Here is a 116,149-nt window from a genome sequence, read left to right on the forward strand (position 1 = left end):
GTTAATTTTAATCAATTTAATTCTGTTCTTTTTAAATGAATCAATTTTTCTTCTATAGAAACCAAATTTAATTTTTATATGAATATTATATTGATATTTTTATTAAAACTCATATTTTATTAAATATTTCTAACTTAGGTTTAGAGTTAATTTAAAATTAAAATGAAAATTTTAAAAAATATTAACACTATTAATTTAAAATTTTAAGAGGTTAAATATCACATCAACTATTAAACAAAAATGTCATACAACATTATATTAATGGATTATAAAATAAAATTGCCAAATTTAAATTACTTTATTTATTTTTGTAAAAATAACTTTTTTATCACAATAATAATTACAATAATTTCTTTTAACATTGTAAGATATATTAATTTTAATTTTAATTTTTCTTTTATTTAATATTTTATGTGAATTTTAAGCTCTTAAAGTTTTAAACCAACTAATCTTTTCCTTAAAAATTTTGTTCTAATTTTATACCAATTATAACCCTAAATAAAAAATATTTAACAAAAATATGAATTTTATTAAATATAATATTTGTATAAAAAACAAATTTGGTTTCAATTTAGGTAGAAATAAATTAATCTATTTTAAAAATAAATTAGAACTAAATAAACAAAATTAACAAATATAAAACTTAATTCGAATACAAATATTGACATGTGACACTCCTACTATCACATGCATCCTATAAATAAGGTGTTTAAGGTGCATCACATGCCATCCCAATTATATAAGGTGCATTCCATGTCATGTTGTTCCAATTATATATTTCACTGTTCTCCTAAACACTTTCTAAAAATCAAACTAGTACACCATTTTCAAATTCTTAATTGCACAAAAGTATATATATTATTCCAATAAAAGTATATTGAGGTAACATTTTTAGATTCATTTATAGCATTTGGGAGGTAACATTTTTAGATTCATTTATAGCATTTGAAATATTATTTGTTTTAAAATTGATTATTTTTATCACGATTTTATTTTTAAAAAGATACCTCAAAATATTAAAGGAATAATTAATTTTTAAATCGTAATCATTTTATTGAAGTCAGAATATTTAAATTTTTTAGCCTTCCACTATGTATTTGTTCTAATATTAGCAGTTTCACATCATTCGGGAATTTGAGATCAAATAATTTAAATATAAAACAATAAATAAAATTTTAATGAAAAGGTGGGGTTTTATGCAAAATTTTATAAATGTACATTAAATTATTCATAAATGTAGTGAAAGGGGTGAGTATGATTGTGTTTATAATTTAATCTCAACTGCATATTTAATTTAATGCTTATGACTCCAAATGGGAGACTCTTCAATTAATTTGAATGGGACTAGGTGAAAATCTATTTATATAATTTCTTTTTCTGATAACATTTTGATACAATAAATAAGAAAAAAAATTATAAATTAAAATTAGTATATAAATATCAATTAATTAATATAATTACTTTATATAATTTATCTAAAATATTTTAATTTTATTTACTTGAAATAAACTAATTTTAATTTCAAAGAGGTACTTTCTTTTATTCTGAAAACCAATTATCAAAATAATCAAATTACAAAAAAAAAAATAAGAAACTCAGTAAGTCATACTTAAGAAACATAACTTTCTTTTGAAGAAATCATATTTCACAAACACAATTTCAACTTTTTATTTATTTTTCTGCTAAAATCAGACTTAGTAAACACGATTTTAATAAGAAAAAACAAAGAAAGGTTGGGTTTAATAATCACATCTTCATTAAATTGGAATGAAAATTATATTTATCAAACACGATTTGATGTCAACAAATATATGAAAGAAAATATGTATGTGGAACACTACTTTTGTATTGTTTAAATATAAGGTTGAAGTTATGTTTCTGAAGTACAACTTGTTTAAGATGAAATTATGTTTCCTAAATACAATTTAAAAAATCTTATAACTTCTCTATAACTTTCATTGTGATCATTTTTTCAATAGGAAATATGCAACATGAAAATGAATAATGAAGTACATATATCAATCTAGATCTTATCTATTTATAACTAATTCTCAGTTGTTAATACTGTGTTTGGTTTTAACAAATAAACAGAAGAAATGAAAAAAAAAAAAACTAAATATTGATCAAAGTTGAAATAAATGATAAATGTAGAACGCATATTTTAAAAATTAATTAATGTGATTAACTTTATAAAAAAATTAAAAAATATACGAGAAATAATATACTAAAATTCACATATTATCCTTTTTTTTTTCTTCCTCTACCAAACCCATATAATACATGTAGCCAAATTGATGCTTGTCTCGAATAATATGTTAAAGTAATAGTAAATTAATTTGATGCAATGTAGCCTATAAAAGCTTGGTTCGATGCTTTACTTAATGTTATTAGATACCTTCTATATGTTAATCTAATCATAACAAACATATGTTTATATACTAAGTGATATGATAATTGGAGAGAGAAGCATAAAACTTATTCGCGTGTTTAGATTAGGCTACGATTGTTAAAAACAAAGGTTAAAAACTGGATTATTTTAAAAGATTTAATCAAAAATGAATTTTACTTATGAATAAAATATCTACGCTCAATTTAACAATAATTTATAACATCAGAATATATGCTTTAAATTAAAATATTAGTAGCAGTACTATGAACTATTTAAATACTTTAAATACCTAAAAAATAATCAAAAGTTAAGCTAACATTAACAACTTTCATTGTACAAATAAACGGTTATTTTATCATAATTTAAAGTTGTAAGCCTTATAAAAAATTGTGCTTCATAAGAACGTTTCTCCTTTTCTTTCAAGCATTCTCTCTTTTCTTCCTTGTCTTGCCACTCTCTCTATTCCAACTCCAAAATCTAACTGTTTGTTTCCCAAATTGAAGCTACTTAGACCTTCAGGACTCCAAGAGCTACGTTTCTACCGATTGATTTTCCGTTTTCTCCAACCAGTAAGAAAACCCCCTTTTCTCATATGCCCTAGGGTTGTAAGCATGCGATTGAACTGTTGCATGCAACCCATTTCGTTTTATTCCATAATCTAGCTTCTATTTGGTTCTAAGATTCGTTTTCCATCATCAATTGATGATTTATAGGTGATTATAACATTTTGGGAGTGCAAGCAAGTGGTCTAAGGTTCCTACTTGAGCTTGGTTGTCTACACTAGAGGTAAGGGAAGCTAGTTCTATTCTTGATTTTACTGTGTGGAGTGAATGCATGATAAAATTTGTAGTGGTATGTTGTGGAAGCATGAACTTGGTTCTAGTTAAACTTGAAATGCATGTATGGAAGTGTGTGTTATGTGAATTTGGTGATTGATGGCTATAAACTGTTTGGAATGACTTAGAATGATGGAATTGTATATGTTGGAACTGTTTTGGCATGAGAATTTTGTGGTAGTGCTGTTAGAAAGGAAATCAAGTGTCTTTAGGGTCAATTTTAGGCCATTTTAGAGGAAGTGAGGTAGTGATTTTGAGCAAATGAGGTCTGCAGCGTTATTGGACTGTTGGGACAGTTTTGTCCACTGTATTGTGACTTGTTTGAGTCACTAAATTGGTCAAAATTAGTGAAAAGAGGTAAGATCGGGTTTTGGGTCTCTAAGTTGGAAAAAATTGGTGTTTTAGAGTTAGAAAGGAAGTGTGGTGGTCAAATTTAGAGTTAGGCATTCTTGGTGATCCTAGTCAGTTTAGGTAACTTAGGTAGGTCATGTGTGACTTAGTAGGCATGTTTAAATGGTTAAAAACCAACTCCAAGTTGTAGAATTGAATTTAGATCTCTAGGTTGATAAAATTGAAGTTGTAGAACCTAAATCAATGCATAAACACTTTATAATAATGTTAGAAAGGATTATAATTGGTAAAAGGGAGTTAGAGTTGCTCAATTATGCAGAAAAATTTGCAGAATTTAGCTTCCTCTGCAGACAAAATTCGCATAGCGCACAGGGGGTGCGCTAAGCGAATTATGTGTGGCAGATTGAGTGTTTTTAGTGTTTTTGATGTTTGTGGGGTTCCGGATGTCCGTTTTGGACGTTCTTTAGGTCGTTCTGGGGGGTTTTAACCCTTCCGGAGCCATTGGTGATGGTCTCCAAGCTGTTTGAATTACTTAAGTATTGATAATTAAAAGTCCTAAAGAAATTTGTGTTAATAAGTGATGGTTTTGTGAAAGTATGTAATGTATGAGTTGTTTTTATGACATGGTTGATGTTGTATGATGGTGTATGGGTTTGGTATGATGGTGTTTGGTATTGATAATTAAAAGTCCTAAAGAAATTTGTGTTAATAAGTGATGGTTTTGTGAAAGTATGTAATGTATGAGTTGTTTTTATGACATGGTTGATGTTGTATGATGATGTATGGGTTTGGTATGAGACAATATAGTAAGAATGCACTTGAATGACTATGAAATTTTATGTTTGATGAATCAAAGTGGTTTGTGAGGTACATTATTGATCCAAGAGGAATATCATGTGATTTAAAGTGGTTGGATTGAATATGAAATTAAGATCTCTCGGTGGGATCAGTTAGTGTATTGAATGAATGTGAGAGGCTTTCATATGGGGGGTTATCCCTAACACTCCAACGGTCTTTCATTCTCACTTAGAGAGGATTGACGCGTGTGGTGGGAGTAGTGCGAGGTCCTAGGGTAGGCGCTATCACTGAAGGTCTATTATGCAGTAACGGACTAGCCTTGTGTATGGTTGGGTGGAACCCCTCGGCAATGGCTTTGCAAAGCAGTAGGGGCCATCACAAGTGCACAACCCGCCCCAACTCTACATACATTCTATGTTCGAACGTGTCTAGGAGTCTTAACATGATAGGATGCTTGCTTTAATGAGTTTTGTGAAATAAATATTTATGTTTATGATGACTTACATGTTTATGTGTGTATGGACATTCTTGGAAATGCTAGATTGAGTTGAAATTATCTGTATGTTTGTTTGAGACCTAGCTCACCCTTGCATTGTATGTGTTTGTCTTCTCCCTTGCGATGATCATTCAATCCTTTGGATGTGAGCAGTAGGTGATGATGTACCATTGGAGCAAGCTTTGGAGGTTGAAGAAAACCCAGTCCCTAGTACTTAGGCCTTCTACTAGCTCTTAGTTGATTAGCTTGTTATTTTGAAAAACTCCTAGCTTTTATTTTATATAGTTCGACACTTTTGGAAAACTTTTTAAGTCTCTTTAAAATTTCAATAGGCTTGTATTTTGAAGAACTTTGGAAACTTGTACTCAAGTTTGATTTCGTTTTAATTCCCTCTATCTTTTCGATGACTGTATACATATTTAAATACTATTATCTCTATCTCTCAACTGCTTTTACATATTATAATAGCTGAATCTTATTATATTATATGTGTATATGATATTTTGGGATGTCAAGGTACTAACTTAAAAGTTGTTTCATGGTTGTAGAATTTTATATTTTTTCTTAAATGGTAAATAACTTACTATTGTCTTGTGATTTTAGGTGATACAAAAGAATATTACGTATAAATTCAAAAGATAAGTTACAAAAAATTAAAATTAAGCATTGTAGTTATTAGTAAATAAGTTTTTTTATTATATCTTTTATACTGCTATAAAATTATTGATAGTGTTTAATAAATAGTGTTTTTTAAAAAAATACTATCTATTGATATACAGAACAATAGATAACGCTTATTTAAATAAAAAGATAACACTTATTTAAATAAATATGGTATTGTCATAAGAATAGATATTACTTTTATAAATAAATGTTATTTATTGTATTAAAATAGACAGCACTTTTTATCTACTGGATGTTTAAAAAAAATTAAAAAGAATTTGAGTTTGAGTACTTTTTTTCCCTTGAGCCCTTCTTGCGTTTTCGTAGAGTTTCTTTTCACTCTTTGTGGAGTTTCTTTTCACTCTGAAACAAATTTTCCCCCTCACCCTAAAGTTTAAATTTTCGCCACTTCGGTTTTCCGCCCCAGTTTCAGTTCCGAATTTTCGCCCAAGTTTCACTTCCGATTTTTGTTTTATTTTGTTGGGTTTAGCTTTTCTGCGTTTTGGAATAAAACGAGATTGGCCAGAAATCCTTTATCTGTTATTTCTTTTCAAATTCGCGAATACCATCTCTTACTCTCTTCTTTTTTCTTGCTATTCTTTCCTTTCATTCAAGAAAACCGCAAACCCTAAATCAAGGAAAAGGGAATTTTTGGGTGCGGCGAGGTAGAGAGTGAAATTAATGCTAGAAGGAAAAACGAAAAAGCGATTGAAATTAAAGGAGGATTCTAGGGTTCGAGAATTCCTATTTGGGGAGTGAGGAGTGGCTGGCGATAATAGGGAGGAGAGTTTCGGTTTTAAAAGTGGTGGCACGAGGTTAGGGAGAGGGAACCAGTGAGTATCGTGAGGTCAACCATTAGGGTTCTATTTGAGGTTCAGAAGGGGTTTTATTTAAGGACGGTGAGGAGTGAGTTGTGAGCACAGAAAGAGATTGCTTTAAGAAGTCAGAGGGAGAACTAGGTAGTGGAGAACGAGGAGTGCACAGTGACCTGAGAGTTAACGATGAAGAGAAATTAACCAGGTATGGAGAGCTAATTCCGTTATTTTTAAATTATTGTGGTCTGAATGTATGAGTTTAATGTGTTCCTGTTATGTAGTTTATGTGTTAATTGAGTTTCATTGCTTGAACAATTGGAAGTTAATAATACTTTGTAATTATGTTTTGTGGAATTACAACGTAAGAATGTGGTTGTTATTCTAGTTTATATATGACCATGCAATGTTTGAGTTTTATGAATTATGAGTTGGTATGTGGTATTGGATTTGAACTGTGAGTGCAGGGAGAGGATAGCCAGGTTATTAGTTATTCTGTTAAACTCCAGCGGGTTCTTTGATGCAGGGGAAATGTGTCTTCTTTGTGTTTGTGAGGGAGTGTGCTGGTTGTGGTGTGATTTGGTCCAATTTTCTGCATTTTTTGAAACTAGTATCTAAATTATATTTCAGAAAGTTATATATTGTTGATGCACGGCCAAGAAAAAATGCATTGGCTAATGGAGCCATGGGAGGTGGTTCAAAAATCATCATCAAACTATTTTCAATCCGAGGTTGTGATAGGCTTGAACTGACTAGTTGTGATTTCTTGTTTTATCCAGTTATAATTATAAATTTGACTTTACTTCCGAAGTACCTGAATTCTTATTTTGTATGACCACGTAGTCTTGTTGGGGATAGACAACATCCATGCGATGAGAGACAGATTTGTTCGGCTTCGAGAATACATGGACACTTATTTCAAAGCGTCATCAGATGGAATTTCCTCTTTCTTGGTTAGTCTGTGAATGTTTGAACATTTTATCTGTTGCAGCATTAGATGAATTGATTGGGCTATTAGAAAATAACCCGCTTTGGAGCTATTAGAATAAACTGTTTTTAAAATTTTTGCATTGATGAAAAGTTTAGATGTGAATCATGGTGCATGCACAAAAGTATTTTTATTATACCTCTACAAATCATCCAGTATGGTTAAACAATTTAAGAATTCATACTGATGGCATTTCTCATACCTTTCTACTGAACTGTTTTATGCATGGTTATTCATAAAAACAAGTGCGAAAAACTGAAAAAAGAAAAAAGAACTATTTTTTGTATTGGAGTTTGGATTTGATTTCAAAAATCAATCTAATCCAAAACAAACTTATAAATATGCTGATATTTATATTTATAAATTTATGAGATCACTTATATTTACATTTATTTTATAAAAGTATATAAACGTAATTATCATTTTTCGAGTTGTGAATTTAATAGTATAGATTTTAAAAGTTATACAACTATTAGCTTTATAATGACTTGCAGATTAGATACTTCTTGCTTTTAATTTTTTTATATTAATTGCATATCTTAGTAATTTTTTGAATATATACTTCAAAGAAAAATTAAAGTAAGGCTGAAATTTAAAAAGGATCCATTGCCAAATGCTTTTAATTCGAGTCCATTGAATGAGATTTAAATTTTAAACCAAACTATTTTCATGGTGAATTAATGATTATTAGGTCTAATGAATTTTCTTTTCCAAACTGATTTAATCTAATATTAAATATCCTCAGTTTATGATTGGCTAGGTTAATTTTGCTAAAAGTCAATTAACATAGTCTGTTTTTGATTAGTAGTGTTTGGTAAATTTTTTACTAAAGTAATTGATGAATTTTATTTGCAAACCAGCTCTTATTGATTAAAATTTTAGTAGTTTGTAATTTTTTATTTGCATAATTAAATATATTTTTTCTATCCTAAAATGATTGCAATTTTAGCTCTTAAAAGAATTTCAAATGCATTACGGTTTCTTGACATTAGCTCACGATTTCTTTGTTGTTATGGTATTGGTTAGTTAAATAACTTGTATTATTGTGAAACTGGTTGGAAGAGTATTTGTAATGAAAGCATGACTTACTATTAAGAGTTTAAATTTGTATATGGTATAGTTATTTGTTATCATCTACTGACTCTGTTTGTAATATACTAGAGTTTTGGTTCTTTTTTATGTTTAAATTATAAAGATGTTTTTTAATTTTGGTTTTCTAGTGTCCAAGACAACCCAACGACAATGATTGTGGGTATTACGTGTGTTAATATATGAAGGAAATTATCACATAATGTGAAAGAGGAACAATTCTACCTGATGTAAGTTATCTTTATTGTTATAATTAATTTGTAGTAAAATTTAATTAACTAATTTTATAATATTTTTCTTTTTTACAGTATTTTTCTAGTTACAAATGTCAATAATAGTGTGAAAGTCAAATCATTGAAATTAGGAAAAATTAGTGTTTACATGTGACTACTACATGCTTATTGATTATGTTATGGTGATGTACATGCTTATAAGTACTATAGAATATATATGTTATAGTTGTATATATTATCTTATAAAGCAATGTCTTGTTATGACACTTATTAGATAACTTAACAATATTAATGAACATTCTTTTTGAGACATTTGTAATATTTTTCTGAATATTTTATATTTTTCTCACTAATAGATAGTGTGGGTTTGTACATAATATAACAAATATTTTATTTTAAAATTATTTTTTTTTAAAAAAAAATTTAGACCAATAGATAGCGCTTATTTAAAAAAGCTTATCTATTAGTGGTTGACAATAGATAGTATGCATAAATAGTGTTTAAAAAACGTTATTTATATGATAAAAAAAACGTTATCTATGCAATTTTTTATAGCAGTGTTAGGATTAAATATATTTTTTATTCTTTAACTTTAAATGAAATTTAAAACTAATATCTCTTTCAAATTTTGACTTAATTTAGTTATTTAATTTTAGAAATTTTAATTTTAGAAATGTATCAATTTAATTTTTTAATCAAATTTTGTTAAATTATTTCATATTCCTAACATATTTCATAATATCATTTAAATATTTTATATTGTTTGATATACTTTTTTATTCAATATTAATTGAGAAATGTGTTTAAAATTTTAAATAAATTTAATAAATTTAATAAAAAATAAATAAATTTACACCATTTTAAAAAGAATAAACTAATAGTTCATTTTGAAAAAAATATTAATTTTAATATAAAAAAAAATTAAGTAAAAAACATATTTAATTCTTTATATATAATATTAAGCAGTTCAAACTTAACCTCCAATCATGTTACTAAAAACTATAAATAAACATGAACAATTGTGAATAAGATCAGGTTATTAGAAAATCATGTATTAAAATAAAAGTAATCAGGTTATTAGAAAATCATGTATTAAAATAAAAGTAATGTCAGAAAGCATGGTACAATATCTACATTTTCAAGATGTCTGTCTGTCTCTTAATTTTCATGATCTTTTAAATTCTTTCTGAGACGATTTCCTATCATTGTTTTATATATTATGGTAATCAATAAATTATACGATGATGCTAATCCATTTACATTTTTTAAAATTTCATGATTTAATTTAACCATCAAAGTAAATGACTCGTAAATTGAGAATTTTCAAGGATCAAATGGTAAGTAATGGTGTTTCACCGTCTGGTCCCACAACATTGCCAGATGTGAGTTTTGCTTTATTTGTATTATTACTCTATAATGGGCTTTTCAGTGGTGGGCCTAATATGGGTTCATATTGTTATTGGTCCAGTTCTTAAGTAATTTTGTTAGTGTCATAATTTTAATTAACAAAATGATTTTGCATAATTAGATGTTTGTTAGTTGTTTTAATCGGGTACGTTATTTTTAACAATAAATCAAGACGTGTGATAGAGATAATGTTGATTAAATAGGAACAGGTACGACGATATTATCTACTTCTACCATACAATAACATTTTTTATTCTTTTGAATCCTTTATACTTTTATTTTTCTTAACTAATATTTTAGTTTCTACTATCTACAATAAACTAAAGATATAAACTGTTGTAATGAAAAAATTACTTTTTGTTTTTGTTGAATAATTGTGACAATTAATAAATATTAAAATATTTTTATAATATTATTTGAAAAAAGATTACAATTTTTTTATTACAATATTTAATAATGATTCATATTTTTTATTTAATTTACAAAAATACAACACGCATAACGACAATAGATTTCCTGTATTTAAGAATAATGGTATATTTGCTGTGGGGCTATGGATGTGAACTTTAAGATTTTAAAATATGTTACGATTTTTTTTTTCTGCTCTCCTTCATCATCTTCTGTCTTTTTCTTTATTTTTCCTGTATATATATTCTCTTTATCAATATATACTTTTTATGAATTGTAAATATATATAAGGACTGACTAGTACTTTTTTAAGTTTGATGTCAAAATTTTAAATTTTAAAAAAATTTGTGTACATAGTTACAATTAATTTGTATAATTTCGAATTAAAAAATTAAAATCTATTTTAAAAAAAGTCATTTCAAACTTAAATGTTCCAATCTTAATAAATTTCACATTATAGCTTAAATGCGAGAAATATATGTTGAGATTTTATGTGTATTTATATAAGACTTTTGTGAATGTATGTGGTTTTTATTTTATAAAAGTTAATAAGAATTAAAGCTTTAATTCAGTAGTTTTATGGTTAAATGGGCCATGAATGAAGTTGTAAGTGAGGTCCATGAATGGGGCATGCATAAAAGAAGAAAATGTTGTATACCCTACAAGAGGGCCAACAAATAATTTAACATTAAAGGAAATTTAATATGAGTAGTATATAGTCTACAAATGGTCAACATTCATAATTTCAGAGGTCTTTGTCTCTTTGAAGTGGGGTATGCCATTGTTTCCATTATTGGCCCAAATAGAAAGCCCTAGAACAACATTTCCCTCAATTCAAAAGTTTAAGTGAGTTCAATTTTGAATTTTGAAACTTCAAAGGACACTTCACTGATATAAATGTATTATTTTTATATTTTAAATTAAATTTTAGGCATATATGTTATTTTTTATATAAATTTTATTAAATTATGAAACTGTTTTAATTATTTAAAATTGACAAATATTGTGTATAGGTTTGATAGATACGGGGATGTGTGTGGACTTGTGTAAATTTAAAAAGAATGTGTATAACACTTTGAATAAGTAATTCAAGTAGACTTATATGATTCTTGCAAAATAAGAAAGACAATTACGTATTTAAGTTTGCATTCACATAAATTTGAATCATAAAAATGTGTCGGTAACGTTTGTATAAAAAATAAAACTTTAAATTAAATTAAACTTAGTGAGTAATTTATAAAATCCGTGGCATAATTAAAGCCTTCACTAGAAATGCTCAAAATTAACAATTTAATTTTTCATTCACTACTTGAAATGTATTTCAAATTGATTATCTTATGCTTCACTTTCTGAATTTAAGAACGTGAACACATGATAAATCAAAACTAAGCTTAAATTTAGTAAGATAATAAAATGTTTATGCCAAATAAATTAAACTATTTTCAAATAATGTCAAATCTCAATTAATTGGATTGGGACGTAAACTCGTTGAATTCAGTTATGAATGGACCGTGGTGAGGAGGCACGAAATCAACAATTATTAGAACGCATTAAAGCGACTATTATCTAAAAAAGAAATCCTAAAACACAAATAATTAATACATTATTGAACTAAATTTGTTTCAATACATTTTTTTTCCTTTTACTTCAAACAAACCAAGTTATGAAAAAGAAAGAAAAAAAAAAGGGAAACCTAAACGAGCATTTTGTATATGCAAGATAGATAGATACATACACAATAATAAAAAGTAAAGTATGCATGAAGAAACACGAAAGATAAGAAACCCCACAAGGCTTTGATATGATGAAAGGAAAACAAAGCACACCACAATCATCTCCAACAAACCCAACAACAAAGAAGCCTTTGTCTCAATCTCAGTGACCACCACTCTCCTTTTCTTTCTCCTCCTCTGTCTTCGAGTGGTAACCAGGAAGCTTCTCCTTTATCTTCTCCAATATACCTTTCTTCTCCTTTCCTTCTCCTTCATGATGACCACCCTCACCGTGTTCCGATGAGGTCGCCGCAGGTGGTGGTGGTGGTGGAGGAGAAGCAACCTCCTCGGTCTTCTTGTGCCCTGGTAGCTTCTCCTTAATCTTGTCCAGGAATCCCTTCTTTTCCTCAGTTTCAACAACCTCGACTTTCTCAACTGGAACACTTGTGTCCTCCTCGATTTTCTTCTTTTCCTTCTTCTTCTTCTTCTTTTTCTCTCCATCTTCTCCTTCCTCCTCACTTGACTGCACACACATTAATTAATAGTTTAATAAAACGCATATTCATCAGTATTTTTTAATTCATTAACATAAATTTTCATATAAAAAAAAAAAACATTTCAACACTGATTAAAGGATATGATATGATCAATAACTACTGCATGAAAAGGTTGACAAACTTATACACACAAATTAATATATAGATATTTGCATGGAAATGAAAAGAAAGACTTACAGAGCTGGAGCTGCTGTCAGATCGGTGAAGCTTTTCTAAGAGGCTGTGCTTCTTCTCTCCTTCTTCTTCTTCCTTCTTCTCCTCTGACACTGTGACCTTTTCAAACTCGGTGACGATCACCTCTTCCTGATGCTTCTCTTCTTCCTTTTTCTTACCGAGAAAGTCAAAAACTCCACGATCCTGGACCTCCACCTCACTGCTCTGAGGGGACTCGTACTTGTTCTGGCTTTCGTCTGCCATGATCGGATCGGTAACTGATTTTACAACAATAACAAACTCAACAAAAGAGACTTAGCTGGCACTGCAAAAGCAAAGTGATGAGTTTCTGAGAAGAGAAATGAATTGAGTTGGATGATTTTAAGCTGCAAGAGTGGGACACCATTTATACTTGCCATCACGCGCACTATCCGCGATTAAGAAAATCAAAAGGTGCTAACCGACGTGTGGATTAAGTTAAGAGATCCATTCACGCGCCTTTATTTGCATCTCTCTATATTCACGCCTATGAATTTGGCTCCAAACCCAACCTCCTGCATCTGTAATAAACAAACTCTTCTTAATTAATTTATATGAAATTACAAAGGGTGACTGAATTGATTAATGATATTAAATTTATTCATCGTGCACGTTATATTTCTGTTTTACAGTAATGCATGTTTTTACTTTTATTATAGATAGAGAATACAGATATGACATCTATTATTGTTTGTTTTTTAAAATGTTTATATAGAAACAATTAATCCGGACCAAAATTAAATAACAAATGACTATTATTTATAATTTTATTAATTGATTTGATAATTTTTTTCAATCTTTACTAAAGAAATAATTGAATAAATGAGTTTGTTAACTTTTATTCATGATTTGAATAATAGAGCGAGTGAAGATGGTGTGAGGGTGTGCGAGGGTGGGAGGAAAAAGAGAGAGAGTGATCTGTGATATGACGAATGGAGGAGAGACACGTGGCGAAAGAACGTGGGGAGGCGTTCCATTGACAGAAAATGCCGACCTCGATGGATAAATGTGTATAAGTCGGTGCGTTTGCGTGGGAATCATAATTCTGTACGACACTAGCTAGACGCTTGACGGCGACGTCGTTTTAATCCTATATCTCAGTTTTACTCTTACTATAATAAATACAACTAGAAAGTACGTGAGGTGTGTTCTAGCTGCACGATCTTTCTTAATTCTATAATTCGAATTTTAAAAGGAATATAATTCATGTTTTAGAAGAAATTTTAAAAAATATAATTTAAGATAAACTATAATATTAATGTATTTAAATTTGGGTTTATTATTATTGTGAGAGTTACACTGTTAAAAGTGAGAAAGTGGACCTGAATACAGGAAACATTACTTCAACTATCATTGAATATAGAAAAAAATATATAAATATAGTATCAAAACTAATTACTTTTTTATTTATGTTTTAGATATAATTTGTGAAAAAAATTTAATTGAAATAAATTAGAAAAATATTTTTATTACTATCAATTACAATTATTTAAACTTATATTAATTAAAATTATTTTTTTAACATACACATTACGTCGTTAATATGTCATCGTATTGAAATCAACAAGTGTTGCATGTTTTCTCAGTAATATTAAAGGCTTATTCATCTAAGATTTTTGAACTAAGATCTTACAATAAGCTTTGAAATGCATCATGTGAACAAATAAGTTAATGTTTGCTGTTAATGACAAGATGATACATAACCAATTAACTAAAATTGATTAACTTTTAGAAAGTGAAAGATTAAATATGTAATTAAAATTATATAAGAATCAGAATTACACAATCACGGCATAAAAATTTATTTGAAATTTAACAATATTAAGAATATTATCAATTTTTTTTTGTTGGTTTCTTGTTCCTCACTTTTGAAAATAGGGCATGACATTCTTGGATTCTTTGTAACTAGAGTTTTCACGGGTTGTTTTTGTGTGTAGAATTTGGATAAACTTATCAATTAGATCTTAATTTTGAAAAAAAAAAACTTTTATTAATTATAATTAACTTAAACTAATTAAAACATAACACAATCTTTATAAGCCAATTTCTTGTTTTAGAATTCATCATCGTTTTTTTTTTCATACCTTTTAAATTTACAATTTATAACTCTTCCCCGCAATTATGATCCTTATGAAGATCAAAAAGATTAGGTGAAATTAATGGTGAAGAATGGTGTTTGTTAGTTGTTTTAATGGGATACGTTATGATTAACAAGGTATGAAGATACATTGTCATGTGATCGAGATAATGTTGATTAAATAGGAATGGATATGAGGATGATATCTTCTTTGAATTGAGTAATCCAGATATTTACTTCTATCGTGCAATAACATTTTTTTTTCTTTTGAATCTTTTATACTTTTATTTTTTTTAACTATTTTTTGAGTTGCTACTATCTACAAGAAACTAAAGATATAAATGGTTGTAATGAATTTTTTTGTTGTTGTTGCTGTATAATTATGGTAGTTAATAAAAATTAAAATATTTTTATAATGTTTCTTAAAAAATATTTTAAAAATTTTCCATTGCAATATTTAACAGTGATTCATATTTCTATTTAAAATGTAAAAAAAATACAAACAAAAAGTGACAATGGTTTTCCTGTATTTAAGAATAAATGGTATAATTGCGGTGGGGTTATGGATGTGAATTTTAAGATTTTAAAATATGTTAAACTCTTCATCATCCTTCTGTCTTTTTCTTTATCTTGCCTATGTCTTTCTTCTCTTTATCAATATACTTATTTCTAAATTGTAGATATATCTAAGGATTGACTAGTACTATTTTAATTTTAATGTCAACATTTTAAATTTGAAAAAGAAAATGTGCACATAGTTACAATTAAATTGTCCCGTTAATTAAATTTAACTATCCCATCGATTAAAAAGAAATCAATTCAAACTTAAACGTTTGAATTTTAAAATGCAACAAATATATGTTGAGTTTTGTTGTGTATGTATGTATTTTTTTTTAAAGTTAATTACAATTAATGCTTTAATTTAGAGTGTAAAGGTTGAGCTTCAGTAGTTTTATGTTTAAATGGGCCATGATTGAAGTTGTAACATAAGTTCATGCTTGAAAAGGTTTCGTGTTTAAAGAAGAAAATTGGGGTTTTCTTCCTAAATTCCCATATGTTTAAAAATTCTAATTATTCTCCAACTGAAATTGATAGAAAAGAATAATGTAAATTTTTGTTGTTGTTTTAGGTTGTGTAATACGTAGATACTTTTTATTACATGATCTAAAATTTAAAAAATTATTTTTACATGATATAGATTATAAAATTCATGATATAAATTTGTGTTTTGAATTGTAGGAAATATAATTTTGCATTCTAGATTATACAATTTATAATACAAATTTATATTTTAGATTGTATAATTTATAAAACAAATTTAAATATTAAAGAATCCTAACGGAAAATTTAATAAATACTGTGTAGCCTACTGGCAACAACAAATGGTCAAGATTCATTCATAATTTCAGAGGTCTTTGTCTCTTTGAAGTGGGGTATGCCACTGCTTATATTATTGCCCCAAATAGAATGTCCTAGAACGGAGACAAAGAATCCGTAAATTGTTCGAAGATGTTGGAATAAACTTTTGCAGGAGTAATTTTAAAAAAGAAAAATCAGAAATAAGTAAATAAAATTTTAAGTAATCGACAGATTAAAAATGAAAAAATAACATGTTACCTTGTTGACAGGAAAGTTAGATAACATGTATTTATAAAATAAAAAATTATTTTAAGTATTTAATAAAATTTTAATTAAAATATCCATAGATTAAAACTAATTGACATAAAATTATAAAACAAAATTAAGCAACTACGATTAAACAAATTTTACATACATCAACTAATTTTAACTTTTAAATTATTCTGAATCCTTTTGATGAAAAAAAAAGAAAAGTATTTTCCAATTTCGCAGGACACTACGTAGAAAAATGATACGAGACACTATTGACATGCAATTCAGCGGTGTATTGAAAATCTAGATCTCTGCCTATGTTTATGAGTACAAAGAAAGAATTGAGTGTCTACTGCTCTCATAAATAAGTAAAATACTTTACAAAAGTTCATCCGACTCAGAACAAGGACCAGAAAGAAGAGACAGAATCTACACTATATAATTACATAAACACGTCCTCCACTTCAAAGGAAACTGCATTTGTCCTCCAACCAAATACACATGACAAGTTTCCAAACTAGTCTCTTTCCATGCGAAAGTGAACGACTACAACATAGAACAACATAACTTTGTCTCCGTCTTTGTCCGGCCCCTACCCAGGATTAGGAATCCAAGTTCTCCAGTACATTCATTACATATCTAACTCATTTTATCATGCTTTATATACTATCACACTATTGCCTACGACGGCGTTTAGTGTCCACCTGCACAATACCAAGCAACACACACATATTAATACATCAATCCTTCCTTTTTTCAGACCAATACCATTCAACTTCAACAATAACAGATTAATGTTATTCCATGGCAGTGCCTAAGAAGAAGAATCCAGATATCTACACTATTTGGGTGGTCAAAACTGATAATTTTTATGTGAAATATCATGGCAGGTATAAATGTTTAGCACAAATAAAATGGTGGCACTGTCCTTAGGCATTAAAGCCATACTAAAGGAAGTCCTAAAAATCACATTAACCAGAAAGAAACGTTAATTTAAGCAAAAAAGGATTGGAAAAAGATACGAAATACCGAATGCATGTCAGTCACAAAAACTTTTTGTTATTTAACAAAAGAAATATTAATTTGCAATGGCACTCATTCTCTTACTCAATTGGTGACTTCCTACATACAAATGAACCAACTGATGCGCATGTGACCATGAATCACAGGATATTGAGGATATAATCATTTGACAATAGAATAGAATTTAGCAAACCAATAGATGATAGATGAAGTATAAACCTCTCCAAAGCCTCGGTGAGTCGATTCAATGGTATAAAGTTATGAAAAGTGAAAACAACTCACGTTATCAAATAACAATTATTTGAAATACCTTTGTATCCGAGAGTCTAGAAGCGGAATGAGAGTTCTGCAACTTTTTTTGACCTTCGGCAGAGCAGCTTTCACAAAAGAAGTGGTCAAGTCTTTTGGCTTCTTCAACAGTCATGTCTATGCAAGCAGGATGGAACCTGAAAAATAAATTATCCTGCTGAAGACTATATTCACGCAGCCCGATATCCACAAAATAATGGCACGTGTTGCAAAACAAGTTATTTTCAATGCACAAATATGTTAATTTTAGAGGTATCGAAGTCAAAAATCTTCTATTCATCATGGTTTATAAAACAAACTAAATGGCCCTAGATCTCAAAAGCCCATTCTTAAAAATGGCTTACTAGTAAACCTTACATATTTATTGTGCCTCCAATAACAATATGGAAAACATCTCAACATTCAAAGCAGCTCTTTAGTTAGTTCCATAGTAAGACTGACGAGGATAACAAATTTGCTATGAATAAAAGTTATGTTCTCTTCCTTTAAGACTAAGGTTTCAGGAATTTAATTCAGTCGTTGCATGAACTAATTAGTTGATCATCACGTCCAATCTAAAGGCTATTGCTTAGCTAGTTTGTGGACGTGCTACTGTTTGAATTGCCAGTGGAATAATTATGCACATGGATTTTATCGTACATTCACTATCCGTATAAAAAGAACATAACATATTAGATTAAAATTAGCAGAATGAAGCTTAAAGCAAAAACATGAAAGAAACACTGGGAAAAAAAGTCTTATAAAATATGAAGGAAAAAATGTCAATACAAAGGTAACTTTCTTATGCAATGCAGCAATGGGCAAGGAAGAAGAGTTCAAATCCTACTTTTTAAAAGCAAAAGACACATTAGAAAATGGGGGAGAAATTGCAATTTTACACTTAAAAAACCTGAACAGTGTTGCTTCCCATGAACAAGGTTATCAAACTCTTGAGTGTACGATCCTAAATAGAAAAAAATTAAGTTAACTCGCTATTGAACTCTTTTCTGATTAACCTCGGTAAATTCTTAAAACTGGTGCAAACTCACATAAATCTCCAATCAAGAAATGAGGAACGAGTGTGGTACTAAATGTAGGTTTTGAATGAATCATTACACCCACAACTTATGTTTTTATGAGTTTTGGTTTAGTCATCAAGTTTATTGGGTACTAATGAATGTACTATATATCATACTTTACTGTTGTGATTTGCTACCTTTCTTGTGAAGTTGAAAAGTTACATTATTGTTGTATTAAGAGTATTCTTTTATGCATATATGTCATTAACAGATTTATTTTAGGTAAATTCTTATGAGTTTATAAGTTGAATCGAAGAGTAAGTATATGAAAGTCCCACGAGTTTGAAAATCTTGGTCATCAATAGCCACAGGTTTTGCGTCTATTTGAATCCCATTAGGGCCGCTCCCCCACTGTGCTATAGTATGCTATTGACTACAATGGTTTAACCATGTTTTATCAACTCAGACAAATATTTATAGGGAACATCAGATTTATGCTATGAATTTGGCACGTTAACTTGAGTGTCACTGCATGCATACATGAAGAGTGGAAGCACTAAAGTACAATAATGAATTCAAGTGCATGATCTTTTTTGATGAATTTGTTACCATATTTTAGACAAGATATGAAATTCCTGAAACAAGGTAGCTTTGATAATTGTCTATACTATAGTAGATAACCACAATAAGGAAAGAAATAAGAAATTAATGAAACACCTTATCAGTGGCTGATGACATGGTTTGCCAAATTAAGAAAGACGAATAACATGGCCAACTAAAGTATTGTTTGCTTTAGGTTCCATCTCGATCTTACTTATATGGCCAAGAACAAGTACAAATAGTTATAATTAAAAGAAACTTAGTTCTCTTAAGCTACGACCCAGATGTCAATAACCAACACAAAAACGGTTGCATAACACTTAAATGCATGCAACAATCCATGAATATACGCAATGTGTGGGCAGCTCCATAAATTCCATAAGAATTTACTTCATATATGTCTATAAATAACGTAATAATTGGATGTTTTGAATCCGGCAACGAAGTAGCTAAATCTAGTATTGCATTACTGGTAAGCAAGTTTAATCAATACCAACTAAAAAATGTGGCATAAGTGCATACAACATTATGCTTTAAATATTTGTTCATACTTTGCAATAATATCATATTTTTTATTATATTCTATACTTTTATTATATTACTATATATTTATTACACTTTATTTTGGAATTATTAGTATTATTTAGTTTATTATATTTTGTTACGTTTTCATAAAAACAAAAGAAAAAGTTGTTGGATTCAAACTAAAACATTGAAACCCTAAGTATGACCTGGCTCATCAGCTGCCCATTAACTAGAGCCGCCCCAAACATTCAAGAGAATGCAGAGGAGTGTGAGGTCACGGTGGCAGTCGGTGATAGTGATAGTGAACATGCAATGCCATGCTCTGCAATGGCAAAGGTCGCAGAGCCTTGTCTGTTAAAAGCACATACAGAAGCCTGCAAATCATGGAAATGACACCTTTACATCCATGTGCTCGGTCACTGGTGCCTTACCAGCGCCAAAGGACCACTCTGTTTCACCAACTTACAATTGAATACTGGTGATTCATTTAATATTTAAGCTCACATGATTTCACCCAACTTGGGGTTGAACTCGTGAGTTTGGCAGAATTCATTTGAGTATGTGATAAACACATTTTATGCAGAAGTTTAACATAGTTGGAGGTCTTATCATTTCTTTAGTGTATAAAGGTTAATTCTTAGTTAGTTTTAGTAAACTAACTATAAAGGAGAAATTAATCAAGAATGACCTTGATTGTATAAATTTTAACTGGCATTGTGGACGAAGACATCAATCAGGAAAAAGAATACACGATCTACCCCAATGATCCTACTGAGTTCCGTGAAACCGATTATGCATTTGAGAATAAACTCGAGCAATTTTACCAGTTAAATTGCAAGTTTGATAACTTTGAATATAAGTATATGCATAAATAAGTAACCATTTAAAGAGAAATGAGAAGGGTAGGGTAGAAATCACCCACAGCCTAGTCAAAAGCAAAAAAAAAAAACAGGTTGAAAAAAACTGCACAGCAGACCAATATAGATAACACTGGCTGTTTACAGTGAAGAATAGTCCAAGTGAAAAGTGACATACAAGGCAAAATGATGTCTGCATAGTTACTGCTGATTTAAAATACTCTTTTCAAATGATACAGCAAAGGAAAAAAAAAAGGACAAAGGACAAATAGAACTGAAAGTTCCATCAGAACAATGCAAGATATTCAAAGAACTGAACATTCCAGTCTTCACAAAATCAAACAGACATCTTACATAGATCAGGATAAGAGGGAAGGCCGATAATTTAATGATAAATCACTTTAAATATTTTACTTACCAGTCACTGCAGCCCTCACATTGGACCATTAGGTCATCAGGATTGTAAGGCATCTCACATTTACAATACCTGCAATGAAATTTTAAACAACTTCTATCAGGCAGAGTCAGCAGAATTCAAGAAAGATCTCACAGCTTCTCGAATCTAACAAAAAGTCAATGCTTACCATTTCCAACTCAACATATAAAATCCTAATAACATAAACCGAGTAAATATATTATAGAATAATCCCGTAATCTGAGCCATTACCAGACTAACCAACAGAAACTTAGAATTTGCCATTAAGTTAAGTTTCGAAATTGATGGCAGCTAAGTAAAATAAAGAGAGAAAGTCCATTCATTCCAACAAGAAATTTTACCAAAAATCAAACAAATTTTGAAACTAGGGCAGCAGAGACTACAATAGAAAATATATCTGAGCATCTAAAATAAAAGTGGTAGACTCACACTGCAACTCTATCAGGATTGAAGGCACCTGTGGAGGAATTGTACTCAAACCGACAGAAGAAATCATCGTTACCAACCGCATCCAGTTTTGTGTAGCTCTTGAAGCTGTGGACGGTACACTTGCCTTCGATTGTGTCGGTGCTCTGAACATCAAAGTGATCAGAGAGAAAAACCTCCTTTGAGCCATGAAACTGACGGCGACCCCCAATTGACTCCTCTGGCCTGTAGTACCAGCGAACATGAATTTTCACATTTGCGCCACGCGCATCCGCCTCGATCCTTTCGATCCTGGCCACATATGAGGGTTTAGCCGGATCCGACGGTCGCATGAGCACGCAATCAGCAGCTGAGAGACAACAACAAAAAGAGCCTTTGGATTGAGGAAAGCAAAATGGAGCTAGCACAAAACAAAATTAGTCTGATTTAATCCAATAATTTTTTGTCAAAATTGTTTTGTGAGAAATAGAAAGTGAGTTTACCTCTAATGGTTTTGCTTATGTGTTTGACTGAGTATGACTCTAGGGTTCGTCTTGGAGCCTTCGGCTTAGCCATGAGATGGAATGGAAGCACAGGATGTAGAAGATTGAGGATGAATAAAATACAGAAAAATATTATGTTTTTTTACATGTAAGGGTTTATTAATTTTTTGTTTCAGTGCTGCGCTGAACCATGGTTAATGGTGGGGCGACTTTTATCTCAGCCTTCATTGAAATGCGAGTACACGTACACAAATAATGGACCAGAAACTTTTGTATTTTTAACTTTTAAAATAAAAAAATATCAAACTTTGTGCTAATAATTCCACGTGGTAGTCAGTTATGGTACTGCACATGTAATATTAATACTAATAATAATGATAATAATTAAAACAGTAATAATATTATTATTATAATCAGAGATATCTTAGGACGCTGAGATAAAATAGTATTTTAATATATTTTTTTGAATTTGAGTCATTTGTATTAAATATATAAGGAAAAATAATAATGTAACTTGATAAAGTTGAAATCTGATTCACTGATGATAAAATTATAAATTATAACATAATAAAATATATTATACTTAATAAAAATTCATCCTCCTTAAATACTTAATTACTATAATTATGTTTTAAAATTAATGTAATGGTACAAATAATTAATAAGAATGTGGTTTTTAATTGACTTTTTATATACTGTTTCTTTTATTATTTTTATCCTGGTATATATTATTAATTCAAATTTCAAAGAATTGTAAATGTTACGAAAATTAATAAAGTATAATAATTTTATGTATATTATAATTTTAATATAAATTTATTTTATTTTAATAATTATTTTATAATAATAATTTTAAATCGTTTGATATTATTTTTAATTACATACTTTTATGCATTAATAATAAAATAATTGTTTTTTTACTTGAGAAATTAGATAATTAAATAGTTTATTATTTTAAAATCACTAAAAATTTGCCACATAAATTTTTAATACTATTTTATAAAACTATATATTTTAAAATGTATTATTTTATATTAATTATTTAAAATTATATATTTTAATTTAATAATAATTAAATGCATGTTCACTTTTAATTAAAATAAAGAAAAATGCAATGTAAATTATATGCTTGAAATTAAGAAGCAGAACAGTGTGCACACAAGAAGAGAGGATAAGGGCGAGGACAATGGCAAAGGAGTCCCTTTAAGATGCAACATGGTCAATTATTTATTAAATTTTGTCTATCAAATTTGTATGATTAATGTAGAAATCTTAGCTCAGAAGCTATGTGATAACTTGATTTTGAAAAAAGGAAAATAACTTATTTTTCAATATTTTTTTAAAAAGTTAACTACTATTGATATAATTAATTAAAATAGTATTTATAATAATTATTAAAGTTTAAAATTTAATATAAATAATAATTTTAAAAATTTATTGTTATTATTAATTATTTGTCTATAAAGTTAGTATACGACAAATATTTGAAAAATAAATAATATTAAATTTTCATTCATAATATTAAAATTTGATTTATTCTTATATAAATGTTTTGATGACATGACATTGATAATATAATTTTGTTGTTGTAAATTACTACTGATAATAATAAATATATTTTATGATAATAATTGGAATTGAGATATAAAATATAGAAGAGAAAGTGAAATATTTTTCATTGGTATTTAAATTTATATCTAATACAAATAAAAGTGAAGTAAAATGAATGAGACAATAAATAAACCAAAAGTTATACTAAATTGGTAACATATGGGCTACTGTTAAGAAATAAGAAAGTAATATATTAAATTGTGTTGTAAAAAAAAATTGCATCCCACATGTTTTAGGAGCATGATCACTAGAATTATGAAATGTGTGCATGTAATACTCAACTATTTGGGGGTAAATTGTGATTAAATGAAATTTGTGGTTTTTACATTATTCATTATTTGAATGATTTTGAGTCTTTTAACATAAGTCTAATTTGTTTCATTGAGATCTGTTTGATGTTATGTTAATCAGATGGCTAATGCCCTAACATTTTAGTAATACAGTTTATTGGTGTATTTATATGAACATGACCGATATAGTATATTTATAGTAATTATCTTTCTATAGTAATCATCATCCATATGGTTAGAAATTTTTGCACTTTTTTGAAATGTGATGATTTTAAATTTTTTTAATATAAATGTTTTTTGATTTGAATACAGTAATATATTTAAAACTTTCACTTGGTCTTTTGTAGTGATATTTATATTAATATATTTTTGTAATTTTGAGATTGAAATAAATAAATGTAATTGTTTTTTATTTTCTAAAATATTATAGTAGAATATTATAAAATGATTTTATTGGCAGAGTACATTATATATATATATATATATATATATATATATATTGAAAAATAATTTAGGAAATATAATAATAATACTTAATTTAATCACTTTTATATGATTTAAGAATATAATCAGGTTATTATATAAAAATATAAGCAGATCTAAGTTATTGAAATATATTATTAGATTTGTGTGATTAATTATACATTTTAATTATAATTTACTAAATATAAAATATTAAAACATGATCACTACCATTTTCATAATACTATAATTAAAAGTAAAAACTGTGTTTAATTAAAAGTAAATACTGTGTTTAATTACGCACTGTTTTCGAATTATATTATTCTTGATTTTGTCAAGAAAAAATATTCAAGTTGAAATTGACATTCTGAAAGCAACCCATCAGCTCATATTACAAAAAGCTATGGAGAAAGAAATTAAAGTTTATAGCAAGGAGAAGAAAGAAAGAAAAATTTGTCAAACTTAAATTTAGGAACAATTTATAATTTTTATATTTAAAGTTGATTACAAATATAAAAAAAATGTATTATAATTTAATTTACTTCTAAAAATGCAGAGTTTAAAAAAAGTTAGAGCACTTAGTACAACAAACAAGGTAAATAGACATGTCAATACAATATATATATATATATATATATATATATATATATATATATATATATATTGTATATATACCCAATTCAAACAATAATTTGTTAAAAATAAAAACATAAAAACTAATAAGAAAATATAATGTAATTATCCTTTTTAAGTGTTTTAAAAGTAATATTTAAAATACATTTTTTTCATTATTTTGATAAGTATAATATAGAAAATTGAATTTTATTTTTAATTTTTATTAAAATATTTCATATACTATATACATCATCCATTAACACGTGTTATTAATAAAATTAAAGTAATATTCATAATATATAAAATAAATTATTAAAATAATAATATAATATATGTAACCCATATTTATTATTTTAACCAATTATCACATATAACCTGTCCGGTACATGGATCTCAAACTCATGTATGGATTTTAAACTAGTTATGCTAAAGACCATGTGTTGATGCAACTTTCTCTCTTCCATCTTTATACATTTACTAGTAGATTTGCAAATTAAAAAAAACTTAATATAGTAATTTAATTTCTTTAATTTGATGGTTTAATTTATTTTGTTTTTTATTACTTTTAGTTTCAGTTTCATTTTTTTTAATTTTTAATTTAATTATTTCAATATTAATATATATAACAATAATACTGACACATGTTAAATTGAATCAAAATGTTAGATAGAGAGACTAAATGAAAAACAACTATTATCATGTGATAATAATCTTGTATAAACATTGTCATATTATATTATCACCATCAAAAAGACTGCTACATTCAAGTGACATAATCATTAAGTCAATTTATGTTTTTCTTTTAAATTAAAAAATTAAAAATTTTCATAAATTAACATATAAAAAAGTTAACATCAACTTAATAAAAAAATACCAAATTAAACTTTTTAAAAAAATTATAAAACTAAATTGAACCTAAAAATAATAAGAAAATCAGAATGAAACTAATCAAGTAAATTACTAATTAAATCTATTAAAAAACTTCAATTTCATCAGTTGTACAAATAAAAAAAAGTAATTTCTGAATTATACGTTTCAAAGTTAAAAAATACTTTTAGATGTACAATTTAAAAAAGATTTTTTCCTTAAAAAAGTTATAAATTGTATAATCTATAAGTAAAAAATAACTTGTAAACAATGTAATTCAAAAATAAAATAACTTGTAGATTATATATGTTAGAAGATAGTTACTTTTTATTTACATATTATACAATTCAAACTTTATTTTGGAAATTGAGAGAGAAAATAGAGTGAGAATTAAGAAAATACACCTAATGTAACAATCAAAGGGAAAGAATGCGGCAGCAAGTTAGCCTAAGTAGGAAAAGAAGGAACCACGGTCAAATGAGCTATTTTAGTTTGTTTAATTAATTGTATGTGAGATGATTTGTTTTTTCAATTTGCATGTTCAGGTGGACATTAATTGATTGTACGAGGATCAATGTTAATTAAATAATTTTCGCAACAAGTTAATAAAAATGATACTAAGTTAAGAGGGAATGTTTTTACAAACCAATCAATGAATAAAAACAAGATTATGCAAATAATGGACAACCAATTCTAAGTTTCATTAACACATATAAGGTATACAAAATAAGACCGATCTTCAAACAAGGTGGTATAATTCAAAAGTTTGTTTGAAGGTGACCATCTTGAATACATATGTCAAAAAATAAAATATGTCCTAAACCCCATTTGAGATTTAAACAGTAAAATAATTATCGAAGACTTGAAAGATCACTCCTAAACTCATTCTATATATAACAAAGTTTTGATACAAAGTAAGTAATAAATAGAATAACTTTAAACACAATATAATGATGATAAATAGAGTAACTCTAGACACAATATAACGATGATAAATAAGATAATTTTTGACATGATAAATAAGGTAACGCTAAACACAACCTAATGATGATAAATTGGATAAATATCATAACAATGATAAATAGGGTAAATACTCTAACAATGATATATAGGGTAAATATGTTAACACCCCCTTCAAACTCAAGCATACAAATTGTATGTACCAAGCTTGAAACAGATAAACTCAATCTGAGATCTCTTTGGGAACTTAGAAACTTCGACTTATAACAAGATGCACATATGCTTCAGACCATCGAGAAATAAAGTCTATAAACCAAATTGGACTCACAATTCAACATAGCCAAAGAGACTCCTCTTGAAATATAGGACTCGTCTTCATAGGTGTGCAGTAAACCGATGACAATGGTCAGCGGATAGCAAAAGTGCAAAAAATTGTTGGGAATCCAAGTGTGAGTCCAAAGTCTCACATTAGATATAAATGACAAACTAGAGCACTATATAAAGATGAAAGATCCATCAAAAATTGTTGGGAATCAAAGTGGAATCAAAGTGTGAGTCCACAGTCCCACATTGGATAGAAATGACAAAGTAGAGCACTATACAAAGATGAAAGACCAATGTGAACCTTCTCCTCGATAAACCCAACAAAAACACAACGACTGAAAGGACAAAACTACAAGAACTGCCATCACTGACTGATGGTGCATGCAAGATTCTGATTTTTTAAAAAGAATTTTTCCTTAAAAAATTATAAATTGTATAATTTATAAGTAAAAAATAACTTATAAACCATATAATTCTAAAATTCAAACATAAAATAACTCTTAGATTATATATTTTAGAAAATAATTACTTTTTATTTACCTATTACACAATTCAAACATTAATTTTGCCTCCCAAAATATATAATATAGGAAAGCACAAAATGATTTATTTTTTATATAAAATGCAGGAAGAAACATATGGAGGTGCAAGCGGCCCATGAATAGGCCCATAGTGCAAAGATATATGAAAAGGGAAAGTTAGGGTTTATAGCGAAAAAAAAGAAGGTAACCAAGAGATAACTGTGTGGGATTGTTGGCCGAGCCTCCATTGCCTCTCTTCAACCTTCTGATCATGGTACGATCTTGAATTCTGGATGGCCAATACTTTTCGTTACTCAGTTAAAATTTGATTCTCATGTTTGCTTCCGTTTTTGTTTGTTCAGATCATTCCGGAGAAGAACCGTAAGGAGATCTGCAAATACCTCTTCCAAGGTAGGTGTCTCAGTGTTTATCCCCAATAATCTTGGTTCGTTAGGGTTTTAACTCGTTGAGTAATCTGAGATTGTTTATGGTGCAGAGGGAGTTTGCTATGCGAAGAAGGACTTCAATTTGGCGAAGCACCCTGAGATTGATGTGCCTAATTTGCAGGTGATTAAGCTGATGCAAAGCTTCAAGTCCCGCGAGTACGTGAGGGAGACCTTTGCTTGGATGCATTATTACTGGTTCCTCACCAATGATGGCATCGAGTTTCTCAGAACTTACCTTAACCTTCCTTCCGAAATTGTCCCTGCCACTTTGAAGAAACAGGCCAAGCCACCTGGCAGACCCTTTGGTGGCCCATCCGGTGATCGCCCTAGGTATGTCAATAAGATCACTGTTGTAATTGATTGAATAATATCGTAGTATAAAGCAATAAACCATATATTTATAGGATATATTTATAGGATAAGTGTTGTACTAAGTGAAGTGGTATGACCTTACATAACTGAATACAAGGGACGCAATACAAGCCAATCCAACTGAGCTAAACTAACTACTTTTTCTACTAGTTGGATGTCATGTGGATGATCTGTGTTGCTTGGAACAGGGGTCCACCTCGCTTTGAAGGCGAGCGGAGGTTTGGTGGTGATCGTGACGGATATCGTGGAGGTCCCCGGGGACCTGGTGGAGACTTTGGAGGAGATAAAGGAGGAGCTCCTGCTGACTACAGGCCCTCTTTTGGGGTAATTCCATTGTCAATGCAGTTCTACTGTTGTTTACTGTTGTGCATAGTCATCATGGTTGCCGTTTGTTTTTGGCCTAGTTTTCATCATCATGATTGCTGTTTGTTGTTTAGTTTTTAACTAAATAGAACTTTTAACTTTTATGACTATTTGTTTTCAAGCTCTTACAAATGAATAGGTGCTTGATGTGCAGGTTAAAGTTAACTTTTTTTCAAGAAAGGTTGATTCATTCGCTATATTTTTTTATTTTTCTTTACTCGAATAGATTGAGTCTATTTGATTATAATTTCCCATGATTCGCACCTTTTAGTCGCAGAAAATGTAAAACTAAGTCCTTTGTTGGGAACCCATCTATGTCATGCAAAATGTGCAATCTTTTCTTCAGTTAGGCAATGCAAATAAGTTATTTCCTGCAGTTTTGAAAGCTTGAGGATTAAGTGATCAATAGTGTGATGTGATTAATGCACATTTCGGAAGGTTTTATGATTAATGCACAATAGTGTGATGGCTGTGTCCATGAAGCTGTACAATTAAAATGTTGATAACCATGCTTGCATCCTCTATGGACATTTCATTTTTGGCAGCAAACAATATATAGAATGTTTTTGGTCTCTTTTCATTCGGTTGTCTTCCCCCTCTACTTATCAATTGGTTTGCCATATTGCAGGGATCTGGAGGAAGGCCTGGCTTTGGTCGTGGATCTGGTGGTTTTGGGGCGCCAACCAGCTCAAATATTCCTTAAGTATTATGTTTTGTGCTTTATTTTTTGCTTAGTTTTCTAGAATATTGCCCTCTCCTATAGATTGTTTTATGGGCTTGACAATTACTTTATATCCAGTTTTTCTTTCACTGAAGATTTTGATTTGAGTGTTTCTGCTAATTTGTGGCCTTCTCTTTCATCCCCATTTTATTCCAACTTCAAATGCCTGCAATACATAGTATTTTATTCTCTACATTGTAATGGACAAATTTAATATATAATAAAATAGTTAAGATTAATAAAAAGGTTAAATTTAAAGAAAACAGTCGCTTAAAGGTTAAAATATACTTAAAAGTTAAAATATCGATGCAGATAGTTATTTTAATTTTAGAAAACTTTTATTCAAATGTTAAAATTGAGAAACAATATATATGTATTATATATATATATATATATATATATGAACTAATATTCAAGTTTGAAAAATAAACGTAAAAAATTATAAATGCTGTGAGGTAATTTATCGAATTGACACCGTAAAAAATGACTAAGATAGAGTAGGTATAGGGATTATTATGACTCCTAGAAGTAGTAATAATCGTATATCTATTTTTTTTTATTTATAGGTGAAGGGAAAAGAAAAATATAAAAATGGAAATTAAGAAAAACTGATGAGTGTTGTTGGTTCAAATAGTTGAAGGGAAAAGAAAAATATGAAAAAGGAAATTAAGAAAAACAGATGAGTGTTGTGGTTCAAGCTACACTTTTAATCTTTTTTTCGTTATAGTTCTTCAACCTGTGATAAAAAAAATCGAGATAGGTTTCCCTATATAACATTTTATTATAATAATCAACAAGTTGGTTTGAACTTTGTCCTTTCAAACAATATTTTAATTTCTGTATTTGGTGAATGGAAGCAACGACATTGTGATAGAGAATTCCATTAGAGATGTTTTATATTATCTAGTGCTGTTAGGGATGAATCATAGACATAATCGCTGAATATTTTATACTGATAAAATAATTTAAAAGATTGATATAACAACATTACCCTTTAATTCAGTTTACATTTCTTTTAACAAACATTAAATACATGAATGTTATTTGATGCTTCAACAACAAAAGAATTTAAAGATCTTTATTATGGATGTTTATTGGTACAGTGAATATAAAAAAATATAACTAATTAAATTGAGTGATATTATTAGTTTAATTTAATTCAATCTAAATGAAATTAATTAAATTTAATCATACTTATTTATGAAATTTGCGATTTACCGTAGATAAATAAAATTTTATTTCGTGCTCTAACCCCGCGACAATTGTTTAATTGGGCTGGTTTCGTTTGGGTAAGAATATTTTTTATTAAAATAATGATTTTTTTAAACGGATTAAAAAATAAAATGTGAAGTATGTGATTACGATCGATAAAATAAATTAAATGGACTCTTAGAAACTAAAATCCTAAATCTTTAAGGTATCTTGTATCATTAGTGTAAATAAATATAAAACGTAGACAAATAAATATTTAGAAATACATATATTTTAGAGAAATTTAAATCAGCAATTTTTTAAAGAAATGTTTTTGTGAGTAAAAGAAAAATTCAGATTTATTAATAAAGTAATAGAATAAATGTGATATAACTGAATTTATTGAATTGTAAAAAAAATATATTATTTTTAAAAAAATTATCTATAAATAATTTATAGATTAATAAAGGTATAAATAAAAAAATACCTTAACTAAATATATCAGAATCTATTTATTATTTATAGACGATAAATTATATTTTTCAAAGAGTAAGAATTATTTTCATGGATAAAATGTAGGATGATTATTCAAGTAGATACACGACACAAGAGCAATGAAATATATACTTTATATTGGAATATGTTAACTCATTAATTTATATTTATTTCAAAATTTAATAAATCACTTGCAATTTGATAGAAAGATTATAAATTCAAATTGTACTTACAGTTTCGGTACAGCCAGTTATTCTTAGAGATTAATGAAGGGTCACATAATAATAATAATAATAATAATAATAATAATAATAATAATAACTACTTTTTCTTTTTCAAATAAAAGTCACACTCATTACAAAATACATAGAAATTACCGTTTACTATACAATGACTTTAATTTAATTATTATTTTTTCTGTATGAAACTTAATGAATGATCACAAAATATTTACATTTATCTTACTCTAAAGAAGAGAAAGTGGTAATCGTATAATATTTCATACAATATTTTTATTTATCTTACTCTAACATTATTTTTTATTAATCTCGCCATTATCAGGAAATATAGTAGTAAACAATATGAAGTGAGATAGATAAATACAATTTTATTTTATAGAGTATTATATTTTATCTGAAAAAGATGAGGAAAACCGGAGCATACACAACTTTGAATATGAAACATATCTTATTCACTAGATAAGTGACATTATGATAATATATTATGAAAACTACATTGTCCTTATCTTTCTGAAACATCTTAGTAATATACAGCTCAGAATTAAAAGAAAAACAAATCTGCTTATGTAACTGTCTTTTACGATCTTTCTGTTAAAAAAAGTAATCCTTATTATAATACTTCTTAATAAATTTGACAACCTTTAAATAAATCTAAATAAGATTTTAATTAAATACAAATAATAAAAATTCACAATCAAATATTATATTCAAAATAATTTTTTTATTTAATTTATCTTTATTTTATATCAACAAAATAAAACAATATTATACTTAAACAAATAAAAAATCAAAACTATCTCTTTTTATCTTATCTCTTTCAAAATTAAATTAAATATTATTAAACCAAAACTAATAAAATAAGATTTAATCAAAATAATTAATAAACCTATAAAATTTAACACTCTCTCCATGGTATCATTCGGCTGAAGGAAGACAGAAAAAATGAGCAGAAAAACAATGGATCGATAAAACAGAGGAAAGGGAACAAAGAATATAAAATTGAAGAATAGAAATCAGCGGCAACGCAACCATACTTGAAAGGGTAAGAACATTATATTTTATTCATTCATTGGACCAAGTGGCTCACTGTAGGGTTTTATTTTTGTGCCACTCCAAAACCCTTTAATGTCCTAAGCTAACTACTGCGTTTTGTTTTTCTTCCTTTCTACTTCATTCACGCCCACTGCTCGGTTCCCTTTTCAAAGTTTTTATTTTTCCCCCACTTTTTTCTGTTTTAGAGTTACCCAACACTTGATCGAGGACATGGCGGCTGTCAAGGAATTTGGAGTGTCTCAATTCGTGCAGGTTTGATTTTATTCCATCTCTTTGAATTAACATCGTATGATGCATCCTTTTTATTCATGAAATGTTGTTTTGGGTTTCATGCTTTGATGTTGTATTGGCATGTTTTTGATTCGTTGAAGGTTTGTACTTTTGCCATAAGTGCTTTAATTTGTCAGTTTTTCGTAGATCACTAGGTGCTGCGTGTTTAATTTATCAGATGAAGTGCAGCGGTGTTTCATGGGTCTTCCCTTTCCCTTGTGTTTTTTTTCTCCTTTATTGTTGTACTAACGTATTGGGTTGACTTTGGAGTTTGCATCGTTGACATGGCTTTGCGTTTTTTAACTGTCTCTGACTAGTTGGTGACCATGTTTAATTTGGCAATTTAAAATGCATCTTTGCTTATGGGTTTTGTGATTTTGGTTCCAGGGTACTTCTAGGCAAACTTTGTTTTTGAAGAAGAAGCCTCATAGACAGAGAAATCACATGCTATGGGGTACACTTTGGAATAGGAATTGGGCTCTGGGATCAACTCGAAGAGCTTTGCATTTAAGGTGTCAGGCTCAAGAAAATCCCAGAGCTGTGGTTTCTGGGAGTGTGAGCTCTTCTGTGGAAGAACAACCTGGCTTGGTTCAGAAGCCTGCTTCAGAAGTTGATCATTTGTACCGAGTCCCATTTATGCAAGAAAGTGCAGCTGCCGAGCTTCTAAAGGAAGCTCAAGTGAAAATATCTAGTCAGATTGTGGAAATACAAACGGAGCAATGCTATAATATTGGCCTTAGTTCACACCTTTCCACTGGAAAATTTTCAGTTCTTAAATGGCTTCTTCAAGAAACTTTTGAGCCTGAGAATCTTGGAACCGAGAGCTTTCTTGAGAAGAAGAGGATGGAGGGTTTGATTCCAATTGTAGTTGAGGTTGGTCCCAGGTTGTCATTTACCACAGCGTGGTCTACTAATGCTGTAGCAATTTGCCAATCCTGTGGATTGACAGAAGTGACTCGTTTGGAACGGTCAAGGAGGTACTTGTTATTCACCACAAGTGAGCTGCAAGATCATCAAATCAGTGAATTTGCATCTATGGTGCATGATAGGATGACCGAGTGTGTTTATTCTCAGAAGCTAACATCCTTTGAGACCAGTGTTGTTCCTGAGGAGATTCGTTATATACCTGTTATGGAGAAGGGACGAAAGGCATTAGAAGAGATTAATTTGGAGATGGGTTTCGCCTTTGATGACCATGATTTGGAATATTACACCAAACTTTTCAGAGACAACATAAAGCGCAACCCAACCAATGTAGAGTTGTTTGATATTGCTCAATCCAACAGTGAGCATAGTAGACATTGGTTTTTTACCGGAAAGATTTTTATTGATGGGCAGCTTATGGATAAAACTCTAATGCAGATTGTGAAAAGTACTTTGCAGGCAAATCCCAACAATTCAGTTATTGGCTTTAAGGATAACTCAAGTGCAATCAGGGGTTTCCCAGTGAAGCAGCTCCGCCCAGTTCGGCCTGGTTCATCATGTCCACTAGAAGTTGCAGTACGTGAGTTAGATATCTTGTTTACAGCTGAAACACATAATTTTCCGTGTGCAGTGGCACCTTATCCTGGTGCAGAGACAGGTGCAGGAGGTCGCATTAGGGATACACATGCTACAGGAAGAGGGTCCTTTGTTCAGGCAGCTACAGCTGGTTATTGTGTTGGAAATCTCAACACATCAGGTTTTTATGCTCCATGGGAAGATCCCTCCTTTACTTATCCATCAAATTTGGCACCTCCTTTACAGATTCTTATAGATTCTAGTAATGGTGCATCTGACTATGGCAACAAATTTGGAGAGCCATTGATTCAGGGTTTCTGTAGAACTTTTGGAATGAGACTTCCTAGTGGGGAAAGGCGAGAATGGTTGAAGCCAATCATGTTTAGTGCAGGCATTGGACAGATAGACCACCTTCATATATCAAAGGGAGATCCTGACATTGGGATGCTGGTTGTCAAGATTGGAGGCCCAGCTTATCGCATTGGCATGGGAGGTGGAGCAGCCTCAAGCATGGTCAGTGGGCAGAATGATGCAGAGCTTGATTTCAATGCTGTGCAACGTGGGGATGCTGAGATGGCTCAAAAACTATATCGTCTTGTTCGTGCATGTATTGAGATGGGGGATAAAAATCCAATTATTAGCATTCATGATCAAGGTGCTGGTGGTAACTGCAATGTTGTGAAGGAAATTATATATCCAAAGGGTGCTGAGATAGATGTCCGAGCAATTGTGGTTGGTGATCATACGATGTCTGTTCTAGAAATTTGGGGAGCAGAGTATCAGGAGCAAGATGCAATCTTGGTGAAGCCTGAAAGTCGTGATCTCTTGGAATCAATCTGTAGCAGGGAAAAAGTTTCAATGGCAGTTATTGGAACTATCAGCGGTGATGGACGTGTTGTGTTGGTTGATAGCTTGGCAACTCAGAAGAGTATTTTGCATGGACTTCCTCCACCTCCTCCTGCAGTTGATCTTGAACTGGAGAAAGTCCTTGGTGACATGCCCAAAAAATCTTTTAAATTTAATCGGGTCGTCTATGAGCGAGAGCCACTTGATATTGCACCTGGGATTGCAGTGATAGATTCTCTAAAGAGGGTACTGAGTTTACCATCCGTCTGTTCGAAACGCTTCTTAACTACAAAAGTTGATAGGTGTGTCACTGGTCTGGTGGCACAACAACAAACCGTTGGCCCTTTGCAGATCCCCCTTGCTGATGTTGCTGTTACAGCTCAAACTTTTAATGATTTGACTGGAGGTGCTTGTGCCATTGGAGAACAACCAATCAAAGGCCTGTTAGATCCCAAAGCAATGGCTCGGTTGGCGGTTGGAGAAGCATTAACAAATCTTGTATGGGCACAGGTCACTTCCCTTTCTGATGTCAAGGCTAGTGGTAACTGGATGTATGCTGCCAAGCTTGATGGGGAAGGAACTGACATGTATGATGCTGCCATAGCTTTATCTGAAGCAATGATTGAACTTGGCATTGCTATCGATGGAGGGAAAGACAGCCTTTCTATGGCAGCCCATGCTGAAAAAGAAGTTGTCAAGGCTCCCGGAAATCTTGTCATCAGTGTTTATGTTACTTGTCCTGATATAACAAAAACAGTAACACCAGATTTAAAACTCAAGGATGAAGGTGTTTTGCTTCATATTGATTTGTCAAGAGGTAAGAGGCGGTTAGGAGGATCTGCTCTTGCCCAAGCATTTGACCAAGTTGGGGATGACTGTCCTGATCTTGATGATGTTCCTTATCTTAAAAAGGTATTTGAAGGTGTTCAAGATCTTCTTACTGATGAACTGATTTCTGCTGGTCATGATATTAGTGATGGTGGGCTTCTTGTCTGTGCATTAGAGATGGCATTTGCTGGTAATTGTGGACTTAGTTTGAACATGTCATCTCAAGGTAACAGTCTCTTCCAAACACTCTATGCTGAAGAGCTTGGTTTAGTTCTTGAAGTAAGCAAGAAAAATCTGGCTTTGGTAATGGATAAATTAAACCATGTGGGAGTTGCAGCTGAAATCATTGGTCAAGTAACAGCCAATCCATCTATAGAAGTCAAGGTTGATGGCGAGACTTGTTTATCTGAAAAAACTAGTATCCTTAGGGACATGTGGGAGGAGACCAGTTTTCAACTTGAAAAGTTTCAAAGACTAGCATCTTGTGTGGATATGGAGAAAGAAGGACTGAAACATCGGTATGAGCCCTCATGGGATCTGACCTATCTTCCTGTTTTCACTGACAAAAACTTTTTGCTTGCAACTACAAAACCTAAAGTGGCTGTGATTAGAGAAGAAGGGAGCAACGGAGATAGAGAAATGGCTGCAGCGTTTTATGCTGCTGGTTTTGAGCCATGGGATATTACTATGTCAGACCTTCTCAATGGAAAGATTTCTTTGCATGAGTTCCGTGGAATTGTGTTTGTTGGTGGATTTAGCTATGCTGACGTGCTTGACTCCGCAAAAGGTTGGTCTGCTTGCATAAAATTTAATGAACACGTTTTGCAACAATTTCAGGAGTTTTACAAACGTCCAGACACTTTCAGTCTTGGTGTATGCAATGGGTGTCAGCTAATGGCTTTGTTAGGGTGGGTACCTGGTCCTCAAATTGGAGGTGTGCATGGTGCTGGTGGTGACCTATCTCAACCAAGGTTTATTCATAACAAGTCAGGGAGGTTTGAATGCCGCTTTACAAGCGTGACCATAAAGCCCTCACCGGCTATAATGTTCAGTGGCATGGAGGGTAGCACATTGGGTATATGGGCTGCTCATGGTGAGGGAAGAGCTTATTTTCCAGATGAAGGTGTGTTTGACAGAATAGTTCACTCTGACCTAGCTCCTGTAAGATATTGTGATGATGCTGGGAATCCGACAGAGGCATACCCTTTCAATGTGAATGGCTCTCCCTTAGGGGTAGCAGCTATTTGTTCCCCAGATGGGAGGCATCTTGCCATGATGCCTCATCCAGAGCGTTGCTTCTTAATGTGGCAGTTCCCATGGTACCCAAAGCACTGGCACGTGGAGAAGAATGGGCCTAGTCCTTGGTTGCGCATGTTCCAGAATGCAAGAGAGTGGTGTTCTTGAAATTATATAATGTTGCTTTTCATTTTCCCATAAAGTGCTTTCCTCTTTTAGTTGATGACTTTTCCATCTTTCATCAATAATGAATTGACAGGTTACTCCACAACTCTGCACTTTACTCTATGTAGAATTTCACATGCAAGACAGCTTTCTAGTAGAAAGCTTGGGAATTTTCAATACCCCTCTGTATATTGCTTTTTTATTTAATTGTTGATGTCAGAAAATAAAACAAGTTAAAATGCTTGATCAGTGGAATGAACTCGATTGGTCCGAAAATGGCTTCATGATTAAGTCTTGACAGTTGGTAAATATAATGATTATTGGCTGATAAAAATCGCAAGCGGTAGTGCAAGTGTATATGCATAAATATTGCGTGGCCTAAACTGAAAAAGAAAGCTTAACCCTATTAAAGTTTATTATTCTTTGTGTATGAAGCTAGCCCTTATCCTCTGCAACCTGGTGTACGTCCTACCTATGACCTATTTTTGTTTTTTCTGGAATTGAGTCTAGAAACCAAACATCCGTTCTCTCTGCATCTTTCTCTTTCCAAGTCACCACTGTTAAGACAACTCTTACATGAATTTTGTTCTGTTGAGTGATTTTTGATTTTATTGCATCTTTCTTTTTCCAAGTCACCACTGTTAAGACAACTTTTACATGAATTTGGTTTCGTTCAGTGACTTTTGATTTTACTTTATTCTTTTTGAAGTTTAATTCTTATGTGTGTAGACCTTAGATTTAAGATGTGCAATTGAAACATGATGTTGGCTACATGTAAATTAATGGTTATGTTATTGCAAAAAATTCAGTTCATGAGGAACACAACTTCTGTTCAGCTTTCATCATTGGGCGATTAAAGTTCCAAACTTTGTAGCAATCACCATTTCTGTGAGTTCTTGGTGGGAATCAGAAAGATATGACACTATTGGTCTCATTTACTGTTTTTTTTGTTGTAGCTGCCTACAATTATGGAAACTTATTATCAATGTTAAAGTAATCAAAGGGATGTAATGCCTATGTTGTGTCTTAGGGAGCCTTTGCATAATCTATATACACCAATTTTGGCAGGCAATATGACATTGTATATGAACTCTGCTACATGTTCTGAAATTGATGGAAACCCATTTAGATTATTCCATTCAAAGGAGTACCAACTTAAGCTAAGGTTAAGAAAAGGAAGTTGGAGAAGGACTTTTAGAAAGCTCTTTCTTGATTTTCTTTCTCTAAGTCTTAGAAGGATTCTTTTTAATACTTATATGGTTGTTTTGTAGGGTCTAATAAAGCTTGGAGACCATGGTTGAGCCACCCAAAAAGCATGTGAAGCCAAGGAAAGCAAAGGAGCTAAAAAGGGGAGAAAAAGAGGTGATTTCCGGATTTCCTCCATTTTCTATTTCATTTCTGCATTCTGTTATGCTTTCTGTTTCAGATTTCCAGCTTCTGTTTTGAATTTCTTTTCAGTCTGTTTTTCTATTTCCAGTCACTATTGTTGTGTTTCCACTGTGTAATCATGTTTATCTTTCATTTTAAACGGTGAATCTTCTTTGCTTGAGTCATTTTCAGCCTTATTTTTCAATTTCAAGTTTGTCACAAGTCATGTGCACATTCTGATGCAGTTTTAATTCTGTTTGTTCCAGTATTAATCTGTTCTGCTGTGCTTTTCGGTTTGCTTGAGTTTAGAGTGCTGGAAAAGCTTTAAATCAACCAATTAAGGCAATGAGAACATGTTCTAGCCTTGGTGATATAAGCAAAAGCACTAGAAACTGATTCTGGTTTCAAATTTGCTCAAGAAATTCAATTCTGGTTTAAATCCTTAAATCTGTTTCAGTTGGTTTTCCTTTGATTCTGAAGCTTGGTACAACATTGTTTAGTGTTGTTGAATGTGTCTTAAGGTGTGGCAAACCAGAATAAGCAATGAAATGCAATATGCATAGCTTGCTTGGTTGCTCAAAATCCTTAGCAATTCACTGTTTCAGATTTGAATTCTGGCTTTTCACCGTGCTCAATTTATTTGAATTGTGTAATCTAAGTTTGGTCATGCTATGCATCTCAATTCTAGCTTAGTTCAGTAGAGTTACATCTTCTTGAGTCATTTTAATTGTTGTCCAGCCTTTTGATTCTTTGAAAACTGATTTTGGGTAGTATAATGGTGTATTTTCCTGCATAAATTGGCTATAGCAAGGGTGATTTTCGAATCTTGTTGTTTCTGTGCTTTTGGAAAGCTTGAACAAGTTTAAATTGATATTTGAAAGTTGCTAGCACTGTTCATTTGGTCAAATTTTAGCCTATATGCAGATTTGGTCTTTAAACCATCACTTTTTGAGTTAAAAGGGAAGTGAACAAGTGATTTTGAGTTTTAAACAGTTTCTGAGTTGTGTAAGAGTTTGAACACACTTAAAATCATCAAGCAAAGTTGTTTGGTCACTCACATGAGCTGTTGAATCACTTCCACTCGTTTTTGGGTTTAAAACCACCATTTCAGTCCACTTTTCTGGTGCAGAATTTCAATTTCAGCCACTGTTTGGTTTTTAACTTTGCATAATTCAATTCTGGATTGGTAAAAGCTGGTTCAATGTTTAAAAATGATATTAAATGATCAAAAGAAGTATAATCCAGTGATAAAAAGCATATAGAACTTTGCAATCCAGATTAGAAGTCCAGAAATTCAAAAATTCAAAATCTAAAATTCATTGGGACATTTTATCAAACACCTATGCAAAATATCAAACAGTTTGGGTCTGGACTTGGTTTAATCTGTGATTTTGATTTCTTTGCTTTCTTAATCTGTTCTAGCACCTTTCTTAGGATCCATTTGAGTGCCTACTTCTGTTCTAAACCTATTTTTATTGCTTTTAAGCTTTTTGGCCTCTTAAATTGTCCAATTCAAGTCAAATTTTGGTGTTGAAACTGGTGCAGATTTCTAATCTGTTTGGTGACTGTTTTGGATGATTTTGATGGTGTTGTGAAGTCCTTTTGGAGCATTCAAGTTACAGAAACCTTCCCCTACCAAGGTAGCCTCTTAGGAAGTGTAGAAGGAGCAGAATTTGTGATTTCAAAGGGGCGGTCCAGCAAGCAAACTTTGCACTTTCCAGCAGCATAAAACACTGAAAATTGCCAACTCATATAGCCAAATTTTGAGAGACCAGTTCCATACCAAAGTGAAGGAGAGATTGAGTGTTTAGAACCTAAAAGAAACTTGCTAGAGCACCTTAAAACAGTTCAGAAGTGAGATTTGAGTGGTTGCACCTAAAGCCAAATAGCCTTGGCCGTGAGAAATACTGCACTATATTCCAATGCTGAAAAGTTCTATTTCTTGAATCTGATTTGTGCTATTCAATAGGCCTATGCAGTTTTTGTTTTGGAAAAAATAATCTGTGTCTTTATAAGTAAATCACTAAAATAACTATAGCAAACAAATTTTCATTAGTGTTATATATATTATTTTTATGCAATTATTATTAATTTGAGTGAACTAATATTTAAGTTGAAAAAATAAACATAAGAACGTACAAACGTTGTGAAATAATTTATGGAATCCATTGATTGACACAGTAAAATGTGATTAAGATACTAGAAATTGATATAGGTATTATTAGGACCCTTTTTTTTTATGTATATTTGGAGTGAAAAGAAAAATGTATCATGGATGTTTGGTGCTACACTGAATATAAAATTAAATATAAATAAATAAATTGAGTGAAATTATTAGTGTGATTGAATTCAATCTAAATCAAATTAATTGAATTTAGTTATACTTATTTATGAAATTTGTGATTTACAAATTCTATCAATTTTAATTATAAAATAAATAAATTATGAAAATTATTTTATAATTGATTATTATGTATTATTTTAATCTTTTGGTACAGTCATATATATATATATATATATATATATATATATATATATATATATATATGGGTTTGATAACGTGCATACGTTTGTTTTTCAGTTGATATATTTTAGCAATGTGTATCGAGTTTTAGTAGACAAAAATATCTTTATATCATGGATTCTAAGTTTTAAGGTTAATGATATTTTAATAATTTTCATTCTCAAAACTAGAAAAAAAAACTCCCAAACCCTTACTCACCTATCTCATTCCTCTCAACCCTTTCTCTTTCATCTCTCTCACTCCAACTTTTTCTCTGTCATTCTTACTGTAATCCCAATTCAAAAAAATCAGAAACACTTGTTGTTAAACAATCTTACAAAAAAATGATTTTATAATGAGTTTTCAATTTATAATTTTTGTCTTATCTAATTTTATCCAATTTTCACAAGCATAAAAGAATTGGTAATTGACCTGGAAAAAAATCAGAAATACTCATTGTTAAACAATTTCTTACAAAAAATGATTTTATAATGAGTTTTCATTTTATAATTTTTGTCTTATCTAATTTTATCTAATTTTCACAAGCATAATGACATCAAAGGAATTGGTAATTGGCCTGAAAAAATCAGAAACACTCGTTAAATAATTTCTTACAAAAAATAATTTTATAATGAATTTTTATTTTATAATGAATTTTTATTTTATAATTTTTGTCGTATATAATTTTATCTAATTTTCACAAGCATAATGAAATTCGAAGGAATTGATAATTGGTCTGGAGGGTTTTTTTTTAGAGATGATGATTCAACATATGCAGCTGATGAAATTAGAGAGATTAGTGAAGATGGTGAAATTGAGAAATCGTGAATGAACCTTTGCGTGAAAGTGAATATGTCAATGACTCAACTCTTTACAAAGGCAAATTGTTTAACGGCAAGTGTTTTTGATTTTTTTCAATTGGAGAGGGATGACAGAGAAAAAGGTTGTTAGAGTGAGAGAGATGAAAGAGAAAGGGTTGAGAGGAATGAGATAGGTGAGTAAGGGTTTGGGAGGTTTTTTTTTTTTTTGTTTTGAGAATAAAAATTATTAAAATATCCTTAACCTTAAAATTTAGAATCCATGATATATAAGAGTATTTTTGTCTACTAAAACTCGATACACATTCTTAAAATGTACCAACTGAAAAATAGACGTACTCGCGTTAGCAAACTCCTATATATATATATATATATATATATATATATATATATATATTGATATATTATAATTTGATGTGAAGGATTTATTGTTTCTTAATATTGTAGTTAAGTTTAGTGATAATAATTATAAAGGACATTTTGTTGTATAAATAACTACTATAGTTTCTTAAGCAATAGATTTTTTCTATATAATAATTATATAAACAATTTGTATACAATAATTATGTACAAGATACATAAATTATTAATATAAAGTCATTTAACACACCACGATTTCATTTTTTTTAAGAAATACAGAAAAGAGAAAGTGTAGGAAATTATTATTTGTTTTGCAAAATCTTCTTTTACGATCTTATAGTATTTTTTTGAATAGGTTCTTCTGTATGAACCAGTTTTATAATATTTTATTAATTTTTTCCCATCATGATATATATCAATTTAAAATCTTTACGTAAATTTTTTGTTTGACGAATCTTACTTATTTATATTAAATTTTTATAGATAATGTCATTTTGAAGTATTGAGTAACGCTGTCGTATACATGAAAAAAATCTTAATTTGGTAGAAAATGTTTCCCACTTTATTATGATTTGTAGATTTGCATAACTAAGGCTAATTAATTTAATATTAACGGTTAGATACAAACAAAAATTTGATATCAACTAAAAATAAAAAACTAACATAAATTTATATATATATATATATATATATATATATATATATATATATATATAATACTTTTCTCAATAAAAAACCTTTTAAAGTGATATTAAAAATAAATCTATAAAAACTTAATGTAGAAATATAGTATTGTATGAATATGGAGATTTACATGTGTTGAAGGTTGTATATAAGATTGTGAAATAATAACGTAAAAATGCATATATTATTAGCATAGAAATTAGTATATTTTGTTTAGATTAATGTTTGTGTAAAGATTAAGGTATATGTAATGTTTTTACTTGTTTGAAGGTGGTTCGAAAGAAACAGTGATTCTGCACCAATCCCAAAGACAGGGCAGCATTATGTCAAATCACCTTCACACTGTTCTCTGTGCTAATTCCCTTTCCCTCCTCACTCACTCACTCTTATCTTCTTCTTTCTTTTTCTTCATCTTCTCTTCTCTTCTCTCCCACCATTCACACAACACAAGCTTTCTCTTTTCTTTCTCTCCTCACTCACTCATTCTTCTTTCACATTATCACATGTTTAGTTCAACTTTTAATGTTGCACTTCCTTTCAGCTTCCAACTAAAGAGTAACAAACACAAAGTTGCAGCAGCATACCTTCATGTCCTCTGCTTCCTATCCTCTGCAATCCTGTGTAAGTTCTTCCTGTGTGCCTCTCTTTCATGCCTAACAAAAGCTTTCTTTATTTTTCTGAAATTCAGTTGAGAAACCAAACTTTGGTCTTTAAGGAAAACTTTTACATGAATGTGGCTTTGCTTAGCGACTTTAGATTTTATTTTCTTCTTTTTGAAGCTTAATTATCGTGTGTAATGCCTGGTACGCCTGAGATTGAAGATCTGCAATTGAAGCATGGTGTTGGTGACATGCTATTTAATGGTTGTGTTACTGCGTAACAATTAGTCTGCTTCTGTTTCAACTTTCATTTTTGAACAATCTGAAGTTCCAAACTTGGCAGCAACCACCAATCTGTGACTTCTCGGAGGGAATCAGAAAAGTTCACGCAGTATTTGTCTCGTTTAGTTAACAGAATAGATTGTGTTTAATAGTTTGCGGCTTTTACTTACAGTCTGCCTAAAATTATGGCAACTTACAACCCATGTTCAAGTAATCAAAGGGGTGCCGTGCCTATGCTGTGTCTTAGGGAGCCTTTGCATAATTCGTATCCCGAGACACCAATTTTGCCAAGCAATATGACATTGTTGTATATGAACTCTGGTTCATATTCTGAAGCATTACCTGGAAATTCTCAGCAGCAAAGCAATTGCTTTGTGGTTCCATCACCGTCAGTGGGTGCTTCAAATTCCACAGCTGAGCAGCAAGAAATATTGGCTAATATTGGTGGATACCAAATTGGGGTTCATGATTTCAGTGCATGGAGGGAGGGTAGAAGTGAGATGTTAGTCAGACAATCTATAGATGGACATAACTTGCAGGGCCAGGGATTATCTTTAAGCCTTGGAACCCACATGCCCTCCGGAATTCAACTGCCTTCTGTCCATGATAGGAATCATTGCTCAAATCTTGATTCGTTTTTGGGTGCAAATCCATCACTTTCAGCCAACGAGATCTACCAAAATGGCTCCTCTAGACATTCTGAAAATTTTCCTCCTGTGTTACCTGAAGCTAGTCATGATTTGAACAAAGCAGATTTTTCATTTCCTGGAATTTCCAGTGTTGGAAGAACGGTTCCTACCTCCAAATATCTCAAGGCAGTGCAACAACTGCTTGATGAAGTTGTTGATATCCGACAAGCTATTAAAAGACCTGAAACGAGAAGTCACGGAACACATGAGAACTCTCCGAAGAATTCCAAGGAGGGTGGTGAGCTCCTAGAAAATGAACGGCCTTCTGCAACTGGTGTGCCAAATTCTCAAGTCTCAGCCAGCAACTCTTCTTGTGAGCTTTCACATGCTGAAAAACAAGATCTGCACAAGAAGTTAGCAAAGCTTCGGTCAATGTTGGATGAGGTAAAACCTATTTGTAAAGATTTCCTCTGTTTGGTATCTCTGATTTCTTCATTCGGATGACCATTCTTTCAGAGCATTTTGTTCATATAATTGTTGATTGTGTTCTGATGGCTGTAACCTTCCCCAAGTTGAATATTTTAAACTCCTTATCTCCAGTGCCTATGTTCATGTGTGTCAGCTTTTGTTAAATAAACACCCTAAACTGTCATAATTGAGATTGACTTTCTTTCCTTGACAGCACGATAGTCGTGTTCATGATTTCAGCAGTGGTTTAAGCACCTTAAAGTATGAAAAGGAAATATGTCAACGTGATATAAGTGCAAATTCTGGATCTACTTCCAGCTCTAGCGTGCTGCAATGGGGTGTGAAAGAAGGAATTTAAATTCTAATGTCCTTACAATTAATTATATCTTTTATGACTGATATCTATCTGATAACAAACCTCTCCTGGTACGTGATGAGCATAACATGCTTGGATAGAGCTAATTGTTATTTCCTCTCTTTTTTGTGTAATTTAGTACCTAAGATGATGTATCTGATACTATTTTTATTGTTAAATACATAAAGTTGACAGAAGATTCACCAAGATAAACAATGATTCTGCTCTTTCTTGCAACAATATAGTTTTAATGGGCACCTGTTAAATGATGTAGGTTGACAGTAGGTACAAACAATATTACCAGAAGATGCAGAACGTGGTGTCATCATTTGATGTGGTAGCAGGATGTGGGGCAGCTAAACCATACACAGCCCTTGCTCTACAAACCATTTCATGCCATTTTCGGTGTTTGCGTGATTCAATCACTGGTCAAATTCGTGCAACACAAAAGAGCCTTGGGGAGCATGATGCTTCTGAAAGTAATAAAGGAGTTGGAATGGCAAGACTAAAGTATGTGGACCATCAAGTGCGACAACAAAGGGCTCTTCAGCAGCTTGGTATGATGCAGCATGCATGGAGACCGCAAAGGGGGCTTCCAGAAAGCTCTGTTTCGATTCTCCGCGCATGGCTTTTTGAGCATTTCCTTCATCCGTAAACCCTCTCATATCTACAACCTTGATCTTCTGTTTTTTAAACTTTTGGATCCAACATCACTGTGGTTGTTTAATCTGGTTGGAATTTTCTATTTTTCACAGATACCCAAAGGATTCCGAAAAGACCATGCTAGCAAGACAGACAGGCTTAACCCGAAGTCAGGTACAAAAATAAAATACTTTTATCAACTTCATTCATTATGCCTCTTTGTGTCTCTCTTGTTGCTTGAAATTATTGATCTAAAAGAACAATAGAGGATGATTTTTTTATATATTTGAAATTTGCTTGAATTAGGTCTCAAATTGGTTCATAAATGCACGTGTGCGTCTGTGGAAGCCTATGATTGAGGATATGTACAAGCAAGATGTTTCTGATGTGGACATGGACTCAACTTCTTCATCTGAAAATGTCTCCAAGGCAACAAAAAGTGATGTCAAGATCTCCAATGATACGGTTGATGATTCACAGCACTGTCAGAGTCCAATAGTAACCGATACAAATCATGGTGGTGGACAAGCTAAGGACTTTGGATATGATCAAGTTCTTGATACAAAAATCATGGCATCCACTGGATTAGCTAGTCATGAGGTTGAAACAGAACATAGGTCAGGAAAGCAGTCTGGGGAGAAAAGGCCAAATTTGGATAATTGTGGTCTCTTCTCTGATAACATGATTGTTCAATCTGATAGAGCTACTAATGATGACAGGTTTATAGCAGTTGGTTCAACGTGCCAAATGTCAGAGTTTGAGAGCTTCAAGTCAGGAAGTGGAGTGTCTCTAACTTTGGGTTTACAGCATTGTGAAGGAGGTAATTTTTTGCCTGGTGAGACCCATCTCAGTTTGGTTTCCATGAAGGAAAATGGCATCTACCGCAGTGCAGGTGCAGCTTCTACAGTTGGAGTACATACAGCAGAACTTGAGCACGTTGGTGCTGGAAACCAACGACAGAGGTTCAGTTCACCTCATATGTTACATGATTTTGTTGTGTGATGATAATCTGTTTAGACCATTCTGTGAATGGCAAGTGCTGATGTTGGGACCAGTTTGCAGACAACGAGTCACAAAAGGAACGCAGTGGTCCTTCAAGGGATGATAGGACTGACAAAAACAGATGTATGATATCCTGAAATTTATTGGGAAGATCTATAACTTATGATTAATGTGTAGGAAACATGAATATTAGGCCTGTTTATGCAATGAAGAAATTAAGAAACATATGACAATGGTAATAATAAATGGATTGTCTGACTGTTGTACTAATGTTGCAATTTAGCTAATCTAACATCATCAACAAGAATAAAAAGGCCTTTATCCATCAGTTTGGGTCAGTAACTTGGATTATCAGACACCGTGAATTTTTGTTGTGTATTAAGAATAGAAATAGACCATTTATCATTAAACCTTTCTTAATGGTTTGACTTATTAATTTTTCTCAGTCTGATTCTACCTTCTACTATTATACTCTGCAATCTGAATGAATTATGGGAATTCGTAGAATTCTCAAAGCAAAATTGTTCCTCATGCCATGGTTTCTTTATAACAGAGAAAGATAATTGAAGGAATTGGAATTGCTGCTATTACAGAAGCTCCATCCTTAGAAAGTTAGAACTGATGCATGGAACATGAAGGTTTAACATATTAGCTAAGTTTTATAGTGAAATAACGGATTTGATAGGTATAAAGAATTAATCCTTGCCGTCTTTGTTCTTGAGATAAAAACTTGATTGTTATTTTATACTTTTGAATTACGATTATACGATTTTTAGTTTCTAAATTTTTACAGAATCAATTAGTTTAGTCTCTCATGTTTTTAAAGAGTCAATCTGTATCTTTACAATTAAATATCTGGATAGAAAAGAATGAACTGAAGATGAATTTTGCCATTGAGTTAAAAAGTCAAGAAACTTAATTGGCTTAAAAAGACAATCATAGTTGCACATAACATAAATTAAAGAACGTAGAAGTCCAGTTCACATCAAAATATAAATCAGGGTAACTAATGTACAGACAAGTCTTATTGCAAGACATACCTACACATAAAAAAAAACACACACACACACACACACACACATATATATATATATATATATATATATATATATATATATATATATATATTATTACATGTTGATAACATGACAATATGTGAAGAAAGAAGGTGTTTATATTTGAATTGCTGCAGCAATAGCAAGGAAAAAGAATGGGGAAAAACTGGATAATAGATTGTTATTTGAATTTTCTGGAGAGATACAGCAAAAACCACATTCAAGCGTGAACAGTTTGGCTTGAATTATAAAGTAAAATGAATGAAATCAATATATACATAGGGGCATAGGAAGGTAGCATATGGAATGAGTTTGAGCTACAAAATTGGAATTAGGAGTAAATAAAATGCTAAACGTTGACGTATGGAGTGGTTAATTGAGTGCAACTTGGTGCCCTTCGACAAGGATATGGAGCAAGGTTGAGCAGTTCCTTCCTCTGAGAACGTTTCTTCCTTTTCTTTGCATCAGAGTGTTCTGGTTTCTTCAAATCCTCCACAGAGTGTACATCTTCCATGCAAACAAATGATCTTGATTTACCAGAGTAATACCTAGACAAGCCTCTCCTGTTCATGCATGCAATCAAATTTTCAAACACAGAAAACACATTAATTAATATATATTCTTCAGAAACACCTCTTACTATTACTTTTGTGGAAAGCTGGTTCCAAGAGAGCCCATGTTCATTATCAAATTGTCAATTTCTTGGTCCATATTCACGAGAGGCAAGGGAAGATGAAAATGCTCTGAGAAGCTCAATTCTTAGGATAAGGGTTTGCTTTGGGGTTGAATAAATATTGTACATTTTTTAAGCAAAGGATGTAAAAATTACCAATCTTTTCTACACTTCCTCCTGATCATTCAAGATGCTACTATTTTTGCCTGAAATGCATGTTTTTTAAGCTTAATCTACCCTCTTTTTCTCTTCATTTCTGATTTTAGAATGTTACTGCAACAATGGAAAATGGCTAAGAAGAGGAGGCTGCCACAACCATCCATTTCAGAGACCAAACAAAGCTTTGCCAATACTCACCTCACTCATCTACAATTTTTCTTTTCACCTCACCAATCAAAGCATAGATAATTCCGATATGTTACTAAACTTTTCATAATAACTATGTCTCACTGTTTTATAACTACGTTTGAATCTAACACTAATCACAAGCCACACATGAACATTATCAACATTGTAAAAAAGTTGTAAGAAGAAAAGTTGTTAAAAAACATTTTCTTTTCTTTTAGATAATTAAAATATGAACTATGATACATTAATAATGATAAACTTTTTTTATAATAAATTATGTGTCATTATTTTATGTATATTTATATATATATTTAAAATAAATAAATCACATGCTACCAAATAAATTATTATAAAAAATTATTAAAAGATTGTTGAAAAAATATTCTCCTCAAAATATTTAGTAAACAGTGATATTTTTAAATATATAATTAAATCATAATTAAAATTTATATATAACAAATAAATATTTTTACAATATAAATTGTCCTTTATAATATTTAATAATGTTAAATAAGCATATTTTCCCTGAGTAATGAAAATAACAAAAAATAAATATAATATTTCATCATGAAAGGAAATGAAAAAGAGAAGAAAAGAAAACATTCATTATTTGAATGTAACTTTCTTGGTGTGAGAAGAAGCGAAGTTCTTTAAATATGATTCCAAATTCTTTTGGCGAAGATGAAAGAGTAACACAGAAGAAAGAGTTGGTCAGTTAATGGGTTGTTGGTTGTTGCTGTAACTGCGAGATGTCGGAGGTGACAGATGAAACTGAACGACGTCGTTCGGCGGAGACTCGGTATCGCAAAAAGCTTTTCCTTCTCGGAGCTATGGGAAGCGTAAGAGGATTAGGTCGCCGACCAACCCTGTCTCTTTTCTTTATCTTTTTTCACCTTCAAGTTTATGCAGTTTCAAATCTTTTTCATTCTTTTGATGTTGTTTGGACTGGAATTGCGTTGTACTCAGTGAGATTGTTGGAGGAGGCTTTAAAGAGCAGTCTTGCGAAAACTGAGCAAGACCTCAGGTACTTGGAAGGTGCTGCTTTTTGGGTTGGTCGTGTTGTAAAGCCTAATGGCAGTGAACGCTGTAAGCATATACTCATGCATGCATGCATACATATAACTTGTTTTCTACGTTCAAGATTCAACAAATAGCTTATTATTTGATGTTATAACTTGTTTGGGGGATTGGTTCGAGATGAATTAAGCAATGCAAGCTTTTTTACTCCTTTCAGTTATTGTAGAATCAGAAGTTGGATTTAGATATATAGTTGACTATGATAGGAAGGTGGACAAGAAGAAGATAACTGAAGAAACAAGAGTTTTCCTGCACAAGAGGACGCTGACCATCATGGGAATTCTTCCTCGCCAAGTATACATTTCCATAAGCCATTATTCTTGGATTAGATAGTTTATTGTGCTGGGATCGTTTCTATTTTACAATATTTTGACATTAATATGCATGCATATGTTATTGAGCATGTGCCAGGTTGAAGCTGAGGTACAGAATATGATTGTTGAAGACCTGGGAAAAGTTAGTTACGCTGCACTTGGAGGGCTTTCTGATCAGATTCGAGAGCACAGGGAATCGATAGAACTGCCTATGGTGAATCCTGAGATTTTTCAAAAGGTTGGAATCAGAACCCCGAAGGTATGTTCACTATATGGATGTTTAATTTTGGGAAGATTTTATATTGAACAAATTAAGATTTATGTTATGTTAAAAGGGAAAAAACTACTGATAATGTTTCTCACATACAACGCAGGGTGTTCTTCTTTATGGACCTCCTGGAACTGGGAAGACACTCTTAGCGAGAGCAATAGCCAGCAATACAGATGCTAAATTCTTGAATGTTCAATACCTGTATTCTGTTATCTGTGATTTTTACCTAGTGCTTAATGGGGTACTCCAAAAAAGAAGTGTACTTTCTTTTTTTTTATTCTAGATTGTAGGTAGTGCTTTTTCGGTTAAATATCTTGGTGAAGGCTCAAGATTGATTAGGAACATGTTTAGATATGCACGCGATCATCAGGTATTGGAAACTTGCATTGCTTAAAAATGACCTTTTTTTTTTCATGCTCATCTGAAATTTGATTTTTACTGTTTGCATCCTTTTGTTTAGCCTTGCATCATATTCATGGATGAGATCGACGCCATTGGAGCACGACGTTTGAGCATGAGCTCAGCCGCTGATCGTGAAATTCAAAGAACCCTCATGGAGCTGCTTGACCAGATGGATGGATTTAATCAGCTAGAAAGGGTGAAAGTCATTATGGCTACAAATAGGCGTGATATTCTTGATCCAGCCCTTCTTCGCCCGGGTCGACTTGATTGGCAAATAGAAATACCATTACCAAATAAGAAGTCAAGGATGCAAATCCTCAAAATCCACGCTGCTGGAGTTGCAAAACAGGGCAAAATTGACTATAAAGCAGTTGTTAATATTTCTGAGGTATATATATAATAGAAGTGATACCTGTGCATGCATGCATATTGAAAGTGTTATTTTGCATTCTTTTCCTAATGGTTTTGTTTGACTTCAGGGATTCAATGGTGCTGATCTTCGAAATGTTTGCACTGAAGCTGGTATGTTCGCTATTCGCGAAGACCGTGATTATGCGATTAATATAGATTTCATGAAGGTGAAGTGTTTATAGTTGACAACGGAATGTAAATTTTGACTCACATTTATAATAAACACTTAATGCTTTTGATTTTGTGATCCCTCAGGCTGAGCGCAAACTGGTTGAAGCAAAGAAACTGGAATCGAGCAGCCATTAAAATCAAATTGTTGTTAGCACTCAGCACGGATGTTTTTCTGATGTCTGCTCAGTTCGCCACTAAATTGTCCAGCCCATTGTGTTCAGTGATAAAACATGAATTTGATAATGGTTTCCTTTGACAGCATCATTAACTTACAGAAACTTACCATATTACCTTAACCCCTTGAACAAGTTAGAAAACGAGTGGAACACGTGAATTTCTTTAATTTTGAAACAGTTCAAATTCTAGTTTTCAAATTTGTTTATATGTCGAATTTTGAACTTGTTTATCAGGTTTTAAGAGTTCATGAATCCATCCAACTGAGATAGAGATTAATTTCAGCAAGAGATTCAAGATTCCGAGTACACAGTTTTCAACTTAGATAAATGCCGAATAATGATGTTATGATAATACATAAACATCTGAACCAAAGACGCTATTTCTAGAGAAGATTATTCCTATCGAAGGTTAATTCAAGCTATCACTTCCATTGCAATGAATCAAGAGCCTGTTGATGAATCTGTTTGTCACCCGCAGCCACAACATCAAAACCTGCCACGTGATATTGTACAAGTCATAAAAATTTCGTAGGTTTTGGCAGAAGACCAAGAAAAACCATTAAGAATGATATTAAAATTAGACGAAAGGATATACTTGTCGCGATTGAAAATGGAGAAGCTTCCCATAACAGTTTATCTCCTTTCCAATCAGTTATGACACCTCCAGCACCTTCAATAACGGGTACTAGTGCAAGAAAGTCGTACGGCTGAAAATTAAAATTTAACAAACAAATATTGTTTTAACCATCTTGGGATCTTTATCTACATGGGTCAAAAGTTAAATATGCAACTAAAGGTGAGTGTGCAGCATACCTTCAAACCAGACTCAACAACAAGATCCACAAAACCAGAAGACAAAAGAGCATATGCATAGCAGTCACAGCCGTATAATGGAATTTTAACCTGTAAATGAGCAAAAAGGAATAACTGAACGACAATAATATTTTGGAAAACAGAAAATTTTCATTTTGGCAATACTGCTTGATGTAGTCTTAGAAAAGATAGATGCTAATGTACATAGAGACATAACAAAGCGGAAGACAGGCAACGTAAGATTTTTAACAGAGTCAGAAATGTAAAAAGTACATGTTACTCTGGTGTCTTATATTCACATTTTCTGTGATACTTGAGTAATTCAGAAGGCTGACTTTGAAATGATGAAAAAGGTGTTGCAAATAATATGTATAGGTTTTAACAGTAAATTAGAGGTTGGTTTCAGCAACAATACAATAACAGATTTTTTACGAGACAAGTGGATTAATGTGAACAAACCCTGTTTATTTTGAACTTGTGATCAATGCTTCAGTTGGAAACTAAACAACCTTAAAAGATTGGGAAAAAAAACAGGCCTCAAACAAAATATTCTGACTAAATATTTCATCTTTTTATGATAATATGTGGAGTCCCTATATTTTAAAAAATGTAACAAACCTTGCTTCTAACACGGATGAATGCCTCTTCTGCATCTCCACTGAACAGATGTGGGCTTGTGGTGTACCTATATAGGGAAGAAATGAAATTAGACTTGATGCCTGCTTTGTAGACCTATGCTAACCGTGTCTAGAGTTGCAAATAATGAAAAAGAATGTAAACTACTCTTCTAACAAGCTTGTTTTCTCTCTTCCAATAAAGATCAGGAAACAATTCATAATAAAGTTTGTTAAGGAAAAATAAGAAAAGTATACAAGTATGCTTGAGAAAGGTCTGCACAAGTGCGGGTAGATATTTCCTGTCCATTCAGTGTAGTTCTCTTTCCACTTATCCCGATCCACCTCTCTTTTAACACAGGTTGATCAATTATGCCAAGGATCTATCGAAAAGGAAACCAAACTCAACAACATAAAGTTTATTACTTGATTAACTGAATGATATCAATTTCAATTTCATCTGCACTTTGTCTACAATATCACTATGTTGGTAAAAATACAGGTATCACTTGCAATCAGGTAAGTTGTATAAGTTAACAGCAAAAAAGAAAGCGATTGATGTTGACATTTTGCATCATTTTATTTTCATATTGTAATGGATAAAGAGAAAAGACTCCGTTTTGTTTAAAATATTTAACAAAACAAGATGATTGAACATCCAGTTTCTTCATTCTAAAGTCAGAAAGTTACAATAATTCAAGATGATTCAAGGAAAATAAAGTGTGAATGGGTCTGATAAGCATTCAAGTTGTAAGAGACCCTTACTGGTATTCCATTTTGTAGAAGAGCAATGAGAGTACCAAATACGGGTTTCCCTGAAATGGAGACAAAACAAACAGAGCCAAAGTGAAATTTGGGAACTCTCACCCAATAATAATTATAAAAACCATGAAAGAAAATTACCAGTAATAAAACTCTTTGTCCCATCTATGGGATCTAATACCCAAACGTAATCAGCAGTCTTTTCTTTACACCTCCACCCATTTTCCTCTCCATAACTGCAATTCAGTCAAAAAAATCATGGTTGAGCTTCAGTCCACCTATTGCATTTACGGACTATTCAATGGATGCGGCTGGCTGATAACTCATGCACTTAGGCACCGGGAAACAGAAGCATTATACATTACTCTCCTGTTTAGTTGTTTTAGTTGTAAGTTAAATTGCATAATCACAATACAAATTTATCGATCTAAAGGCCAGAATTATGGAGCATTGACAAACTCAAGTTTTCTAATAGTAAAATCCCCTGACTCATTTCAACGGGGGTAATTCTTTCAGGCTAGTAGCAAATACTTTAATTCAATGAATTTAGCGTTTCAGTTATTGAATTACAACGAACTGAATGACATGCAATGTAACTACAACACTCAACCCAACAATGCTCCCATTCTCTTCACTTCATTTTCTTCTAAGAAAAATTGTTTAGTCTCTGTACTTGTGGTACTTCTTTAAAAACGCGATGAATTCCTAGAGAAAAGAGACTAAAGCCACATGCTTTGGAGTACCAAATTAATCAATACGAAAGTATATGATCCTTGATCACATTTGACCAAAAGTATAGCAACTAAAAACACATTTTCAATGAAAATGGAATCCACACAATTAGTCGGCAACAGCAAGAAAATGATAAGATTAAATAATTACATTGCATGAGAAGGGAAATTGTCAAGTATAATTGAAACCATAGCCTCCTCAGCCGATCGATCTGCAATGGTTACTGGACCTGCAACATCAAGTAAAAGCGCAAAACATAAGCATTCAAATAAAAGAAAATAAAAAACACTTTAAAAGTGAAAGGGACAAAAAAGAAAAGAAGAAGTAACTGACTGAGATCATGTTTGTGAAGAACGTCGAAGTTCTTCCTGAAGTATTTGCGGATAACTTCTCCTGCAGCATCTGCAACAGCGTTACCGACCTCGGCGAAGCGATTAAGCTGAAGAGGCGTGGTGTGAGGCGTCATGGCTCTGAGACGGAAGGTTGGGGAGAGAGAAGAATTGGGTATTGGGGAGTGAGAGTGAGAGAGAAAATGGCACTGTGAGAACATTGCTCTGCAATTAACAACCAAAAATCAATCTCGAACTCACTCAATCTCCCCTCTCATACCGAAACTATGAGAAACAAACGAGGGTTCTTTAATCTCGCTGTTCATTCAAAATCAAAACGTCGCCGTTTCACTTATTTATCCGTTTTCTTCTATTAGATATTTAAATATCTTTTTCTCGAGATAATTAAATAAATTTTAGTACAAACAAATATTTAAGAGTTATATTCCCGTCTTTTGTAACTGTAATATTTTGATTTTTTTGAGAAATATATTGTGTGAAGATTGAAACTTTAAGAAATGTTTTTTCTTTACATTCTCAAGTTATTTTATTGTGAAATTATCAAAACAGGATAACCCTCAAAAAATTAAATTTGGACAAGTTGTATCCAAGTTGACAGTTCTCACGGTTTCATCTTATAATACGAAATCATATTGTATTTTTAAAACATGATAACTTCAACTTTTTTATTAAAAACATATTTTTAAAGTGAGTCCTGTATGGAAATATCAACTTTTTTATTAAAATATTAACGAACATGACAATAATAATACCACATCATCAAAAATAAAAATTTGTGGAATCTCGAAACTTGTCCATGTCAATAATAATACAGCATTTTAAAACTGAAGGTACATCCTCACGTACACGATTTAAAAGATAGTCACGTCACATAATACAAAGCATATATCATAACAACTACGTACTTAATTAATTAATTATTAATCACTCACATTACACAATACAAACCTATAATAACAACTAGTTAAATAATTAATTAATTATTAATCACTACCCAAACTATATCAGAACACATAGACCCACAGAGAGATTTTCAGTGGTTGTGGTGCCCAGGCAATTTTTCTTTGATCTTCTCCATTATGCCCTTCTTGTGATGCTCAGGGTGGTTAGGGTTAGGATCTGGATTAGTGGCGGTTGGCCGTGTTGGTTGTGGAATACCAGTAGCAGCGGCGGTGGTGGTAGTGGTGGTTGTTGGTGAATGCTGCTCATTCTTCCTCCCTGGCAGCTTTTCTTTTATTTTATCCTTCACTCCCTTCTTCCTCCTCCCACCTTGTCCATCATCCTCAGACTACAAATGCATACACGTTACAAGTTTAGATTCAACAATCTGTATAAACTTATACAATGATTAAAGGAGAGAAGAAAAAAAAACGATAGGCGCGTACCGAGCTAGAGCTAGAACTGGAGGAACGACGAAACTCTCTATTGTCCCTTGGTTGTGTTGTTATGAGATCCGACACGGTGGTTATTCCTGTGGTTGCACCAGGACCACCGTGGATCCCAAACCCTGAACCTGCAGTGACGGCGGGCGTAGCAGTGGTTGCACCAGGACCACCGTGGATCCCAAATCCTGAACCTGCAGTGATGGCGGGCGTAGCAGTGGTTGCACCAGGACCACCGTGGATCCCAAACCCTGAACCTGCACTGACGGCGGGCGTAGAAGTGGTTGCGACTCCGGTGACGTAAACGGGGTTGCCGTGCTCGTCGGTTAATACAACAGGGTTACCGTGCTGATCGGTGAGTGAGATAGGATTGCCGTACTGATCTCGAAGTTGTGCTTCAGCCATTTCAATTTCCTTCAATTTCTCACTTTCTTCTTCTTCAACTTCTACGTAAGATACCTTCTCTGCATTCTGTGCGCCTAATTATATAACCTCATCTGCATGGCGGTGAATACATGCATGTAATTTCACACGTGGCCTGACAATGCGCTGACATCTCACAAATATTGCCACGTGAGACGAATAAGGACAGGTGTCCCTTCATTTTTAGGGTTACGTATACCAAAATATTATACAAATAAAGTTCTCAAACATGATTATTCTAATGTTGAATGTGCAACTTTCACGACTGAAAAAGTTACTCAAAACTTATGTAAGAAATAAACAAGAATTTGTTAATTATTTATGTAAATATTGTTCTCGTTTGTAGTGGTTTTTATTTTTAAATTATTAATGTTATATTTTATATTCTTGTTCAACAGTTTTGACAATAGTAATTTACTGCAAGTAATAGAATACGATAAAAGTATTTTGTTCCCCATGTAACATATCTTTAACAGAGATTACCTTTAATGTTAATAAAATAAAACTGTAGTTCTGAAATCAAAATAATATTCAATTTTAAAGAGAAATAAGTAAAAAGAAATGGAAATTTTATTTAAAAACTGTTTTTAATTTCTAATGTCGAGTATGTAACCTTCACGTGAAGGTATAAACATCTAATGGTACCGTTATTTAGAGTAAGTTGAGTATGTATAGAAATTAGATGTTTATACCTTCACGTGATAGATTCACGTGATAGATTGCAGGGAATCTAATGAATTATTTCGGTGAGACATAGGGAAAACGGTACTAATAAACTCTAAATAACTTGACCTTAAATGTAAAACGTAATAAATTTATGATTTTTTTTTTATGTATATTCTTCTTCTTGTCATTTTACTGTTTGGAACTCCGTCTCGTATTTTGCCTCAAAACAGAATATTCCGATAATTTCTAAAATACATCAGTAATCTAACAAGAAATTCATACAGCTGTCGTCAGAAATTAATGGGATGATGTGATGAACAGTGGAGCCTGTTTGGCATTTGATGAACGAATTGCAAGGATATTATTGTGAGAGTTCAGGTCGGGACCATATTGATCTTCTGATTATGATTTGTGGCAAATATATTATGCTATTGTGCTGACTTATCTCATAAATGCGCTCTCTGTGACTGGTATTTATGAGTTACGAGTTGGTGACTCAAAAGAACAGTTAAATAACTGTTCTATTCTGTTCTGTTCGAGGAATGCATATGATGGTTTTAATTCATGTAGTACTGCACCCTAGTATTATTAAGCTTGTCTCATTCATGTTTCCGTTTTGTACCTTTCACCTTGTAGGCTTATATTAATTTTCTCAAGCCAACACTGGTATTTTAAGGATTATGCTGATACAGGACATTTAAGATAATTTTTGAAAAACATTTATTTATTTTTATTTATAGTTTTATATTATCAATCAACTCAAGATATGGAAGTCATATTTAAGTTAATTGGTTAAGAGAAAAAAAATCTTATAAGTTATAATAATAAATAAAAATTAAACTTTAAACAACATTATCTCAAACTTTTAGATTATCGGATAAGTGGTGGGGGATCCTCCACAAACAGACAAATAAAAAGAAAAAGAAAAGTATCACACCTAACCTTCAATTCGCAGAACATGAAATAAAAACAGAAATAAATGAAACGCAGAACTCCAGTCGCAACTAAAATTAACAATTTTAAGACTGCATGATTCAACGTTCAATCAAGAAGCAACGCAACTCCTTCCACCATGAAGCACCCAACTCACTGATCTATGCATATAATTCAATTTGCCACCGACAAAAAACCATTAACTGGACAGGATGCTATGCTGAAACATTCTTTCATTAAAGCCAAAACATCAGAATAATGTATACATACGATTCGATTCGCTAACTACAAAAAGCACTAATTCGATAATAGGCTATCCTGAAACTGCTCTTTCATTAAAAGCAACCAACTAAGGACGATCCAGCTATTTAGTATTGCCTATCAATCTGTGAAAATCATTGCCCAACTTCAGAAACGCCGAAGGGCTAATGTTTTGCATACATATAAGCAGAACCATGGACAACAGAACATCATTTGGATATAAGAATTATATCCATGCAATAAACAAATCAACCTGTACACAATGCAGAAAGACCCTTGGTCTCCAAACACTATTTTTTACGTTTGTATGTTTCATCTTCCTCTGATACTTCTGTATGTCTTGTTACAGATTAGTGGATACAGACGCAATCCCAGAGCATGAATTGCATCTTGTTCTTTCCCAAACCTTTAGAGGATGAACAGATGATCAACAGTGGAACCTGCTATAAAGAAAGTGAAAAAAAAAAGAAAAAAAAAAGTGTCAAGTACAAAAGAATTATTTAAGATTTCCGGTGTACCGTAAAGAAGAACCCACATTTCTTCATTACAATGCATGACATAAGCTAAAGATGCTACTGATAAACATACGCATGCAGTAGATAAACATACACACAAGAAAAGAAAAATAAAGCCACTGACCTCCCAACAACCAAGAAGCACCTTATTCCTTGCTAGATTTGGCCCAAAAGAAACCCTTCTTTCTTGTAGGGTGATTATCTAACATGGATCTGGGACCCTTTGATCCAAAGGAGAAGTGTCGCCGCAAAAAAGGTTTCCCAAAGGAGCTTCTCCTGCTGGAACTGGAGTCATTCCTAGGACATTTACCTTTAAAGCCATCAAACACAACAGAATCATCGTCAATATCACTGTCCACAATCCGATTCTTTGATTTATTGTTTCTAGCCTTCAAATCCATTTCAGCTTTCAGGGCCTTTGCAGACAACTTCATAGTTTGTTTTTCACCGAAAGTGCAAACTGGACAAGCTGGATCATACTTATTGATATCAGATGTCATTCTCTCCAAACATTCAGCGTGATAGACATGTCCGCAGATAAGTACAGAAACTACAGAAAGATCATTACTCGCAATTATCTTTTGAGTGCTCCAAGAAGACTTCTCCGCTAAAAGTTTAGAGCAAATTCCACATGATTGCAAATCAACTGATGAAGCTGAAAACCAACTACTGGATCTAACTAATCTTTCACGGTTAAAACCAAAGGACTCACTATCAAATGACCACCTTTCTTTGTGAGGAGTTCCCATCAGCTCAGAAAAACCAGGTATAGACCAACCATCTGAAGATCCACCGTGGGAGCGCATACCCACGTCATTGTTCCATGAAGGAAATACTGGCCTTTCTTCAGATAGAGAGAAGCTGCTCGATGACTTGACTGCTGGAATTCGGCTATCAGAAGCTTGCTGTGATAACTGATATCCTGGGGAATGGCAGGGCCACCTTACAGGGGTCAAGTTTGATGGAGGTATGTGACATTGGGATGCTAGAGGAGATGTTGATAGAGATGTTGAAGGCAGTGATGGTTTTGTGGGAGATGGACAAGATATTGTTGATGATTCCACCAGCCCATTCACCTACAGTGTGATTCATCGTTAGGAAGTGCTACAAAGAAGTCACATACCAAATATGTGTGTGCGTGTGTGTGGTTGTGGTGTTGGTGGGAAGCGCATATATAGTAAAAGGGTCATATTTTAATGAGTGAAGAGTAAGTCGAAAAGCATACAGATATACAAGGATGGGTGACTTGTAAAAAAACTGACAACATGCATTTTCATCTTGATCGTTGATGATAAAATCTAATGTCAATATTCATTTTCTTTAACTGATAGAAAAAAGGTATTCTCACTAAATACACCCCCCTTAAACACACATTCATTAATATAACCTCACCTGTTCCACACTCATATCCGTAGAAACAGTCCCCGAAAAAGATTGGTCTGCAATAATCACAAATAACCTTGTCAGACAGTGTGGAAGAACCAAATGACAGAATAATAGTAAACCATTGGATTAGTTAAATTTAAAGTGTGGTTATGATATTTTCATAAGATTCAAAATAAGCAATACAAAACCACCTTATCCATCATACTTAATTTTCTTAGTTGCCTAAATTATATTCCCGGGTTCTATAGGAGATGTCCTAATTAAAATTCACCTACCCTATATAAATGACCAAAAAACTTCAATGTCCTGAACTAAAAGCTAAATTGGTTAAGTCTGGGGTTAAGAATTCTTTCCTGATTTGATTTCCATTCAGTATAACTACTTGAAGATATAAAATTCATGACAAACGAACTTTTCCCATCTTTAACTTTGTTTTGTAGAACCTCGGAAGAAATAGAAAAAATATATTTATTACAAAATATAGATAACTTTCAAGGATGATCTCCAGTGTTTCCTGAGCCAAAGAGATTGACCACAAATGATTGAATAGCCCACCTTGAATTTTTGTAGGGAGCACAAGCACGGATACAGTAAGAATTTTTCAATATTACGAAACTCAGCATGTTTGACCTCCAATTATTTTAAAAGGGTTGTTAAAAATGAATTCATTCTTTTTCATGCTTCAGTCATTCGCTTTTATTTTTCTACAAACTATCACCAACACTTCCAATCTGAAAAAAAAAAAGGATCATCCAGATAAATCTAAAACTGTTTGAAAATCTGGTTTCTGAATCTCAAAAGCTGGAAGTCTGTAACTAAATTAATCTCATACAAGTTTCAGAATAAACAAAGATGATGCTCTTCCATTTATCGTCTTTTCATTTTTCGATTCCCTTCTGGATTATTGTGTGCATGGTTTAACTTTAAACATTGATTAGCACTGACAAATTTAAATTCCTAGCCGTTCATGTCTCTTATTATGAGATTAACGCTGCCATCAAATTTAAATAACCGTGTAATCTAACCCCTCTATTTTTGCTACAGCAACGATGTGAAAAATAAATAAAAAACAGCTGATAGTTCTGTGGTTTCTGCTCTTACTTTGCGATGTTAGTTTCTGTCATCTCATTCACTGACCCATAAATTTGAGCCTTTACAGATATCCATTTAAGAAATAATTTTCAATTTGTCCTCACATCTGATTGCTTTGGACACAAAAATACGTGAGAATACATTGTTTCAGATATGTAGTAAAATTTCATATCTCTCACACGTCTCGATCATTATAGGTGTAGAATGAACTATGAAAAAACCGAGAGAACAGCCAGTTCTAGAAAAGTCCAACCCAAGTAGCTTAATGTTTAAAACCAAAAGGCAAAATTCCGAAGGATTACCTGATGTTGAATTTCTCCCACGTACAGCAGTTGCTTCCGAAATTGGAGACTGTTGAAATCTTTTCCGTTGATAATTCTGCAATGGACTGCCGTCCTCTGACACATACGCTGATTCATTTTTATTCTCCGATCCATCATTTCTGCTAATACCATCAGAAAACCAATTTATAGAAATATCTTCACCAGCTACACGCCCTCGGTGATCCCACCGAAAGCTCCATGTTGGAGAACACCGAACATTTCGGTGCAAAATGTCACTGGTTGATCCACTTTGTATAGTTTTGTCTCTGGAAGCAACACAACAAGCAGCACCCATCGTGAAGTAGCAGCAGTTCTTAGATTCTTACACCAACATAACCACCGAATGCATCAACAAATACAACCATTCACTCGTTGACACAGCACTATACCTGGAACAATAAAAAAAAAAAGGCAGACCATCAATTGCAACGATCAATAATATGACAGCCAAAAGCATGACCCAAAAAAATCGTTATTCACTGTTTACTCAACCAGTAATCTTGCTCAGGTTAAACAAAATTCCAAATCAATAACCCCAAATAAAATGAACAAAAGATAAAGACCAAAATTAAGTTTGGAATCAAAACAATAGAATATTGATAGTGATGCTACAATGAACCGCTTCAAGACAGAAATAAACTTCAAAAATGATCTAAACAATAAAATATTAATAGTGATGAACACATAAATTTCAAAACAGAAGAACATACAGGAAGAGGGGAAAGCTAGAAGAGCATTATTGTTTCAAAAAAATTATATTCTACTCTCATCACGGATATCGTACCAACCTAAAATCACTGGCGACACAAGAAAAATTAAAAAGAAAAACAAAAATCATATTCCCCCAAAATTAAAAAGGGCCTCTGAGATGATCCAATAAATTTGATAGAGTCTTTAAAATCAAATTAAAAAAAAAAAAGACATAAAGAAACCAAAAATCCGAAATAGAGAAAACATTGAGCTCACTGCCAAAGTCAGAAGGATCCGAAATAAACGCTGAAGAAGAGGAACTCACAGTGAAGACCTCCGGAGCTTGATCAGTAACAACCATAGCAATTAAAATTCTAGTAATTGAGGAGGGAAAGGAAAAACAACTAGTGATTTTGAAATTGGGAGCATAACATGGTTTTGCAAACAAAAAAAAAAACACATCTTATGGCTATAACTCCGACCATCCCGTACCTTTCGACGAAACCAAGAGCCACACCAGAGAGAGAGAGGGGGGGGGGGGGGAAGAGCGGAAAGACGAGAAGAGGAGCGTTTCAGCGGTTTCTTACGCCGTTTTGAGGACCTCTTCTTCAGTAGAGGCGATTCGCACTTGAGTTTTCTGAAATAATAAAACAAAAAATGCCTCTAGGCAGTTTCGGCCAAAAAATAGAGATTTATCAATTATTATTTTGGGCATTATTTTTTCTTTTTTTATAATTAATAAATAAAAATATAAGATGATATAAATAACAATTTTTATTGAAAAAATATTTATACTAATCATGATAGCAATATTAGGGAGGTAGCTTTTTTGTTGCCCTGGGAATTTATGCCATTGATGTATTTCTTTTCCCTCGTATCAATCTTTGCATATATTCCTGAATTTTTGTGCCCATACCCTTTCTTTCTTTTCCTTTTCTATTAAATATTCTTTAACTTTTATATAGTCAGCTTGCAGCCTGAGTTTGGTTATTATTTAAGAAACTTGTTGAATTGAAAGTTAGAATTTTGTTTTTTTTATGTTGATTTTAATATTGTTTTTTATGTTGCTTTTAATATTTTTTTATGTTGATTTTCATATATATTATTTAAAAGTTGGAAGCAAGAGCCAAAATCAAAAGCTTCGCTCCAACTCCTTTCGGTTGGTGCTTTTAGTCTAGCTCCCTTAACCCTAAGCAATCTCTAAAGTCTTTCCTGTATTTTTCTTTCTTAATTTAAAATAAATATGTGGTACCTAATTCCAAGCTTTTTTTCAATACAAAATTAAATCCACTTAGTCAATAGTTATTGAGATTTTTTCAATAATTACTAACTCAGTTTTATTTATTTAATTAAACAGCTAAATCAAAATCGATATTCAAATTAGTGGAGTAAAATTTTAAAAGATGAATAGTAAATACTTGTGAATAGTTATATATACTTATATAAGCAATATGATTTTTATCAAATCAGTTTATTGTGTTCTTTTATCAATAATTCTTGTAAGAATACTCTTTATCTGTATTTTATTATTATTTTAGTTAAAATTATTAATGATGAACAGTCTAAGTTTAAGGTTGGTGTTTTTTAATAGTGACATCTAAATTTTCAATTAGGATTGTTTGAATAAATGGGTCTTGAGCAATGGATTTTGTTCGTGAATCAATTTAAAGTTTAAAGAATTTGGGTTGACTGGTATGTATATACTTTGAGTACTACATTATTATTTTCTATTTTGAACTTAATTTTGTTGACATTCGAATCATATTGACTAATTCGACATTGATTCAAAACTTGTATTTTTATTTTTAAAATTATATTTTGGTTAGTTGAGAAAAAATAAAGTTTGTAAATTACTATTAAAAAGTGAGATTTGAGTCTAACTTAATCTCACAAAATCAGTTTATAAGGTAAGGTTTGCATCTCATTTATATATCATAATTTGACCTTATCTCTAGTCGATGTGAAACTTCTAACACATTCTTTTCATGCCGAAATATAGATATCTCGAGCATGATAGTAGAAATTGGATGGTGTGATAGTAGCCCAACAAGATGGAATAAAAATGTCCAAGAAACAATAAATATCACTAGATAGATTCTAAGCATGACTCTGATACGATATTAGAAAGTGAATTTTAAACCTAACTTAACTTCTACAAAATCGACTTATAAGATAAGGTTTACACCCCATGTATATATTATAATTTGGTCTATATAAAACTTCCAACAAATACTTTTGTGACTATTTTTGGTATATTATAACATTCACAATGCTTAATTTTAAGGTTTAATGTCTCGGTAGGTCCCTATTTTCGGCGTGAATCTCAAATAGGTCCCTTTTCTTTTCGGCGTCTCAATTGGGTCCCCATTTTTGTAAAATTGTAACAATTAGGGGTCTGCCGTCAAATTGAACAAACGGCCGTTTAATTGTTTGTTACGTGGCATGGACAGTGTACAGGTGGAATTAAAAAAGAGTTTCAATTAAAAAGTATGAGGTTAAATCAGCTTTAGTGAGAGGGCATAGTGGGAAAACTGTGACTTTCTATCAAACACCTTCTCTTCAACCTCGCCACGTCAGCCCTATCATCTTCTCTTCAACCTCGCCACGTCAGCCCTATCATCTTCCACCCACTGAAACCCTAACCCTAGCCGCCATTGCCGTTCCGCTTCCGCCGCTCCCGCCAATGCCGCAAGTCGTCGCCACGGCCAGAACATCATCTCCTTCCTTTCTCGCCGGCGCATCAACGAACCACCACGGTGCCTCAACCAAGACCGCCGCCACCTTCCATTCTCGGAACCCAATCACACCTTCATCTCGGATCATCACCTCGCGATCTTCAACAACAGAAAGAAGAACAACAGTGTCTTCATCCTCTTCAACCATCCTCCACCCTTGCAACCTTCATTTGTCTGAGTTCCCAATCTTAAACCAACATCCTCCGCCATGACACGCACTACCTCCCCCTGATTTCCACTCCCTCATCCACGCACTCCACGTCTCCTTCCGAACCCCATTCCCCCAATTCAAACACAACACCATCTTCAACCTGCAATCAACCAAACTCAGAAACAGAAATCAAAACAAAACCCATACTTCACTCTTCATTCATTCTCGTCCAATCTAGGAAGCATGCAACCATCTTCCGACTCGGTGGTGGCGATGGTGCGTGCGCGCAGGGGAGGCAAACCTCCCTAGGTCACCTTCTTCGAAGAAGCGGAGAAGCAAGAGGGAGGGCAAAGGCGTTGCGGCCAACGGTGGTTCCGGTGGCTCGGGTTGTCGCCGGCGAGGCCAAGGTGTGGTCTTGGCGGAGGTGGCGGTGGCCGGTTCCAGCCGAGGTGGCGGCGGCATGCCTCCCAGCCCTAGGTTTTCCTGGTCAGAGAGAAAGAGACCTGGGTCTCGATGGAGGGAGGCAGCATTGAGTGTAGAGTGAGAGAAGTGAATTTCCTACTTTGCCCTTACCCAAAACTGAATATAGATCTCTGCATACCAATTATTTAATACAAAAATCGTTTTAAATGCCACGTAACCAATATCGTAATGGCCGTTTGTCCAAATTAACGGCAAGCCTGTAATTGATTTAATTTTACAAAAACAAGGACTCAATTGATACGCCGAAAATGAAGAGGACCTATTTGAAATTCATGACCAAAATAGGGACCTACGGAGATATTAAATCTAATTTTAATAATAACATGGGAGAGCTTTTTTAATAAAAGGCGTAAACCAGTAATTTGTGACACATTAAATAAGGGTTAAAGTAAAAAAAAAAGCAATTGATAAATTTAATTATTTTGTTATGTCAAATCATAGATTCTTTTTGCTCACAACTTTAGGACGTTGTTTCTCACTTCTCCCTAAAGATAGTCCTAACTTTGCATCTAATAACTATTTGACGTGATTTAATGTTTAGTTGATGAATGTAAAAGCGAATGTCTCCTTTTTAGGAAGTAAAAATGATAATTCCATCAAACTAAATGATATGGTTAAAATTGAAACCTTTCATTAGATAAATATTGAATTATATCAATATAGATGTTCGAAATTTAAGGATAGTTTAAGTTTCATATTCAATATAAATAAAAAGTTCGAACATCGTATAAAAGAATACTTGTAAATTCATCCTTTTAAAATATTAGGTTAGAAGTTGGGTCAATTTTTTATATAAATTGACTCATATGTAGTTTGTGTTGTCTTTTTTAATTAATCTTTTTTCAAAGAACTTGTAATTAATATCATAGTATGATTAGTTCGAAAGTTTCTGTGACAGTAGTGTGTCATATTAAATGAACGACTTTACAAGTAAAAGATATTCGTAAAAAAATTATTGAAAATTTAAACATAAATAAAATATTGAACAACATAAGAGAAAAATACTTCTAAACTTATTGTCCTAACATCTTTTAATTGAAAGTGGTATTCCTTTTATAAATTAGACACGTATCTCGTTTATATTGTAATTTCACGATGATCATTCTCCAAAAGATCTATCAATATATAACACTTTTATTTTATTATTAATTATGAATTATCCTTTACCAGTTTAATTATATTATCGTGTAATTAAAATCATACAATAACTTAAATATAATTATGTTCATTCAAAACTTTTCAAATTTTTGGATGCACGATCCAAGCCTTACAATTATAGATTGTAGTTCAAGAGAAATTGTAAATTGTTGTCTTTCAATAAAAAAAAAAATCATGTATAGAGATTTTGGTGGTATTGTGATAATAATTTTAAAAATTATATAAACAAATATTTATTTATAATAGAAATTAAAGTGAATTTAAAAATTAAGTTTTGTAATGTATTTGGGGTAAAAGTAAACAAAAATCATATCTATTATAATATAAGAAAATGATATACTAGAAAATTAATCTCATTATTCGTTTTATTTTATTGACAATTATCTTTAAAAGTTGGTTTTTTTATAATTATTTGATATTTTTAATTATTTTTATTTATATTTATTTTTTTGATATGTCTATATGAAAGTTTTTTTTTACCTATTTATTTTATTTTTTATTTATATATATTTTGTAGTGCTGAGGTTGTAATTTGTGAGTCAATCCGGACCACACGAGTTTGAGTTAAGTTGGTTTGAAAAAAATAAATTTTTTTTATATGAGTTAGTTTTTCAATCCAACTCACTCGGGTTGAACCCGTATTGAGCCGGTTGACTCACCAATCTACCTAATTTAATTTAATTATTTATTATTTTGTGTTTCAATATTATTAGTTAATATTTTTTTATTATATTATAGATGCGGATAAAAAAATGTTTCAATAAAGAAAAATATTACAGATTTATCTATTTAAGATTCTAATATTATAAATGGATAAGTCATAAAAAAATATTAATATTAAAAACTTATTTATTCACTTTTTGTGTTTATTTTTAGATTATGCTTGAATTATATGATATTTTTTATTTATTTTGAACTATGTTTGAATTTAACATACTTGTTTAACGCATCCTAATGTATCAGATCGAATTTGAATTTTTCTTCAGCTTGTTATTAAGTGAGTCAGGTTGGATTGACTCATTAAATGACCAATCATAATGAGTCAGACTGATCAAACCAAATTACTCCTTTTGACATCTCTCATATTTTGTTAACTGTGTATAAATTTTATTCTATCTTTTTTATCCATTTATTTTATTTTTAATTTTTTTAATCTTTGATTATCTATTAATAAATATACAAACAAATATCAAGTTTTAAGTATAATTTCTCTTATAATATTTTGACAATATCACGTGGCAATGTGAGATGGCTTTTTTTTTATAGTTTTTTTTATTGATGACGGTGACGTGAATTTATGTTTTGAATTACAGTTTTATTTTTTTATATTTTGAACAGTGCTGATAGGGTTAGGAAAGTTTTCCGTTTTTGCGGTGGTCTTGTCTTGATCCCAAACATCTCCAAGCTTCTGTATTGTCCTTCGTTTTCTCTTTTTATCTATTCTCCTTCCCCTCGTGCTGAATCAAGAATTTTGAGTCCCATTTGTAAGTAATGCTGTGATTTTTTGTTCAAGAAAATTACCGTCTAACAGTCGTGATAGATAACCCGCTTAAAGAGGCTGTGGTGGTGTTTCGGTGGAAGTTCAGCGTCAGTCTCCATTGCCCCTGATGAAAAGATAGAATCTTTTGATCACCTCGATCATTTTCTTCGTTTCCGTCTTTGATTTTCAATTTCTCTCTGCGTACTTCACGCCATGGCTACCGCTTCAGGTACTCCTTTCTCCCTTCCAAATCCCAGATTTTAATTGTTATCTTCTTATTTCTCTGCTCATTTTTATTCGCTCTAAATCGCGCTTCAACACGTAAGATCGTACGAGTCTACGATATTCTTCCCCTTGGCCGAAATTGACGTCACTCGGAAGTTACGATTTTGTTGAATCTGCTTGGATCACCGTTAAAAATCGCAAGCCGCGTGGAAACAGCGAGTCTCGCGATGTAGTCTCTCCCAGCGGTGAGGGAGAAGCCGCCAGACGTCGCGGCGGTACCTCTCGCGACGCAATCCCTCCAGCGGCCATGGAGCCGACACACCTTGCGGCGGTGAATCTAGCGGCATCGACGTACCTGGCGGTGGCGCAGCCTCGAAGCTGGCCTCTAGTGCGTTCGTGAGTCGGACAGCTCTAGGGTTTTTTAGTTGGACCTTTTAAAACATTAGCCATTTTGTTGAAAACATTTTAAGCCATTAGTAAATGACTCTGGAAATTGCCCAAAAAAATAAAATTGACTCTTTGGAAACTTTTACTGCAGTGAAAACGTAAAAAAAACAGTGACTCCCAAATGAGGAAAACTGCTACTGCACATTGAAGGACTCCCTCTCTTCTGTAAGTGAGGAAACTTGACACTGCACACTGAAAACTGCTACCACTGCCGCTCTTCCTTGATTAAAATGTGTCCAGAGTGGCGCTCTTCATTCTCTAAAACATAAAATTACCACTCTTTCTTCTGCTATTTAATTCAACTTCCAAACTCCTTTTAGTCTCATTCCAATTCAATCTATTTTTCTCTCTTTGTTTTTTGAATGACATATAATGATTTTGTGTGTGAATATCAATTTCATAAATTTGTAAGATCTTACTATCCGTGTTACAATTTTCTGATTTTCCGATCTTGAGTAAGATCTTGATTTTGACTACCTTGCAGATTACCATTCAAATATATTAATCGTTACTCATCATGTTTTGAGTTAATAGATGATAGAAACAAGTATTTTTGCAAGGTTTAGGTAGCGTGAGAGTTTTTTTTCTTTCTCAGACTAGTTTATTATTGTTGGCAAGTTTCAGAATTGGATTCGGATATCTGTAGAAAATTTGAAGTACTGGGGCTTCATTGCTCTTAGGTTGATCGGTTTGAGACTGTTTGCACCATTCTTCAATTTTCATTTTTTAATTTTAATTGAATTTTAAACATAACTATGTTTGTCTCATTATACCTTATATACCTCAATGTTGTTTAAAGTTTTTTGGCATGAATTTCAGTGGCATTTAAGTCCAGGGAGGACCATCGCAAACAGATTGAGTTGGAGGAGGCACGAAAAGCGGGGCTTGCACCAGCTGAGCTTGATGAGGATGGGAAGGAAATCAACCCTCATATTCCCCAGTATATGTCATCTGCGCCATGGTATCTTAATGCCGAGAGACCTGTAAGTGTCTTCACTCATTAGAGTTATTGAGATCGGTAGGAATTTGGGATGTTTGATGTATAAAAGTTATTTCTTTTGCCCCATTGGTATGCTCGTAGAGTTTGAAACATCAAAGAAAATGGAAATCTGATCCCAATTACACCAAATCATGGTACGATAGAGGTGCTAAAATCCACCAGGCTGACAAGTATAGGAAAGGCGCATGCGAAAAGTAGGTAACTTTATTTGTCAAATATTTGAGCATTTGTCTGTGTTTAATATACTCCTTGTCTGACAAAACTCTCGATTAAACTTTTACTAGTATTGGTTATACAAGACAATAAATAAATATGACGTTTACTTGCATGTAAATTCTCTCTCAAAGTAATGTGTTTAGGTAAATACTCGCATAACCAGTTGATTCTATTCTTGAACTTAAGAGGTTTCCAGGTACAACTTTTGACTGGATACTTGGTGCTGCTAGTCAATGTGTATTTTAGGTTTTCGAAGTCTGAATATTTTATATAGTTTTCTATTGTTATTTAAACTACACGATAATGGCTGGGAGTGGGACTTTATATAGCATAACAGATGACTTAGTATTTATGTTTTTACCTTACAACTTCATTAATTATGAGTATGTGAATATATTGTTTGATATGTTTGGCTATTAATACGTGTTTTTTAAATATTATCTTTCAAATCCTGTAAACTATTTGACAACCAGGCTTGTCTTTGAATTTATTTATGGACCGCTCCAATCTTCTTGTTACAGTTGTGGAGCTATGACGCATGATGTGAAGTCATGTATGGAAAGACCACGAAAAGTGGGAGCAAAATGGACAAACACTCACATTGCCCCTGATGAAAAGATAGAAACTTTTGAGCTTGACTATGATGGAAAACGGGACAGATGGAATGGTTATGATGCGTCAACTTATGCTCGAGTCATTGAGAGGTATGAAGCTAGAGATGAAGCACGAAAGAAGTACCTGAAAGAACAACAACTTAAGAAATTGGAGAAGAGCAACCAAAACGGTGAGGATGCTGCAAGTGATGAGGATGATGAGGAAGATGATCTAAGGGTAGATGAGGCAAAGGTTGATGAGAGCAAACAAATGGACTTTGCAAAGGTTGAGAAGCGTGTGCGTACAACAGGTGGTGGGAGTACAGGAACTGTGAGGTAATTTTTATGTTACCATCATTTTAATACATCTGTCCAGTTTAATTGGTCTTATATTTAAGGTTATATATTTCATTATTTATTTTAGATGAATTGGAGCTGAACTATTTTTTCCCTCAGGAATTTACGTATTCGAGAAGATACTGCAAAATATCTTCTTAATCTTGATGTCAATTCAGCACATTATGATCCCAAGACCAGATCCATGCGAGAGGATCCACTTCCAGATGCAGATCCAAATGAAAAATTTTATGGGGTAACTTGTCTCTAGAATGAAAATTTGGAACACTGTAACTTGTTTCAACTGCTACATGGAATCTTTTATTTCGATTGAACCTGCTTTCGTATTGTAGGGTGATAACCAATATAGAAATAGTGGGCAAGCTTTGGAATTTAAGGAGTTGAACATCCATGCTTGGGAAGCATTTGAAAAGGGACAAGATGTTCACATGCAAGCGGCCCCATCACAAGCTGAATTAGTCCATAAGAGTTTCCTTATCCGGAGTGAGGAGCTGAAGCATCAAACAAAGAAAACCATTATTGAGAAGTATGGCAATGCTGCTGATGAGAACAAGCCTCCAAGAGCACTTCTGCTTGGCCAAACTGAAATGCAAGTTGAGTATGATCGTGCTGGTAGAATAATTAAAGGCCAGGTGAGAGTTGTATTCTAAATCTGTAGAGTACCATTGTAATTTGCTTATAAATCTTAAACATTCTTGGTAATGGGACATTTTTCATGATTGTTAACGTTTGGGTTTTACCTTGAATTTTAGTTTTGACTTTAATGATTCTGCTTTATGGTTACTTGAGATTACATTTAATTGTTATTTATCTAATGTTTCCAACAGGAAGCAGCTGTTCCCAGGAGCAAGTATGAAGAAGATATTTACATTAACAACCACACAACTGTGTGGGGTTCATGGTGGAAGGATCACCAGTGGGGCTATAAGTGCTGCAAGCAAACAATTCGAAATAGCTATTGCACTGGTGCCGCTGGTATTGAGGCTGCTGAAGCTGCAAGTGATCTTATGAAAGCTAATATTGCCCGAAAGGAGGCTGCTACAGGTTCGTTCGCTAACAAACATCACATCTATGTTGTTTCTCTACCTCTATCTCATTCCTTTCCAACTTCTGTTTTTACTTTTGTTTGTTTGTAAATTTTGTTTAATTGTATTTAGCATGTCTATATTAATCACTGTCTTTTTAATGAACCTATAGAGGATCCTGCACCTGTGGAGGAGAAAAAGCTTGCTACGTGGGGTACTGATGTTCCAGATGATTTAGTTCTAGATGAGAAATTGCTTGCTGATGCACTCAAGAAGGTAAATTTCATTCTATCATGTGTGTACTCGGTATTTGGTAGTGTCATTCTGCGTCTTAATTGTACCCCACTGGAATTAATTGTATTTTTTTGCCCATAACTCTGTCGACCTGACTTACCAAGGACACGACACATTTAATTTAAAGTAAATTTTGTGCATAATTTCTTGTAACAAATATGACTTTACATTATGGATGTCCATTTCTAGTGGAAAATGTATTTTTCTGGAGCATTCAATCTTTTGAGATGTAGTTATTCTGACATTGATACGAACGTTGTTTCACAGGAAGATCTAAGGAAGAGGGAAGAAAAAGATGAGAGGAAACGCAAGTATAATGTCAGATGGAACGATGAGGTTACTGAAGAGGATATGGAAGCATACAGAATGAAGAAAGTACATCATGATGATCCAATGAAAGATTTCCTACACTGAGCTTCAAAATAATATCTCTTTCATTAAAAGTCAGGAGCTCGGGGGAGCTATTAATGATTTTATATAGATTTTTATGCATCAGTTAACACTTCCGAGTCGCACAATCACTTCATAATCACTTATGAAGGAGATTCGAAAAAGGCTTACCTGCTGAGCAGTCACTTCATTCTCGTCCTTTTCCTTAGCTTTCTCCTCATTTTGAACTTCAGCTTTGTTCCTGATAAGATAAGCTCATCCACCTTGCTTGTATACCCTCTAATAAGCTTCATTAAAAAAAATGGTTAACTTCGGCTGTTGATGAATATCAATATACCAGAGCCACAAACAAAAGCATACCTGTAAGAGACATGGGAAAGCAAAATCAATCATGTTCATCCAAGCTAGCTCAAGAGCAACATCTGGCCGGATAATATCATTACAGACAAAGACGCATGATACAAAACACGCCTTCTATATCAATATATTCCTTTTGTTAATTAAGAGAAAAGAACTGGTGCAGGAAATGAAGAACGGAGCAGCCAAATAATTTCTAGCCGGAGCGGGGATCAACCGTACTATGCCACCAAGTGGGGCCTAGTTTGTATCTAATCTTATAACTTATATTACCAGAGTTGGATATTTTAAGGAAAAGGACAACAAATGAACATCTTCTCAATAAAGTAGACAAGCAAATCTTCTGAGAGTTCACGATCACCAGATTGAGAGCATGTTGCCATGCAGTCCTTTTAAAGATTGTCCTTTTTCGACAAAACAATGGGTTGCTTCCAACTTCCTGCTTTCTTGTGTGCAGCAACACGCCTCATCTCAAGAAGTTCACGCTTCTCAATCTGCAGAGGCTCGTCTTTGATCTCAATCAATAATTCAAAAATCGTAAATTTACCAGTAACATTATAATCTCATCTTTCGCTAATTGTCAAAATTAAGACAAAAAAAATATTAGATGTACCTTCTGTGCAAGACATCTGATAAAAGTTGTCATGCAAATCTATTGATTCTCGAAGTCTGTCATAGTCCTCTTCCTCGACAAAAATTTCATTCAGAGCTTCATTGACAGCAGATACTTTGTTGCTTTGAACTGAACCATGTACGGATTAACTAATCTATGGTGGCCAGCCTAAAAATTAAAAAAGAATATCCAAGCAATTGTTGCTACTGAAACTGAAGCTCAGTACACTTGGCATTATAATTACAATATTGAGATTGATACCAAACTCCTCGTTGTTGGTCCAGTAATGGGTTGTGTGTCTGTAATTCTACCACAAAATAAACAAAAATGGTTAATCAGTTACGTATTTGGTTAATTTTTCCTAGCATAACCAAATGAAAACTAAAGGCCTAATTCTTCATTTCCCATAATTTATTTATTTAAAGGTGCAAACATTTCGAACAAAAAGAAAAATATTTCGATACAGATTTTTTTACACTATTTTGACATTGTACACGTATTATTTTTTTTTATTAATTCATTATTTATTTGTTACCTACATATTTTAAATCTAATGAAAAATAATACATATGTTATGTCAAAAAATCTATATTAACATATTTTAAATTTAATGAAAAAATAATACATATGTTATGTTAAAAAAATCTATATTAACGTATCATCGTCGGACTTAGTTTATAATAGCTTGAAACCACCGCATTCATGGTGCAGGATTCCTGTGAACAGTTGAAACATTTTTAATTTGCAAAGGTGGTTCTTACTTTTAGTATTTTTAGAAAAAAAAATTGATAAACAAATATAGTTAGTTCAACAATACAAGATTAGACATTACACTTAATTTGAATATATTATTTTGACATTGACAAAATTATTATGTATTGAAATTCATCTTGTTGATAGTGATGTAACGTGATATTTTTCTCTTCATTGAAAAATATATAATTCATGGATTGTGCATGTTCTTGTGAAGCTAACCTAACCGTGATATCACCACCGAAGCATGATGCAGAGCATTGATCCCGAGTGTTATATATTACATCCTCATTTCATTTCTCACTCACTCATTCATTCTGTAGCATCAAAAGTGAACCGCCATGGAAGGGTTTCTTAAGCGTATTCAAGTATTTGCAGTTTGTTTCGCCGTCGTTGTTCTTGTAGCCTCAGGCAAGTCCCTTTAACCTAACCCTAGATAACGTATATTGCTGATTTAATTAAGTTGATAGATTATTTGTGTGTGCAGCTTCGGAAGTGGATGAAGGCAGAGGCAGTTGTTGGCGCAACAGTAGAAGCTGGCCCCATGGCAAATGCTTCCATTCTTCCATTTGCAACCATCATTGCCAGATCTCTGACAACGCAATCTCAGGCCAATGTTTCTTTTTCAAGAATTGCAAATGCAAATTCTGCGATGACCCTCGCTGATTCTATCTACATAATAATAACACCTCACCTGTTACCTATCAGATAATCAGATAATGCTTTCACCAATAAAATACCATCCACTACTCTCAATTTCTTCACAATAACGCCTATATTTGTATTTTATTCATATATATCATCTTAACATACTTGATTGTGTTGTTTCTTTTTACATTTTTATTATAATGGATAATGATATTTGATAACATTTTTTGACAACATTTTAATATCATCGTCTCATTTTGTAATTGGTCCATGTTGATGTTTATGATTATTATTATGAATTGTGGAGTAATTTTAAATCAATCACAAAATGACAGATGTTAAAATGTTGTCAAAAAAATATTGTTAAAAAAATATTGTTAAAGTATTATTATTCTATTATAATATATTGTCGGTGTTACTATAATTTGAATCATGAAATATATACCTTGACTTGAAAATTCGAGTAAAATCAAAATTCTAGTTTCAAAATATGTTAAAAATAAAAATTTAACAGAAAGAAAATAGAAACTTATGAACTAATTATTAGAATTGATTGGATTAAACCATAATTAAATTATATGTAGATTCATGAAAAAAACAAATTTTAAATGGAAGACATTTAAAAAAAAAAGAAGTTAACTTCTTTTAAATGAATCGCGACAAAACGCCATTATGGAGATTAATGGAAAAAAAATTATAGTTAATTTCAAAATAGTTGATTTCTTTCTTACTCTGATTGTTTGTTTTAAAAAACCACAATACTCTTATTTTAAAAAATACCTCAACACGAAACATATTGGATAAACTTTCTACGAGATGCTCATCTCGAAAGAAAAAGACTCGGTGAAGTATATAAATGGATTAATTAGACAAATATAACAATATATTATATCAATTTATTCATACTGACGTGTATTTTTAATGAATTTATTTTATATTTTTGCATAGTTTATCAATTTTATTTTTATAGAATTTTGTTTATAATTTTTCATTGTTATATCATTTATATTTTTACAAAATCTACTTTTCATATTTTTAAATATATATTGACTTTATAAATTTATAAATAATTTTTATTCCAAATTTAATTATAATCTTAAAAATATTGTTATTTATTTTTTAAATCTCTAAATATCTTTTAATGTAATATATATTGTATTAATGTGAAATAAATAACACAAATAAACACCAAGACACGAGTTAATATTTTTCAAACTAAAATGATTACTCTACTAATTTTACCTTCTAAGTAATATTTTTTAAAATTTAACAATTTTTATTTTATTTTAACAATTTTTAAAAATTAAAATTGTTTACATTAAAATGACTATTTATAATGAAAAATTATTTACAAAATAAATAAAAATTATTTATTATAAACTTATAAAAATCATTTACATTTATTTTTATAGTGATATACTAATAAAAATATTTTGTTAAGATAAAAAAAATATAGTAATTTTAGTAATAACTTTTAAATTTTATACTCTTTTACGTCATTATTCTCTCTTCAACAAATAACTCCATAATCATTTAATTTTAAATTTAAATATGCTAAACAATATCTTTAGATATAAACAAAACCATTTGAAAATAAAAGTAAAAATTGATATATAAAATGTTAAAACTTGTTTTTTTGTAACTGCCTTAATTTATTTCAATTTATTTTAATTTATTAGTTGCTACACTTTAGGAGCAAGTCTCGTTCTTATCCACCGTTTCTGGAAACTGCTACTGCTACGTGGTTTTTGAAAACTGCTATTGCTACGTGGATGCTTTCAATTTTATCATTATAAATGTATCTGAGATATATTGAATAAAAGATCCTTTTCCAGAATTAAGGAATTCTCCACCGTCTTCCTTCTTCATTTTCTCGTTGCCTCTTTTTTCTTCTATTAATCCAACAAATTGGTATCAAGAGCATTTTTTTCTTAAGGGACCTGTAGAATGGAAGGAGAGTCAACTTCTTTTCGAGTAACACTTCCCATCTTTAATGGGGAAGACTATGATATGTGGGCTGTAAAAATGCAGTCCTATCTAGAGGGACTGGATTTATGGGAAGCTGTGGAAGAGGATTACACTGTTCAATCGCTGCCAGAAAACCCTACCTTGGCTCAAATCAAAAATCACAAGGAACAAAAAACAAAGAAGGCAAAGGCAAAGTCATCCTTGTTTTCTGGTGTTACAAAATTGATCTTCACCAGAATCATGACTCTTAAATCACCAAAAAAAATGGGATTTTTTGAAGGAAGAATATGAAGGAGATGACAGAATAAAAAGCATGCAAGTGTTGAACCTAAGGAGGGAATTTGAAATGCAAAGGATGAAAGAGTCAGAGACAATCAAGGAGTACTCAAACACGTTATTAGGCATTGCCAACAAAATAAAGTTGTTAGGTAGTGACTTTGCAGACTCCAAAATTGTCGAGAAAATCCTTGTGACAGTTCCAGAAAGGTACGAAGCGTCTATTGCCTCATTGGAAAACACAAAGAATCTGTCCAAGATTACTTTGGCGGAAGTGTTACATGCTTTGCAGGCTCAAGAGCAACAGAGGCTTATGAGGCAAGAACATGTGGTTGAAGATGCTTTACCAGTAAAGCATCAAGTTGCTGCAACCAGTAAGAAGAAAAGCTTCAAGAAATTCCATCCAACAAGCAGCGAAGATATTACAAACAAAGGCAAGGATAAAAAGAAAAATTATCCACCTTGTAAGCATTGCGGAAAAATGGGACATCCACCGTTTAGATGTTGGAAAAGACCAGACGCGAAGTGCAGTAAATGCAATCAGCTTGGCCATGAAGCTGTCATTTGTAGAAGCAAACCTCAACAGCATGAAGCCAATGCCCAAGTTGTTGAGCAAGACGAAGAAGATCACATTTTTACTACAACATGTTTTTCAGCAAGGGGCAACTCAGAATGCTGGCTGGTTGATAGTGGGTGTATCAACCATATGACATATGACAAAACTCTATTCAAGGACTTGAAGCCCACTAAAGTCTCGAAAGTCAAAATAGGAAATGGTAGCTATATTTCTGCAAAAGGAAAAGGAACCATAGTAATTTCAACGAGCACAGGTACAATAACAATCTCAAATGTTCTTTATGTACCTAACATTGATCAAAATTTGCTAAGTGTAGGTCAGTTGATGGAAAAGGGATTTAAAGTGTCCTTTGAACATCAACATTGCCTTATTTATGACATTGCTGACCGGGAAATTCTAAAAATTAAAATGAGAGGTAAAAGCTTCTCATTTGATCCAACAGAGGAGGAGCAGACAGCCTATTACACTCAGTTCAGTCCTACAGAACTCTGGCATAAGAGACTTGGACATTGTCACCTTGAAAGAATGTTAAAAATAAAGAAGAATGACATGTCAACAGGTGTACCAATATTTTCTGATAATTTGCCAAATTGTAATGCTTGTCAATTTGGTAAACAAAACAGGAAGACATTTCCCAAATCAGCTTGGAGAGCCTCTCAAAAGTTGCAACTAATTCACACTGATGTAGCAGGACCCCAAAGAACACCATCACTACAAGGTAGTCTTTACTTTGTTCTGTTCATAGATGATTTTACAAGAATGTGCTGGATATTTTTCTTGAAATTCAAGCATGAAGTGGCTGAAGTATTTATGAAATTCAAGAAAATGGTAGAAACTCAAAGTGGCTACAAGATTCAATTTATAAGGTCAGACAATGGGAAGGAATATACATCAACCAAATTCAATCAATTCTGTGAAGAAGCTGGGATTGAGCATCAATTAACAACTCCTTACACTCCTCAACAAAATGGGGTTAGTGAAAGGAGAAACAGATCGATAATGGAGATGGCTAGATGCATGTTACATGAGAAGGAGCTACCTAAAACATTTTGGGCAAAAGCTGCTAATACAGTAGTTTACTTGCAAAACCGGCTTCCAACTAAAGCCTTGAAAGACAAAACTCCATTTGAAGCCTGGTATGAATATAAGCCTTCTCTAACCTTTCTTAAAGTATTTGGTTGTGTTTGTTTTGCACATGTTCCTCAGGTTAAGTGTGATAAACTTGACAAAAAGGCAATTCCGGGCATCTTTGTGGGATACAGTACAATTTCGAAAGCCTACAAAGTTTATCATCCTCAAACCGGAAAAATGACTACCACTAGAGATGTGCATTTCAATGAAGGGCAGCAATGGGAATGGAAGAATTCACAAAGCACAACTGAATCCTTTCACAATATACAAGATGATCATCCTGGAGAGCAAACCACAGAGTTGTTGCAGAATGAATTGGAAGATGAACCTCCAATTAGGGGCACAAGGCTATTGACTGATATCTATCAAATGGCTATGTAATGTAGCCATTTGTGAACCTGCTAGTTGTCAGGAAGCACTACAACTCCCAAAATGGAAAATTGCAATGGAGGAGGAAATGTCTATGATACAGAAAAACAAAACGTGGGAACTAGTTGACAGGCCTAAAAACAGAAAAGTCATTGGAGTCAAATGGGTTTTCAAAACAAAGCTTAATGCAGATTGCACAATCAACAAATACAAGGCTAGACTAGTCGTTAAAGGGTATGCGCAAATTTTTGGTGTTGATTATTCTGACACTTTTGCTCCTGTGTCTAGATTAGATACAATCAGATTGGTGCTAACTGTAGCTGCGCAAAAAGGCTGGAAAATATTCCAATTAGATGACAAATCAGCCTTCTTAAATGGAGTTCTAGAAGAAGAAATATATGTGGAGCAACCGGAGGGATTTGTGAAGCATGGTGAAGAAGATAAAGTTTATCTACTTAAAAAGGCCCTATACGACCTAAAACAAGCACCAAGGGCCTGGTACAGTAGGATAAATGATCACCTATTGAACATAGGCTTAAAAAAAAGCTTATCTGAGTCCACTCTTTATGTGAAACATAAGGGAAATAACCTTCTCATAGTTTCTCTCTATGTTGATGATCTTTTGGTGACAAGAGATGACACAAAGCTAGTTGAGGAGTTTAAGCAAGAAATGATGCAAGCCTTTGAAATGACAGATCTTGGTCTCATGTCCTATTTTCTTGGACTTGAGATCAAACAAAGTGAGGATGAAGTCTTTATTTGCCAAAGAAAATATGCAAAAGAAATATTGAAGAAATTTCAAATGGAGGAGTGCAAAGCAATTAGCACACCGATGAATCAAAGGGAAAAGTTCACAAAGGAAGATGGAACTGATAAAGTTGATGAAAGATACTTTAGGAGCTTGATTGGATGTCTAATGTATCTCACTGCAACAAGGCCAGACATTCTATTTGCTGTAAGTCTCTTATCTCGGTTTATGCATTGTGCTAGTGAAATGCATTTAAGAGCAACAAAAAGAATACTGAGATATATAAAAGGCACTGTTGATTATGGTGTTAAATTTAAGAAGTGTAAAGAATTCATGCTGTATGGATTTTCTGATAGTAATTGGGCTGGATCCATTGATGATATGAAAAGTACTTCAGGATATTGTTTTAGCCTAGGCTCAGGTTTTTTCTCATGGTGTACAAAGAAGCAAGAGATTGTAGCATAATCCACTGCAGAGGCTGAATTCATAGCAGCAACAGCAGCTGTAAATCAAGTTTTATGGCTGAAGAAGATTTTATGTGATTTACATATTCAGCAGAAGAATAAAACTGAAGTTTATATTGACAATCAGGCAGCAATTACAATTGCAAATAATCCCGTGTGTCATGAAAAAACTAAACATTTCAACATCAAGCACTATTTTTTGAGGGAGATGCAGCAAAATGGAGAAGTAAACTTAGTTTACTGCAAATCTGAAGATCAATTGGCTGACATGTTTACAAAGCCACTTCCAATCAACAAATTTGAATTCTTAAGAGAAAAGATTGGAATTTGCAGTTCAAAAAACAAGGAGGAGTGTTAAAACTTGTTTTTTTGTAACTGTCTTAATTTATTTCAATTTATTAGTTGCTATACTTTAGGAGCAAGTCTCGTTTTTATCCATCGTTTCTGGAAACTGCTACTGCTACGTGATTTCTGAAAACTGCTATTACTACGTGGATGCTTTCAATTTTATCATTATAAATGTATCTGAGATATATTGAATAAAAGATCCTTTTCCAGAATTAAGGAATTCTCCGCCTGTCTTCCTTCTTCATCTCGTTGCCTCTTTTTTCTTCTATTAATCCAACATAAAATAATAAATTTGATTGTCTGAGTAGAATAAAATAATATTAAAATGTGTAGGAAGGGAGCGTGCGGTTGAAGTGTTGAAGTGCAATGGAGGTGAGAAGCTTGTTGAAGGCCCTGCAACTCCGACGAACCCATCACCTCCAAACTCGCTCCTCATGGAAAACACCTCCACGCCTCATCACCAAGCTCTGATTCGCCCCAAAACCTTTATATCCAGAACGCCGTCGTCCTCAGATGGTCTAAATTTCACTATTTCAGCCTCGCACGGACCCTGTTTGATACAATGCCTCAGAGAGACGCCGTTTCCTCGACCTCCATCATTGACGGGCTAGTCAACGATGGTCGACCTGGTGTGGCTGTTCACATGATTTTGAGTTCCGGAGTTGATGTTGATGAGCAAGAAGGGGCTGGTGAAGTCTACAAGGTCTAGCATCCGGATTGTGATGAACCTAAGTTCTTATGAGGAGTTTATTAAACTAATCTCTTACCTATACCAAGCAGATATCATAGGGAGGGACACAATACGTATCCGTCATTTCAAAAATGGAGAGTATTCTTGTAAGTATTATTAGTAGCCCGATAATTGTCCATGGTTTGAATGTTATAAAGTATGAAACGGAAACTCTTGGAGAAATGTTCCCTGTGCAGTCACATTTACAAAATGCAGATGCCAAAGAATGTGCAATAGTAGCATGACAGTTATTGCTGTTTTTAAATAAGAAACATGGACGAAGATGCGCTGTGGAGAATGCCCAATGTACAGTGACCCCAGTTGGTATCTTAATATGACCATTGACAAAATGCAAAGCCAAAGCATGACCTTGATCACAGATTTGTACCAAATATCAATAAACGGTTAGGTTCGTGATGTTGGAGAATGAGTTCTCCAGATGGGATATACTATTGATTCATAATTCATGACAAATGTGCACATCATATATGAGTCGTCTGATGATGGTTTTTGGGAAAATAGGTTTGCTTCTATTTTGCTATACCTAGTAAAACTGATCAAGATATAGAAGAGGAGGAGCTGTATTTATTCTCAGAAGTTCCTTATCCAGGTACTGCTAATGGTATGCGGAATTGCAGGTACGTAGTGCTTATTGATAAATATGTAATTGTGTATTAAATTCTTTAATTTGTTTAGTTAAAAGTATTAGTAATAATGGATTTAAGGTAATAATTGAGTTTGCACTTTAATCTAATGTCAAATCATTAAAAAGTTTCTCAGTGTCATGATTATTGTTTTCAAGTTTAACTTTTTTATTGCCCATACTTATCTAGATAGGCAATAATGTCAATTTAAGAGTGAATCAAAACATCACTCATTTATAATTGTTGGACTCCTCTTTGTGCTGAGCCATGTATAATGTATCCTCATAAGATAAGAATTAGAATACCAACGTGTTCTATTAGGACCCCTTTTTGTTTTTTTTTAGTTTATGTAAATATTATATTGTTTGGATTGAATGTTTTATAATATATTGGTTTGGTGTATGGCGACACATAAGTTTGAACTTAATATCATGTCAGTTGCAGCCAACCTTTCTCCATTCTCATGATTGGTTTTAAAGTTAATGATTGAACACAGAACTTGTGTAGCTGGTACAGATATTTCGTTCATTTTACTACGTATCTGAATGCATTGATTTGTTTTGGCAAAATAGAAATGCAATATGAATTATATTCCAGTTTCGTGAACTTATTTTACTTTTAGCCATTAGGCCCTTTCTTAGAATAGTTACCCAACGAAATATTTATTTTGGACAAAAACCAAAAAGGTGAATTAGTTTGTTAATAAAAAAGTTGTCTTTAATCTTTTAAAAAAAATAGAGTTACAATAAAATAAATTTCTTTATAATAACAATAAAAAATAAAGAAAATAAGGAAAGAGAAAATTGCATAAATTAATTTAAACTGATTCAAATCAAAAGATCATATGCAAGTGTTAAAAAGAGAAATTAAGTAAACAATAAAATAAACTAAGATTACTCTTAGGAAAGAAAACACCTTCAAGAAATAAGAAACATTTTCTTTAAAATCTATAAGGAATGAGCAACTTCTTTGAGTCATACAAGAGATAAAAAAATAATTTCTTTGAAATTCACAAATACTTCGTTTGGATCACACTAAGGATGATCAGTTTTATCTAACAACAATAACATTTCATCAGCTAAGATCATATTTAGTAAAATATAAATGCTCTACCTACGCTAGGTCTTTTCAAAGCTTGTGACAAAGCTATTTTTTGTAATCTAGTTTTTGTATTTGAAAACATAGAGTGTTGCTTAATTTAAAAAAAAAAAACTTGTTTTGAAAAAAGTTCATTTAAAATTAGGCCAGAATATAAAAAATCAATTTACAACTTAATAATAAATTATTATAAGGATAATTCCTGCAACATTTCTAGAAAACCATTTTATTATATACGTGTTGATAAAAATAGAGAAGACAACAATAACAAATTAACAAAAGTAAAAAAAGAAAACCAGTTTATATCGTTTTAAATAAACTCCCACAGTCCCACGTGGTGACATGATTATTGTCCCTCGGGATCGTTCTCCATGGTCAACATGTGTTTAGTTAGTACCTTGCACTCCCTATTTCGCCGGAGAAAATAAATTCTTAGATCTTTGTCCGAAAACGTTACTTGGAGAATTGTTAATGCTGAGGAATCCTTTTCCTTTTTAAACTATAGTCAACAGTTGAAGATTACAACCTAGATCTAGTGTCTAACTGGGTATACAGTCAATAACTGGTTGAAATCAATAGAGGAACCAATCACGGATTAAATGGCAATTTGGGAGACAAAATGCTAAACAAAGTATCAATCGAAGGGTAGTAAATTTATTAGGATCAACAAATGGTATAAGTTTGACTAATTTATATAAAATTTTAAACTCAAGTCTCGTCAATGGCATTGTAAAAATAAAATTAACGAGTTTAAACATTAGCAAAACTTCTCTTACCTATAAAAACACCTATTATCTACTGGTTGTGCTATTATGCACATCCATAGCAAGATCTAACTTTTATTTTGGGTCAAAAGCTGGTATGTAACTTTATTGAGGACCAATGGCATCAGAAATTCAGAATGCTTTTTATTCTAACTCCAAACGTGAAAGGAATGGAATGGACCCTTTAAAAGGGGAAGCACTGCGTATTTGCTCCTCTAAAGTTAAGCCCTGTGTTGGAGGAAACTTTGAGAGGTGTAAACCATTACTTATAAAATAAACTGTTCAGGGTCCATGATAAAACGTATGCAGTTTTGTGACCTCAGGGAAGTTGCCATCTTTATCTTAAAATTGATTTTTTTATAAGCATAGATAATGTTTTAATCTAACAAAACTCTTGCTAACTTATGTTCTTAAAAACCATACTATATATGACAAGAGTTTCCATTTGCAAAGGTAAATGAGTAGTGTCACCAACTCCAACTAACACCATTTAGCCCTCTTCCCTCGGTAAGGATCCTTAGTGGCAGTATGATCACATATCACTTGGATTCCCCATTGTCATTCACTTGTATCATAAATTGGAACTTTTTTTTCGTTTTCTTATAAATTAAGGTAATATGTTTTGTTAAGTTTTTTTTTTATCATAAAGTAAGAGGTAAAATATATATATATATATATATATATATATATATATATATATATATATATATATATATATATACAGTAAAATCATGACGCTTGATACAGAAAAGGTAGTACAAACTAATCACTTATTTTTTTACTTATCTAAACAACACTTGTAGTGTTTCTTGATACTGCATTTCTCATATTCTGGAGCATTCTGATCTCACCATAACCTACTAAAATTAGATCCCAATTTAAAAATGAGGCATGCACTAAATATATTGAGTATTAGGACAACTTTTTCACCAAGTCATGTGAACCATTCAATAGCATGGCTGGCCACATGCTTTCCTCTTTCCTTATAAATAAATGCCCTAAACTTACTTTCCGAACATGTATTCAAATCCCAAAAGAATGCATCATGGGAGATTTCATCATCCTTGTCTCCTCTTTCCAAATGTCGGGGCCTGTGTGCATATAATATAATAATAATGTGACCCTTTCTCTCCAAGACATCAAATTATAAACCAAAACATCGAAGTACACCCACTTTCATCATTTGTGTCTTCAAATTTAGTCTCCTATTTGTGGTTTCTATTCCTCAAGCAGGAGAGAATGAGATGCAAACCTTGCTATTCGTGGTCTCTCTTGCTTAACTTATTTGTCAGTAAAGCAAATAATGGAACTGATTCAGGACTCATCTATATTTGATGCACCTAAGCCCAGTATTTCAGGTGTGGGAACCTTTGAGTTATATTTCAACTAAAAAACAAATATGAATACCAATAATTTTTCTCCACAGTTGCATTCCAATAGAAGTCCATTTTTTCTAAAGGAATACATGGCCAGAATTAAAAATGTACAATTTGTTGCCTTACTGTTTCCCCTGTTCTTTTTTTTTTCTAATACTGGTTCCAAATGCAGGTAAAAGCATGAAATTTGTGCAGGTTTCTTTCAAAATTATGGAAATGGTACAAGTTTTTAAAAAATTACAAAAATGAGTAAATCATATTAGCTTGATACAACTTTATTAGGAAGAAGTCATGTCATATTATTGATAACTTACTAGAATAAAGCCATGCCAACCAATTAAAATTAACAAAAAGTTTACTAAAGTTAGATTTCAATTTATATCACAATACACTAAAGTATACCAAATTGGTATGACTTCAAATAATTTTTTTTTTTAAATTACAACACTAAAATCTAAAATCATATCCCTACTGGCACAATTTCATTTTAGTGAGTTAAATTGTACCAAATTGACGTTATTTTTTCGCCCTAAAGTGGTGTTAAGTTGACACAATTTATCAGTTTTTATAATTTTTTTCAAAATTTGCATCATTTGAATAATTTTGAAAAAAAAAATTCACCATGGTGTTTTTACCTCCGAATGCAAGCAGCATAGATAGAAGAGAAAACTTTATGTTCTGATTGAAAATATTACTGTTTAAGAATTTTGGTCCTGACACCAATCTTGCTTTCACACACAAAAAGGCACTGCAGAGTACAGAGCATCACTAAAATATATAAAATTTTCGCTTTCATCTCAGTGACCACTGAACCGTCCTTGTTATTCCGTATTCTTTTGTAAGCTGGCAATTAGTTTTTCTTCATTTGTGCACCCAAGTTAAGGGAAGACTCAGAGTTCTCATAAGCATGGAAAGAAAAAGAATATGTAGCTATAGAATAAGCCTGATAAGAAATAAAGTTCGTATTCCTTTGCTTGTGTTCTGATGGTAAACAGCATAAATTAAAGGATCGGACACAGTGATTTGTAGTTAATAAAGTTATCAGTTAAAATATTTATATCATAGAATTAGAAAAGTCGATTCCGTATACCATTTAATTCGAGGGAAAGGAGATAACATATAAGACGATGTAGAATATATAATTTATTTGATCAAGGTTGTATTTTATTTTATCTTATTTCAAACAATCCACCAAACAGCGAATCATGATAACATTCTTTATTTTATTCTACCTCTTTTTATCAATTGAAATCAAACGTAGGATTGTTACAAAAAACTGCAGATATGTTACCAACAGAAAACAACACACTATAATTTACAACTCAAAGGTCCCTTTTGTAAATCAGAGATTATTCTCCCGAATATGCTGTTAACTGTGAACCCTCCAATTGAAATCTTGTTATGTGCAGAAAAATATATGCGAATTCAGCTGTAGCCATTGAACTTGTAACTTCTGAACTTTGTAGATTTTGGCATAGAAAAAGAAGAGGCAGAGATTATATTCCTGTATCCTTGAGTTGAACCCCAACTGAGATATCTATTTAAAAGTTTTTTACTTTGACAGACTAATTAAGTGGAATTTCTCCTTTACACTATTTTGGATAAATGAATGATGAAATTAACAGACTTTTTTGTTCCAGCAACGAGCACAATGTATGTGCTGTTCTGGGTTTGATTTTTGCGGCTGAGTCAAAGCCTTACATGTTACTCAATCTAAGGCTACCATACATTGCAATGTAATCACACATGGATTAGTGAATCATTGAATCAGATCTCATGGTTTTCTCCGACAATGTATTCTAGACAGTCCAATGTTGCTTCCTGGAAGTACCTCCTTCGCATGCTTTTAGGCTCCACCACTTAACACCTCGTGTGAATAATATTATATTGAACCTGTGACAAAGAGAAGGTGAAGTGATAAATATGTTGATACCTTGGAAATTAATTCTAACATGTAATCTTGATGCAAGTCTCCATCTTAAAAGGAAAGAAAAAGCTTTTTTTTTTGTCATGGTTGGCATTTGTAGAAAACTGATCCAATGATACATCTGTAGTTTCAAGTTGGAATGATGCTGCATTTGTCTAATGTTTTGTTGAAGCTGAGAGATGCAACTGTCGTTAATGTAAGTCATCTTAATGCTTTAAACCAACATTATTTAAAGGGAATCATGGTTGCGTGAGTATTCGTGACATTTATATTTTTAATATATTTGGGGTGTGACCGAAGCATTGAAACCCCGGAAGAAAATGTACCATGCAAAGACAAAACATGTGTAGTGATTGGGAAAGGGGAAAAAACTATTTTGAGTGTGCTGTTTGTTTTCAAGCGTGTGAATGCCAATAGGAGTAGGGAAAAGAAAAAAAGAAAAGATGGTATTTTAAGAATGAAGGTAAAAAGAAGAAAACTATTCATTTGTTAGAAAGTTCGTCCATAACAAATGTTGAAGAGTAGAGTAAAAAACAAGCTAAAATACTCTTTTAAATAAATCAACTTTGTAAGTACAAGTAAGCGCGCTTACTTTAACTTTTTGAGGCATTAACTCCAATATCAAGGAGCAAGCAGCCTTTGCTATTGCAAGAAACTCTCCACCCTCTTTTTCTCTTTTGGAACAGAAACATACAATAAATTCAGCAAAGTTAGGTATAAAGCTATCAAACCATTAAGTTATTACCGTTCTTCACACCAATAAGAGCATTTCAACTTAGTAATTAACTTCTCTATGTTTGCTCAGAGATTCCTGGTCTATTTTTTCACCAGAATAATCATCCTAAGGTGGCTTCATCAGTATACAACGTGTGATGCTAATTTATCTTTTAAACCATACTTTATACCGATATTTAGTAAATTTTCACGTGACCAAACCACATGTTTTGGTGTCACTTGCTATTTAGTTAAATAAGATTTAGGTTCAGGTAAAGGTTACAGAACATAACACAGCATATGCAAACCATGACTTTCAGTTCTGAGATTTCAGTACCATGTCTAGAGATACTTGCTCTGAAAACCTTGGTCCTAGCACGTGAAAACAGTTCCCTGGCACACAATAAGACCGCACTCATATTTGCTCTTATTACTAAATCATGTATTTTAATCTTTATAACTTTCCAAGAACTTGGCGTGGCAGCTTTAACTCAAAGTTGTATAGTACCTTTGCTTTCAATTTCTTAGTTGTCAGTGCAAATAACCCTCTCACTAAACTCGTATTTTACTTCATACACATGTATGCATTTACCTTTCCTGGTACCAATCAACACTGAAATGTGTTGCTTGCTAGCTATATGAGAGTGGCTTAAGATATAATGACTCGTAATTTTAGTTAGACATATCACAGACACTGGAGATATACACGTCAGAGTTCACCATTTCAAGAAATTTCTTCTAAGCTGCAAAACTATTATGAGAAGATCAGAAGTTGGGGGTGCCACAGGCAACTCTCTTCTTCAGTTGTCACTTTCTTTTGTTGGTCAGTTTTGGACTTTTCCTTCAGTTAAGATATGCGAATCTCTGGGTACTTCATGAGGCCTCCATAGACAAACCGAATATATTTCTACCAAGTATAATAATATCTTGGAATCTTAACCCTTTCTTGGTAATAGCATATTTAGCTTTTAGTTCTTACTATATACTGCCAGTATTAGTCTATTACAAGTCTATCAGCTAACCACCAAAATCTTGTATCAAGAGTAATGAAAGAAAAATCGGTGAACCATGTGAATTATTGAAAGCTCAATGAACCTAACTCCTAAATCTGTGGGATCAAAAAGTAAACGTAACTCAGAAAAGAAGATGACGGTATAGAGCAGTAAAACTTGAGCCTGGACCCACTGACTGAAAGAGTGCGTACATCATGTCAAAGTTCTAACATGAATTACTATATACTGATGAATTCAACTTTGTCCACTAAACTAGTAATGAAGTGCAAGTATCAAAATTGTATACCACCTCCAGTTTAGTCTAAACTCAGGATATAAAATAATAAATTGATTAATCAGAGTTTTGAGTAAAAGGGGCACCACAGAAGGAAAAGGTAAAAACAATGCAACAAATAAACAAAGCATGGAGTTTAGTATACAATAATGAATGATACACAGCATTCGAGCAAAAGGGGCACCACAGAAAGTAAAATATGGAACAATTAAAGGGAGGGGTCGACATTAATATTATTACTATTGAAAGAGCTGAATTTTTATTGTAGTTTCGTTAAAAAACTGTCTCATTTAACCAAACTTTTACTATATATCTGTAAATAAATTGTAAAGAAAAAAAATCATATTAATAACTGTAACTTTCTATTGAGTGTCGTTATAATGTTTTCACACTTTTTCTGTTATGTTATGAATGTAAACTACACATATATTTATCATCTGATAATTTCTGTCACAAACATGATTGATCAGTCTTTTCGGTAGAGTTTTTTTAAACCTCATTTCTTTTGCCGTACAAATTTTAAACTCCTGATTTAGGTAGTGAAAGGCGATTTCATAAAGAACATCGGAAAAAAGTTAAAGTGAAATGGAAAACAATGAATGAAATAAGACATGTTATATGATTTGGTGATATTACATAAACACTGCAAGGGTAACACAGGAAGTACAGTTGCTGCAATGATAGGATGATCTGATATGAGAAGAGCACAGGGCCCGTTCACAGAAGCAGCACCAACAAGCTTACCTACTTTATCATATGATACACATTCATCATTATTCCTCATCGCACTCACTCTCTCTCTCTGCCACCACCGATTACAATCTCCCTACCAAACACGAACCTAAACACAAACAAACCCATCTCAGTACTGCAACATATCTGCCGAAGCCATGATCGGTTGGCTGAGATATGCCATGTTGAAAGGGTTGTTGAAGAAGTTGCTACTACCCTCGGGCTCAAGGAAGGAGGTTGGAGATGGGCCCGGAGGCCCAAAGACACCATTGGTGGCGTTCAAGAAGTGGTTGATCTCGTTCAGAGACTCTAACCTGTGGCTCAACTCGCTTACCTGTGCTCTCAGCACCGAGTTCTCCGCCTCCACCGCCAAGTACTTCTGGGTGGTGAGGGTCACCGATGTCAGAATCTGGTGATTCTCGCTCCTCAGCTGAGTCACCAGTGATGCCAGATCATCCAAGTGCTTCTGCTTCCTCATTCGGGATCGCCTCGCCGATTCGCGGTTCGATATCATTCTCTTCCTCTTCCTCTCATCCATCACCGCCTGCAGGTCCTCCTCTGAACCCGAATTCTGAAGCAGAGACGACCCTGAAGATGTTCCACTCGACGAAGCCATCCAAACTGACCAACACTTCAATCAAAACGTAAAGACACAAGAAAAATCGAACCTTGGATTGGAGGACGCAGGACCCAGACACTTAAAAAACCGAAAAAGAAAAACGCTGATGAAAAATAGTAGTAGTAACAGTAATACAGAAACTATAAATAGAAAGATTGATTCTGGGTAGAAATCATGAAACGTAGTAGAGCCAGTAGAGGAAGGCAACGGAGAAGGATTGAACTAAATGGGTCCTGCGTCTCACAGTGGAATTGATCATACACCCGGAAAAGAAGATTTCACTCAGAATTGGATACATCAATCTCAAACATCAAGAACAAGATGTTGGGCATTTAAGAGCCTTCTTCAAAGTGGATTGTGCAGAACATGGAGAATCAATTTCTGCAGAAGGATTGAGAAGACGTTAAAGAAAGAATGAACGAAAAGGGTGGTGCAAAGATGCAGAGTCGCAAAAATATCTCAAAAGTTAGCTATGAGAAAGAAGGAAGAAAGTGGAAGGGGAGTCTCTACACTTCAATCAACCCAATTTATAGAACAAAAAGCTGTCAAAACAAAATTAAGACTTTTTTTTTATTATTTCAAATCAACCAACAAGCCAAAATAACTTTGCTGTCTTTTTCTTTTTCTTTTCTATAATTGTCATGGCGTATGTATAAAAAAGAAAAACATTTGTTTCTGGTTTTATATTAGTCTAATCACTTTTTATTCTTTGTTACAATAATTATTTTAATTTTATCTTATTTTCTTAATATTTTCAATTTGACACAAATAACATATTTAATCATACGACTGTCTTACTTTTAATGATTAACTTATAATAGCCTCTTTTTAAAAATGAAATAGAAAATATTGAAAATAATGAGACGAAATATAGAAAAATAAAAAATATATTTGATAATCAATCACAATATTACATGTGAAATTTAGATGTCGTAGCAGCGCCATATCGATTGAGACAGTTACTGTGGAAATCCAGCTGGGAACCACATTACAAAAACTCATTCAGCCGAATTGCATTAGCACACAAATATTCTATTTTTAAAAAAATAAAAATAAAAAAGCATATATATCTCATTTTCCAATATTTATAAAATTATACATTACTACTTTGCTTTATTTAAAAAATAATTCATTTTTATTACAAAAAAATATGTGTAATATTATAAACAGTTTTACGTCATCAAACATGATGATGAGAACATGTTATATTTTTATCATCACTACTAAAATTATACAAAATCCTTTTATATATAGCTTACTTTTGTTTTACTCATCTAAATAAGTCAAAAAATACATTTGCATAAAATAAATAATTTTCCTAATTTAGATTAAGTTAGTTTGTAATGGAAAAGAAAATAGTAAGATTCTCCAATTCATCAAAGCACACATGACACGTGCTGAGTATTTCTTTCCCGTTTTAATTAAGAAAAGAATTCAAAACCTAAATTACTGTGTTAAGAAAAGCATATCATTGTTATTCATGTTAACTAATCCCTTATATAATTTTTAAATTTTTTATTTTTGTCTTATGATATATTAAGTCAATTTTTTTAAAAGAAACCTATTAAAAACTTTTTATTTTTCTTGAAAACATTTCAAACTTTTTATTAAATTGGGCTTCTAGAAGATCTGACTCTCACTCAGAAAAAAACAAAGAATTAAATGGTGATCTTCTTCCAGTGCTTTTTTTATTGCATGAGTAAGTAGGAACTATTTTAATACTCTACCTTCTCACTGAACTACTTAAATACTGATTTTAGGATTCAATTATAGTTTGACCATAATAAAACAATGAACTATATTTTATAAAGTTGTAATAACGCAAAAACTATACTATATGCTATGACATTAGAAACAAAAAATGTAATGTTGTTTTATAAGTTTTTAATATTTAAATATATGCAAATGGTTAAGGTAAATAAAAAATAATATATAGATATAAGTTTTAATGCATACAATAATATTTAATTATTTTTGTCTTTTATTTTTTAAAATTTAATAAAAAAAATTATATATCCTGTTTTTTTTTAAATGATATGTTAATATTTTAATCGATGTAACAGGAAATTCATATTTAATTTTCAACTATATATAAACTCGTGGCATAAGCTTTTGAATTGCTTATGTTACTCAGTTCGAGTTTTTACGGATTTTTAATTTACAAATATGACAACATTAATTACTTATTCCGTTTCAAAGTAATAATCTTTTAAAAGTTTAAGATGAAAATTAAGAAATATTTATATTTTTTAAATTAAAATAACTTTTGCATTTTTTTCAATAAAAAAAGTAATGTATCAATTACTTATTTATATATAAGATATTATTGAAAGAAAATAAATAGATTAAAAAGGATTTTAAAATATAAAAAAAAAAAGACCTTTGAATCTTGTTTTGATAATTTAGAAGTTAATAAAAAATTGATATTTTATTTTATTAATAGTTCCGCGACTCACTACAATTTATATTTCTGTCTAATGTAACAATATTTTAGTAAAAGCAAGTCAAACTAAACCTGATAAACTAACTCCGTTCACATGCTCTCTTTAACCTATTACAATCATATATAACAAATAATAAAAAAAAGACAATAGAAAAACACAAATACAAATAAACATAAAATAAAAATCAATTTTATTACAAAAGAAATAAAATATATCAAAATTTATTATATTAAACTAACTATTTAATCTTTAAAATATTAATTACATTTTTTTAATAACTATTAGTTATGATAATGATAAATATTTCACACTAATGATATAGTTATTCAAATAATAAATAAAATAAATATATTTATTATTATTATTTATATCTCCTTCTCTCATTCATCATATCACTAGTTTTTCTCACAGAAAAATATAGGCCTTTTCTTGTCGCAATTTTAACTGTAGTATTTTATTTGAAAATTATAGATGACTAAAAAAGGATTTTTCTTTTTTCTTTTTATTTCAGAGTAGACCGAGTCACCATATCCAGTAATGATATATTGTACTTTGTGAAGTATATATTAAAATTTTGCTCTTTTTATAACAATCGTTTTATTGTATGATTAGAAATGAAATATTATAATAGATGTGTAAGGGTGTATAGTATTAGTGTGCATTGGGTATGATTTCTGCTTTTGGGCTGGGCCCAAGAGGTGAGACAGGTTGGGTAATTTTAAATAATATAAATTGCAAATGATTTTTATTTCACAACCAGGTTTTAGGAAATTAAATTAAAATAAAATTTCAAAAATTGAATATCCTTTCAAATTTTATTTTTTTTTTGTCATTCATGATTAATTTATTCATCACTATATTAAATTCTACAAATTTTATGTTCAGAACATCTAACAAATGTTAGATACATATTAATAACATAATCAAATTATATCCTTTCATTCTAATAAAATTGTCACTGATAAGTTTTTTAAATGATTTATATAATATACAAAATTTATTATTATTATTATTTATTTCAATTTACTCCTTCTCATTTAGCATCATTGCTCATTGACATTTGTCCTAAATGATGAATTATTAATTATGCATTGATACAAGAAAAGACGTACATAGTAATTATTTGTCAAAAAACAAAAATAAATTAATGATACTACCATAGTAATTATTCGTCTCTATCTATTTGTATCAGAGTTATCTTATTATTATGAATTTCTACATGCACGATCATATGCTTAAGTATAACATATTATCATTGTAAATGGATAAATTATAATCGACACAAAAGAAAAAATAAATTAATAATAATTTAAAACTTATAAATTTTAAAATGAAAATACACTATAATATAAGTTTTAAATTGAAATGCTTGTAAACACATAATACATATCTTAAAATTCACAATTCAAAAATATAAATTTTGTACGATAAATTATGCATTTTAAAATATACAATTCAAAATATATTTGTAATAAAAATAAAAAATGATGAGGGTAAAAAAAGGCCTAGAAAAAAGATATGGAAACAGGAGTGGTGACTGAATGAAGAATGAATAAATAAAAGAAGAAGATAAGAGTAAATAAATATTTTCACACGTCTCTCTCTGGAGTACATAATGAAATGTGTGAAGGTGCAGAAAAAAAGATCATGCAGACACTCCTAATCTGAGGAGCGTTGATCCCTGCACCACCACAAATTTCTTTTTATACCACCTCATTCCACAATTGTCCTTGAGTAAAATTTAAATTACCATAATTAAAATGTTAAAAAAATAAATGAAATCCATCAACGGATATTCATGTACCTTGAAAGCCGAACGAATTTCCACATATGTTTTGGTCTTAAGGGTTCTTTATTTCGTTTCTTTCACAGCACATGTAACGTCCCAGATTATATAAAACTATATAATATAGTAGTCAACATTTTAATATAATAGAACAGTTAGAATTACAGTCATCCCCAAATGGCTATAATTTAAAACTTTAAACACATAAGAGTATTTCAAAATACACGAAACGCCTATGAATACTATCTAGGCTAAGCAGCGACGTCATCTTCCTCCAAAGCCTGCTCCAGAGACACTTCACCTACCTCTGCTCACATCCAAATGGATGATCATTGCAAAAAGGACACACCACACACAAGCAAACACAAAACAAGCAGAAGGGTGAGCTAGATATACAAAACTCATGTTATAACAGTCACACACAACATGCAATTTAATTCACATATACATAGTTACTTAATACAACTTGTTACACTTTTAAACTTGACTCGTCCGGACTTAGAATGATTGTCGAGCTATGGCGGGTTATGCACTCGTGGTGGCCTCTACTGCTTTGCAAAACCATTGTTAATGAGTTTCACCCTACCACACTCACGAGGTTAGTCTATTATCACTCACCTTGGGCCGTACTGGAAGCACCCAAGACTAGGACCTCCTGCTACTACTCACGACATGGTTCAATCCTCTCTACTTGAGAATGATTGACCATTGTAGTTTCAGGATAACCCCCAAGACCGAGCTCCTGCATTCATTCTAAACATACTAAGGGCACCACCATGGATCCCCTCCTTGAGGATCATGGAATTACGTCCAATAACATAAGGCACCACCATGTAACCTCCCTTTGAGATCCATGGAATTACGTCCATCAATCATATTGTCACTTTGAAACTTAACTCAAGACATGAACAACCAAATACCACAATACTATCACATTGAATCCAAACATATAACCTTACTGATCATACACTATCATATATACTTCTACACCATTCTAATAATCAAAACATAGTTCAAGGTTATCAGAAAACAGGAATAAAAAGAATAAAAATAGGTTCTGGGCAAGCCGCTCAGCGCACCAAACTCGCTGTGCGAATAACAGAAACAATGGATTTTACTCACTCACATTTGCTCAACGCATCAAGCCTGTGTGTTCAGCTAAAGTCCATTCGCTCAACGCACCAAGTTTGTGTGCTTAGCTAAACTGAAAATTCTGCTACATATTATGAGACCCTAAACCCTCGCATAGCGTCCCAAATTCGCTATTCGAATTAAACTAGCATTTTCCCAAGCAACCACCTTTCGCAGAGCGCCCAGATTCGCTATGCGAATCACCAAACAGAGAGCAGCACCCTCTAGTCATTCGCATAGTGCACCAACTCGCACAACGAATGACTCAAACAGAGAGCACCCTCCAGTCATTCGGATAGCGCACCAACTCGCACAGCGAATGACTCAAACAAAGAGCACCCTCTGCAGGAACTTGTTATGTGCATCATCTACAGAACGCGAATTCTGCATAATTATGCACTCACACAAACCCTTACCATTTCTAGGCCTTTTCTCAAATTTATAACACCTCTAATTCATGTCTTACACCTAATTAAACTTGTCTAGATGATTATAAATGTTTCTACTACAATTCTAAAGTGATTTAGACTCAATTTCTACTCTAGAACACCAAAATCAACAACTTAGTGACCCAACTTCAATTTTACCACCTGTAACTCGTTTTAGACCAGTTTGATGTTCCTAACAACCACAAAAACGATGATGGAAACAGCTCATAGAGCTAGGATTGAGTAGAAAAGGAAAAAGGGGAAAACACAAGGCACATGCAACCAACAAGAATGCATGTCCCAGTTTAAGAACAACGGAGAACTGCATGTAAGGACTTACCAGCCTAGGACCCGAAATGAATCGGTCAGTTGTGAAGCCCTCTACGTTGCGGATGTTTGGGCACCACCTGATCGGAGATTCAATGGCTCAGTGAAGAGAAATGGAAGAGAGAAGGCAGATAACTTTGAAGATCTGAGTTTTAGAGAGAGATAGAAGGATTGAGCTAATGAACCAGAGTGTTCTGAAAGTTATTTATACTGGTGATTAAAGAAAAATCTGATTTCATTAACATAATACACCTATAAGCTTTCTAATTTCTAATTTTCAGGTTCTCACAGCACACACATTTCTTTCACATCCATTTTGGCTTTAAGGATTTCCACATCCGTTTTGGAACAATCACAGTTTTTATTGGTTGTGGATAAAAATTGGGGAACGTAGAGTTGAGTTTCTTGGAGGTGAGGGTGGAGGGTGTGATTTGTTTGATGGAGAATGGGTTTGGGATGAGAACTACCCTTTGTATCGTTCAAAATATTACAGCTTTCTGGACGAAGGTTTTCAATGTTCGAAGAATGGAAGACGTGATTTGTATTACACAAAGTGGAGGTGGCAGCCCAAAGGTTGCAACTTGCCAAGGTAGATTTTAATGTTTGTTTTCCAATAGTTTCAATCTATTACTTCTCAAGTTCATTATTTTTCTTGTGTCTTTCTTCAGTAATGATCGTTGGATGAAGATGGTAATGTGAAATGCTGGTTTAAGAATTTCGTTAAGGAACAAAATCATGTTGTATCTCTATCTTTTTCTCTGTTTCAAATTCCACATTATTTTCCCTTTTTAACAATTTTTTGTTGAAAGAGAAAGAGAAGAGAGGGAGGATGGATGTGAGGGTGGGTGATGGAAATGAGAAAGAGAAGGAGAAGAGGAGAGGGGGTGGTGGGTGACAAAATTGAGGAAAGAGAAGGAGAAGAGAGGAAGGGGAGGGGGTGTGCTGTGATACCACTGTTGGGGGGGAGGTTCGACACACACATAGAACTCCACACATGATAAGATATTGTCCGCTTTGGGCCAAGCCCTCATGGGTTTGCTTTTGGTACCACTCCAAAAGGCCTCTTATCATTGGAGATATCTATGTGTATATAAACCCTTGACGAGTCCTTATTTCACTCAATGTGGGACTTTGTTTGCACTCCAACATCCTCCCTCAAACAAAGGACTGTGGTCTTTTCTCCCCCGATGCGGAAGTCTTTTTTCATCCTTGAGTACACCATGGTCAACATGGAGCATTTCTCTTTTGCCCTCTTTCACGATCCATGGTCACAACATGAGCATTTCTCTTGCTCTCCCCGCCTCGTTGGAAAATGAGAATAAAGAAATAGGGTTTTTAATTAAATAAATTGGGAAGGTGCAGGAAGAAGGACGAAGGACGTGGTGGTGAAGGGAGCAACACCCCAATATGAGCTACGAAGAGCCCAAGTAAAAAATGACTTACAGAAACCCATTTGCATGTATTGTGTTAAAAGAAGCCCAATTTTTTTTTTCTTAGTTGGTTTTTTAATACCTACGATGTTAGCCTTTTTCCTCAGATAACAAACTGAGGTTGGGATTGAAACCTTTGTCTAAATTTTAAGCAATTATAATATCATCTTCAACAAGATATATTTTCTTACCAATAACTTTTTAACTACCTTTCAATAAAAATGTTTTAAAAGGAACTTAAAAGAAGAAGAAAGAACTTTGGGAACTTTTTAACTCTTCTTTCCCTTATTATTTTGTATAACAAATATTAAGAATTATAAAAAAAATACGCCGATTTAAATAATTATAAAAGTTATGTATAACATTAAGAAATTCATATCTTTATATATCCAAAACATTTCATCTTTCTAAAACATAAACTCTTAAACTTTTTTTATGGAATTTAAGCACGTGTATTAGAAGACGACAACTTTAGGATAATTTAATTTCATTAAATATTAGTTTTGAGTAAGTTTTTATCTTTTTAATTTTTGGTTTCTTGTTTTTATTGTTGCAGGCATGCATGATTTCAGTTTGTATGTGATGACTGAGTTGAATAAATGAATTTCGAATAGTTTAAATTCATAGTTTTTTGTGTTTGATTTTTGAATCACATCTGAAAAAAAACAAGATGAGATTTGTATATCTTTTATGGATATTTAAATTGCTGAGGGTATACAAATCAAAGTAAGAACTAACTTTTTACTATTCTGAAGATAAATTGACAACTCCGATAATTGAATTTTATAAAATGAAATATTGTATAGTTTGATGGATTATGTATTTGATTTATGTAAAATCATTTGTTTAGTAATACGTGTTGCTTTGGATTAAGTTATTAATGTTATTTCTATGTGTAATATTTGTTACTTTGTTAACGTGTGTTTATGTATGTATTGATTAAACAAATAACTTCATATTGAAAGAAATATCATATCATTTTTATTTCATGAAGTAAATAATTAAGTGAGAGAAATATCAAAATAAATATTATTACTTTAAAAGTTTAGTAGTTCACGTAATGATATATTGACACTAAAACAACAATTTGGTGTTTAAATAAGGAGTAAAATACAATTGTCTTTCATATGAAAGAATGACACTCAAATGATAATATCTCGCTTAATCAAGCAATTGTTACTCTTAATAAAACTACATTGTTTTCTTTATTTTAAGGGGAATTTAATGAATATATGTATTATAAAATTTTGATTTTAATGGTATTTGATACGAGGTGGGATTACTGTGGAAGTTTTCTATGATGTTGGATGAAATGATGTTTAATGGATTATGGAAATGAAAATTTTGAGGAATTATAAAATGATTATTTAATGATAAATTATTAAAGATTGATTTATAAGAAACTATAATTGAGTAATTAAGTATTAATATAATAATTGAGTGAGTGATGTTAAATAAAAGAACTTAATTAGGATTTACTTTGAGATCAACTTAGTAAGTATATTTATATTCAACCTAATTTCAAAAAATTAATTTGTGAGAGAAAAAGGAGAAGAGTAAGGGAAAGGAAATCAACATGTGATGATGAAACATTTTACTAACAAAAATTATAAATTTGGAATTAAATGAATAATAATCTTCTACTTTCTGAATGGTATATATTAAAAACTAATTTATAAAATAATTCACACGTGAATTTATAAATTATAATTACGATGATAACGTGTTTCAGATTACTTAATAATATATATATTTTTTAACTGATTGGGTCACAGGACCTCTCGAGTCACACGTAAAGCCAAACCACCTTGAATTTGTGTACCTCTTCATGGGGTAGAATGTTAAAATGTTAAAAAAATATATTATTTATTCAGTTTAACCTTTTTCACAGTGAAGAGGTAAAAAATATTAGTATCTTTGTGAAGATGATGAAATGAATTATGTATATTTAAATGTGACACTATACAAAATATTGACAACACATTTTTTTAATAAACTTTTAATTAATTATACCGAAAAAATTGTTGAAAGAAAATAATTTGACCCAAAATTATGTATAGAATAAATATCTTGATAAATTATTAAATATATTATATATAAAAGTATAATAGGACTTTGATTTAATATTGAGTATGATTGATGCGTGAGAAGCGCAGTGAGCCAAGTTGTTTATAAATAGAAGCAAATTTTGTTTGCGTGTTAATTATTTGGTTTAGAAGTTTTCCTTAAGTCAAGTTGTTTGTAGTTTGCATCAAAATCAAAATCAAGACGACTTATATTTTGGTATCCAACTCAATTTGATTAAGACAAGAAAGTTGAAGTACAATAAATGCAATTTACGATGTAGGGAGATCTTTATTTACTTAATGTTTTTTTAAAAGAAAAAGTGAAGACAACATAAAAAAAATAATGATTCTTTGACAATATTTACGTATATGTGATTGGTATAAAATTACTTCACCATCAATAATAATAATCATAAATATCAACATGAACCAGTCACAAAATGACACGTAAATGATGTTAAAATATTGTCAAAACATCATTATTTTAGAAAAAAAGTGTGGTTTCCATTGAGTTTGTTTTGTTAGACATTTATAGAGTTTAATGTAAAATTTCTTTGTAAATACAATTATAAAAACTTTAAGGATAAAAACAAATGAACATGTATAGGTGTATTATATAACCATTTAGTTAATTTGATATCAGACAGTTTCATTGTCCCGTCCCCTTAGTTTAAAAATTAAGATTGATAATAATTATTTTAAACAAAAACGTTATCATTGTTAGTTGAACCGTAGAATCGTAATTAAGCTAATACTAATTTAAAGTCTGTTCTAAAATTTATAAATATAAATTTTAAATATTACGATAAATTAGTTATCTTTAATATTGTTAAAAGTTTCACGTTGATTAAAGATAAAACGAATTTAAAGTATATAAATGAATATAAATATCACTTACGAGTTTATTTTATGAAATTGAATTCGACTTAAAATCCTATTCTAACAATATCGTTTAAAAACAAGAAGAATTTAAAATATATAAATAGATATAAATTTTATCTTATCGTGTGAGATTGAATTTAACCTATAGTCCTAGACCTACGCCAATGAATTAGACAGAATTGGGAGAAGGATTAATTCGATCCCACGTATTATAATATAATATAATTTTTCTCGTGGTTATGAATAATTAAGGTAAGATTAGAATAAATGAAGACACGTTGACTTTTGGTTTTTGAGACAAATATTCGTTTGTTAGTTAAATTAGAAAATGATCATGACAACGTTTTTGTCAAAGTTATCAGGTGTATCACAAAAAACATCTTTGAATTATGAAGGTAGTGTGATTCAGATGAATTGGTTCAAGTTGATGGTGGATAACGTTACAGAGTTAGGTACAGTTAACAAAGAAAAATAAGATGTAATAAATTATAAGTAGATGTGAAGAAGAATGGAAGGTGAAATTATGCGTAACTTTTAGAACACATTGAAAGACAGATGAATATGGTGGGTTTTGTAAAGCTGAGTGTTTGACGAAATGCCTCCCCTGAGGGAATGAAGACTGGCGCTTTCCAATTGGCTCATTCTCTGATTCTTCTTACATCCGCCACCGCCACGTGGCTGCGCCACTCAGCCAAGTGGGACCCACATGCTGCCACCTTCCTTCTCCAGCTCCTATTCCTATAACACCTCCCACGCGCCTTCTCTCCTTACCTTTCTCCTCTCTCTAGCTGTCGCCGACGTCAAACGCTTCTTATTTATTCCTATTTATTTATTTCTTTTTTTTTTATCATAATCGTATTTTACTTCACTCGCAAAAGCATTTCGCACCTTTGATCGGAATCACTCACAAAACAAGTACCACCTCCTTCAAATTCAATCCTATCTACGATTCCTAGGGTTTCTCAATCCTTTATGTGTTTCTGTCGCAATTGATCATCGCAACCGCAATGTCCGGTCCCCTCGATCGTTTTGCCAGGCCTTGTGAGTCTCTCTTTGGTTAATTTCCAGAAAATTGCCCCAATCTGTGACGTTGAATAGTGTGGTTTTTTGTGTGTTTGTTTCGTTTTGAGTTTGATTGTGTGTTTTGGCAGGCTTTGAGGGGTTCTCGGGCAGTGATGAGAAGAGGGAAAGGAGATCTGACTTTGAGAACTCCGAGGATGAGAGGAGGACCAGAATTGGATCTCTCAAAAAGAAAGCGCTCAATGCGTCCTCCAAATTCAAACACTCTCTTAGAAAGAAGAGTAGCAGGAGAAAGAGCGATGGCCGTGTTAGTTCCGTGTCGATTGAGGACGTTCGTGATTTCGAGGAGCTTCAAGCTGTCGACGCATTTCGCCAATCCTTGATCATGGACGAATTGCTCCCTGAAGCGTTTGATGATTACCATACGATGTTAAGGTAATTCCGGGTTTTTAATTTGTGGTTGTCATCATCCTTGACTTTGCGGAAAATTGCAGCTGATGTGGCTGCAGTTGCAGTTGCTATGCGGCCGCAGTGAGTTCGAAAACCTTGATTGTGCGGATGAAATTGCTGTTGCGGAATGTTTTTAAAACCGTTATAGCACAAGAATTTCAATGGCAAAAAGTATCACAGATAGAACTGGTGTTCTTGAAAGAAAAAAAAGAATGAAACCCTAGTTTGATGTTGAGTTTCTTGTATAATTTTGGACAAATGAACTTGTACCTGAATTTTCGTAATTGTCGTTTTGAAGATTTCTGAAAGCGAGGAAGTTCGATATTGACAAGGCAAAACATATGTGGTGTGACATGCTACAATGGAGGAAGGAGTTTGGCGCGGACACAATTATGCAGGTAAATGTGGTTGGAATTTGGCACATGTGTATGGCTTCTGCTTTGGCAGGTGTTTGGTGCCGAAACAATATCACGCTGAACGATCGCCTTACATACTGTTTCGGGCTTTTATCAGGATTTTGTGTTCGAAGAGTTGGATGAAGTTGTGAAGTACTATCCACATGGCCATCATGGCATCGATAAGGAGGGAAGGCCTGTTTATATTGAAAGACTTGGAAAAGTTGATCCAAACAAACTTATGCAAGTTACAACTATGGATAGATACGTGAAGTACCATGTGCAAGAGTTTGAGAAAGCTTTTGCAGTAAAGTTTCCTGCTTGCACTATTGCCGCCAAGAGGCACATTGATTCTAGCACAACGATCTTAGATGTTCACGGAGTGGTATGTTTCCTTTAATTATTCCTCTGTGTTGACTTTTAACCAAAGGCCTAGAACTTACAACATGTTTGTTATTTAATTGACATTACAGGGACTTAAGAACTTTACGAAGTCTGCTCGGGAACTCGTTACACGATTGCAGAAAATTGACGGTGACAATTACCCTGAGGTGTGTTTTCTTGTTCCTTGTGTAATTATTATACTTTCTTTTGGAATGCTGATTTCATCTGTTATTGGCAATCTGAAAGATATACTATGGTCAGTGACTAATGATTCTTTTGTTAATGACACACAGACCCTTTGCCAGATGTTTATCATAAATGCTGGGCCTGGATTTAGGCTGTTGTGGAATACTGTCAAATCTTTTCTCGATCCCAAAACAACTTCTAAGATTCACGTATGTAAAATGACCATTTTCCAGCTATGTAGAGATCTGTTTAATGATGTTATGACTTATAAGACTTCTGAAGCTGTTTGATATTTATTTCAAAACATTACTTAGGTTCTTGGAAATAAGTACCAAAGCAAATTGCTAGAAGTAATAGATGCCAGGTACTCGATGTCCCTATTTTTTATATGTTTATTATAATCTGCATACAATTTTATATTTTTTTATTTTTCTTTTCCTTTTTGATTAATACTTTGTATTATTTTTCACATGATGAAGTGAGTTGCCAGAATTTCTGGGAGGTACCTGCAGCTGTGCAGATCAAGGAGGTTGCCTTAGATCTGATAAAGGGCCCTGGAAAAACCCTGAAATATTCAAGGTTACATGCTGTTCTTGCTTAATTTTTGATAGGTTATATGTATACTATGTCAGTTTTACTTGTGATAAGCTTACAGTTGATTACATGTGAACTCTATACAGATGGTTCTCAATGGTGGAGCATGGCGGTCAAAACAAGTTGTAAAAGTTCTTAACAATGAAAGAAAGGTCATTGTGTATGCTAAGCCAGGATACCCAACGGTACTTATTTTTAAACGGAACCAAATCAATGGCATCGTAATCATACCTTTCTTCAATGTTCATCTTATTACTTGTCATATTTAATTTTATCACCTCTTCCTTACAGGTCAAAGGCAGTGATACATCCACTGCTGAATCAGGATCAGAGGCCGAAGATATATCTTCTCCGAAAGCAATGAGGAGTTATTCACACCTTAAGCTGACCCCTGTTCATGAGGAAGTAAGTTTTGACTTATTAAAGAAGTTGCTACTATTGTCTTGATATGTGCATCGTTTCCGGGCTTGTTAATTTAGGAGTGTTTGTGGATTGGATTGGATTAATTTTGGGAGGAAAGTAATTGATCTAGTCCCATGGATTTCTTATTTTACCATCCTGTCATTTTGGTTTTAAATTCACTGTTATGGGAACTAGTAAATAAATCTTGAAATATATTTCGTATAATGAGATGAGAACTATACCAAATTCAAAGTATCTAATATCTTTTAGAGGATTGCCCTGTGTTCTGTCCTAAATATAAAATTTGTTTGCATTTGTGATCTTTGTCAGGCTAAAATAGTAGGAAAAACAAGCTATGCCAGTAACTTGTCTGGATACGATGAATATGTTCCAATGGTAGACATACCTGTTGATGCTGGTTGGAACAAGCAAACCTCCCTACAAAGGTCTTACACCTTAAAAGGTTAGTGACTTATGATGTGGTATTTATTGATGTACACTTTTGACGAAGTCTTTCATTTTTTCTTATTATATATTTATCCATATACACAATTGCTTCTAAAATCATGGTATGTTGATAGGCTTTATGCTCCTTGTATTGGGTTGGTGTTGGCTTATTATTTGTATCTTAGATTTGTGGTGATTGTCTTTGTAGACTGTCACTATAACTCTCAAATAACTTGTCTTTGAATTTGGGATTCCGCGTTTATATATGTATAGCTGTGTACTATAAATTATTTATCTGGTAAGCTTAGTTTTCAGTGTATCATTCTTCTTGCTATTTGTGCTCATACTAGAGATTTTGGGGTCTCGTCTCTGAGATATTCAACTATTGGATCCTTGATATATACGGAGAATATGTCTGAACTTGATAGTCAATAATAGCTTTTTGATGGGCCTGTTAGAGTCGTAGAGGGATCTAAACAATCCCTAGAAACTGTATCTAGGAGTCTTAGCTTTGTTGCTAATCAGTGCAACTTGCCTTTTGGATTTGAATTGTTTCATGCAATTTTCTCCAGAAACTTAATTGAATTTCAATACAGGAGCATCTTCTCTTTCTGTCAATCAGAAAACTCCGGAGGGACTTCAAGCTCGTATTTGGGTAGCACTGTCTGTCTTCTTCTTGACCGTATTAACTCTTTTACGTCAAGTTTCATATCCTGTGACCAAGAAAATTTCTGCATTATCATCTAATGATGATAGGAGTACTTCAGAACCACCTACTGATACAACAAACATGGAACTTCGTCCTACGACCTCAAATCCACCTTCTACAGAAGAAAATATCCTTCCCTCCATGCTGAAAAGGTTGGGTGAGCTTGAAGAGAAGGTTGATACGCTCCAATCTAAACCATCTGAGATGCCTTATGAGAAAGAAGAGTTGTTGAATGCTGCTGTATGCCGGGTGGATGCCTTGGAAGCTGAGTTAATTGCTACTAAAAAGGTAGGATGCTTACGTTATTTTCTACTTTTTGAAGATCATGATGTCATGCCGATGCTCTCTGTATTTATGGGGTGCATGTGTAAAGCATTAAGGAATATCCATGCCTTTTTCATATTTTTTAATCTAAAACTAAAAAATGCTATTTACAGCATAGAAAAAATTAACATCTGCATGTAATTGAGGTTTGTTGTTCCAAAATGACATAATATAGGGTAGAGGTATGAAGAATACAGTGTCTAACTGATTGCTTACCCGGGCCCCTAACATTTGGATTTGATGAGTTTTACATAGGCTCTTCATGACGCATTAATGAGGCAAGAAGAGCTGCTTGCTTACATCGACAGACAAGAAGAAGCCAGGTTTCGGGTAAGTTGGCAACTGTATCTTTTGAATAAAGTTAAAACCTTGGCATACATCTGATTTTTTATATGTTTCTTTCCTTCATTGTCTGTGTTTTAATCAGAAAAAGAAGTTTTGCTGGTGAGATTTGTTACTGGGAAAGAGATTCTGCACAGGATGTCACGGTTGTTCTTAAGGAATGTTAACCTTGCACAAGATGTAACCCTGACTGCTGATTTCCAGTATAATGAGAATTGTTTCTTTCAAAGTGTGTATATCAACAATACTGTCTTTGCTGGCTTGTGAAACACGAGCCTTTTTTTTTTTTGTGGTTGCAGTCATTTATCTGTGTTTGCCTTTGTTAGTTGAAAAGTTCTGTTCTTTTTTTTCAATCTCTTGAGGTATACTTTGGCTGAGTATTTTCAGTAATGCTAAAACACTGGCATACAAACTTACATTAGTGTCTCCGAAATGATTTTTTTGATAGGTAGCCGTTGGCTATATGGTTCAAATGCAGTCATCGTTTTAACCTAATGTTGTCAATACATTGATTAAGGATTTACATTAATGTACCAATTAAAGAGAAAGGGAGAAAGTACATTTGATGATTATGTGAATGCACACCATACTTCCAAAAACAACTGTATATGAAATTTTAAAATGATGCAGAGCCAAAGGGTTACATTGATAAAACACCTTTTGTTATTCTCAATGGATTAAAGCTGGATAATATGATTTTTTTTTGGTCAAAAAAGGATGCAATATTTCGACATACGCACAATTGTCTAGGAATGGCAAACATTATATTGGATCGGCACAAGGTTTTATTAAAACATTGATAGGCTGTCGAAATGGAAAGCCTCCAATTTTACAATTCTTCCTGATGCAGTAAACTATTTGATATCAAGCAGCAAAACAGCCGAAGCGGCGGAACTGTAATAAAAAACCAAAAAAGTGTGAATAAAAGTAGTCGATAGATAAACCTATAGAAAAATGAATGGAAATATATGTCTAGTACAACATACCAACTTCTTCTTCTTCCTTTTCTTGTCAATTACAGCTTGGAGTTCTCCTTGTCGAGTAAGGGCTTCATCAAGTGCCTAAAGCCGAAATAGAAAGCCAAATAAAATACGAAGTTGAAATAAAATGGAAATAACATTCATGGCATTAAAATAGGAAGGAAAAGTCGTAAACCTTTTTGGTTGCAACCAAGTCTTGTTCGAGAGTGGTGACTCTGTTTAGTGCATTATTCAGCACTTCCTCCTTTTCGGGTGGCATGATAGATCTCTTGTTGAGGACAGTGACTTTCTCTTCTAGTTCAGCCATGCGCTTCATAAAGGTCATGTAATCAATGCATGAGAAGGGGGCCGCTTTCATCATAGTGCCCTCATAATATCCTGAATTGCTAAATAGTGTTGCTTCATTGAGTTTCCTTGGCATGTTCTTTGTCATGCGGATCATGGTCACAATCCCCATAATAAAGGCCATGATTCCACCAACAAAGTGATTGGTATGCACCTCAGATGTCTTGCTAGGAAAACTATCTGCACCTTTACGAAATTAAAGTTATAATTTTAGCAGAAGTAGCCACAAGTATAGAAGTGCAAGGGAATATTCATTTTCATGTAAAATACCTTTAGAAAGTGCACCTTTGTCATTCTCTATTAATTTATTCCAAGATGAATTGACTGGCTTGCCAGGCACAGGGACTAATTCCTCACATTTGTACACAGGCTTTACCACCTGCAATATATATTATAAGGGCAAGTCTTAAAAAAAATGATAGCAGAGAGAGAAATTTTGATTTACATTTCGTCAATGGAACTTACTTTTGGAGATACGCATGGCACATCAACATCGTATGTCTGTGGAAATGATTCTTTGTTTCCCTTGATAATATATGCCAAAAAAGTATATACTAAGTTATCAGATATTCTAACAAATAAATACGAAGAGTTCCACTACAAAGTTTTGCAGTCTGAAATTGCTAAAAGGATGGAAACTTACTACATTTTGATGTGCTTTCTCGTCTTCTTTGACTATTTTCTCCTGAATCCCGGACAAGGTTTGTCTCTTGCATTTGCCCTCGCCATTTTGAATCATCTAATTCATCAAGAACAAATACTTCATTTTTTTTTACTTTGCTGCTTAACTAAAGAAATTTATCCTTCAGCGGTAGACTACCTTGATGATATCTGGGTCATTCCATGGCCCCTTGTCAGAAAGCATGCAACCACCTTTATCTGCACAAGTACAAGTACCACCCAAGAACTCTGGAAGTTCACTGATAAACAGGATAGACAACCGAGGTGTTATTTATAGTCTTTAGGAGCAATGCCAATGACATTATGGAAGAACATATTTAATGGTATTTTTATGCATCAATGAATTTGATCATGAAGAGTTATCATTTCTCAATTCCAAATTACGTATTTGATGAATGAAATACTTCAATGGGAGAGGAGATAAATTTAACCTGGCGTCAATGATTTCAAGCAACTTGCTCTGGTATTTGTTACCTAGGACCTGTACAATAAATCATTAATCTGTTCAGTGTCCCTTCTTAACTGAAAAACACCTTGGTTTTAATTGATCAGCAGGCTAAAACTTTTACATGGATTTTTGCAGTGGTCTTGGGATCTAGGAATGACTTAATGGTGTTCCACAAGAGCCTAAATCCAGAACCAGCATTGATGATGAACATACGGTTCAGTGACTGTAGAAAAAAAAAGTTTCAATTAGGGTAACATTAGAAGGACGCATGCCCATATAGATAAAATAAACCAGTACCTCAGGGTAGTTGTCACCATCAATTTTCTGAAGCCTCTGGAGGAGATCTCTTGCTGCTTTGTTCAAACTCTTAAGACCCTGAGCAAGCATGCTAGTCAGCAATTTTATGAAACTTGTTTCCATTTGAAAAAATAGTAACAGTGGATATGATGTGATATGATATGATATGATATGCACCACAAATAATTGGAATGGACATTGGCTTTTTAAATTTATAGTGACTATCATATAAGGTGTAACTATTGTTCTTTTCTCATATTGGTTATTCTTTGGTAGAGAAGTTGATGAACTGAAACATGTCCATAAATTTTGTACACATACCACTCCTTGCACATCCAAAATAGTTGTGCTTTGGTCAATGTGCCTCTTTGCTGCAATGGAACAAGCTGGCAACTTAACGGCAAAGGTTCTCTCAAACTCCTTTACGTGGTACTTGAGATAACGATCCATTGTTGTTACTTGCATCAGCTTGGCAGAGTCAACCTGACCCAATTTTTCAATGTAAACGGGTCTGCCATCCTTGTCAACCCCATGATGCCCTTGTGGGTAGTATTTTAGGACCTCATCTTGTTCACTGAATTCAAAATCCTTAAAGACAAAAAACCTACAATGAGATACAAAAACAAAAAATCATACAAAAAAAGATCACAGCTTGAAAAGTGAGTTTCCTTTTCCGCAGAACAATACCTCCGAGATAGTGTCAGCTCCAAATTCCTGCCTCCACTTAAGCATATCTGCCCACATTTGTTTTGTTTTCTCAATGTCAAACTTCCTTGCTCTCAAGAATCTGGATCATCGTACAATTATAGCTATTAGAGTGTGAAATTAAGAGTTAATTTGCTCATGCTACATCTATTAAGTAAATCTATCAGCAAGAAAACTATTTCACTAGGCCACCTTAGCATCATATGGTGATCATCATGTCTTGAGGGCAATAGTTCTTCCAAGATAAGTGCTTGGCGTAATGCATCAACAGCTTGCAACTCTTCTGCATCAAGATCATCCTCGATAGCGACAGACATAACCCTGCTGTGCCTCCTCCCCTTCTTGGTAAGGGAACCCCTGAACTTAAATGAGGCATTCATGGCCACCTTCTTGAACGATCCTACCCTTTTCTTCTTTTCATCGTCAGAATATTCACTTTCATGACCTGTGCTTGCAAGAAAGTAAAATTTACCCACACAAGTTTGAACAAGATAATTGAAAAAAAGAAATTCACACTCTAAACATCTTCATCCGCTCCGGTTGTACCTGTTTCCATTAACAACCTTGGCAAACTACATGTTTTTCCCACACCATACATATATCTGGATCCATAAATACTTTCTGTTTGTTATCCAACCAAGCATTTAATTAATGAATAGCAGTATAGCATTGGATGCATTATTTGTTGCAAAGTTTACATCCGTACAACATATAATTTTAATAAATATTGTCTAAAATAAATATTATCTACTTAATATAAATTAATGAAAATATAAGTTTAATAAATATTGTCTAAAATTGATTAATTGATAAAATTAAAAAACAAAATTAATTTAATTACAAACATAATTAATACTATCATCTATATATAATTCATTATATTTAAAAACATAAGTTATTAATTAAAAATGATTTAGATTAATTAAATATTTAATTAAAAACATAAATTATTAATTAAAAAATTATGTTTTTTGATTAATAATTTATGTTTTTAATTAAAAATTTAATTAATCTAAATCATTTTTAATTAATAATTTATGTTTTTGATTAATAATTTATGATTTTAATTAAAATTTTAATTAATCTAAATAATTTTTAATTAATAATTTATGTTTTTAAATATAATGAATTATATATATTTGATAGTATTAATTATGTTTGTAATTAAATTAATTTTATTTTTTAATTTTATCAATTAATTAATTTTAGACAATATTTATTAAAATTTTATCCCACGATTTTTCTATTTTCATAAAAAAAAAAGGGAACATTTAAATGTGAAGTGTTTCTCTATGATAGCCTGCAAATTTCTTATTATGGTGTGTACCATTCCACGTTCTAGCTAAAGCAGATGAAGATTTCACTGTGAGTGTATAAAATACGAAAATGTTTTTTAACAATTTTTTTTTAATTAAATTTTTTTTTATTATTGGTCCGTTTAAATAAAATAATAACACAGTTTATTGTGAAAAAAAAGTTGTTAACATATCCTAAAATGCCGACAAAGAAACTGCAGAAAAGATGTTTGTAATATGAAATTCAAGGAATTATTAGACTTACCAAGTTTAACGGGTTGGTCAACAGATGAGGGCACGATTTCAGCCATGACTGATAATTTTTTCTTACACACAGAAGCAAAACAAGCCCTAAGGCAGTCAAGTACTAGAATACATCAATAGCCCACAATGAAGCTTTGACGTACGCCTGCAACATATATAACCAGCAAAAAAAAAAGCACGAGTCAAGAAGCTCCAAAAACCAATGCTTCTACGACAAAACGACGAACATCTGGTATGCAGGGAAAAAAGAGAAAAAGAAAGAAAGAAAGATAGATATCTCAAATCTTAATGATCAAATGCTGCTCATGCATACAACTAGAAATCCTAAGAATGTGTGTGTTGAAACACATTTTGACACATTCAACGCCAATCAAGGATGAACAACATGCATCAAAACGTGCTTGAAGTTTATGAATGAACATGATATTATTATGATAGGTAATGAAGGAGGATATGATATCTGAGAGAATACCTTGACTAAGGAATGTAGGGGTTGCAAGAAGCAAGAGATCAAAAGCTCAAATATATGGTTTCCGAATAAACCTCTGAAAGTGGAGGCACGATGGGATATTCAAAGGCTAAAAGTTGGTGGAACTAGTAGACAATTTTAGACTTTGCTATTTTTTCTTCCTTGTTTATTTATCTGTCATTTTCTGTTGAAGAGGTCTTGATTTGGTGATTCTTTGGCCTTGCGAAATGCAAGCCACTCTGTTGCTTCATAATCACGTATTATTATTCCTCTCCAACTCATATCCATTCTTACATTGGCATTGTTTTTCTTCCACACACGTATACTCTCTTTTATGCAAAACTCTACCATTCATTTTTACCTTTTGCAGATATCACTATAACAACAACACAAAGTCATCATTCAGCTCATCTATTTCAATAACTTTACTTCCTAAATTACTCAGGTAAACCAGAAATGTAAAGCAGTGGAGGAATCTTCTTCCCACATAATCTATAATGTAGAATATTTTTAGCCAGAATTTCTTGTTTTTCCCAAAGGATATTTATCAGAGAAGCATCTGTACTTCAAATTTATCAAAAAGGTTCAAATAAAATTAAAGGAAAACTATGTTTTTTTTCATGGATGCACCACAACTTTTTTTTTGTCAACGGTTTTAAAAAAAATATTTTGACACATTTTTTATATAACGTTTTGACAGAATTTTTTTTCACCAATTTATTATTTATTTATTATTATGTTGATGTACTCTAAACTCAATGAGAAGATGACACCTATCTTGTTTCAAAATATTGTAAAAGAAAATCTATATTAACGTATCATTATCCTATTTTAAAAATAAGCATAGTAATTTATCGTTTGTCAACAAAAGTTAATATCGTATTGAGCGAAAATGATATCTATGCATTTCTTATACATCAAGACCTGATGAGATTATAAAAAGACGAAACAAAATTTCTAATATAATTTAGAAATAAAAACATAATTTATGACATCCAGTGAAATTAAAAATAAAATATAATGTCCCTAGATGATTTTGTTGTGTAAGTTAAAAATCTCTCTATTAATAAGATATTGTTCTTTTTGGGTTAAACCTTCATAATCTATTACTAAAAATGTATTTTATGTGTATATAAATTTATATATACTTCATATTTTATTTAATGTGTGACTTTGTTTGTATCTAACATATTTACTAAGCATTATAAGAATTAAAAGGTTAAGAAATAAATGAATAATGACTCAATTCAATGTAGAAAAAGATTTGAGTTTAAAAAATATTTACAAAGAAAATTATATTCACGTCATCCTTCGTCTCCATAGAAAACTATTTTATATAAAGATTCCATTTTTACTATTTAATTATGTTTTGTGCAAGTAGTTAAAAAGAAGAGTGCTGGCAGCACCTTATGATGCGTTTGTTTTCTGCAACTAAATACTTTATCTTAATATTGCTTTAAATTCATTTGTAAAATTAATAAAGATACAATTATTAAATATTGACTCTTGAAGAAAGATTTATTTTTAATAAATACGAAAAGCAAAGATAACAACTGATCTTAACTTTATGTATTATGATCTTTTTATATTGACATTAAGAGAATTTGGATTTTTATTAACGTTATAAATATATGAATGATTATTAAGTTTGTATCGTTTGAGAAATACCAATTATATTTATAAAATATATATTTATTATAATTGAAATAATACTTAACTCAAATATATAATATCATAATAATTAATAATAAAATAATAATATCTCATTATAAATAATAAACATAATCTTAAATTGTTGAGATTAATTATAATATATTAATATTATTCTAATTTGAATGTGTTGTTTTAAGTTTCCCTTCTCTTAAACAAAAATAATAATAATAAAAATAAACTCAATTAACATAATTTTGCTTAACAGGGAGAAAGTTATTGGCATGATGTTGCTAATGAATTTAATTATTCATATTTGAGCTCGAATAACATTATATATAATACGGAGATCCACTCATATTCATGTCATGCCTCCTACCACTTCCTATAAATTATAATTAAAACAAGCATTAATATTTTTATATGGACATGGTGATTGACTTCATATATAATAGCTTTTTGTTTACGATTTTTTTGTTTCTTATAGAGTCACTATTTTGGAGCCACACATTAATAGTGGTTTTTTATATCTATAATTTACTTTCTGAAGTAATTCTACAATGGAGATACATCTAAATAATATAAGACGTGTGAATTATGGACACTTCTCATCCATTTTAGAAAGGAATTTTAGATAAAAATATTGTTTTCTCTAACAGTAACAAGATAAATATGTTTACATCTTGTCTTTTTTCTATCTAAAAGAATGTGGAGGCTATTTATTAATCAATGTTTTAGTTTCTGTTATGTTATAAAATTACTCATACAAGTCAATTGTTTTTATTATATAATTATAATCATGATTTTTACATTAAAATTATAACTATGATTTTAATACGTATTTAATTATACTTTTTACTTTTAGTTTTCATGAAAATTTTCCAGTATTTCTTTTATATAATTATAATAGCATAAAAATTAATCAAAGAGTTGCTTTCATAATTATTTTTATGCATTTATTTTTTATATTTCTAATATAAATTTCAGTAATATATTTTAATAAATTTTATTATAATAATTCATTTTTTATATTCCATTTTTTATTATATAAAAAAATGACACGCGCATAGGGATAACAATTTTACCCGCGGACACAGGTATCCGCAGGTAAAATCTGCAGCGGATAGTAACTATCCGCGGGTATTGGGTAGTGGGTATTTTAATACCCGTTTCTAAACGGGTCGAGTACGGGTAGTATACTACCCGCTACCCGTGAAAAAAAAAAATTTTTTTAATTAAATTAATTAAAAATAAAATAAAATTATATTTTATTAGGTTAAATTTAATTAAAATTAAATTTTAATTTATATTTAATTTATATCATATTATATATATATATATATATATATATATTTTGTAATTTTATTTTAA

General features: G+C 32.1%; 15 protein-coding genes and 1 long non-coding RNA gene across 31 annotated transcripts; 8 read left to right on the plus strand and 8 right to left on the minus strand.

Moving 5' to 3' along the window:
• Positions 1-2,769: 2,769 nt before the first annotated feature.
• Positions 2,770-8,850, plus strand: LOC108331070 (uncharacterized). Of its 3 annotated transcripts, none has more exons than XR_008248618.1 (5): positions 2,770-2,958; positions 3,103-3,175; positions 6,976-7,076; positions 7,189-7,298; positions 8,554-8,732. It is a non-coding gene; the product is annotated as an uncharacterized LOC108331070 (long non-coding RNA). The 3 variants fall into 3 exon arrangements; XR_008248619.1 differs by lacking the exons at positions 2,770-2,958; positions 3,103-3,175 and adding an exon at positions 5,831-6,553 and having other exon boundaries at positions 8,554-8,652; positions 8,731-8,850; XR_001832345.2 differs by lacking the exons at positions 2,770-2,958; positions 3,103-3,175 and adding an exon at positions 5,833-6,553.
• A 3,201-nt stretch (positions 8,851-12,051) lies between these two features.
• Positions 12,052-13,451, minus strand: LOC108330642 (dehydrin ERD14). Its single transcript, XM_017565137.2, has 2 exons — positions 12,917-13,451; positions 12,052-12,705 (listed from the first exon to the last, which is right to left on the minus strand). Exons 1-2 carry the CDS (start codon positions 13,154-13,156, stop codon positions 12,346-12,348), a joined length of 600 nt encoding a protein of 199 aa, XP_017420626.1. The 5' UTR covers positions 13,157-13,451; the 3' UTR covers positions 12,052-12,345.
• Positions 13,452-16,960: 3,509 nt separating this feature from the next.
• LOC108332024 (chromatin remodeling protein SHL) lies at positions 16,961-22,458 on the minus strand. Its single transcript, XM_017567113.2, has 5 exons — positions 22,276-22,458; positions 21,797-22,142; positions 21,350-21,418; positions 17,953-18,088; positions 16,961-17,323 (listed from the first exon to the last, which is right to left on the minus strand). Exons 1-5 carry the CDS (start codon positions 22,346-22,348, stop codon positions 17,294-17,296), a joined length of 654 nt encoding a protein of 217 aa, XP_017422602.1. The 5' UTR covers positions 22,349-22,458; the 3' UTR covers positions 16,961-17,293.
• A 5,582-nt stretch (positions 22,459-28,040) lies between these two features.
• Positions 28,041-29,947, plus strand: LOC108330668 (40S ribosomal protein S10-1). Its single transcript, XM_017565176.2, has 5 exons — positions 28,041-28,199; positions 28,288-28,336; positions 28,422-28,701; positions 28,932-29,067; positions 29,735-29,947. The coding sequence occupies exons 1-5, from the start codon at positions 28,197-28,199 to the stop codon at positions 29,807-29,809; spliced, it is 543 nt and encodes a 180-aa protein (XP_017420665.1). The 5' UTR covers positions 28,041-28,196; the 3' UTR covers positions 29,810-29,947.
• A 2,730-nt stretch (positions 29,948-32,677) lies between these two features.
• Positions 32,678-40,965, plus strand: LOC108331399 (probable phosphoribosylformylglycinamidine synthase, chloroplastic/mitochondrial). 5 transcript variants are annotated; one of them, XR_008248621.1, is made up of 5 exons: positions 32,824-33,057; positions 33,463-37,744; positions 38,460-38,538; positions 38,922-39,012; positions 40,564-40,965. XR_008248621.1 is itself a non-coding variant. In XM_052877123.1 (3 exons), the coding sequence occupies exons 2-3, from the start codon at positions 33,016-33,018 to the stop codon at positions 37,651-37,653; spliced, it is 4,233 nt and encodes a 1,410-aa protein (XP_052733083.1). In that variant the 5' UTR covers positions 32,678-32,794; positions 32,991-33,015; the 3' UTR covers positions 37,654-37,756. The 5 variants fall into 5 exon arrangements, 1 of the variants encoding a protein (XP_052733083.1); XR_008248620.1 differs by having other exon boundaries at positions 38,460-39,012; XR_001832383.2 differs by lacking the exon at positions 38,460-38,538.
• Positions 40,966-44,449: 3,484 nt separating this feature from the next.
• Positions 44,450-45,719, plus strand: LOC108330539 (BEL1-like homeodomain protein 6). Its single transcript, XM_017565020.1, has 2 exons — positions 44,450-45,337; positions 45,576-45,719. Exons 1-2 carry the CDS (start codon positions 44,450-44,452, stop codon positions 45,717-45,719), a joined length of 1,032 nt encoding a protein of 343 aa, XP_017420509.1.
• Positions 45,673-47,630, plus strand: LOC108331400 (BEL1-like homeodomain protein 7). The gene is made up of 4 exons (XM_017566047.2): positions 45,673-45,787; positions 45,991-46,367; positions 46,472-46,532; positions 46,665-47,630. Exons 2-4 carry the CDS (start codon positions 46,024-46,026, stop codon positions 47,358-47,360), a joined length of 1,101 nt encoding a protein of 366 aa, XP_017421536.1. The 5' UTR covers positions 45,673-45,787; positions 45,991-46,023; the 3' UTR covers positions 47,361-47,630.
• A 907-nt stretch (positions 47,631-48,537) lies between these two features.
• On the minus strand, positions 48,538-49,429 carry LOC128196369 (protein OXIDATIVE STRESS 3 LIKE 3-like). The gene is made up of 2 exons (XM_052877124.1): positions 49,062-49,429; positions 48,538-48,978 (listed from the first exon to the last, which is right to left on the minus strand). Exons 1-2 carry the CDS (start codon positions 49,124-49,126, stop codon positions 48,765-48,767), a joined length of 279 nt encoding a protein of 92 aa, XP_052733084.1. The 5' UTR covers positions 49,127-49,429; the 3' UTR covers positions 48,538-48,764.
• A 1,504-nt stretch (positions 49,430-50,933) lies between these two features.
• LOC108330541 (26S proteasome regulatory subunit S10B homolog B) lies at positions 50,934-52,451 on the plus strand. The gene is made up of 3 exons (XM_052877125.1): positions 50,934-51,888; positions 51,980-52,078; positions 52,167-52,451. Exons 1-3 carry the CDS (start codon positions 51,574-51,576, stop codon positions 52,215-52,217), a joined length of 465 nt encoding a protein of 154 aa, XP_052733085.1. The 5' UTR covers positions 50,934-51,573; the 3' UTR covers positions 52,218-52,451.
• Positions 52,452-52,508: 57 nt separating this feature from the next.
• Positions 52,509-55,875, minus strand: LOC108330818 (bifunctional phosphatase IMPL2, chloroplastic). Its single transcript, XM_017565383.2, has 9 exons — positions 55,513-55,875; positions 55,330-55,408; positions 54,589-54,683; positions 54,451-54,500; positions 53,944-54,068; positions 53,690-53,756; positions 53,072-53,161; positions 52,854-52,965; positions 52,509-52,751 (listed from the first exon to the last, which is right to left on the minus strand). The coding sequence occupies exons 1-9, from the start codon at positions 55,727-55,729 to the stop codon at positions 52,681-52,683; spliced, it is 906 nt and encodes a 301-aa protein (XP_017420872.1). The 5' UTR covers positions 55,730-55,875; the 3' UTR covers positions 52,509-52,680.
• A 426-nt stretch (positions 55,876-56,301) lies between these two features.
• LOC108331117 (late embryogenesis abundant protein) lies at positions 56,302-57,380 on the minus strand. The gene is made up of 2 exons (XM_017565744.2): positions 56,915-57,380; positions 56,302-56,817 (listed from the first exon to the last, which is right to left on the minus strand). The coding sequence occupies exons 1-2, from the start codon at positions 57,314-57,316 to the stop codon at positions 56,563-56,565; spliced, it is 657 nt and encodes a 218-aa protein (XP_017421233.1). The 5' UTR covers positions 57,317-57,380; the 3' UTR covers positions 56,302-56,562.
• Positions 57,381-59,149: 1,769 nt separating this feature from the next.
• Positions 59,150-63,964, minus strand: LOC108332115 (uncharacterized). Of its 4 annotated transcripts, none has more exons than XM_052877127.1 (6): positions 63,693-63,964; positions 62,490-62,899; positions 61,102-61,148; positions 60,278-60,785; positions 59,834-60,178; positions 59,150-59,634 (listed from the first exon to the last, which is right to left on the minus strand). In XM_052877127.1, the coding sequence occupies exons 2-5, from the start codon at positions 62,803-62,805 to the stop codon at positions 59,856-59,858; spliced, it is 1,194 nt and encodes a 397-aa protein (XP_052733087.1). In that variant the 5' UTR covers positions 62,806-62,899; positions 63,693-63,964; the 3' UTR covers positions 59,150-59,634; positions 59,834-59,855. The 4 variants fall into 4 exon arrangements, with proteins under 4 accessions (XP_052733087.1, XP_052733086.1, XP_017422726.1 ...); XM_052877126.1 differs by having other exon boundaries at positions 59,150-59,637; positions 63,693-63,963; XM_017567237.2 differs by having other exon boundaries at positions 59,834-60,785; positions 63,693-63,947.
• Positions 63,965-69,052: 5,088 nt separating this feature from the next.
• LOC108331860 (pre-mRNA-splicing factor SLU7) lies at positions 69,053-74,408 on the plus strand. Of its 4 annotated transcripts, XM_052877128.1 has the most exons (11): positions 69,080-69,436; positions 69,534-69,828; positions 69,971-70,044; positions 70,699-70,862; positions 70,961-71,073; positions 71,617-72,024; positions 72,145-72,280; positions 72,378-72,677; positions 72,873-73,089; positions 73,243-73,346; positions 73,632-74,408. In XM_052877128.1, exons 4-11 carry the CDS (start codon positions 70,824-70,826, stop codon positions 73,776-73,778), a joined length of 1,464 nt encoding a protein of 487 aa, XP_052733088.1. In that variant the 5' UTR covers positions 69,080-69,436; positions 69,534-69,828; positions 69,971-70,044; positions 70,699-70,823; the 3' UTR covers positions 73,779-74,408. The 4 variants fall into 4 exon arrangements, with proteins under 4 accessions (XP_017422331.1, XP_052733088.1, XP_017422332.1 ...); XM_017566843.2 differs by lacking the exon at positions 69,534-69,828; XM_017566842.2 differs by lacking the exons at positions 69,534-69,828; positions 69,971-70,044 and having other exon boundaries at positions 69,053-69,436.
• A 16,734-nt stretch (positions 74,409-91,142) lies between these two features.
• Positions 91,143-92,410, minus strand: LOC108330583 (bZIP transcription factor 11). The gene has a single exon (XM_017565072.2). The coding sequence runs from the start codon at positions 91,892-91,894 to the stop codon at positions 91,409-91,411; it is 486 nt and encodes a 161-aa protein (XP_017420561.1). The 5' UTR covers positions 91,895-92,410; the 3' UTR covers positions 91,143-91,408.
• A 10,523-nt stretch (positions 92,411-102,933) lies between these two features.
• On the plus strand, positions 102,934-108,060 carry LOC108331560 (phosphatidylinositol/phosphatidylcholine transfer protein SFH6). Its single transcript, XM_017566319.2, has 14 exons — positions 102,934-103,432; positions 103,543-103,846; positions 104,160-104,259; positions 104,375-104,641; positions 104,730-104,807; positions 104,934-105,035; positions 105,141-105,190; positions 105,306-105,405; positions 105,507-105,605; positions 105,712-105,825; positions 106,153-106,285; positions 106,866-107,266; positions 107,558-107,632; positions 107,730-108,060. Exons 1-14 carry the CDS (start codon positions 103,399-103,401, stop codon positions 107,748-107,750), a joined length of 1,878 nt encoding a protein of 625 aa, XP_017421808.1. The 5' UTR covers positions 102,934-103,398; the 3' UTR covers positions 107,751-108,060.
• Positions 108,061-108,386: 326 nt separating this feature from the next.
• LOC108331561 (phosphatidylinositol/phosphatidylcholine transfer protein SFH3) lies at positions 108,387-113,432 on the minus strand. 4 transcript variants are annotated; one of them, XM_017566325.2, is made up of 15 exons: positions 113,132-113,432; positions 112,661-112,804; positions 111,293-111,545; positions 111,083-111,182; positions 110,717-110,983; positions 110,396-110,473; positions 110,220-110,321; positions 110,082-110,131; positions 109,790-109,889; positions 109,613-109,708; positions 109,435-109,494; positions 109,240-109,348; positions 108,800-109,149; positions 108,631-108,705; positions 108,387-108,538 (listed from the first exon to the last, which is right to left on the minus strand). In XM_017566325.2, the coding sequence occupies exons 2-15, from the start codon at positions 112,704-112,706 to the stop codon at positions 108,509-108,511; spliced, it is 1,716 nt and encodes a 571-aa protein (XP_017421814.1). In that variant the 5' UTR covers positions 112,707-112,804; positions 113,132-113,432; the 3' UTR covers positions 108,387-108,508. The 4 variants fall into 4 exon arrangements, with proteins under 4 accessions (XP_017421814.1, XP_017421810.1, XP_017421812.1 ...); XM_017566321.2 differs by having other exon boundaries at positions 108,800-109,155; positions 113,132-113,431; XM_017566323.2 differs by lacking the exons at positions 112,661-112,804; positions 113,132-113,432 and adding an exon at positions 111,647-111,750.
• Between the last annotated feature and the right edge of the window lie 2,717 nt (positions 113,433-116,149).

Source organism: Vigna angularis, chromosome 4, assembly GCF_016808095.1.
Source record: "Vigna angularis cultivar LongXiaoDou No.4 chromosome 4, ASM1680809v1, whole genome shotgun sequence".
Lineage (NCBI taxonomy): Eukaryota > Viridiplantae > Streptophyta > Magnoliopsida > Fabales > Fabaceae > Vigna > Vigna angularis.

Coding starts and splice junctions, on each gene's coding strand:
- LOC108330642 (XM_017565137.2), bottom strand. CDS start 13,156: ATGGCAGACGAAAGCCAGAACAAGTACGAGTCCCCTCAGAGCAGTGAG. Junction 12,706..12,916: donor CTGACAGCAGCTCCAGCTCT/GTAAGTCTTTCT, acceptor ATGTGTGTGCAG/TCAAGTGAGGAGGAAGGAGA.
- LOC108332024 (XM_017567113.2), bottom strand. CDS start 22,348: ATGGCTAAGCCGAAGGCTCCAAGACGAACCCTAGAGTCATACTCAGTC. Junction 21,419..21,796: donor AATCCTGATAGAGTTGCAGT/GTGAGTCTACCA, acceptor ATTTCATTGCAG/GTATTGTAAATGTGAGATGC. Junction 17,324..17,952: donor CTAGACTCTCGGATACAAAG/GTATTTCAAATA, acceptor GGTATTGTGCAG/GTGGACACTAAACGCCGTCG.
- LOC108330668 (XM_017565176.2), top strand. Junction 28,337..28,421: donor CTGCAAATACCTCTTCCAAG/GTAGGTGTCTCA, acceptor TTTATGGTGCAG/AGGGAGTTTGCTATGCGAAG. Junction 28,702..28,931: donor CCATCCGGTGATCGCCCTAG/GTATGTCAATAA, acceptor TGCTTGGAACAG/GGGTCCACCTCGCTTTGAAG.
- LOC108331399 (XM_052877123.1), top strand. CDS start 33,016: ATGGCGGCTGTCAAGGAATTTGGAGTGTCTCAATTCGTGCAG. Junction 33,058..33,462: donor GAGTGTCTCAATTCGTGCAG/GTTTGATTTTAT, acceptor TTTTGGTTCCAG/GGTACTTCTAGGCAAACTTT.
- LOC108330539 (XM_017565020.1), top strand. CDS start 44,450: ATGGCAACTTACAACCCATGTTCAAGTAATCAAAGGGGTGCCGTGCCT. Junction 45,338..45,575: donor TTCGGTCAATGTTGGATGAG/GTAAAACCTATT, acceptor TTTCCTTGACAG/CACGATAGTCGTGTTCATGA.
- LOC108331400 (XM_017566047.2), top strand. CDS start 46,024: ATGCAGAACGTGGTGTCATCATTTGATGTGGTAGCAGGATGTGGGGCA. Junction 46,368..46,471: donor TTTGAGCATTTCCTTCATCC/GTAAACCCTCTC, acceptor TATTTTTCACAG/ATACCCAAAGGATTCCGAAA. Junction 46,533..46,664: donor CAGGCTTAACCCGAAGTCAG/GTACAAAAATAA, acceptor TGCTTGAATTAG/GTCTCAAATTGGTTCATAAA.
- LOC128196369 (XM_052877124.1), bottom strand. CDS start 49,126: ATGGACCAAGAAATTGACAATTTGATAATGAACATGGGCTCTCTTGGA. Junction 48,979..49,061: donor GGAACCAGCTTTCCACAAAA/GTAATAGTAAGA, acceptor ATGCATGAACAG/GAGAGGCTTGTCTAGGTATT.
- LOC108330541 (XM_052877125.1), top strand. CDS start 51,574: ATGGATGAGATCGACGCCATTGGAGCACGACGTTTGAGCATGAGCTCA. Junction 51,889..51,979: donor CAGTTGTTAATATTTCTGAG/GTATATATATAA, acceptor GTTTGACTTCAG/GGATTCAATGGTGCTGATCT. Junction 52,079..52,166: donor TTAATATAGATTTCATGAAG/GTGAAGTGTTTA, acceptor GTGATCCCTCAG/GCTGAGCGCAAACTGGTTGA.
- LOC108330818 (XM_017565383.2), bottom strand. CDS start 55,729: ATGTTCTCACAGTGCCATTTTCTCTCTCACTCTCACTCCCCAATACCC. Junction 53,757..53,943: donor GACCTTTCTCAAGCATACTT/GTATACTTTTCT, acceptor TTCCCTATATAG/GTACACCACAAGCCCACATC. Junction 52,752..52,853: donor TCCATTTTCAATCGCGACAA/GTATATCCTTTC, acceptor ATCACGTGGCAG/GTTTTGATGTTGTGGCTGCG.
- LOC108331117 (XM_017565744.2), bottom strand. CDS start 57,316: ATGGCTGAAGCACAACTTCGAGATCAGTACGGCAATCCTATCTCACTC. Junction 56,818..56,914: donor CCAGTTCTAGCTCTAGCTCG/GTACGCGCCTAT, acceptor ATGCATTTGTAG/TCTGAGGATGATGGACAAGG.
- LOC108332115 (XM_017567237.2), bottom strand. CDS start 62,805: ATGGGTGCTGCTTGTTGTGTTGCTTCCAGAGACAAAACTATACAAAGT. Junction 61,149..62,489: donor TGGGAGAAATTCAACATCAG/GTAATCCTTCGG, acceptor TGATTATTGCAG/ACCAATCTTTTTCGGGGACT. Junction 60,786..61,101: donor CGGATATGAGTGTGGAACAG/GTGAGGTTATAT, acceptor ATCACACTGTAG/GTGAATGGGCTGGTGGAATC.
- LOC108331860 (XM_017566842.2), top strand. Junction 72,281..72,377: donor CAAATGAAAAATTTTATGGG/GTAACTTGTCTC, acceptor TTCGTATTGTAG/GGTGATAACCAATATAGAAA. Junction 73,090..73,242: donor CCGAAAGGAGGCTGCTACAG/GTTCGTTCGCTA, acceptor ATGAACCTATAG/AGGATCCTGCACCTGTGGAG.
- LOC108330583 (XM_017565072.2), bottom strand. CDS start 91,894: ATGGCTTCGTCGAGTGGAACATCTTCAGGGTCGTCTCTGCTTCAGAAT.
- LOC108331560 (XM_017566319.2), top strand. CDS start 103,399: ATGTCCGGTCCCCTCGATCGTTTTGCCAGGCCTT. Junction 104,260..104,374: donor GCGCGGACACAATTATGCAG/GTAAATGTGGTT, acceptor GGCTTTTATCAG/GATTTTGTGTTCGAAGAGTT. Junction 105,036..105,140: donor AAACAACTTCTAAGATTCAC/GTATGTAAAATG, acceptor AACATTACTTAG/GTTCTTGGAAATAAGTACCA.
- LOC108331561 (XM_017566320.2), bottom strand. CDS start 111,698: ATGTATGGTGTGGGAAAAACATGTAGTTTGCCAAGGTTGTTAATGGAA. Junction 110,322..110,395: donor ATGGTGACAACTACCCTGAG/GTACTGGTTTAT, acceptor TTTTTTCTACAG/TCACTGAACCGTATGTTCAT. Junction 109,890..110,081: donor CTTGAAATCATTGACGCCAG/GTTAAATTTATC, acceptor CCTGTTTATCAG/TGAACTTCCAGAGTTCTTGG.